This window comes from Pteropus medius, unplaced genomic scaffold (assembly GCF_902729225.1).
Source record: "Pteropus medius unplaced genomic scaffold, Ma_sr-lr_union100, whole genome shotgun sequence".
Taxonomy (NCBI): Eukaryota; Metazoa; Chordata; class Mammalia; order Chiroptera; family Pteropodidae; genus Pteropus; species Pteropus medius.
In genome coordinates, this window is record NW_024349799.1 from 16,451,060 (window position 1) to 16,583,771 (window position 132,712).

General features: G+C 38.1%; 6 protein-coding genes, 1 long non-coding RNA gene, 1 other non-coding gene and 3 pseudogenes across 8 annotated transcripts in view; 7 read left to right on the plus strand and 4 right to left on the minus strand.

The window, feature by feature from the left end:
* Positions 1 to 23,543: 23,543 nt before the first annotated feature.
* LOC120621171 (olfactory receptor 1P1-like) lies at positions 23,544 to 24,494 on the plus strand. The gene has a single exon (XM_039886528.1). The coding sequence runs from the start codon at positions 23,544 to 23,546 to the stop codon at positions 24,492 to 24,494; it is 951 nt and encodes a 316-aa protein (XP_039742462.1).
* Positions 24,495 to 27,318: 2,824 nt separating this feature from the next.
* Positions 27,319 to 28,425, plus strand: LOC120621172 (developmental pluripotency-associated protein 4-like; annotated as a pseudogene).
* Positions 28,426 to 35,600: 7,175 nt separating this feature from the next.
* Positions 35,601 to 35,719, minus strand: LOC120621227 (uncharacterized; annotated as a pseudogene).
* Positions 35,720 to 44,913: 9,194 nt separating this feature from the next.
* Positions 44,914 to 45,032, plus strand: LOC120621269 (uncharacterized; annotated as a pseudogene).
* Positions 45,033 to 47,507: 2,475 nt separating this feature from the next.
* Positions 47,508 to 48,488, plus strand: LOC120621188 (olfactory receptor 1D2). Its single transcript, XM_039886543.1, has one exon. It carries the CDS (start codon positions 47,523 to 47,525, stop codon positions 48,486 to 48,488), a length of 966 nt encoding a protein of 321 aa, XP_039742477.1. The 5' UTR covers positions 47,508 to 47,522.
* Positions 48,489 to 56,809: 8,321 nt separating this feature from the next.
* Positions 56,810 to 57,766, minus strand: LOC120621173 (olfactory receptor 3A2). Its single transcript, XM_039886530.1, has one exon. The coding sequence runs from the start codon at positions 57,755 to 57,757 to the stop codon at positions 56,810 to 56,812; it is 948 nt and encodes a 315-aa protein (XP_039742464.1). The 5' UTR covers positions 57,758 to 57,766.
* Positions 57,767 to 58,236: 470 nt separating this feature from the next.
* LOC120621276 (5S ribosomal RNA) lies at positions 58,237 to 58,355 on the plus strand. The gene has a single exon (XR_005658104.1). It is a non-coding gene; the product is annotated as a 5S ribosomal RNA (ribosomal RNA).
* Positions 58,356 to 67,714: 9,359 nt separating this feature from the next.
* On the minus strand, positions 67,715 to 68,668 carry LOC120621174 (olfactory receptor 3A1). Its single transcript, XM_039886531.1, has one exon. The coding sequence runs from the start codon at positions 68,660 to 68,662 to the stop codon at positions 67,715 to 67,717; it is 948 nt and encodes a 315-aa protein (XP_039742465.1). The 5' UTR covers positions 68,663 to 68,668.
* Positions 68,669 to 78,485: 9,817 nt separating this feature from the next.
* Positions 78,486 to 79,457, minus strand: LOC120621189 (olfactory receptor 3A1-like). The gene has a single exon (XM_039886544.1). The coding sequence runs from the start codon at positions 79,455 to 79,457 to the stop codon at positions 78,486 to 78,488; it is 972 nt and encodes a 323-aa protein (XP_039742478.1).
* Positions 79,458 to 96,218: 16,761 nt separating this feature from the next.
* On the plus strand, positions 96,219 to 97,166 carry LOC120621190 (olfactory receptor 139-like). The gene has a single exon (XM_039886545.1). The coding sequence runs from the start codon at positions 96,219 to 96,221 to the stop codon at positions 97,164 to 97,166; it is 948 nt and encodes a 315-aa protein (XP_039742479.1).
* A 25,586-nt stretch (positions 97,167 to 122,752) lies between these two features.
* The window catches only part of LOC120621175 (uncharacterized), a 21,225-nt gene continuing 11,265 nt past the window's right edge, over positions 122,753 to 132,712 (plus strand). The window contains exons 1-2 of the long non-coding RNA XR_005658093.1: positions 122,753 to 122,895; positions 125,366 to 125,374. This is a non-coding gene — a long non-coding RNA (uncharacterized LOC120621175). The remainder of the gene's footprint in view (positions 122,896 to 125,365; positions 125,375 to 132,712) is intronic.

The window sequence follows — 132,712 nt, forward strand, 5'->3', positions numbered from 1 at the left end:
TCTGTAGGCTTGATCTCTTTTCTTCATATTTCCATGTTCTTCTGCCAACATGTTTGACCAAACTTCATACTCTGAACATCCAACCTAAGTAGATTGCAAACTTTTTTTAACAAGAGCCATATGTTGTTAATTTTTATCTTTTGTAGAAGATTATTATGGAATGGTATGCATTCTATGCACCAATAAGTTTGCAGTCAACAGTTCTTGAATTACATCCAGGTTTATTTTATAGGTTCCTCGACATGTGAGATGCTCACAGGCATACCCAGATTATCCTTCACCTCTACATCTGATCTCGTTGATTCTTCATTTAAAATAATTGACACATAACTTTTCTAACTTTGTTTCAGGGCTTTAGTTTTGACCACCAACATTTTCTACCTGAAATATTATAATGCTTTCTTAACTGTTTGACTACTGGTTACCTCCTCTTTGATCTATCTTGCAATGTACTAATTATGGCAGAGACTATTAACTGCTCACTCAAATCCCAATTGTTCACTTCTTGGGCACTCAGCTGTACTACCTCCCAGCCTCGCATCGAGGTGTTGTCATATGATTGAGTTTTAGCCAATCCTTCTATGTATTCCAGTTCTGGGTTTCTTCCACACTTTCATTCCCCTACTGCCAACTGGATACAAGTAGCCAGGAGGCTAAATGGGATGGTGGAATCTCATGGTGGAATGAGCCTGTTTCCCAAGCTTTCCACATCTAGGAGAGCTATCATGCACCAAGAAGAAACAAACTTTTATTCTTTTTAATCCATTACACATTTTGTGATCTATTTATTACTGTAGTCCAAGATGTACTAAGTAATTCACTAATTTTTTCTAAAAAGACCTCCACTCCAACAGTCCCTAACCTTTTTAGCACCAGAGACCAGTGCTCCCATGATATATGCCTGATGATCTGAGGTGGAGCTGAAGTGGTGATGCTAGTGCTGGGGAGGGGCTGCAAGTACAAATGAGATTTCACTCACTAGCCCGCCGTTCACCTCCTGCTGTGAGGCCCAGTTCCTAACTGGCCACAAACTTGTACTGGTCCATAGCCCGGGGGTTGGGGACCCCTGCTGTACTTAGTAATTGATTGAGCCTGTGATTTGTTCAACTACCAATTCTCAATATCTCCTGTGGTACACATGGGAATTATATACTAGGTATAGGGAATCCAGGTAAAATTATCTTTCCCCTAAAACATCCTTTTTCATTTTGCACCTAAATGAATTTGGTTTTCTGTCTTGAAATGCCTTTCCCTATATTGCCACAGAATTATAATATCTCAAAATTGAGAGTGTTCCATAAAACTGGAGAGCTCAACAACTATGGTTAGTTCATTTGGTAAGGAAGTGTTAAGAGGTAAGCTTTCCACAATATGACCAACTCAGCTGACATTAATAGATCACCTTCTTATTAAAATACCTAGAAAATCTAAATGTTATAAAAGTAAAATAAAAAATACTTGTAGCTAAACACAGAAGAAAGAAATGGGAATACCTAGATATGAGAAATAAAAAGAAAGCTCAAATGAAGAGTTGTAAGCCACAGTTGATAACTATGGGGGACCTTGAGGTCAGAACCAGGAATAAAGTCCTAAGGGCTGGAGTCTGAGATGATAATGTTCCTTTGTTCACAAGACATGGAGACAAGTGCATGAAGTAGGGAGCTTGGTTTGAGGCCTCTGTCTAAAACATGTAAAGTGTTGCTTTATTTGTTAAAAGAACACTAGAAAAAAAATTTGCCATAAATAAGAATTGCATAGAAAGAATGAAATGGATAGAATTCATTTCAAAGAAAATTCAAGGGAACCTCTAAACTAAGAGATTTCAGCAAGTTTGTTGGATAGAAATTAATATTAAAATATCAGTACTGTCTTAAGTACTAATAAATTTGAAATTATAATTTTAAAAAAGAATTCCCATTCTTAATAGCAATAGAAATTTAAAGAAATATAGAAGTAATTCTTTTTTAAAAAGGAGGTTCAGGCTAGTTGCAAAATTATGAAACTATACTGAAAAAAATAAATACCTAAAAAAAATAGGGAGATAAGCAATGTTAATGGAAGTTTCAATATTGTAGAAATGTCACTTCTCCTTTATTTAATCTATAAATTCATTGCAATCGCAATTTGAATACCAAAGTTTTCTTTAAAACATGGCTCTTACTAAACTGATCTAAAAATTCATTTAGAAGAGCCAAGAAGATTTGAAAAATGAATGAGAATAAGGGAGAAGGAATTGACCTGTCAGGTATCAAAATGATTTACTGTGGTAATTCAAACAGTGGAGTGGTACTGGCATAGGGACAAATAGACCTATGTAACAGATTAGAGAGCCTAGAAACAGAAGAAACATTTATTAGAAATTGGTATATGACATGGTTGGTTTACTAATAGGCAGGAAAAAGATGCACTGCATATTTGATAAAGATTGCTGGGGCAATTGGATACCTATCTATGAAAATAATGTTTCTTTTTGTGTTAGCTGGACAGAAATGGCCAGGATGCTGAGTGGGATAGTGACGTCACAGAAATAAGTTATTCTGTTAAAACCATTACACATTTTGTCATGTATTTGTTACTATAGTCCAGGATATCCTAAGTACTTCACTAATTTTCTAAAGAGACCTCTACTCAATAATTAATTTAATCTATAATTAGTTCATTCACCAATTCTCAGTGTATCTTATAGTACACATGGGAATTTATATGCTAGGCATAGGGGATGCAGGTAAAATTGTCATTCTCCCAAATATGATGTACTTTTTCATCTCTGCACCTAAATGAATTTGCTTTTCTCTCTCAAAATGCCTTTCTCAATATTTACATGGAATCATAATATCTCAGAGTTGAGAGCATTCAGTAAAACTGGAGGGCTCAGAAACTGTGGTTAGCTTACATAGTAAGGAAGTTATATTAGAGTTGGGGCTCCTGGCAACATGGCAGATTTAGCTAATGTCCACAGGTCTCATTTTACTTAAAACAAATAGAAATTTTAGATAAATTCTAAAAGTAACAAAAAATACACATAGCTAAACCTAAAAGAAAGAAATGGGAATACATAGGCATGAGAAAGAAAAAGAACGCTCAGAGCAAGAATTGAAAGCCAGAGCTGATACTGCACTAGACCCTTGGGGTTTCAACCAGGTATTTGGTCCAAGTCTGAGGCCTGGGGTGTTAATGACCCTTGTACAAGATGTGACACAGATTCATGTGAAACAGGAAATTTAATTTAAGTCTTCTGCATAAAACACTTGAAGCATCGTCCTATTTATAAAAAGACCACTAGAAAAAATTTTTGCCTTATATGATCTGGAGAGGAAAGAACAAAATGGATAGAGAATTAATTGATAGTATGATAGTCTACAAAGAAAGTTGAAGAGACATTGTAGATGAACTAATAGGTTTCAGCAAATTTGTTTGATATAAATCAGTATTAAAAATCAATACTGTTCTAACGCTTAAGTAAAAATAAATTTAAAAATGTAATTTAGAAAAAGACTCCTTATTCCCAGTACCAATAGAAATTTAGGAATCTAGAAATAATTCTAATAAATGAGGTTAAAGACCGGATTAAAAAATTATAAAACCTTCATTTCACAATATATGTAAGTCATTATGCTGTACACCTTATATGTTTGTAGTGCTGCATGTCGATTATATCTCAATCTGAAAAAATTATAAAACTTTGCTGAATGACTAAAAGAGTAGCTAAAAAATATGGAAATAAGCAATGTTAATGGAGACTCAATGTTATAAAAATGTCAGTTCTCCAATTATTCTGTGAATTCATTGCAGTCCCAAGCAAAACACCATAGATTTCTTTTAATTATGGAACTTAGTGAACTGGTTCAAAAATTCATGGAGGAGAATAGAGCCAAGAAGAGCTAAGACATTTTGAGGAAGAAGGATAAGGAGGAAGGAAAGAATGCCCTATCAAGAATGAAAACGATTAACTCTGGTACTTCTTACGGTGGATTAGTACTTGCAGAAGAATTGACAAACACATCTTTGTAACAGACTAGAAAGCCTAGAAGCAGAAATTTTCTCAGACATTGGTAAGTGACATGGACTAGTTTAGAAATAGGCAGGGAATGGTTACAGTAACTTTTTGGTGAAGAGTGCTAGGACAATTGGATACCCATACATAAAAAATAATATGGAAAAATAATTCCTAATGAATTAATTGTGACAAACAAAACTTTAAAACCTTTAGAAGAAAATATGTTTATGATTATCAGTGTTGGAATTGATTTCTTAAACCAGGCACAAAATTCACAACACCTAAGAGAAAATGTAAAATTTGACTAATTTAAATTGGAAACATATGTATGAAACAGTCACCATAAGGGAAGGAGAAAGGCAAGTTATGGACTGAAAGAAGTATGCACTGTACACATAATCAGTAGTAAAGGTTTAAGATTCAGAATACAGAAAATTCCTACACGCTAATAAGAAAAAGACCAAAAGCCCATAGGAAATAATGGCAACAGGCTTGAATAGGCAAGTCATGGAAGAAACTGGTATGAACAGTAACCCAAAGTAAAGATGTTCAACCAAATTAAAAAAATCCATTTTACCATCCTTCATCTTGGACCAAGTATTGAGTCTGACAGTTTCAGATATTAGAGAAGAAATGGAAAAGCTAGTATGATCATTTGGAGAACAATTATCCTGTATCTAGGAAAACTGAAAATTCTTATACTACTAGCTGGCTCAGCAATTCCACTTCTTGATTGGACCCTAGAGAAACTGACACATGTGTCCAGAAGACATTCAAAGTATGTCTATTGTCATACAGAAAATGTAGAAATAGATAAGTTATTTGTGACATTTTCTTCCTAATGGATTTTGTAAAACAGTTAAAATGAATCTATTCACATAGAATAATTTTGAAAAACCATAATGAGATGAAATAAACAAATTGCCAGATGTATGGGATATCACACAATATATGTAAATTTTAATACATAAAAATACATGCACATATAGTAAAAGTACACATTCTGAATGGAAGTATAATTACCTGTTCTAGAATAACAGTTATTTCAGGGATGAGAAGGATAATATTACCTCAATATTCTCCCCTGCATATCATACCTAATACACCTATTTCCATCCTGTTCTTTTTCCTCAAAGACTCTGAAAATAAGTGTTCACACATCCAATTTGTTTTCATCCTTATTCTTTTCTGTTTTCTCAGCTATATAATTCCACTGTATTTTCTCTCTCCAATATCTACCTCTATACCAGGTCTTTCTCATTAACTGGTAAACATATTATAGTCTCTTACATCATTCAATAAATGTTCCTTAATCTTGTAATCTTGCTAGCTACCACCCCATTCGTATCTACTTTCTTTCTCAGACATTTGCTTACTGGACCAAAAAGTATATTTATAATATAACTGGTTGTGTGTATTCTTTAAAATCACTCATTCTTTAGCCATCACGTAACAGATGAAGTCTAAATTCATCATCATGGAGACAACCTCAAAAACATTTGAGGAATACTTCAGGCAAAAATTAGTTACATATTTTTATTAGAAGCACAGGATAAGAGCAGGAAGAAATCATTTTGGAAAAGAAATTTGGGTTAATATTGTGGAGGATTTTGAACTAACTGAAGAGTTTTTTTCTATATTCATTAGGAACTAAGATTTAGTATGGTGGATGTGGGTCGTACTAACCCTTTCTCATAATAAGATAATAAGAATATAAAATTTTTGTTTAAAGTAAATATAGACATTTGGACATATAAATACAATGACTAATAACTAGGGAAACATTTTGGAATGACAAATTGGTACACAAACAACCACAAGGTGATAAAAGAGTTAAAGAATGTAAGAAAAGTAGCAACTGAAAAGGGACAGAGGTTGGTATAGTCATTGCAGGAACTAAAGACATAGGGAACCAGGGGAGAGAGGTTTCTGAGCACAGAAATTGAGGACAGAAATCCACAGTGGGAGATGTAGGGGATTGTCTTAAGGAGAGATAATTTCTGTAGAAATCCTGGAAAAAGAAGTGAAACAAATACATACTCCAAAGAAGATGAACAGGAGGTGTGAATGCTGGAGGCAAAGTGAGACCCTCAAGTTCAATGGAAAGAAGCCAGGAGTCCCAAGTAATGTTGGCCAATAAAATATTCTTGGGAAGTGTTTGTGCTCTAAGATATCTGTCACCTGAATGTGATGGTGCTCAGGATAGTTTTTCAGAGACAGAAAGGCCAAATGCCTCCTCCTGGCTTCTAGATTAGCAGACAAGACCAAAGAAATGTCCTATAAGTGTTTTGAGACTCTCTGAGAGTTTAGCCCATCAGTGCTTTGACAATGAAATAATAAAAATTTTCTAAAGGGGCTTCCTAGCACACACCATTGAATGTAAAAGTACAAGGTAGATTTGTAGCTTCTTTCTAAGACAACAGGTTAGTTCTAATTCATGTGTGTGCACGTGCGTGTGTGCACACACACACTAAAACTTCAAGAAGTAGAACTCAGACCTGAGAAAACTAAATCAGAACTATGCCTTCCATACCTGGACCACTGATAACCACTGTCAGTAGAAAAGATTCTCTCTCCTCTCTCTCTCCCCCTCACTATCCCTCTCTCTCCTTCTCTCCCTCTCCTTCGCCCCTTCTCCCCACCCACCTCTCTCTCTCCTCACCCCCTACCCTACCCCTTCTCTGCCTTTAGTCCATCGAATCTTGAGAACTTGGGTTCTGGTGTCAGACCAAGGTTTGAGTCCTACTTTTGTTACTCCCTTCCTGCGTGACTTTAAGCAATTCAATTCACCATTTTTTCATCTAATACAAATAAAAAAAAAATTTATTTGCCTCTGGAAAGTTTTGTTAAGTGTCAAAGGAGATAATGCCTGTAGTACAGTTGCTGGATATCTATTCCTTTATGTCACTGTCATAAAAAGTCTCTCTCCAACATCCTTAGCTCCTACCTGGGGAGTCATCTCAGGTGCTGTCAAAAAAAGAGTACTGATCCTGTGGTCTTCACTCCTTTTCCACAAATGGGAATTTACAGCCAGCTGGTCTAGCACCTGCTAGCATTCCTTTCTGGAGTCAGGCATGCTGGAGAGCGGATCCTCTGTTCCTGGGGTGGAGAAGGCAGGACTGGAATATTTTGGAAAGAAGAACCCCAAATTTCCCAGCCGTGGAGCAGAAGGGGTGGAATGAGATATCCTGGATGGAGCCCAAAGATGAGGACTCTTATTTCCTCCTCTAGGAAGTAGGGTGTGTTTTAGCATAGAGAAAATTGTGAATTATTCACCAGGTTATAATGTCCTGATATGTGATTCCCTCAGGTCTTCCTTCAGGTCAAAATCTGAATAATTGTTGAGACCTGTTGACACACTCCTGTAACTGTAGCCTGAGGAGACACAGTGGCTCTCAAGGGTAATCTTTCCCGGAGTTACTTTTTAAATGAAAGGATGGGTGAAAAGTTTTCTGGGTTAGTGTATCTCTAGGGTCCAATTTCTAGGCTGACCTATTCTAGCATCTTTGTTGGAATGTGGACCCCTCTTCTCTGCTGTTCAGTACAAACTGGAGCCCCTTAGGATACAAGCACTGTGGTACAGCTGAGATCCTGGTCATTTCTACAGGCTGCACTGAGGCTTTTCTGGTGTTAAGTGTGCAAAGAAAAATAATTGCATTTCATCCTTCTTCCAGGATTTGACTTGAGGTGGGTTATGGTGGAAGTTATACTTTCCTTATCTAGCATAATGATGGGAGGTCTCTTAATATTTAGTTTCAAACAGGTGGAACAGACCTCGATGTTATCTAGTCCACTTCACGTTGTGTCACCATTATAACAGCCCTGATTAATAGTTATTATCCTATGACTCAGCACTTCCTGTGGCAGAGAGGTCACTACTTTCTGTAGAGGACCATGGTGAAGACTATGAGTACCGCTGGGTTTCAGACTCTGCCACTTACTATCTGTTACAGACCCTAAACAGTTATTTAATGTACTTACTCATCTCTATAATGGGAGAATTAATAGTAGTAGTTGGAGGAGGAGTAATAAATATTCTCATAAAGTTTTTATGAGGATCAAATGAATTAATATCTAAATATCTAAATTAATAAATATCTAAATATCTGAATTAATATCTAAAATGTCTTTAAAGCAGAGCCTAGCTCATACTTAGCCGTTAGTCAATGTCAACTGTTATTGTATTAATTTCTATTCCGCTCATATGTTTGTTGGACAATTCTTCACAATCTTTTATCAGACTATGCACATGGTAGATGTTAAAATGACATTTGTTTAATTCCATTTTCCTCTAGACATGTTTCAAGTCACACCATTCCATTTGCTCTGTCATTCCATTTGCTCTGTTTTTACCTGCCCTGTGTTCAGATCATGCTTCATCATCCAGGACATGGGCCTCCCAGATATAGATAAAATGACATCTCATGATAATATTTCTTCACATTTTCCTCTTCATCTCCTTTTCAGATTCTATTACTACTTCCATATTTTGATTACTGGGTACCTATGAGAGGCAAGGAATTGTGCAATGGTATGTAAGAGAACTGTGAACAAAATGATGTTTGAGCACTAAAACATTTGCAAATTTTATCTGTGGACAGTGACTACAGCTTTCATTAACTTATTGAAAGAATCTCTGACTTCCCCTTTTCCCTCAAAGTGAAAAACTAATGATGGTGAGAGAGGCTAAATTGAATTGTCTGTTGGCTAATTCTAGGCTTGGTTAAATTTCTTGTTATTTAAACTTTTTTAAAGTAATGATCTATGAAATATGTTTGCAGAGTAGGAGAAAGGTAGCAACACATTATGTGGTTGGAAGAAAAGCCTATACTTGCAAACAATTTAAGAAATGGAACAGAATTTTTTTATAAATTATTTTTTCATGTTCTTTAGACATTAAAAAAAGATACAGTATAAATCAGAAACAAATTTAGATGAAAATAAAATTGATTTGGAAACAACATATAGAAATGATTAAGGACAAAAAATTTTAACTGACTTTTTAAAAGACAGAATTGATATAAAAAATTAGTAATGTGGAGGACAAACTTTAGCTGAAGATCGAAAAACAAAGAGTTTAAAATAATAAAGAAGAAATTTTGGGTATTAGAAAGATTGTGCATAATAATAGTTACAGAAAAAAAAAACAACAGACCAAATAGAGCAAAAGCAACAATAAAAGTTACAATAAAACATACAGAATCAAAAACCTGAGGTCACAAAATGAAATCCTCATCATACTCTGGAGAATATTAATGAAAATATTCTTAAATGTATCCTAGTGATTGTTAGGAATAATATTTTTTTAGAATAAAAATTTTAGTGCCAGGGAATAACAAATATCTTTAAAAAAAAGAGAAATACAAACTGGTTTCAGACTTCTCCCTACAAAACTACAATGCCAAAATGCACTGACTTATCAGAGTTTTAAGAGGAATATTTCACAAATCAAAATTCTATACTAGTTAGGTTACTCCTGTTGTAAATATATTTAGAAAATTACATAAAAATATTTTAAAATAGCACTTCATCAACGCAAATTTAAACATTATCAAAACCCTCTCAAAAAGTAAAAGTCCAGGACCAGATGGTCTCAAAAGTGAATTCTACCAAACATTCAAAGATGATTTAATACCTATCCTTCTCCAACTCATCCAAAAAATTGAAGAAGAGGCAATACTTCCTCAAATTTTGCGAGGCCAACATTACCCTGATAACAAAATCTGGTAAGTGTAACACAAAAATAGAAAATTAAAGACCAATATCTCTGATGACTACTGATGCAAAAATCCTAAATAAAATACTAGCAAATTGAATACATCAATACATTAAAAAGATTATATATCATGACCTAGTGAGGTTCATTCCAGGGGTGCAAGGATGGTTCAACATATGCAAATCTGTCAATATGATACACCACATAAACAAAACAAAGGATAAAAATCATATGATCATATTAATAGACACAGAAAAAGCATTTGACAAGATAGAGCATCCATTTATGATTAAAACATATAATAAAATGGGTATAGAATGAAAGTACTTCAACATAATAAAGGCCGTATATGGCAAACCCTCAGCTAATATCATACTTAATGATGAAAAATTGAAACCTTTTCCTATAAGATCAGGAACAAGAGAAGGATGCCCACTCTCACCACTCTTATTCAATATAATATTGGAAGTCCTAGCAAGAGCAATCAGGCAAGAGAAAGAAATGAAAGGCATCCAAATTGGGAATGAAGAAGTCAAATTGTCACTTTTTTCAGATGACATGATACTCTATATAGAAAACCCTAAATACTCCGCCAAAAAAACTATTAGAAACAATAAACAAATACAGTAAAGTTGCAGTATACAAAATCCATTGTGTTCCTATACACTAATAATGAATTTTCAGAAATTTACAGTTGTAACAAAAAGAATAAAATACCTAAGAATTAACAAAGCATGAGAAGGACCTATATACTGAAAACTACAAGGTATTATTAGAAGAAATTAAAGAAGACATAAAGAAATGGAAAGATATTTCGAGTTCATGGCTTGGAATTTGGGCCACATTATCCAAAGCACAATATACAGATTTAATGCAATTCCAATGGCATTTTTAAAGAAATAGAACAAAAAAAATCTTTGAATTTATATGGAATCTCAAAAGACCCCAAATAACCAAAATAATCCTGAGAAAAAGAACTAGGCTGGAAGTATCATACTGCATGACTTCAAATTATACTACAAAGTGACAATAATCAAAATAGCATGGTCTTGGCAGAAAAACAGACACATGGACAAATGGAACAGAATCGAGAGCCCAGAAATAAACCCACATATGTATGGGCAAATAATTTTTGACAAAAGAGCCAAAAGTACACAATGGAGAAAAGAAAGCCTCAATAAATGGTGCTGGGAAAATTGGAAACCCACATGCAAAAGAATGAAACTAGACTGCTATTTGTCACCATACACCGAAATTAACTCAAAATGGATCAAAGACCTGAATATAAGACCTGAAACAATAAATTGCAAAGAAGAAAACAGGTACTAAACTCATGGACCTTGGATTTAGAGAGGATTTTATGAATTTGACTGCAAAGGCAAGGAAAGTAAAAGCCAAAAATCTATAAATGAAACTATATCAAACTAAAAAGCTTCTGCACAGCAAAAGAAACCAACAATAAAACAAAGAGGCAACCAACTGAATGGGAGAAGATATTTGCAAACAATGCCTCCAAAAAGAGGCTAATATCCAAAATGTATAAAAAACTCATACAACTCAACAACGAATAAACAAAGAGTCCCATTAAAAAATGGGCATAGGACCTGAACAGACACTTATCCCAAGAAGATGTTCAAATGACCAACAGACATATGAAAAGATACTCAACTTCACTGGTTATTAGGGAAATGCAAATCAAAACCACAATGAGATACCACCCTACACCTGTTAGAATTGCTATCATCAACAGAATGAGTAATAACAAGTGTTGGAGAGGTTGTAGAGGAAAAGAAACCCTCATACACTGCTGGTGGGAATGTAAATTGGTACACCCACTATGGAAAACAGTATGGAGGTTTCTCAAAAAAATTGAAAATATAATTACCTTATGACCTAGCAATCCCTCTTTTGGGTCTCTATCGCAAACATTTGAAAACATTTATCTGTAAAGATATATGCACCCCACCGTTCATTGCAGCACTATCCACGGTGGCCAAAACATGGAAACAATCAGTGCCCTTTGATGTATGATAGGGTAAAGAAGATGTGGTACTTATGTACAACAGAATATTACTCAGCCATAAGAAAAGATGAAATACTGCCATTTGTGACAACGTGGATGTATCTTGATATATCATGCTAAGCAAAATAAGTCAAGCAGAAATTTGAGAACCATATGATTTTACTCATATGTGGGATATACAACTGAAAGCAACAAATAAGACAAACAAACAAAAATTCATAGACACAGACAACAGTTTAGTGGTTACCAGAGGGAAGGGGGCTGGAGGGGACGTCATATAGGATAAAGAGGGGCAAATGTATGGTGATGGAAGGAAATTTAACTTTGGGTGGTGAACACACAATGCAATATACATATGATGTATTATTGAATTGTACACTTGAAACCTAGATAATTTTATTAACCAGTATCACCCCCAATAAATTTAATAAAAACAAATAAATATTATGAATTATTAGCATTTTAAATCTCTGGATAATTTAGCAAAAACCATGAATTTGAAGACTGGATAGGAATGCAAGTGACAAAACACATTCTAATTTGTGTTACATAAAAGGGGGTCTCAAGTTATTGTTTTGTTCTTGACTTTATAAATAGAGAAATATTTAAGTATGTAATTCTACTGTTTAGCTAGATAGTCACTAGAAAAATTTTAATGAGTAGAAATCACTATATCAAATCAAATCAACTGTAGTCTATTATAGAAAGAGATATAGACCCTCATATTTTTAGTTTAAAAGAAGAAATCTACCAATTAACTTTAAATTGAAAGGGAAAACAGGCAGTACATATAGTTCCAGATATCAGAGGTGCAAATTAAAAACAATTTGGGGATAATTCACTAATTACTGAGGCCATTCATTTAATGTGCACAAAATACTTGTATGAGTTTAAGATTTTATTCTATAGAGTATAAAATTAATCTTTGAAATTGAGTACTTCTTTTCAAAGACATTTTCACATTTAACTAACAACAAAATAAGATGCAGCTGAAAATTTTCACATAAGCCTTTATACTAGAAAAGGATAAGATAGACATTTTCTCATTTTAATATCTTATCACGGCAGATTAAATGAACCACACCTTTAAACTAGATGTATAGCTCAGAATTCTCTCTGCCCTCTGCAGCCACTAAAAGCGACTATCCTTTATTTTATTTCCAGTATTGTTTTTGTTAACAGGGAGGGCCAACACCTTTAATGCTCTACATAGGGATCTACTAGATAGCACTGGGTGGTATGTTAGATGAACAGCTCTCATTTGCTTCTCCAAATTCATTCTCTTTTCTCCACCTTGCTTTGTGCTCTGGGAAGTTGATCAGTATAAACTCAACAATGGTCTGCCTTATCCTGTGGCATCTGGTTTGGTTTAGCCAATGGAGAGTTGCAGCCAAGACTGGAGAGAGAGAAGTGGGTGAGGTTAGAGAATTTATTCCTAAAAATACTAATTTGTGGCTGCCCCATCTTTATGTAAAAGTCACAGCTTCTGCCAGGCAGCTATCTATGCACACTTCTGTCTCTATCTCTCCATGCTTTGATAACTGTTTGCTCCCTTTCCCCCATTCAGACTTGGGGTATAAAGTCCTTCCTGATATTTCAAAACTGATTCTGGGTAAGTGTGCTCATTGCTATGGAGATGTCATTGCTTCTAGGTCTGCTCATTAGAAAAAGCCAAGAAATACATGTATGCATATATACATATACATGTATACACACACCTCTCTATCATCTGTCATCTATATATCATCTATCATCTATCAATATCTACCTATCTATCTAATCTATTATCTATCATTCATCTTTCACCTATCTATAATCTATCACCTATTACCTATCATCTATCTATCATCTATTATCTATCATCTATCTATATCTATCTATCTACATCTATCTATCAATCATCTATCATTTATCTATCACCTATCATCTATCATTTATCTATTATCTATTATCATCATCATCATCATCATCATCACCACCATCATCATCATATATCTAATCTGTCATCTACCTAATCTGTCTGTCTATGTATTTATCATCTTCAAAACCATGAGTTTACATGCATATCTCTAGTCCCAGTCTAACACCGAAGGTTCATTCATTCTAGCCTTTTCCCTTTTCCGTATTGAAAATCCCTTCTGCAACAGTAAGAAACCTGGCTCTGATTATCCATGTTATATTAACTTATTTGCTCAATCATAAGGAACACATAGTTTCAGAATTGCTAACTTATTCTACTGTGAAAAACATCAGTAACAAAAATAAAACATTTTTAACAGTTAAATGTGTCACTAGCCTGAGGGTACATAGTAAAAAATGCTATGTTCAAGAGCTACTTGGATTCATTTTCCTCCTCCCTTTTTATGAGGTTCTATTATTTATATAAAATCCATTTAGATTTATTTGTTTCTGTTTGCACTCCGTTTGGGTTGATTTTCTCCTAATGCCGATTTTATATCTATACCTGTAACTAACTATATATGTGTGTGTGTGTGTGTGTGTGTGTGTGTGTGTGTAATCTGACTATATGGTGTGTTTTATAATCTGGTAAAATTATTTCCACCCTACTCCCATGGTATTTCAAACAAATAACATAACCACACCAAAAGGGGGCAGGAGGAAGTAACCTAATTCTCAAACACAATATTTTGTCTGTATATCTTCATGCTAAGTTCAAAAATGAACTGAAGACACATATTCTCTAGTTAGTTATTTGTTTTTCTCAGTGGTATGGGTTAGCAGTTCTAAGACAACTTTATGTATACTCTAAGACTGAGCTTTTCTTTTCCGGTGTTTTCCTGAGGGAAGAGCAGGGAAAGCATTGACCACAGAGATGCTGGTGGGTGGGGACTAATGCTGGATACCCGCTTGGCCCCAGGAGCCAACTTATTGAGGATCTGCAGTGGAACCGCAAGCATGTTCAAACTGGAGTTTTCTGGCAACCGCTGTCCCCGGTTCCCCGTAGGCCTCAATATCTTCTTCCTGGAAACTCACAAACCATTGTGTCCCAATATTTGTTCCTCTCTCCTCTCTCCACCAAGATTATAGTGAACTCATATAAACTCTGAGAAAAAAATTCACACTGAATGAGAATAACCATGGCTTCTTACATTTTCCATTGTCTCAAGGGGTGATTTCCTCCACACAAGATTTCCTAATTTTAGCAGAGACTTTTTTATGCCTTAATTAAAGAGTGTCATTTTCTATATCAGCAATCAAAAGAGATATTTTTGGATAGATAGGGTGGCTCTCTAGTTCAACCCAAGAGATAGATAGTTAATAACTTTTTGTAAAAGAAATCCCAATATTGCTGGACTACATCCTTCTAGAAACTGCTCCTGAGGGAACGTCAAGGGCATGGGACAATTACTAAGCTTCAAACTCCCACAGGACCTCTGAAAGAACTCACACTGATGCTACCTAGGAAATAAATAAAAAGCACAGGTCCCCTTCTAGCCCAGGGCTGAGACCCAGGGGTTATTCCAGAGGTCCAGATATAATGAATAGAACCCTCTGTCTGCACCCTGCTGCAGCTGGGGTGTAGGAGAGGCTTGCTGCAGCAGAGGCAGGCAACGTGCACACGAGCCTGTTGTTATATTTGCAGCTCTACAGAGAGACAGCTTCTAAGTACTCAAGCAGACTTTTCATGTCCATCTCCAATGACGTGGAGGTTTGAAGAAGAGGCAATAGCTCATTGGTGATGGTGGCAAAGATGGACATGGGCAGGAAGGTAAGCTTCACAGCTGGGGTGGAACAAAAACTCTAACATAGCCTCCATGTGCAATGGCAAAATGGACCAGCATGTTCTAGGTGCAGTGAGGATATGAAGGTCAATACAGCATGCTGTCCCTCTCTGAAGTGTCAGAGTCAAGTAGGAAGAAAAGACCTAAGCATTTGATAATGAAAGTATAACAAAATCTGACACTTGTACTGCTTGGGAGGAAGGATGTCGTAAGTGTAAAGTCTTTTCCACCAGAAGACAAGAAAGTCCCCTGGCAGTTTGTGGGAGCTACCAAATGAGGGACACAGAAAATATGCGATAAGGAGAACAGACAAAGGAGGGTCCCTGTGGCCTGGTGTGTCCAGGAAGGCTTCCCAGATAAGGCGCAGGAGGGATTTAGAACCAGTCCTCCCGGGCAGGGTGGAGGGACTGGTGAAAGAAGTGTTTCCTTTCACACAGAAAACCCCAGGGCGAATCCTTAAGGATGGCTGTGATTTCATGTTCCAGTCACGGTGAGGAGACACAGAAGATTGGATACTCCAAAAAACGGTTTGACTGAGAAATCCCTTCCTATGAGACTGATCCTTGGCATTAGGTGGTCTCAGGTTTGGGTGGTAATGGAAAATGTCTACTGGCCTCTTGCTTTACATCAAGGCAAGACTATAGTTATTATTGCTCCCAGTTGCAGACAGTGCAAGGAACAAGGTAGAAGGTGATGGTGGAGAGAATGTTCCAGGCGGAAGGAAGGACAGTTGAGAATGTCTAGAGATGAGGATTAGGGGGTGGGGTGAGGGGAGACTATGTGTTCAAGAAGCTAATAATATCATATTTGGTATAATAGGGCATGTGCAGTGTCAGATTGATGGTACTGTTGAATGGACAGGTCACAGGGACACAGTCAGAGTCAGGTAGGCACTGATGGAGGGAACAAGGAGACCCAGGATGAGATCTATTGGGCCACCAGTGGGAGAACCTTAATCAGCATGGACAGTCAGTTGTACAGTAGGAAGCTAGTTGCGACTAAATGTCAGCTTTTCCAGGGCTTCCTTTCCTCCGCTCACAGGATACCAGGGCCTGGCATTAGGAGTCACGAGAGTAAAGAGCAGATCCAGATTCTGCTACTTAGTGTGTGACCTTGGGCACTTCACTCAGCCTCTTTGAGCTTCAGTTTCCTCATCAGCAATGACAATAGCAATGTCTGCTTCCAGTGGCTCTGGAGGGGATTTAGGAAGTTCCTGGGTCAAGGTCCCAAGTCGGACTCACTGAATGTTAAGTTCCCTTCCTTCCTTTAACACTGTTGTCCCCCTGTGTCATCCCCCTCCTCAGCTGGGAGGCTGTGGCAGGAACTCGCTCTGCTCACCTTGACTTTACAGGAAATGCTCTTTACTTGGGATAAAAGTCTTGCTCTTGGCCTGTGCTCTCAGGCCTGGCAGAGCCAGGCACACAGCGCAGTGTGCTGCATCCCGCACTGTCCAGCTGAGAGGACCCAGTCCTCAGAGATCACTGCATCCTGGTGTCTGTCCAGGCCTGACATCCAGGCTCTCTTCTCCTTGGCTCCTTACGTGATCCTCCTCCCCTCTCTCTGCTCCTGTCTTTTCCCCCTCGAGGACATGCTGCTGACAGCACTGAGCGCATAGCCCCTTCCATGCAGCACCTCTCTGCCTGCTCCATCTTCACACAGACTGTCCCCTGAGACTCTGAGCATCCTAGGGGTTGTCCCCACTGACAGGAGTCTGTCTCTTCATAACAACTGACCTCCTCAAAGGTCACTCTGATTTATTCTCTCTTCTTTTTTGTTAATGGAAAGAACCTTGGAAGTGCAAGTGCTGTGTAAGCTGTCCCGTTCATCCTGCCTTTCAATTCAGGAATCTTCTCACCAGTGTCCAGAAGATACCATCCTTCCTCAGTGTAGGTACTGATGATCATGGGCCACTCCGCCACAAGAGAGCACCATTCCCCACTTTGGATCAGCTTCCCATTTTACCTCATGGTGTTGCAAGTCTGGGCACCTCTTAACACTGTCCACACGTGTTGTTCAAACACCTTTTAGGTAATATTACGTTGCATGCATTTTCCTGTGTTATTAAATGTTCTTCAAAACACATTTTCATGATGCATGGGTTTCTCCTCCTTTTATCAATGCAGACGTCCCCTTAGCCTCCTCTCTTCTCCCTAGCCTCTCTGAGCCCCTCTCAGTGCCCTGAAGGAACCATGCTTTCTTTTGCCTCAGCTCAGATATCACTTCCTCTAGGAAGTCCTCCCTGACCAACAAAGCTGAATTAAATACCAATGTTCTTTGTCACTCTCAATTACAGCAGATTACAAGCAGGTTGCAAGTATGTATTGAGTTTCTAGTCTGCCTCCATCACTCTTTGAGGCAATGAAGATAAGGTGATGAACAAGCCAGAGAAGGAAGTTACTTTCGTGGAGGAAACAAAAAAAAAGACCACAAACAAGTAAACATATGAAAAAGATAATTTTAGCAAGTAGAGAGTGCCATGAAATTAATAAGCATGACAGCATGATGAAGAGTAACTGGGGTGTGGCTTTTTTAAAATAAAGAAGTCAAGAAAGGACTCTCTGAGGAGAAGAATTTAAGCTGAGACTTCAAAGTTGAGGAAAGGAAGCCCTAGAAAAGCTGACATTTAGTCACAACTAGCTTCCTACTGTACAATTTAATTGGAATCGTGTTATATTTATATTTCGATTTGGGAAGGATTAGAATTTTTATGTTATTGAATTTTTCTGAGCTAAGAATATGGTATATCTTTCTATTTTTTCATATCTGGATTGATTTTCTTCAGTAAAATGTTATAGTTTTCTTCATCTAGGTCTTATGTTTTACTTGTACACGTTGTGGTGCAATCAATTCTAAGACCCACGGAGCCAATTGAGATGAATTGTGAGCCTTTATTAGCCGGCCGGCAACTGACTCTCTACCACACAGGGTCAGAGGAGATTAGCCCCGAGCTTCCAGAGGAGGTAGCTTATAAAGCTTAAGACCATATCCTGGTGGTCTTCTGAACAAGCAAGCAAGCAGATTACAGAAAGCAGATGTTGGCTGTAAACGTCTTACACAAAGACAAATGTTTCCGGAGAACTCTTAGATCAAACAGGGCCTAGCAGGCAGTTTCATTATCTGCATCCTGGTGGCTGTCAGTGCTTACCTGGGGGCTAGTGCCTGAAGATATCACTTCCCTGTGACTGATTTATTGGAAAGTCTTTCACTCCTATATACATATTCCTAAGTATTTCCTAGATTTTGTTGTTGCTGCTGTGAATTCTTTTCTGTTTCTAGTTCCAGCTTGTTTTTGCTCAAATGGAGAAAATTATATTTTCTTCTACTCATCTTTCTTTTAAAAATTAAATTTATTGAAGTAACATTAGTTAATAACTTAACATTTAGGTGTGCAGTTCTATAATACATCATCTGTATATTGCATTGTGTCCTCACCACCCAAAATCTAGTCTCTTTCTGTCACCATATATTTGACCCCTTTTATCTTCTTCATCCTACCCTCACTTCCCTTCCCCTCTGGTAACCACCATACTGTTGTCTGTGTCTATGAGTTTACTTTGTTTGTTTGTTGCTTTCAGTTTTATATCCCACAGATGAGTGAAATCATATGGTTCTAAATTTTTTCTGCCTAACTTATTTTGGTTAGCATGATAATCTCAAGATCTATCCATGTTGTCGCAAATGGCAGTATTTCATCTTTTCTTATGACTAAGTAATATTTCATTGTATATATGCACCACATCTTCTTTATCCAATCATCTATCAAAGGGCATTTTGGTTGTTTGCATGACTTGGCCACTGCGAATAATGCTGCCGTGAACATTGGAATGCATATATCTTTACGGATTAATGTTTTCAAATTTTGGGGGTAGATACCCAGAAGAAGGATTGCTGGGTCATATGGTAATTCTATTTTTAAGTTTTTGAGGAACCTTCATACTGTTTTCCGTAGCGGCTGTACCAACTTACATTCCCACTAGCAGTGTATAAAGGTTCCTTTTCCTCCACAACCTCTCCAGCACTTGTTACTAATTGTCCTGTTGATAACAGCCCTTCTAACAGTTGTGGGAGAAACACATCGTGGTTTTGTTTTGCATTTCCCTAATAGCTGGTGAAGTTGAGCATCTTTTCATATGTCTGTTGACTATTTTTGTCTTCTTGGAAGAAGTGCCTGTTCAGGTCCTCTACCCATTTTTTAATTGGATTTTTTTCTTATTGTTGTTGAGTTGTATGAGTTCTTTATATATTTTGGATATTAGCCTTTTGTTGGAGGCATTGTTTGCAAATATCTTCTCTCATTCAGTTGGTTGCCTCTTTGTTTTGTTGATGGTTTCTTTTGTTGGGCAGAAGCTTTTCAATTTGATATTAGACTGTGTTTTTGTTGTCAGTTATTTTCTACCTTCCCTGAAGGAAGATTAACAATCTCATTGTTTGCCATGTCACTTGCACTGCTTCCCTGTGGGAGGTTATATGTCCCTCTGCTGTTTGATTGGCCATGTTACTTGTTTTACCAGTGAAGTTGAATGGACATGATATGTACCAGTTCTAAGCAAAATCTTTAAGAAGAGTAATAAACTCTACATGTCTTTTCTACTTTTCTTTAAAAATAGCATGTCTCAAATAAGGGCTGCTTTAATCAGAGCTGCATGCAACTTGCAGTTGACAAGTAATATAAATGAGGAAATAAATCTTTGTTTTTATAAGTCACTGAGATTTGAGAGCATTTGAGAGTTTCTACCGCAGTGTTCCCAAGAGAAAACTTTTTTTTCCTTTGTGACGTGTGGTTGCCTTAGACTCTCCATCTCTACTAGGGTTATTTTTGGTACATTATGTTCTCCAAAGATTATTTATTTTAGCTAGTATTGCACATTTATTTCATGGACCGTCTCTGATCATGTGAAATTTTCCATTCTGTTAATACCTTAGTATAACATATACTCTTAGTCTCCACCTTCTTTAGACAATAGCTTTTGATCCTACAAACAGCAATAAAATTGACTTATAATATTTATTGTCCTCTTCCCTCCTCTTTTTTACTATAATACTTTTTTGTCACTAGTACTATCTTTCTTCATTTATCTTTGTCCTCTTAAATAGGCTTAAGCACTTACTATTTGACTTATCTGCTTAATATCATATTTCTTTCTTCTAACTGTTCCTGAGAGCATCAAAAACTTATTGTACTTTTTACTTTCCTCTTCCTTCTTTTATTATTATTATTATTAGTTATTTCCACATTATTAGAGCATGTTAATTTATATACTGCTTTGTCACCTTTAGCCCCACAGTAAATATATATGTAATGTTTTTCACTGGTCTTTTTGCTAAGGTTACTTCAACACTTTCTTGATTATTCGAAGCTTACATTCTAGTAGTTTTCAGAGGAAGGGCTAATGGGAAAATATTACTGGACTTTCTTTATGTTCAAAACTTTTTGCTCACAGCTTTCATACCCAAAGTACAGATTAGCTGGTACAAAATCCTTGACTTACCTTTATATTTTTGAGTTTCTTAAGGTGTTCTTTTTTTATTATATGTCACTGAATGTTGCTGTCAAGACTGATACCAATCAGATTTTTTTACTCCTCGATTTTTCTCTTGGCATTTGGATGGGGGAGGGAGAGTTTGTTGCCTAAAGGATTCTTTACCTATCTTAAAGGTTTAATAATTTTACTAAGAAATGTTTTGTAATTGATTATTTTGTATCAATTTTCCCATGTATTAAGTATGTTTTTTCAATATGTAGAGTAAGGTCTTCTTTTATTTTAGGGAAGTTCATTTAAATTGTAACCTTAAATATCTCTTCTATTCCAATGTTTAGTTTTCTTCTTTAGAGACTTTGCTTATAATACACTGAGTCTCCTTTGTTAGTTTTCTATATCTATCTCTTTCTAACTCTTTTGTCTCATTTTTTATTTTTGTTTCTGTTACATTTCCTATTTCTCTTTTATGTTTTTTATAATAATTTCTGTATTATTCATTCTTCTTTAAAAGCTTCGTAATAGAGTTTTTGTCAAAGAAATAATTTTCTTCAATTTCTTTCTAGAGTTTTCTCATTTCCTATTTCACATTTTCTTACTGTCTGACATTTCTACTGAGTGTCTTTATTTATCCTTTGTAATATTCTTTTATAAATCTTAATTGTTTATTAAATTTTGAAAATTCTTAAAGATATATTGTACCCTAACCCTAACTTTCCTAGTGAGTTCTCTTATGATGAAAAGCTTGAATTTTCAGGGTTTTCTTTCTTATGATATTTCTTTAAATCTTTCTGTATTCAAGACACTGTCTTATAAAGATATATTTTATCTTCTCCACAGTAACTACAATATAGGGGCACAAAAATGTTCAATTCAAGCTGACAGAAAAAGAAATAAAAAATTTTGTAGTCACATATTGTGGAGGTTTGGTGCAGGGACAAACCAGTGAAATTTTATGTAATAGGTAATATTTATGTGGAATATGTGGAATTTTACCAATCAGAGATGAAAAGAAAACTCATCCATATCCAACTGTCTCACTCACTAGGGGCAACATGTACTTCCTACTCTTGATGTTTGTTTCCATATGAAGGCTTCTTCCTATAGGCTAACAGCCATGGCTCTCTGCACTGCTTTGTTCATTCCGACCCAGAGTGACCTAACTGAATCCTGAATTTTGGGCCTCGTCAGATCTGATCACTTTCAGGAAATAGTTGTATATTTTAGCGGGGCAGTTTCTGCTCCTGTGGGAGAGGCCCATGATTGTTCAGCTGAACCCATGAAAGAAAAAAAAAATACATTTAATTTCAGAAATGTATTAAAAAGATCACTTAGTGAACACAGATAAGATACATTTTTTAAACTCATCTTTTCAGTAACAAAGGTGATTTTCTTTTCTCATCTGACCGATGGACTTTGTGACTAACTCTTGTCTGGTTCCACACATGGGAAAGGACCAGGATTTTCATGTATTGGGCCTACTCAAGCACTAACATCACTTCCTGCTCAGGTAGCTTTAATGACTCTTTATAATACACAGAATGAAGTTCCAGACCCTTTACTTTCTATTACAAACTTTTCCAAATTTGACTCCCAGTTCCCTTTCCAGCTTTATCTCAGCCTACATCCCTCCTCCTCCTTGTGCTCAAAGCTCCTGTCCTCCATCTCTGAACCTGCCTAGTGCTTTCTAATGCCTGGTCTTCAAGAGTTTGCCTCACTGTGTTGCCCACATCCATCTGGTAAGATTCTAATATAGCTCAGAAAACCTTCCTTTCCTTTTCTAGCTCAGTCTGCTTTGTGTCAGAAGTGTGTGTGTGTGTGTGTGTGTGTGTGTGTGTGTGTGTGTGTGTGTGTAGATGCAATCAGGTCTTGAGATTTTGAAGACTACAGATTACAATTTCTTCTGTCATTACAGATAACTTTAGTTATCTAACATATCTTTACTAAATAGCTGTTTGGTTATAAAATTGGTTCTTGGCAGAATGGATAATATCAAACTGTTTTCACAATATTGACTTTTAGGCACGATAGATGAGGACAGGTAAAGTCTGGGGTCTGAGAGTGATTCAAAGGCAGCTGAATGGATGGAGAACTCAGAATAAAAATTTTATAGGCTTTTAAGATAGGTAGTTGTGTCTATCCCATTAGATGGAAACTTCTCTGAGGTTAAAGATTATCATTGTCTTACCTACCTAGCACTCTACCAGGTCCAAAGTTGGTACTCAATATCTGTGGAATAAATGAATAAATGAATGAATGAAAGCTTCTTGATTCCCCCGAGACTAAAGCTAAAGAAAAAGAAGCTACAACTAAAGAAATTTGGGACAGAAAGAAGTGTAGATAAATAAACCAAGAAATCTAGTTTAATTCTCTTAAGTTGTATCTTCCATATTTTCTAGTATATTCTATTTAGTAGATTTCAGTAAAAATATACAGTGCACATAATATGTGATCAATACAAATACATTCTTTCCTCTTATTCTCTAGAGTTCAGAGAATGGCACATTCATCAAACATCTAGAGTGATATATGTTTAGAGAATTGTAACAGGTCTCACTTGAGGTCTCTTTCTTTGACTTCTGGGCTCATGGCAAGAGACAACCAAACCGGCATCTTTGAGTTTCTCCTCTGGGGACTCTCAGAGCGGGCAGAGCAGCAGCGCATCCTCTTCCTGCTGTTCCTGTGGATGTATGTGGTCACCGTGGTTGGGAACCTGCTCATTGTCCTGGCCATTGGCACTGACACGCGTCTCCACACGCCCATGTACTTCTTTCTTGCCAGCCTGTCCTGTGCAGACATCCTTTTCACCTCCACCACTGTACCCAAGGCCCTGGTGAACATTCAGACCCAGAGCAATTCCATTTCCTATGCGGGATGCCTGACTCAGCTCTACTTCTTCTTGACCTTTGGAGACATGGACATCTTTCTCCTGGCCACAATGGCCTATGACCGCTATGTGGCCATCTGCCACCCTCTCCACTATACCATGATTATGAGCCGCCAGCGCTGCACCCTCCTAGTTACTGCCTGCTGGACTCTTACGAATCTTGTTGCCATGACCCATACCTTCCTCATATTCCGACTTTCCTTCTGCTCTAAGAAGATCATTCCTGATTTCTTCTGTGATCTAGGACCCCTAATGAAGGTGTCTTGCTCAGACACTCAGGTCAATGAACTTGTGCTCCTCTTCTTGGGGGGAGCAGTCATTTTAATCCCCTTTATGCTCATCCTAGTCTCTTATATCCGCATTGTTTCAGCCATCCTGAAGGTCCCCTCTGCCCAGGGTAGGCTCAAGGCCTTTTCTACCTGTGGGTCCCACCTTGCTGTTGTTGCGCTTTTCTTTGGGACGGTGATCAGGGCTTATCTGTGCCCCTCGTCCTCTTCCTCTAACTCAGTAGAAGAGGACACAGCAGCTGCTGTCATGTACACAGTGGTGACTCCCCTGCTGAACCCCTTTATTTATAGCCTGCGGAACAAGGACATGAAGGGAGCTCTGGGGAGACTTCTTAGGGGCAAAGTCTCCTTCTCGTGGGGCTAGTAATGTCTGCAGAGAAACTGCCAGTGTCTTCTGTGTCTCCTTCCAGTGAGAAACTGCACAGAAATTTCTACCTCAAGCGTCTCATTTCTGAATCCCACATGTGCCTTATCACCACTCCCCTTTCTGATTCCCTACATGAATTTTATGTTATTGAGGAAAATCAAGATTTCACATTGTGCTTTAATTTGTGAAGAGTTGCTTATTTACTCATTTGTTTTACTTGAAAAAAAGCTTCACAGGGGTAAATGTCTTTTGCAATGTTCATAATTCTAAAAGTCCATGCAGCCTTTTGTGCTAGTTCATTAAAATTCAATCAGTGAGGTTATGGAAAGTGAGTTAATTGTCAAAATATTAGCAAGTAAAGTCAATATTGGATGGCAAAGAGTTCATTTAAACAACTTTAAGTGAACAAATATATTCTTTCCTACAAAAATAGGAAATTATACAAACATATCGCCTCAAGGTTATGAGTCAAAAACCTTTGCAACCATTAAAATAAAGCACAGTTACCATTTTCCTCTGTGTGTGTATGGCTTAATGCAGCGTATTATGACCAATACATGCATGTGTATGTATTGTGTGTGTATGGTGAGAACACTTAAGATATACCCTGTTAACAAATCACAAGTATAGTATACAATACAGTATTGTTAACTATAGGCATACTGCTGTACATTCAATCTCTGGAAATAATTCATCTTGCAGAACTGAATTTTGTTCTTGACCAACATCTTCCCTTATCCCCTGCATTGCTAAAAGACTCACAGATGATGCTGATGCTGGTAGTCCGAGGACCAAACTTCAAGTAGCAAGCCCACTTGCTTGGCAAGGTTACATCAGGCAAGCAGAGAAAGCAATAGTAAAATGGAATCATGGTAGAAATATCTCTGTGTGTAGAAGAAATATGGTTAAAGATAAGAGAGGTGGAATGGAAGAACATAAGAGGTAAAGAAAGTTGATAAAAGAATTTATGAATATGAAAATGTCAAAGGAGTTTTAAAGATATTAGAACTAGGTGAGTCTACTAACCTGGAATCTGGTTATCAATACTTCTAGAGACAACCACAGCTAGCAACTCTTGATGGGGATTTTCAAATCCCTAGGCCAGCAGGATGATGGGGAAAACATATTGACTCTGGAGGTCAAGAACTTCTTCACCAATTCTGGACATCCGGTCACTCAGTCTTTTAGAAAAGCAGATTAGAGATGGCGAATTTAAAACCTCTCCAGCAGAGGCACCAATAGTGATTTTTAAATGTGTATGGAAGCTAGCCAATCTCTTGCCATCACATCTGCAAAGCCACATTATATATTCAATCTTACAAATAGAAACAAAAGAAAATATTTTATGAGACCACATCTTTTAAGAGTAAATGCAAAATCATTGTCTAAAATTGAAACCATGGAACAAACTCAGTGAAGAGCCACATGAGGAAAGAGCTCTGGCTTGGTGCCGAGGAGTTCCAGGTCCTAACCTAAGTGCCTCCACTTATTTTGGATAAGTCTAGTCTTCTCTTCTGTGAAAAGAAATTATTGATAACTGAAAATTTTAGGGAGAATTTCTGTGGTTTAGCTATTATAATAGAGACACGCCAGCAAACTGTAGTTTTAAAAGGCTGGACATTTCTCTCTCCTGTACAGGTAAGTAGTCCAGGTCTGATATGTTATACAGTCATCAAGGATCCAGGCTACTTTGTTTTTGATTTTCTGCCAACTTCAGAGAATAGTTCCATATCATGGTCCAAGATGACTGTTAAATTTTTACCAATAAGTCTTTATTTTAACCTTTAAGAAGAGAGAAGAGGTCAACTGGAAGACATAGCTTTTCCCACTGAGGAAAAAAAACTGGGAAAAGTTGCACATGACTATTGCATTTATATCCTGGTAGCCAGAATTTGGTCACTTGGCCTTCACCTAGTTGCAACAGAGCTTGTAAAATGTATTTATTATACTTGGTGCCCATATGCCCAGCTAATATTATTATTAGTATAGAGGAGCAAACACCATGTATTAAGGGAAAACCAGCCATTTTTGCTATAATGAGATTTCATGATGTCAGTTAAAAACCCTGCTAACATGAAGAGGTGATTAAAACAGGTGAGCTGACCAGTTGCTTATAAGTATTCACTCAGTCATGTTCTAAATATTCAAAGCTGTTGGAATAACAGCCAAGGAGATTTCTTCTTCCTAGTGATCATAAAAGGTGCCCGGTGGAGTGGCAACTAATGAGAGTGGCTGATGACAATTGTGTGATGCCCGAGACATTCTTCCCTGGGAATCATTCTGTTCCCCTCTCCTCCTCCAGGTCAGTACCTAGAGGGACAGAAGCTAGGACCTGACCTTTGGCACTTCTGAATACCTATTACCGAACAGAATAGCAATATCCCTGGGAAAATGAGTTTACATGTCAAATTAGCCTGACATTTGAGAGTACACCAAAATAAAAACACATAAACGTATACCACATGAATCTAAATTATTGGGAGTTAGAATTTAAAATAAGCCTGATGAATATACTCAAGGATATTAGGGAAGATGTTAAGAATATGAAGCATAAAAAGAAAAAAGTGGAAATATTAGTTATGAAAACATAACAGTTGAAATAAATAATTTGTTAGCTGATATAAACAGTGGGAGGAATACAGGTAAAGAATGAATTAGTGAGCCAGAATATCATGTAGTGTCACTTAAAGGCAGCAGTGAAGAATAAAAACATGGACTAGCAAGAGAAAAGGTAAGAGAGATAGAGGATATAAATAAAAGTGTCCACATCTAGAAAATAGGAGTCACAGAAAAAGACAGAGAAAGCAGAGGGAAGGAAATATTTTGAGAAGTAATGATGATAGGTTCTCCAGAAACATAGTAATAAACAACTTCAGAATGAAGGAGCCTGTGAAGTTCCAAACAAACAAAAAAGTACTAAGAAAAATGAATCTCTAAACACATTATAGCGGAATTTAAAACACCACAGACACAGAAGTAAGGAGATTTTTTTAAAAATCAACCTCGACTTCTGAGCATGGAGAATGCCAAAGGCATGAAGTGGAACTCCACAAAGAAGTCAGGGAAAAAATAAAAAAAATATGCCTGGCAAATTCTAACCTTTGTTAGTAGAAGCTAAAGAGGAACAGCTGGCTGCTGGTGAACCAAGTACACAAAGAACCTCAGGGAAGGGTACCAAACAAAAAAGATCTGTGAAAGATAACAAAGCTTCTTGTCCACAAAAGATGGTACAAAACAATAAAAGAGAAACATTTCGGAAGAAGATACCTATTCCTCAATTACCCTCTAAATGACCACCTGTCAACCTGCTTCATGGAGACATCATGAGGGCCTGGTGCCAGCAATTAAAACTGGGCAACAAAGGCTTGAAACTGGAAGCATATAAGAGACTCTGTGGATATGCTTACCCTAATTAAAAGGACATTCTTGTCACAGCAGAGGAGGCCAAGATCCTGACAAAATCACAAAGAAAATCAAATATGAAAAAGGGGGAATTGACTCTGGAAAGTTCTGATCCTTCTGAAGTCACTGCTCCCCCTGAGGAGGAGGTGCCCTCTCTTGAAAGGTCTACTGCTCTCCTTGAGAGAATGGACGTTGTTGTCATGACAGCTTCCATGCGGATGCTATGTTTGCTTCCTGGATCAGAACTGCAGCCACAGGGCTGGGAAGATGGAGGCAGTGGAATTACCACAAGGGGCTTCTGGTGTCAGGTAGTGTGTGGTCCGTGGGCAGAGTCTCCCTGCAGACGCAGAGGGTTGGATTCAGCTTCAGTTTTATGCTGGGCAAGCCCAAGTTCCTGAAAAACAAGGGAGAGTGTGTGGCTGTTCTTGCCACCTGCCTGCAACTTTCCACCCCACTCCTGGAGAACAACATATTGTGCCCCAAACATGTTTACAGGCATAAGGTGTTGATGGAAAGCCTCCAATGAGGTTACAATGCTTGGAAAAAGGGTACAGCTATGATTATAATTAATGGCAGAAAAGTGACTACAATCAACTCCATGGGGCCACTGACAGCTGAACTCCAGGCTGCTCCACACTCGCCCCCTCCCCCGTGTTTCTGGTTTACAGAGCTCACAGACTGGTAGGGTACAGCTGTTACCCTCGGACTCCCAATGGTGCGTGCTGCTTTGTTGGTTATGTTTTAAAATGGAAAAGGATTTCACAACATCATTCATTGCAGTTAATAAGATGAAAAAGTTGTTAATACTATCAAATGATTACCCTTCTGAAGTAGGACCCCAGAAGCCTTTTTTAAACTGAGAACCTGAGCTTAGCATTGTGAAGGGGTTGAGTGAAGAAACAAGTATGCTCCCCCACCATGCTGGATTCCCTGCCTGAGAATTCTGACTCCATCAGGAGCTGCTGTCTTCTAAGTTCAGTGACTTCAGACTCCTGATTGTTTTAAGCCAAAGGGAAAGCTATTATTCTCTCCATTCTCCCAAATGCATTCTTTTTCTTTTTTTCTTTTTTCTTTTTTAGTTTTTTTTACCAAAATGCATTCTTAATATACAAAACAACATTTTTCGAAGTTTTCTTAACCTGAGATTTCTATGATATGTCTCTGAGATAAAAACACAGGGCACTTTGTCAGTATTCTTTCCACTTGTAACTGTTTTGTATATTTTTAATGATTAAAAGGTTCAAGGTTACTTCTGAATCATAAATATATAATATGTTTAAAAAGTACATATAAAAGAATTCATCTATTGTATTTAGGAAAGTATTTGTTGTATGCAAATTATTGTTAATATTCTTAACTCAATCGGATTAACCCAAAAACATGATTATTAGTGGTCGGAGTTTTTCAGTGTAATAAATAATGCACACATTTTATTCCTTATTTAAATAAAGGAACACTACAAAGAGAAAATTTTAAGTTTCCAGAAAGAGAATCACATACAAAATAGCAATTATAAGACTGAATTCAGATTTCTAAACAACATACTAGATGTAAGAAGACAATTGAATGATATTTGTAAAGTATTAATAAAATACCTTTAAGTATAAAAATTAATGTCCAGCCAAATGGTTGCTTAAATTTGCAGGCATAATGAAATTATTATCAATTATACAAGGTCTAAAAAGTTCTCCAGACAAAGATTTACCTTGAAAGCACCTTTAAACAAAGTACTCAAATAAGAAGGAAAAGATATCCAGGAAGACGATAAAGGATTTATGGTAAGTAAAGTGGGAAATAAATACAGAAAAAGTCTGAAATAAAATTCTAAAATGCTAGATAGTGTCAATACTACGTAGTGGATGAGAGTGGGGGAATACAAGATATGAGAGCATGATAAAGAACTTGTCTTGCTAGGGGAAATACAGATATATTTAAGAAAACCATGGAATAAATTTAGATGCAAGTGTTATAAGTTAAGGGAAAGCATCCTGGCTTGCAAAATAGAATGTGTATATTTCAAAACATCCTCAAGAAGAAAAACCTATTAAATGGGATCAGTAAATGAGAAAAAAATCAGAAGAAAGTATAGCAAATGGGAATTATTGTTTGACTTTATTATACATATTATATCAGCACCTAACAGGTAATGCCCACACTTCTTAAGCAAAATAAAACATTAGCATGTACTATGCCACAAAGAAAGTCTTAATAAATTTTGAAGAAAAAAATATGTTTTTTTCTCCACTGGCATGTTCTTGGACCATAATGCATAATGCAAATATGTCCTCCAACCGTAATGTACTAAAGTAAGAAATTGATAATAAAGGGATAGTTTTAAAATTTCTAAATATCTTCAAGTTTAAAGGGTATTACTAAATATGAAGTGAAGTATATACTAAATAAACCTCAGGTTCAAAAGGGAATCATGAGCAAAATTATACTTAGAACTAAAAAACAATAAAGAAAAACTACAAATCAAAAGCAGTAATATAAAAGATCTTTTTTAGTTTTAAATAGACTTACCAGGAAAGAATTACAGTTGAAAATAAAGATCTAAGTATCCAAATTATAAATTGGTGACAGAGCAACAGAGTAACTGTAAAGAAACAAGGAAAACGAAAAAGATAATGGCAGAAATCAGTAAAATAAAGAATTGCAAAACAGCCGTCAACAAACTAAGACACTGGTTGCCTGAAAAATAAACAGAAAATAAACAAATCGATAGCATTAACAGATTTCTAGCAGGAATGATCAAGAAAAAGAAAGAGAACAATACTGTACACATATTTCCAACAAGTTAGGTGAAACAAACCAATTCCTTAAAAGAAACAAACTATAAAACTTTACTCAGAAGAAAGACATAACCTGAATAGTCCTATTAAAGAAATTGAATTTGTAGTTAAAACATTCCAATGAGGAAATCCAGGCCTAGATGCTTTAACTGGAGAATTGAACAGAATAAATGAACAGACATTTCACTGAAGAGGATATAGAGATGACAAGCCCTTGAAAAGATGTTTAATATCATAAGCCAGTAGGAAAAGGCTAAATAACCACAATGAGATATCACTACACATTTGTCAGAATAGCTAAAGTAAAAAATAGTAACAACACTAAATGCTGGTGAAGATGTGGAGAAACTAGATCACTCATACAGTGTTGGTGGGAATGTAAAATGTTACAGCCGCTCTTGAAAACAGTTTGGTCATTTCTTATAAAACTACACATGTAGCTACTATATGATTCAGCAATTGCACTCATGGGCATTTATCCCAGAGAATTAAAAACTTACGTTCACTCAAAAAAACCTCTACACAAATGTTCATAGAATATTTATCTTAAAACCAACCAACTATATCTTAAAACCAACAAGAAATTAGTATCTAGAATTTGTCCATATATGTGCGGGTTTACTTCTGGACTCTCAATTCTGTTCCATTGGTCTATGTGTCTGTTTTGCTGCCAATACCATGCCGTTTTGATTATTGTCTCCTTGTAGTATAATTTGAAGTCTGGCAGAGTGATGCCTCTAGCCTTGTTCTTTTTTCTCAGGATTGCTTTTGCTCTTGAGGGTCTTTTGTGCTTCCACACAAATCTGATGATTTTTTGTTCTATTTCTCTAAAAAGTGCCATTGGGATTTTGATGGGAATTGCATTAAATCTGTATAATACTTTAGGCAATAAGGTCATTTAAACTATGTTGATTCTTCCAATCTAAGGACATGGAATATCTTTTCATTTCTTTGCATCTTCTTCAATTTCTTTTAATAATGTCTTACAGATTTTAGTGTATATAAATCTTTCACATGTTTCATTAGGTTTATTCCTAGGTATGTTTTTCTTTTTGTTGCAATTGCAAAAAGAGTTTTTTTTCATTTCTTAATCAATGTCCATCCAATAACTTTTAATTAAAAAAATCTAGAATTTGTAAGAAACTTCTGTCAAAAAAAAATAGGAAGAAAATTTCTCCCACCCCCACTACCCCACCCCCCCGCCAAATGGGTAAAGTATATGAAAAGGGAATTTCATAAAGGGAAACCCAAGTTGTTAACAAGATATGGAGAGATATTAAATCTCATTTATAATCAGAAAAATAATGAGATGATCTTTACACTAATCAGATGATACCGACTGTTGGTGAGGATATGGGAAAATGGAAAAATCATGTACAATGAAGGGAGTGTAAACTAGTACAGGCAATCAGGAGAACAATCTATCAGTATTTAGAAAAATTAAAATTAAATATATTTACATATATACATATATTTGAATATACATATATAATTTTGCTAAGTACTGATAAATTGTTCTCCTGGTTGCCCATATTGGGATATATACACTTACACATATATGTGTATATATCCATTCATCCATCTAGATCCACTTTATCTATCTATCTATCTATCTATATCTATCTATCTATCTATCTATCATCAATCAAATATCTCCTGTTACCTAGACTCCTGGGCATATACCTCCGATAAAATGAATTAAGGTCCATAGACATGCACAGGCTGTTCATCACAGCATTGTTTGTGGTAGTGTGAGGTTAGGTGTTCATCACTTGGAGAAATGGATGAATAAAATCTGGTGAACACATACAGTGGACTATTAGTTAAAAGAAACATCACTCTAGGTGTACATATAGCCACATAGATATTTTCTGTAATTTTTAAACGTGTGAATATTACAAATACAGAGTATAGTATATAGAATAAAAAATAATCACTCATGTAGTAATCTTAAAATGTTGCCATTGTATATGTGTGTATGTATTTAAATAAAACATTAGAGTTACAGCTGAGAGAACTCTTGAACTCCTAATTCCATCCCAGTGTTTCCTTCCCCAGAGGTAATGTCTGTCATCAAATTTGTGTTTGTCATTCTTATGTCTTTTTTTTTATAATTTTACTCAAAAGTTGTGCACCCACGAAAATATTTAACATTGTTTTGCATATTTTAAAATTTTATTTCAATGGCATCATACAGTATGTATTCTGAAACTTGCTTTTTTTACTCAAATCATGTTTTGAGATTTGTCCATGTTGATACACATACTCGAGTTCATTATTTCTGCTGCTATAAGAGGTATATACTATAATTTGTTTATCTCCTCTTGTTGAAAGGCATTTAGGTTATTTCTAGTTTTTCGCTACTATAAAAAGTACCGAAATGAACTTTCTTGTACACTACTATTTGGGCACATGAATCAAGGTTCCCTAGAGTATACTGCTAAGAATGAAGTGCTGGGAAGAAGGCCATGCACACCTTAAATTTTACTAGTGGGTTCTATTGGTACCTTTCACTGGCTGGTTCACTCATCTCCACCCTCTAGCTGCTGTGCATCTTGGCTGCTAATGGCTCATAACTTTTCTTTCTGTGGCCAGAGAAGTTAAGCATCCAGGCTCAACTGACCCAGGAGGAACGGAGGCAATCAGTAGCCAATAACTGATTGACACTGGAAAGACAAGATTGGCTCCTTACCTCCAAATGGGACTGATTGAATGGATGCAATTCATGTTTCAGAGCTCCTCTCCAGACCAGGCTGAGTGAAGGTAATGTACTGATTCCACATCCCTGCTTACCTCCACCTTCTTCTTCTGAGGATACTCCTTCACTAAAACACTTTTGTAATTCCCATGAATCACTCTGCTCCCAGGGAACCTGACTCAGATGACTAAAATTGCCAAATTCTCTCCAGTTTACACAGGTAAGCCAAGGCTTGAAGTCTGAGAAAGAAAAAGCCATTTTAAGAATTGAGGGGAGAGCTTCCAGGCAGGGGAAAAAGACTAGGCAAAGACCCTGAGATGAAAGGGCTTTGTGAATTCAATGAACTGAAAGCAAGCCAAGATGGCTTAAATTTTGGGAACAAAAGAAAGAGAACAATACTTGCTGAGTTTGTTGATATGTAAGGGCAAGACCAGGTATAACCCAGAGGCTGTTTTTCATTTTTTTTCTAATTGTAATAGGAAGTTCTTGAACTGCTTTAAGCAGGAAAGTGATAGGGTTCAATTTAGACTTTCAGAAAATTAATCCGGTTGTGTGTAGAGAATGGGTTGTAAAAAGATAAGCAGGGAGTTAGGTGTCCATATTAAAAGGAGAATGGATCATAAAAATTAGTGTTAATGCAAAAAGTAAGAAACACAATGGGATCCGTAGCACAATACAATTTCTGTTTATATAACACACAGACCTACAAAGACATGGATTCTTCAAGGACACAAGGACACATTCTTCAAGGCTACCTATGTGGAAGGAAATGAAGGGAATGGAGATTGGAGCTAATAAAAGACAATAAAACCAGGAGATAGATGCCTTGCAAGAAATGGTGTTGATAATGTATTATGAACTGAAGCATTTGATTTACTCAACTCTGCACCCAAGAATACAAAAATCAAAACAACAGCAACCACCCACCTCCCCACTCTTCTTGGGGAGATCCTTGTCTGTGATGGAGAACAGATTCTCTCACAGACATTCCAAATAATCTAAACTTCACTCATTAAGTGGGCTTAACTGAGTGGCAGAGACCTTCCCTAGTGATTAATTCAGCATCTGAGTCAAGGAACCTAAAGGCTAGAGGAAGCGGAACCTCCCTGGAGGGTCATTAGTGAGGAAACAGATGGGCGCACACTGAGACGATCTGATGCCTGATCCTGGTGGGATGCCCCTGATGCAATGTCTTAGCTCAACTCCTCATTTCCTGGGGTGAGTGGTGGTTGGCCTCCATGGAGTTGGGTGTTGTCTCTGGGATCTGAGAGAATCGAGGCTGTGATGTTTTGTTGTTTCTCCTTTGCACAAGTTATGTCCTGGTCCCAGGAGACCTAGAAACTGAGCTTCTACCATGTTTGATAGCTCTGTGCCTTGGTGCCCAGGGCAGGTATTGATGTGCATTAGGTATCAACAAAAGTCTATGGATTAAAAGCAAATGCTTGAATCCTTGATTGAAGGCAAGGGCCTTGAGATTCTCCTTGACATTTTCCTTCAAGTGCCTGTAGAAGTACATGCTGTGCTCTGCAAATGTGTTTACCAATTAATATTCCAAGAGTTTGCCAAAGTGACTCCTTTGTTTCTCTCTAGCCTTGAGAGACGTAAGGTCTTGATGGCCAGAAAGCATATTTCAGGAGAACTGTGTGTCAGTTTTGTCTAATGATGTGCTACTCTGAGGGGGCTCCAGGGCCACCTGCTCAGACACTGTTCGAGAAAATCCAAAACCAAAATTTACTTACTAAGGAAGTTCCCTTGGGCAGTAGCAGTTTCTTAGTGGTTGACATCTGAGCCGAGGAGCATGGGGAAAGCAAAACCTGTCTGGAGCCTTAACCAAATAATCTCCCAATAGGCAAACACTAGTCATGTCTTCTGGGCCCCAAGTCCTGGACCGGGCCCTTGGGACATTGAGAAGAGTGAGTGTTACCCAGGAGAAGCCCTAGATATTAGTTCAGTGAGAAATAGATATAAGTAAAAATCACCTCTAATCCCATCATCCAGAGATAATACAATATGTTGGTATATTTACTTCTAATACTTTTCTGTGCATGTGGAAATGGTTTCCTTTTTATTGTCATTATTTCCTAAGAAATGTTCCATGCCCATGAACATGCTGCATAATATTTTACCTGTTTCCAGGTACCATCATATGCTTAAGCATTTCCTTTTTTACATTTCTTTTTTATTTTATTTTATTTTATTTTTATTTTTTAATGCCTAAAGCTCCTTGTCTTCCTAGGTGGTCTCCCATCCAAGTACTAACCAGGCCCGACCCTGCTTAGCTTCCGAGATCAGACGAAATCAGGCGTGTTCAGGGTAGCATGGCCATAGACACTTAAGCATTTCTTAATTGATAGGCATTTAGACTCCTTTTATATTTTAAATTATTTATAAATAATGTTTTGGATATCTTTGTTTATAAAGCTGATTCCATTTTGAATGATTTGTTAGGACATGTATCTCTAGGGATGGAATTATAGAATCAAATTATACGAACAGTAGATTTTTTAATATCTTGATTTTTAAATAATAAAATACCTGATCTTAATGGTTTGTTACATATAGGTTTTTCTGATAATAGACAAAAACACATACATGTATTTTAAAAAATAAGATTACACAAACTTGTATTTTTTATTTAAAACTTCATCACAGAAAAACTTCATATCTGCCTTAAGATAATGTCACTTTTTTACAACTGAATAGTATTTCATTGTATATATGCACAGTAACATAGTGATCGATGTTGGGGGTAATTCCACTTTTTTATGATTACAAAGTTGTCATAAATACTAGTACTTATATCTTTTTATTCTTTTCACTGTTGCTTGAATTCCTATAAAATAAATTCAAAAGATGGAATTGTCTCAAAAAGAATGAATGTTTTAATTTTTTAGATGCTCTAAATTGTTCTCTAATAAGCTCGTCCTAATACAAAATTTCCCTAAAATTTATGAGTGTCCCTTTTTCACATGCTTGCTAGTACTCAATCTTTTTCTATTGCTCAACTGTTTTTTTTTCCTCTCTTTAACTTACCCCACTTTTCAACCCAACTTCCACCCCAACCTATGGATGTTGGTTTCCCCTTAAGAACTGGATCTCTGAAGGCAGGGCGTCTCCTCCCACATCCTTGAGGCGTGCACAGGGGGCCTGGTGCCCCCGGTGCACTCGCACACTGGCACACTCGCACACTCGCACTCTGGGGACCCTGGCGCACCCGGGGTATGGTCCGTGGCTCCACCTGGGTTACGAACCCAGGACCTTCTGCGTGTAAAGCAGATGTGCTAACCACTACACTATGGAGCCACCCCTCTATTGCTCATCTCTAAGTGAAATTATTTCTCCTGAAATTTTAGGAGAAAGATGTGGTTACAAATAGTTTCCTTAACTTCACAGGTTAAGAGCTCCTTACTTTGTTGTTTTGTTGAAGTGTTCAAAATATGGTAACATTTTCTGATATCTCTTGATTCTGTTTCTCTTCCCCAGTTTTCCCTGTACAGTGTCTTGTCTTTGTCTCCTTTTCCCTGTGCTATTCAATTTCGATTCTATTATCAGTAATTTCTCCTCTTCCAAATGTATAACACCATCCAAGACCTCTTATAAATCTAAATACCTTTGTGCCACCTCCCTGCTCACCTCTCAGGAGCTTAAATTCCTCCCCATATTAATCCATTATGCATCTTCCTCGAGTTCTCCAAGTCAGATATGGAGGAGCATCCTTGATTTTACCCTTTCTTGTATCTCTAGGATCCAGTCTAGCACTGAAGCTTTGTGATTTCCTCCAAGTGTAGTTAGATCATTTCTTCTCCGATCTTTCCTGCTCTCATCCTAGTTCAGGCCACCCTCCCCACCTGCTGGGCCACTGCTCTCTCTGATTCTCTTCCTGTCCTCTCTCTAACCTGTTCTCCTCATGGAAAATGATCTGTTCAGCTTAAATGGAACCATCCCATGCCACCTGCTTAAAATACTTTAATGATTTCTTATTATCGTTAGAATAAAAAAAAACCAGAACGACTCACTGACTTAATTCTGCCCCTATGTACCTCCCAGCCTCAACTGGCATCTCTCACCACCTCACTCACAAAACGCCAGCACTGACTTTCTTTCAGTCCTTGAATACACACTTTTGTACCTTTGCAGATGCTGTTCTATCTATTTGGAAAGCTCTTTTTCCAACTTTCTGAGTAGCTGACACCCTCTCAGCTGTCTGGCCTCAGCTTAAATATCTCTCAGAAACACTTTCCGTGACCAAGCAATCTAAGAAGTTGCCTGCTCCTCCCCACCATTACTCTCCATTTTAGACTGCTATTTCCTTGGGGCATTCATCAGTTTGTGATTATTTTTTCCCTTGTCTATTTGCTTTTAGAAGATCTCTCTTATACTGTCTATAAGCTCCATGAGGGGAGGCAATTATGTCCATCTTGTTCATGGTGATATTCTCAGCACCTAGCCCAATGCCTGCCATCAATAAATAATACAAGAATAAAGCAAGAAAAGAAGGAAGGAAGCTAAACCTCTGGGCACAAATAAAACTGAAGTTGTTTTGTTGAGAAGTGTTGGGAGTCTGAGCCACTCCTAGAAGGGGGTTCAGGTTGTAATGACTGAGTGTAACGACTTCTCCAGCAGAAGAGAGGGCAACTATACAAATTCACCTTGTGGGGTGGCTGGGTGGTAGTATTGAGACAACTGTGACCACCTCATAACTTGACCAGTGGAGAGTTTGTCACTGTTAGATTCGAAAAGCAGGAAATTGAGGCCTGGAACAATTCAATGGATTAATCATGGCCATTTGGTAGTGGAACCAAGAGCAACCCTAAACTCATTCATACTCTCCTCCAACAGTGTGTCTGTGGCATAAGTGAGGACGCCAAACTGAGATGTTGTTTTATAACTATCGACTATGAGACTAGAGGCACTTTGCTTGAAATCTGTTTTAAGATAGTGAGGTCCCCATCAAAGAAGAGATATAAAGAGAAGACAAGATGTTTATTTGGACAGGGTTGCTAAAAGTCCAGTTCCTTTATAGAGATTGTATGGAAGAGGTAGATAGGTTTGTTTGATACTAAAATCCTTTCAGCTCTGAGTCATGGTGCTAGGAGCTTGGTCAGAGAGAGGATGGGCTGAATGATCTATGGTGCGGGAGATCCAAGCTCATTTTATCCACCTAAAATAGGGAGAAGGAAGGCTGGAGGAAAATAAAGGGTGACAAAGAGAAGGAAGAGAGTAAAGGAAAATCTATCATTTCCCAAGACCTTTGCTCTTTGGAGTAATTACCCATGTTTGTCTGAAGAAACTGCCTTGGGATTGCTTCCCTGAGGCCTCCCCAAAACTGATAAATACACCCAACAGTCCTGGCTCAGCCACTTCCTCCCTGAACATGAGGCTCAGGCATTAGCTCTCAGGTCCCCCAGCCTTGCTGGGGAACCTACAGCCTTAGGTTCTGTCTCCTTTATTTCAGGGACCAAAAACCCAGGTACCAGTTCCCCTGATTTGCATCCTTACCCTGTTCCAGCACTGAGTCCCACAACCTCACTTAGGGTTGTTTATGTTCTGACTGTGATTTTTCATCGAATACAGGAGAAAAGTGGAGGCAGCAGAACTAGTGAACTCTGAAACCCACACGGAACAGTGAGTAAGTTCTGGACATCTCAGGCTCGTTCTCACTCTCTCTATCATACCTTCTCTTTTCTCCAGTTCCTCTCTCTCACACACATACTCACACACGTAGGAAAGTCTTCATATACTCTAACCCTTTAATATCTAAAGGTAATTAACAATCCCTGCAATCTTTTTAGTGCTCTACAGTTCTCGAAGTGCTGTCACACACCTGCTACGTATAATTCTCAAACTTGCAAGAAAGGGTGAGATGAGGAGGCGCAGAGAAGTTAGCTGTTCCTCTCAAGGCCACGCAGCTAGGGGGCAATACAGGAGGTACAAAAGGCTGGTTTTCCAACACCGGTGTGGAGCCCTTTCTCTCATTGCCCTCACATTCTCTCCCCTCTCTGCCCAGCCACACTGCAGAAAGGCCATGTGACTACACAGATGTTCAGAATCCATGGACTCTTACAGGCTCAGGGCAGTGTTTCTCAGGGTATGGAATCAGAATCACCAAGTGACTACTAAAAAGGACTCGTTTCTCAGAACAGAGCTACTAAATCATCATCTCAATAAAGGGGACCTGAACATCTTTTTTTTAACCCATTTCCCATTTAGAAAAAAGTGCAGCTTGCTGCCAGCATTAATTTAATTTTACATAAACACTGTCTTTCAGGCTGAAACAAATATGACTGGTTTCATGTGAAAATAAAATGTAAAAACTGTTCTTGGAATTATTCTAAACAGAACTTGTCTCTAATCCTAATGTAACAGAAATGTATATGATGATCACTATTTAATAATTTTTTTTGCGTGTGGTAAATTTCAAAGCATGGAACAACACAAAAAGTAATATCATATTCTGCACAAAAGTATTGTGTTTCTCTCTGGATCCTCTTCCCATCCTTGTCGTTGTGTGAACAGCAAACTTTGCAGCAACCAGTTGGATTCTGTTTGCCTGATGTTGGTGGTATGCACTTGGGGAAATGTCTTCCCGACAGGCGAAGAAATGTGACATCCTCAGTACAAATGACCTTGAAGATATTGCTGCCCTGGCTTGTGATTCTTTTCCAGCATTCTTTCAATCAACGTCAGTCTAAAGTTTACATGGCTGATCACATACTCAGAATTGTCCTTCCTGAACAGGATGTAGGAGTTCAGCACTGTAACATTTAGAAGGTGGCAAAAAAAGTTTTTATAACAAAACTTGTGCCTTTTGCGCTCAGTTGGGCAAGAAGTGAGCATCTGGGAGACCGAAAAAATGGCATAGATGATAGAAGCTCTGTTCATCCCTCTGGCGACCAAATCAAAGTTGTGATAGAAACAAGGAGCAGCAGCAAGGAAAAATCACCTGGGATCTAGATGAAGAAGCCATACACATAGGGAGAAATACAAGAATACAAGGTAGGACGGGGCGAGGATGCAGGGTTGCCAGGTCTCAAGTGGCTGAGTGGGATGGAGGCTGTGGCAGCAGCAGCAGCAGCAGCAGAAGCCTCTTAAAGGGGCCATGTTCGCAAGCAGATTTTCACCTGCTCATTCTGAGCACCAGTGCCCATTTGGCTGCACACAGGGGGCACCAGGGACTTACAGGGAGATAGTGTCGGAGTAAGGGCCAAGGTGAGGCTTGCCCTGTACAGAAGTGCAGGCGGTATCCATTGTTCTGTGTTGAGCTCTCCCCCCACCAGTGTGCCAGACACAGCGCCGCTATAGCCATGACATCATCAAACTGGATAACAGAGGTCATTCAGCCCAGAAGATTCCCTGAAAGCCTGCCTCCCTCAACTCATGACCACACCCAAGCCACATCCAAGTATATCCTCAGCGAGTCAGGTGCTCCTTGCTAAGCAGCGCCTAGACTCACACTGGAGGCAGCTGGCTTTGATTTCTAGTGTGGCCTTTTGAGCTGGCCTCGTTTTCTAGTGGATTGCTTGCTGAATCTTAACAGGTGGCCCTGGAGGGGTAGAGGCTTGTCCTAAATTTGGCCTGCAGCTGAACCCCTCTTAGGACTGTGCCACTGGACACCTACTTCACAAATCCACACTAATAAGACTGTGAGACTTAGGAGCTTTGCTTATTACATAGAAACAGACATGGAAAGGCAGTCAAAATGGGAAGACAAAGAATCAGAAACCATATGAGAGAACAGAACAGAGATCCAGATATAATGGAGTCAAGTAGTCTAACAGATGCAGAGTTCAAAACACTGGTTATAAAAATGCTCAATGAACTTACAGGAAGTGCAGATGAATTCAGTGAGAACTTTAACAAAGAGATAAAAAACATAAAAATGGAAATGGAATTATAAAAGGGAACCAGTCTGAAATGAAGAACACATTATCTGAGATGAGAAGCATATTAAATGAAATAAAGGAATAAACAAAATGAATAAAAAAAGGATCAAATGCCCTATCTAGAGGATAAGAAAACCAAGGACACACAATCAGAATGGCAAGAGATAAGATGCCAAGACTATAAAAATAATTTAAGGAGCATATGGGACACTATTAACTGTCCAAATATCTGTCTGATCGACATAACTGAAGAAAATCAAGATGTTGAGCTATTTGAAGAAATAACGATGGAAAAATTCCCTAATCTAGTGAAGGAAATGGACATAAAACCCCAAGGAGCTCAGAGAATTCCAGAAATCAGAGATCCAAAGAGGCCCACACCAAGACACATCATAATTAAAATGCCAAAGGTTAAATGCGAAGAGAGAATCTTAAAAGCAGCAAGAGAAAAACAGATAATCACTTATAAATGAACACCCATAAGACTGGCCGCTGATTTCTCAAAAGAAACTTTGCAAGACAGAAGGGCTTGGCAAAAAATATTTGACAGGATGAAGACCCAAGATCTATAACCAGCAAAGCTATCGTATAGAGTTGAAGGGCAGATAAAGAGCTTCTCAGACAAAAATAAGCTAAAGGAATTTATCACCATTAAGCCACTATTACAGGAAATGTTGGAGGGACTTCTTTAAGAAGAAAAAATACAAAAATCTCACTTCAGATTAAAAGACACACACAGACTAAAAGGAAGGGATGGAAAAAGATATTGCTTTGATGGACCTAGAAGGTATTTAAGTCAGCCAGAGATAAACACTATATGATTTCACTTACAAGCAGAATCTAAGGAATAAAAAGAACAAACTAATCAAAAACAGACTCACAAATATAGTGGGCAATTTGGTGACATACAGGGGGTGGAGTTTGGGGGACTGGAAGAATGGGGCAAAGGGTTAAAGAAGTACAAATTAGTGGCTGATGGATGGTCACGGGGATGGGGAGCATGGCATAGGGAATGCAGTTAGCATTAATACGTTGGCTAGGTGGAGGGTCAGGGGAGGGAGGGAGCAATTGGGGAAATCGTTCTATGAATTATATAGGTGTCTAACCAATGCACTGTATACTTGAAAGTATTAAAATAAATAAATAAATAAATAAATAAATAAATAAATAAATAAGAAGTGAGCATCTGATCAGCTGAGTCCACTCCCATATTTTCACTATAATCCACAATGAAACATGGCTTCTTAGTTTTCTTTCCATTTCTGTTGTCTACTTCAATCACAATATCATTGTGGAATGTTGACATCATTGTCACCTCCTTCTTGTCACACCATTTCAGTGTCATAAGTTCACCACAGAATCTGGCTACCGTCGTCGCCGTTGCAATTCTTTTCTTTTTTTTTCCCCAGATCATTTGGCATCTGTTTTCTGTTCAAATGAGCTGTTCCAATGCATCAGTCCTGTTTTGATGTAATTCTCTGAAAAGCATGGGAGATGTACGACAAACTTTGGGGGTAAATTTAGGACTATAATCCATGAGTTACCTCAGGGTAAACTCTGCAGCCATAAGCACCACTGGTGAGTATTCTCGAGACAAATGGGAAATGGGTTAAATGAGCATTGCAGGTGATTTTGATACACACTACAGTGAGGGGGCATTTGCCCTGAGATGAAGAAAGCTGATGGGCTAATGTCTCTGAGTGTCCTCTGGCTTTTCCCAGCCTTGTTACCTGCCTCTGACCAACCAATGACCAATGGGAGGCATACCAGAAGGCCCTGAACTCCAGGCGCCATGCTGGGTAGGGAGGAAACTCAGCCAGTACTGAGCACTTTACATGTATTTCCTTGTTCCTCCTTACAATCACACCACAGGGCAGGTATCATTAGCGTCAAGTAAGGGTAAACTGCAAGTTTTCAATTTTATTTATTTTTAATTTATGTTTATTTATTTTATTAAATTTATTGGGGTGGCATTGGTTAATAAAATTATATAGGTTTCAAGTGTACAATTCAATAATAGGTCACATTTAGATTGCATTGTGTGTTCACCACCCAAAGTTAAATTTCCTTCCATCATCATATATTTGACCCCCTTTACCCTTGTCTATCTCCCTCCAACCCCTTTCCCTCTGGTAACCACTGAACTGTTGTCTGTGTCCATGAGTCTCTAGTTGTCTTGTTCACTTATTGCTTTCAGTTTTATATCCCATATATGAATGAAATCATATAGTTCTCAACTTTTTCTGTCTGATTTATTTCGCTTAGAATGATAATCTCAAGACCTATCCATGTTGTCATAATGGCAGTATTTCATCTTTTCTTATGGCTGAGTAATATTCCATTGTATATATGTACCACATGTTCTTTCAATTTTATCATGTAAGGGTAAACTGGATTTTTAATTTAACAATTATTATAAACAGCTTTCTATATATAAATGAAAAAATTTTAACATCATCGTTTAACTTCAGAGTGCTCCAGGATTTAATGGATTACCTAACTTTTAAACAGCCTTATTGAGATATAATTCAATACCATGAAATTCCCAATACCATAAAAAACCCATTTAAAGCATACAATTTAATGGTTTTAATGTATTCACAGAATCATGCAACTACACCACAATCTAATCGTAGAACATTTCATCATTTCCAAAAGAACCCCATACCCATTTGCCTTCCATTTCTCCCTCCATACATTTCCTGGCAACATCTAGTCTACTTTCTATCTCTATGAATTTGCCTATTCTGTAATTTTTCAAATAAAATCTCTACTATTGTATGTTTATATTGTTTTTACATTTTGTTATTATTAACAAGGCTCTGATAAACACCTAATATATAATTTTTTTTGCATTTTATCTTATATTCTTAAAATAAATTTCTAGAAATAGGATTTGCTTTAAAGCACGTCCTTTTTGTTTGTTTCCAAAGTCACAAAATGACATTGCTGAATATACATTTTTCTCCTTTTTTGGAAAAAAAACAGTGCGAGAAAAAAAATCAGTACTATGGAGACAATATTTTTAAGAATAACAGTGTGTATGTATGTTGGATTTTATAGCATACTTCTATAATCTTTAAGAAATATAAAATTAAATTTACAAAGAACAAAAAAAACAAAGCCCAAAAGACCAAGTATAAGCAGTCCGATATTTCCTTCAGTGTCCAACACTATTATAATGATTTCTAGCATAAAAGCGAGAGGGTCCTGGATTTCAAGTGTCTTCAGTAACTGTCAGTACTATCTACGACTGTAGTCTTTGCTTCTTTGAGAGGTACTTTTCCCAATATTAGTGATTTAGCTATCAAATGTCAATTTTGCTATTTCCTTGAGGCATTGAGTTATTAAAAAACTTCTTTGTCTTTTCCTTGTTTTACCAGTAATGAAAGCTGTGAAAATTAAAACATCTTTCACAAATCAGATTGGCAGGGCTGAATGAGCCTAACTGTTTCTATTAACTTGGAAGGTACAAGTCGAACTCTGGCAAGTTGTATAAAAATGAAAAGTGCGCATCCCTTTGACTACACCTAGAAATATATCCGAAAATATATGCATAAACATATTCACAGATATATTGTCTGTAATAGGAAAAATCTAAATATCCATTATCAGAATATTGATTAAAAATATACGATACAGTCTAAGGCCATGCTACCCTGAACATGCCCGATCTCGTCTGATCTCGGAAGCTAAGCAGGGTCAAGCCTGGTTAGTACTTGGATGGGAGACTATCTAGGAAGACCCAGTGCTGTAGGTGTAAAAAAAATATATACACACACACACACACACACACACACACACACACACACACACATGTACATATGATACAATCATAAAATGCAATAGACTGTAGCCATTAAAAATTATGAACCTATTGACTTAGATGATGTTCTCCAGCACATTGCTGAGTGAATAAAAATGATTTAATAAAGAAACAAAAATGGAAGAATTTTCACCAAAATGTTAACAGAATCCAGGGTGATTTTTTACTTCTTTACATTTTTTTGGTATTGTTTGAATATTGTATAATGATTTTTTTTTTGTTTATAATCTCTAGATTGCAATATAGTAAAAAACTGTTTTTATTTGCAAAAAATCCGTGGAATATCTTTAAATTTTTATATTTAATGGTATTGAAGAAATTTCAACAAATTCCAAATAATAGAAATTAAAAATAAGTGAATACAAGTTTAACATGGAATTTAAAACAGATGTTGTATAAAAAATGAATAAGATTGGCACATACAAAAAGAAGCTGTGGACCAATATTATTTACAAATATAACTACAAAGTCCTAAATAAAACATTGGCAAGTCAATTTCATTAGCTTATATCAGAACACAAGTATGGTTTAATGTTAGGAAAGCTATTAAAAGTAATATCAGTGAAAAGGCATCTGATCAAAATTACAATGGCCATATCTGATTATTAAAATACTATTGTAAAATACGAATGGAAAGATAGTTGCTAAATATATATCCTCTTTCACATAAAATCCTTTAAAACTTCTTATTGCACCTAAAATAAAGTTTTAAAATCTTAACAAGCATCTGAAAGATCTGGACCCTTCTGGTCTGCATAACCTCCGGTTTCACCACTCTTCTCTTACCTCTAGCCACGCTGGCCCATATTTAGTTCCTCCAATGCAGCAAACTCTTTCCCACCTCAGGGCATTTGCACACACATCTCTGTCTGCAAGTTTCCTTGCTCAGGACTTCATAGGACTGACATTGTTTGTCCTTCGCATCCCAGCCAAAAAAGACATTAAAATGTGGAAAGTGATTATCTATCTCTACATGGTGGAATTAAATCTAGTTTATTTATATTCTCATTTTTTTATTTTTAAAATATTTATTGCACCTGCATTAGATTTTCAAAAGAAAAAAAAAGCATGATAAACCATTTTAATCTTAAATATATTTTAAATGTTTTTGGTAAGATAAGATTTAATGTGCCAGTGCCATTTATTGAATAATACATCCTTTACCTGCCAAAGCGCTACGTAATAATCCACTACATAATCAATTCCATGTGTACTTGTCTGTTTCTAAAGTTCTATCCAGCTCTCTTGATCAGCTGTTCACTCCAGCACCAGTAGCACTGTTCTAGAGTCATTTTTATTTGGCAGAGCAAGTGTCCTCTTCTCACACTCTTTTCAACATTTGCCTGGCTTATTTTTATATTATTTTTCAGTAAAATTTATAATAGTTTTTGTTTCACAAAAATCCTGTTATGATTTTGACTGCAGTTAAATAAGTTTTAGATTAATTCTACAGAACACGTGCCTTTGCAATATTTCATCTTTCTATCTAGCAATTAATTAAGTCTATCAATTTACTATTAAATAGAGAAATGGAGAATTGGAAAGTCCTGCCCACCTCTTGTTAACATTTTAATGCTTTAGATTATTTTCTTCATAATGTGAGGAGATTGTTTCACATCATATTTTCAACTGATGATTGTTTACATATATATATAATGCTTATATATATGTAACAGGGAATATTTACGGAATGCTCACTATATGGTAACTCTTTGTGTTGCGCGGTTAATTACTTAATTTTATCTTTGCCACAACTCATTTTTTCATATGAAGAAAGCGAGTCATAAAGAGCTCAGGTGACTTTCATAGCCTGCAAGTGGCAGAGCTCGGACATGAATTCCGGCTTTCTGACAGCAGTCAATCACTGCGCTATATTACTTACTGGTGCATGATTAGTGTTGGATTCATTCATTATGTGAATGGCTACCTTACTGGTCATTTTTTATTTCTAATGGCATTTCCATTGATTGTCTTAGGTTTCCCATATAGCTCATCCTATCAGCCAATAATGATAATTTTTCCTTTTCCTTTCCAATATTTTTACTTCCTCCTCTTTGTCCAATTGACAGTAGCCATTTCTTATAATGCATACACCTGTTTTTAAATATCATTTATAAATCTACTTAACATCATAATATACTAATCTTTAAGCCTCAAGGGTACTGTAAGATGATAGGATTTTAAATAAGACATAGACATTATTCCTGTTATTGAGTATGCTAGATTAGAAGTTGCTGGAAAGACTAAGTTGCAAAAAGTTTTTCCATGTTACATGTTTGTGCCTGTTTTTACTTTGTTGCTAATTTAAAAATACTATAAAATTTAGTCCAAGATATTTTAATGCTAAGAACATAGTTGATTTTGCTTATATAAATGTCCTTATTCAATTGAGGGCACTTAGCAAACAAATATTTGTTGGTGCTGATGTTGCAGACAGACAGTGGGGAAATGGATGGAGGCAACCAGAGTGGGGTCTCCAAGTTCCTACTCCTAGGGATCTCAGAAAGTCCTGAAGACCAGCGGGTCCTGTTTTGGATGTTCCTGTCCATGTACTTGGTCACAGTGGTGGGAAATGTGCTCATCATCCTGGCCATCGGCTCTGACTCACGCCTGCACACTCCCATGTACTTCTTCCTGGCCAACCTCTCCTTCACTGACCTCATCTTTGTCACCAACACAATCCCTAAAATGCTGGTGAACCTTCAGTCCCAGAACAAAGCCATCTCTTACACAGGATGTCTGACGCAGCTCTATTTTCTGGTCTCCTTGGTGGCCCTGGACAACCTCATCCTGGCCACGATGGCATATGACCGCTATGTGGCCATCTGCCGCCCCCTCCACTACACTACTGCCATGAGTCCTGGGCTCTGCATGTTGCTCCTCATCTTGTGTTGGGTGCTTTCTGTCATTTATGGCCTCATCCACACCATCCTTATGACCAGAGTGACCTTCTGTGGGTCCCGGAAGATCTACTACATCTTCTGCGAGATGTATGTCCTGCTGAGGCTGGCCTGTTCCAACACCCAGATCAATCACATGGTACTGATTATCACAGGCTGCTTTATCTTCTTCACCCCTTTAGGGTTCATGATCATGTCCTATGTCCGGATTGTCAGAGCCATCTTCCGAATACCCTCAGCCAATGGGAAGTACAAAGCCTTTTCCACCTGTGCCTCTCATTTGGCTGTGGTCTCCCTCTTCTATGGGACTCTTGGTATGGTGTACCTGCAGCCCCTCCATACCTACTCCATGAAGGACTCAGTAGCTACAGTGATGTATGCTGTGGTAACCCCCATGATGAACCCTTTCATCTACAGTCTGAGAAACAAGGACATGCATGGGGCTCTGGGAAGACTCCTCCTAGGGAAAGCTTTCCAGAGGTTGATGTAAGGTATTTGGGAATTGAAGTGAACTGGAAGTTTCCTCCACCATGTGAAATGTACTATCCTATGTGGGACAATGAAGTGATAGCATATAGGTCCCACTCAGAATGAGCTCATATATCTGTGATGAAGAAGAGACTCCTATGCATAATCCAATGTCCCCCAGACCTCACCAGCCTTGACAATAAATAAGGTCACACGACCACTAATACTAGGAGTTTGCAGGGTCAAATTCTTCAACTTACTTGACCACAGGTCCATGGTACTACCATCTCAGCCTTTCAAAATATACCTAGTTACAGCCAGGGCATGAGAGGGGAGCAGGTCTCTCATGTTCCGTAACACTCACTCACTCATGTCCTTAGGATCTGGCCCTCTCTAAGGGGCTCACTGCCTGTACACCATTAGGAGAAGACACTTTGCATTACCTCCACTGCAGGTGTCCTGGGTGAGGCCATCCGTTTCCTTATACCCTGCTGAACACAGCTCCAAGTGCTTCAATCTGACCCACAGTCTCTCTGGATACAGCCCCTCCTTTTCCGGCAAAACTTGTAGAAATTTTCTCTTCTTTGCTCTTGGTTGATTTTCATCTCTTGGGCCTTAAAGCAACTTACAGACCGTGCCTTTCTCCTGCTTTCCTTTTCCCTGTGAGAAGGCCTTATCCGTAGGCAGCCCATCCTATCTTTTCTTGCTGTGGATCCTCACTCTGTTGCCCCATCTCTCCTGCTTGCAACCACTCTATCCTTCACTCAAAATAAAACTCTCCCGTGCATCAACACATGCTCCTGAATGGGAGCAGTGGTGGATGCAGTAGAGAGGGAGGAGATAATTGTGAGACCCAATCTAAGGTTTAACCAGCCCTGTAAAATGCAGTAAACAGAAAGAGAAGTAACTGATGAGAAGTCATTGGGAAGTGGCGGTTTGAAAGAGGGAGCAATCTGTTACAGATGAATCAGAGGAGCCAACACTGATTTAGACTTTGACAGAGAGAGCTGAACTGATCTGAAGTTCAAGGCAGTCCATTAATAATGACTGAGTGCCTATTATGGGCCTCGAAGATGAATCAGAAGCTTACAATGGACTGGGAAGAAGACTATTTTAATGCAGTGTCTAAATGCAGTGGTTATGTCCTGGGCAGGAGGGTTGGGGGACACAAAGGAGGAAAGCCCCGCCTGCTTTGTTAGTGATGGAGGATTCAGGGAAGGCTTCCTTAAGGTGGCGACAGCTGAGCTGAGACTTAATGAATGCCAAAGAGTTACCCTGGAAAAGTGGGCAGGGTAAGGTGAGATCACTTCGAGAGGGCGGGAGGCATGGTATAGAGGGGGTATTCACATGGGCAGCAGGCAGTCAACATTCAAATCCCAGCTTTTTCCATCCCTAATGTGTTCCCAGATGTTACCTCACCTTTCTAAGCCTTGTTTCCTCCTCTGTAAAATGAGAATATCATCATCATGTAACTCAGAGGGTGGTTGTGAGAATTAAATGAGATGATATACAAAAGCTCTTAGTAGGGGACCTGGCCCACAGTCAGTGCAGTTGCTCTTAAACAGAAAGAGCTGGACAAAGGCAGTGAAGCAGGAAATGGCCTGAGGTATGCAAGGACCGTCCCTGCTGAGTGTAGCTGGTGAACAAGCAGCAGCAAGCCTGAAGCTCAGGATCAAGTTGGGGAGCTTTCAAAGGGCCACCAATGTCTTGTTGAGGAGCTTGGAATGTATTCTGTAGAAAATGAGATGCCACTGAATGCGTATTAGTTTTAACTTATTGTTTTTATTAAACCGATAATATGGCTTTATTGTAGAGATATTGAAGTAAAAATAAGCCAAAAATAATTACTTGTGTTTCTGCCACCCAAAAGACAGCTACTACTGGCATTTGAAGTAAATTCTAAACTTTGATCTCTGCTAAATATATACAAATATGTATATTTAGAATTAATTCAAATTGTTTTGAAACTTGTTTTCAGTTAATAATATCTATGTTAGTAAATATTCAGCTACTTGATGTCTTAATATTTATACTTAATGTCTAGGCAGTGTTTCAGTGAGCAATTTAATGAATATCTTGGAATTCATTTAACGCACTCCCCATTATTTACAGTTAGTTGCTTACACTTTTTCCTGTTGTTTGCGATGTGGCATTAAATGTCTTGAATTCCTTAGGGGAAACTGGTGAAGTGGAATTCTGGGCCCAAAGTTTTTATTGTTCAGAGACTTTGATACATTTTTCCAAATAGACCTCCAAAAAATCACTCCTATACTTTTACCAAGAGGAGACACAACTCCTGTTTTTGTTTTGTTTGTGTTTATTTGCCTTGTAGATTTAGAAAAGAGAGAGAGCTTCAAGAACTTTTAAGTACAATGGGCAAAAGCAAAAGCAACATTGCGCTTCTTTAGCAACTTTGTGCTAATTAACATTGCACTAAAAAGGGGGTGGTACTAGGTTTCCGGCAAGCCCACCTTTGATCTGTCAACCTCAGGCGAGCTACAGCCTTGAGAACCAAGCCTACATCTCTATCACCAATGAGAGGAGGGCACTGGAAGGTGGGCATTGGCCACAGTGGCTTGCTGCAGTGGGTGTATCCCTGCCAGCTAGGATGGGGTCCCTCGGAAGTCAGGGTCTGGTCCACAATAAGTCACTTCTTCCAAGACCATGCAGAAGTGGGGACATCTAGACCATGTCCACAATTTGGACAAGGAAGTGGAAAAAGAGGGAGTGGCAGCTGGTGCTTTTGCTTTCTTCTTTGTCTTCTTCATCCCAATAAATACATCATTTATTTAAAATCCATAGCGTTAATAGTGCTTAATTTGTTCTTTTGAGCTGTGGCAGACTATGAGAAGCTGTTGCTACTACAAGGCATTTAGGCGTTTTCCCCATAGGCTAGTTAAAAGGTCTGAGATCTAAGTTCTGATTGTATGTCCTGGGGAGAAAAAGGCCAAAAGGACTTGAGCTCAATGAAAAGAAAATGACCAAGTGGACTCGTCAACTCACCTCCCATCCAGACTGCAATGGCAGTGTATAAGACATCATCCTACTCTGAAACTGACAGGAAAAAGGCCGGTAGGGACAAGGAAAGACTTTGGGATTTCCTGTGTTTGACTAGTTTTCTATAACAAGGTATGGAGTCCCACGTTCTCAGTCAGGGGCCTCGCTCTTACTGCTTTAACTAACTGAACCCTATAGCAGCAACCATTTCCCCATGTCTTAACTATACTAGATGTTATCATTTTAATATGTATTTGTTTATCCTGTGGATCCAAGTTGTATCCCATTATTGTTTTAATTTGAGTCACTCTGATGTAGTACGGTTGAACTTTTTCCTAGTATTTGTTAGTAATTTGCATTTCTTTTGTTAATTGTTCTTTTGTGTTTTTTTAATTATTTAGTTTCTAAATTTATACCTGAGTGTTGAGCTTTCTTTGATATATACACATACATATATTTATGCCTTTGGTCCATCATTACTATTATATTTTTATCATTGTCATTTTCATTTTTCTAATTAAAAATATGAAATATTTCACATTCATAAAGACTATATGTCTATATACTTTTTATAAGGTATAAAGAATGATGTAATAAACACACGTATAGGCAGTGTAACATATAGAACATAACCAATGCCATGGACCCTGTCATGTGTTTCTCTTTCGGGAATAACCACAATCCTGAATTTTGTGTTTATCATTTTCTTCATTTCCTTCATAGTTGTATTACATATATGTTGTATTACATATATGTATCCTAAAATATGTGTATTACTTATGTTTGTAAATTTTTGAAATTTAATGTAAATGGTATCATTTTGTACATATTGTGTTTTATCAATTTTATTAAGGTATAATTTACATGCAATGTAATTTACATACACTTTAAAGCATACAATTTGATGAGTTTGAACAAATGTATAGACTAGTTTATCCTCCAAAACAATGAAAATGCAGAATATTTTCGTCACTGCCAAGAGTTTCTCGGTGTCCCTTTGTCATAGACCCCCTCCCTACACCCCTGACCTCGGCAGGGCAGCCACAGATCTGTTTCTTTCACTATTTTGCAGTTTCTAGTATTTCAGACAAATGGAATCATTTGTGCCTGACTTCTTTTAAACAGCACAATACTTAAAAAATGTATCCATGTTGTTGCGAATATCAATAGTTTGATCATTTATTATTGATTGATATTCCATTTGTATCCATTCACCTGATGGGTGTGTGGGTTCTGGGCTTGCCAGCTTCTAAAATGGATCTGAATGATTCCATCTCCTGGTATTTGTGTCCTTGTACAACCCCTTCCATGTGTGTGAGCTCAATTTAGGGACTTGCTTCTAACAAATAGAATATAGTAAAAAAGATGGGACATCACTTCTGAGATTAGGTATTAAAAGTCTACGATCTCTCTCACTTTCTCTGTCTCTCTCTTTTTTTTTTCTTTTTGTCTCTAGAGCATTTTTTATGTATACAATACAGTATTATTAACTACAGTCACAATGTTGTACATGAGGTCTCCAGACCTTATTTATCTTTTAACTTAAAGTTTGTACACTTTGGCCAACATTCCCCCATTTCTCCCACTCCATAGCCCCTGACAACCACCAATCTACTCTCCAATTATATGAGTTAGATTTTTTAAGATCTCATATATAAGTGAGATCACATATACATGCATATGTAATACAAATAACCCTGCACTCTGCAGCTGAAAGGATCTGGAGCCGAGTTACGGGGCCATTTCTGAATCTGCAGTCTGAGGTCAGAGGTTTAGACAGGTATGTCTCCTGCTCCGTCCCTGGGTGGGCAGGACTGATGACTGAGAGGAGCTGGAGCCTGGTCATAGACTGCTTGGATCTACAACCAGGACCAAAGTCAGTGGGCCTGTCACCTGGGGGCACAAATGGATGCAACGCCTGCTAGGTCCCTTGGTAGACAGTGCCGATGGCAGGATCAATACTAAAGAGGACTATAGCCGAGTCCATAGAGGGACGGGGATGTGATGATCCATGAGTCTGCCACCTGGGTGCAGGTCTGCTTTCTTGAAACAGCGCTTCTTGGTCTTGGGCTCCGCCAGTGTTCCAGTCTCCTACCTGGAACCCAAAGCTCCATGAAGGTACTTTTGTCTGTGTATGGCTGCCAAATATTGTTGAGGGAGACCTCCTATTTTGCCATCTTTGTCTATATTTCTTGCTTTTCTTTTGATCTGAGGAAAGAATCATCATGTTTTAAGAGGCCTTGGTGTCAAGGAATTAAAGGAAGCCTCCAGCTAATAGCCAGGGAGGTCCTGAGCCCTCTTAACCCGATAACCTGCAAGGAGCTGAATCCTACCAAGAACCATGTGAATGAGCATGAAAGCTTCTCCTTCCCAGAGCATGAAGTCTAAACCACCAGCAGCAGTGCTAGGTGGAACAGGCAACATGTCCAATGCACTGGAGTTGAGGAGCACTTTTACACATTATGTTTTGTGGAGGAAAAATGTGAGTTGTTTTGAAAGAATTTACACTGGCTACAGATAAGGGGCGGGCAGGATAAGGTGAAGCGAGGGCAGTTCTATAATAGGAGCATGGTCTGTGAGGAAGAAGTGTTTGCTTTTTTGGATAGCTTGTGGGCAACAGTCCAGAAAGTTCATGTGTAAGTAAGAAACGGAGGCTCCTGGGGTTTAGTGGCGCCTGGATGTTCTCTTGTAGATAATCACAGAAATAAATTGGAAGTTAATTCAAAGTTCCAACATATACTCAGGAATGCAAGCAGTCTTTTGTCAGCTGGCTCCCAACTAATGACCTGGCTAACTGCTCTGTCTCCTCTCACTCTCTGCCCACTGTAATTTAATTTAGAACAGCTCAGAATTGTTCTTCTTGTCACTAGTATAAAGAATCTTATTAAACTAAGGTCACATGCCCACATAGGACCATCACTGTGGCCAAGCCAGTTAGATGTGCTGGTGCCTCCACACTCTGGGTAACCACACTCCCTGGAACCACCCAGATGCCAAGTGGAAATCGGCAGATGTTAGAAAAGGGGAAATAGAAATCAGAAAAACCATAAAAGTTCACCACAGGCAATTATCAAATAAAATAAAATGTAGACTTCCGGTTTCCATTTCGACATATAAAGAGCTTGGAAGTCATTATTCTCGTTCTTACAATAAGAAAAAAAGATGAACAATCTAAAAAACAATGACTTCTTACATCCATCAGATAATTGAAGTCACTTGAATGTGAAATTAACCATGGTTGTTGAAAACCACTGAGATTTTAGGGGCTGTTTCTTAGCACAATATAACCTAGCCTAGCTTGCCTGATACAGATGGAAAAAAATCTTTTCCACTCAAAGGGAAACACAAAATCAAAAAGCATTCTAAGAAAAGACAAAAACATTTGACCACATAAAAACAGAACACATCTATTTGGCAAAACATATCAAATTGAAAGACAAATGGCAAGATAGAGAAAATATTTGCAACCTAGGAGCCGAAAAGCTGATATCCATAACAATTAAGATTTCCTAACAAACAATCTAATAGAAAAGAGGGCAAAAACTCTCAAAATGCAATTTCGAAAGGAGAAAAACAATTGGCTCATAACTATGTGAAAAGAGATCCAACTGCAGTTTTAACTAGAATTAAAAGTTTAGATAAAAATACTGTCATTTCTTAACCTTCACATTGTAAAAATTAAAGATATTTATTTATAATAACCCTTTATGACAAGGATGTAGGTACATAGGCACTATAATAACCTAGTGCATGTTCAAATTGGTGCAAAAGTTTTGGAAAGAGGACAATATATATGTTTGTACATGTATCTCAAGATTTATATTTGCATTTTTTTAATTTGATAAAGTTATTCATAGGAATTAATCCTAGGTAAATAATTACAGAAAATCAGAAATACATTTCTGTAAAGCTATTTGTTACAGCACTCTTTGCTATTGGAAAACAATTGGAAACAACCCAAATTATATCAATAGAGATTTGATTAAATGAATTATGGCTTATGTGTACTAGTCAACCATTAAAATACAGAAAGTATGATTTTAGTCATCGTCATGTAAAAGGTTATGTTGCATAAAGTGTAGGAAAAATAAAAAGCAGGTCACAGAATGTGAATTGTTCTCGGGATGTGAAATATGTATGTCATATATGTGTAAAATCTCTGGAGGAATAAACAGTTTTAGGAATGATACAGCAGAGAAACAGTAGAATTACCAGGACAGGTTAAGTAGCTTTCCAAGGAAGGGTGGAGAAAAGATATAAATCAGGAATGGGTGAACTGAAGTCTAGATAAACATGAAGATGAAGAATTTCTCAGGGTTGGAGCAATAATGATGTACTAATAAAGTCAGAAAGAAGCCTTATTTCCAGGGACTACATTTATGGATATTTTCTGAGCTAGGTCATTTTGGACATTCTACATTAAAAATTCTAAGGACCTAGTTGAAGTAAAAATGCTTATTTTTTATATTATTTTATAATATATGTGAAGAAAATGATTTATCCAATAAGAGAGAAAAACATGGCAGAAGATGGAGACAGAATTCTCCTTTTTGATCTAAAGATATATCATATCTACATTAATGCGGTTTTTATTTCGTGGGCCATTTCCCTCTCTAGACCTTGCCTGTGCCTTAAATGTCCTATGGAATTTCTGTGTGGCAATGAAGAGAAGGAACTGATTTTCTTGGTGGTAAAAGGTTAACAGTAGAATAAAATAATCCTCGGCACTGGGCCTATGGATTAAAACAACTTTCTGCTCTTTGATCCAGAGAGAATCTCAGTCTCCATCAGATGAAAACTTCACAGTGACAGTCTTGGTTACCTATGCTGTGATTAAGCAAATAGCCCTTCCTTGTTGGACATTGCTGCCCAGAACTACTGGGCTTCCAAAGCTTCAACTCGACCTGGAAAGTGAGCACAGCCAAAAACAAGCTGGCAACTTTCCCAGGGGACTTGTTCTGCAGAGCCTAACTTCATATCCCCCTATCCTATTTATTTTACTATAGAGCACTTATCATGTATTATATCGTATATGATGCTTATTTCTTTCATGTATTTTGTCTCCCTTCATTACAATGTGAGTTGCATGAGTGCAGCAACTTTTGTCCATTTTGTCCACCAGTGCCCTAGAAAATTGTCTAAACCGTGGAAGCAATTCAATAAATATTTGTTGTAAAATAAATGAATGAATTATGTAGGATTTCTTTGCAGCACAAACACATCGGACAAATCTTCTGGCATCAGGAGACAGGAAAATTGGTTATGGACCATGTTCCCATGTTATTGTTTTCATGTGAAATTTTCCTTAACACAGAAAAGGCAGGAAGAAAGGGACCCTATCACCTCTCAGGTCAGTGACCGCCTCCCCACAAGCACCCGCCAGAGGGCACCTTGAACATCGGGGTTTCTAAGGCTGTAGATAAGTGGATTCAGCATGGGGTTGATAACTGTGTTGAAGACCCCAACCCCTTTATCCTTGTCTGAAGCCTCCTCTGAACCCAGACGCATGTAGTTGAAGATACCAGTTCCATAGAAGAGGCAAACCACAGTGAGGTGGGAACCGCATGTGGAGAAGGCCTTCTTCCTCCCCTCTACCGAACGCATTTGTAGAACTGCAGCAGCTACATGGATGTAGGAGGCGATAATGAGGGCCACAGGTGCACCTGCCATTATGAAACCTACAGCAAAGAGCAGCAGCTCATTGAGTTGGGTGCTGGAGCAAGAGAGCTGGAAGAGCTGTGGGAGGTCACAATAGAAGTGATTAACCTCATTGGGACCACAGAAATTGAGAGTAGTTAGGGCAATAGTGTGGGTCAGTGCATTGGTGAGGGCACAGGCCCAGGACACAGCCACCAATATCCTCTGAACTGTTTGGCTCATGCGGATGCTATAGGTGAGGGGCCTGCAGATGGCCAGGAATCGGTCGTAAGCCATGGCTGTCAACAGGAAGCAGTCCATCCCAGCCAGAAGGTGGAAAAAGAAGAGTTGGGAGAGGCAGGCTTCATAGGAAATAGTATGCGTGTGGGACAAGAGACGACCCAGCATTGCAGGAACAGTGACAGTGATACATCCAATATCCAGAGCTGATAGGTTCCCCAGGAAGAAGTACATGGGGGTGTGGAGTTTGGGCTCCACCAAGATGGCTGCCAAGATGCTTAGGTTGCCCCCAACTGTGACCAGGTAAGCAAAGAGGAAGAGTACAAAGACCACACACTGCAGCTTTTCTGTTTCCACTAAGCCCAATAGAATGAACTCAGTAACAGCTGTCCTATTGGTCCCAGCTTTTGGATCCATGAGTTCCTATAAGGAAGAGTCCCAGGAGCGAAAGCATCAGTCTACTCAATGTATTTATTCAATGTAAATGTTTTAAATCACTAAAGACCCCTGGTAAGTTCTTGGCTTTCCAGGTGATGATTTTCCTGCTCCTCAGACCACACCTCACTTACTGACCTCCCCCATCACCTCAGTGTCTTTACCCTACTCTCAGCTTCGATACCCAAAACCACTGTTACCTTGTCCTAGCTGAAAAAGTCAGAAAATTTAGAAAAATAAATCAAGATAAAAGCAGACTTATTAGAAAAATAAGTCTAAATAAAATAAGTCTAAATAAAAAAAATAAGTCTAAATAAAATTTATTAGAAAAATAAATCAAGATAAAAGCAGACTTCTTTTTTGAATGTAGTGAGGTTAAGATAGAACTTCTCCATTTTACACAGAAGGATCAGCCCAAACCAATAAGCAGATTTCAAAATAAAAAATTAATGACATTCCTCATCTATGGCCATGCTACCCGGAACACACCCGATCCCGTCTGATCTCGGAAGCTAAGCAGGGTCAAGCCTGGTTAGTACTTGGATGGGAGACCACCCAGGAAGACCAGGTGCTGTAGGTGTAAAAAATAAAAATAAGGGGTTTTAAATTGACAAGGTCCTTGCAATCTGTGAGGTCAACCAAGGGTTGCCTTGCCTAAAAAAAAAAAAAAAAAAAAAATTAATGACATTTCTAGAAAAGCTAGAAAGCATTTGAAAAGAACCTATTTCAAGGCTTCTAAAAATATTAATCGAGAATCAGTGAGAAGACACCCATGATTGTAGCTATCAGATAGTCCAGCCAAATATATTTCTCCAAGGCAAGAGAAATATTCTGAAGTATAAATTCAAAATCTTCTGGTCAATAAATTGCTAGTGTTTGGTTTGTTAATTAAGCCCTTACACTAGACTTTGAATAACAGCTTAATTTAAAATTATTTGTTCTTTTTTGTAGCATCCGCGACTTACCTCTGATATATCACTGTTTACCTTTTAGCTTCTAGTCACTTCTTAAAGAGCATATCTCCTCTACTTCTCTGTAAGAGACTTGGGGACAGACTATATGTTTGATTCAGTTTTCTAATAGCAATACTTACCACAACACTTCACACATAGTAAGTATTCGATATTTCTTAAATAAATAAATAGAAAGAAAGAAAGAAAGAAAGAAAGAAAGAAAGAAAGAAAGAAAGAAAGAAAGAAAGAAAGAAAGAAAAAGATTCAAGTGTCCATAGGATTTCAGAGAGATGTTACGAGCTGAATTTGTCACGGAAAACTCTCTGGACATATTGGAATTTGGGCTAAACTTATGGATTAGTACGATTTGGGGGAGCTGTAGGGGCAAGTGCACGGTACAAGGGTGCTGCGGGGACTACTGCTTTCCTTGGTTTTGATGGAACAAGCAGATAATATAGCAGTCTACACCCTGATATGTTTATTTTCATTTAAACCACCCAAAAGAATAAGGCCCTTAGGAGGGATATAGCTTCCAGACAAGTGAGTTATCGCTGGGGATAGAAGAGCAATAAAACAGCTGTTGCCAACCTTCAGATGGGCGGAGATGCAGCTTGCTTGAAATTGTGGGGTTCTGCAATGACTTCTGATCATCTAGAGACATCCAGAGTGTCTGACAGAGTCAGGAGGAACCCTTGCATGTCACCACTCTCAGTCCTTGTAATGACCCGATTCTCCTCACTGAGCTATGACCGCTCCCTGCTCTGGAACTCCACGCTATCCCGCCCTGCTCCCAGGGACGAAAAGGCTCACCCTTCACTGACTGGAGTGAAGGTTCCAGGCTGGCTGATAAAGTGGCTCTTGGGCAGTGAACCAGACTCGGTGAATCCCTTCACGCTCTCTCCTAAGAGTAACAGAGAGCAGGCCTCATCCAGGAAAGAAGGGTATGGGCAAAGGGTCCAGGAGAGGAACCAAGATCTTTGAGTTATCATCCCAGATCTTTCCCTAAAAGTCTTCCCTTTTCAGGGGCATCGGTTGCACCATATGTAAAGTTGGATGTGAGCTGATGGCAACAGAAGAGCAAAGGAAGGACCTCTGAGCATACTCACCAGGCATGGGCAGAGCAGCCAGTGAGTTTTCTTCAGGAAAGAAGATGAAGAGCTATGTAGACTCAGTTATCTACCCAGAATGCAAGTAGGGGCTTAGATATAAGAAAATGAGGAAAAACAAGATGATACCTTCTCTGTCATAGGACTTTCTTCACAATGATGTTATCCCCTGGGGTCGGGGGGTAGGGGGATGAGGTGTCTCAAAAATTAGCCCTCTGGGAAAAGGAGACAGATGAAGAAAGAGACAAGTTGTTTTGGAAACAACTCAGGCCCTTCATAAATATATCAACAATGTCTTACATATTCTGGTATTTAGACTTGTTTTTAAAAGGTCTCATCTCTAGCCCTGGCTTTATGGTAGGTAGTTAGGGCAAGTGATATAAATTCCACTTAACTTGTCTATATCCTCAGAGTTACCCAGGAAGCTAAAGGTATAATTGAGACTAGATACAGGTCTCCTAAGGGATACATTTTCTTTCCCAGATGTCAGCCCCAAGCAGGGCCTTTAAGCAGAGACAAGCTAATTCCCAGACTTGCCTTGTACCTAAGGATGAGGATGAGGCCACAGAAGAGAGGCAAGAGAGAGAAGCTTTCTTCCAACCCAGTTTCTTAATGAGTTTTCAGGAATGTGGTACTTTCTCCCTCATAGCCTTGTTAGTGGGGAGGGGTCTACTGGGACTACGTTTTGGGATTACTATAATGATTCTGGAAGTGGCGGTAAAAAAAAAAAAGCTATATTGAACTTGAAGGACCCCTAGGAAGCTGCCTATCAATATGATTAGGCCAGGTCCTTAGAAATGGAAAGCCCTAGTGAAGGTCACAGATTAATAAACAGAAGATGTGGGAAGGTTGAGAAATGTGCTCTTCTGACTCCTATACCTACCAATAATTACTCACCCAACACCCTCTCCCCCAAGAGAGAGTGCTCTTCTCCCACCAGAGAAGTCTGGTGCAGTAGGAAAAGCACCGTAGACAGACCTGCTTGTCTGGTTATTATTAGTGGTTTGACTTTGGACAAACTGCTGTACCCTTTGGGCCTCAGTTTCCTCATCTGTGAAATGAGTATATCTTTTCCCACAGAACATTGCTGTGAAGATTATTTATGAAGATTCATTAAGCTGCTAATAGAGTTTTGACAATATATCAACATGCCAAGTTTTTATCAGTGCTTGTTAACAGATATGATAATGTGCTAAGAACTTTATAAGCTAGAGTCCTATCTGTCCTTGCAACAATTCTATGAAGTAGATTGTAGCAGACATAGCAGATGTTCTGACACACATCTTGCTCAGCCTTTCTCTGATTTCAGTTGTGGCTGGGTTGGAGAGTTCTCTGCAGGCTTCTGGTCATTGAGAGGTGCCTGTGTGTAGCCACTTCCTTGGGATCCTCTGATGCTGTGAACAATGGGAGGCTCACTGGGTCTGAGCACATGTGAGGCCCAGAGTGCAAAAGGCAACTTGACATAGGAGACAGGAGCCAATGGATAAATGCCCCACTGCTTCTTCTTTAGACAATTCTGGGAGGCATTCTCTATGCTCTTGCGCAATCCAGTCTCTGCTGTCCACAGCGGGGACTTTGGTAATGACTCCTCAGTCAAGGATACTTCTTTCTTCTTTGTCTCATCTCTTCTTAACCTCAGTCTTGTTCCCTGGGACCACCTCCCAAATAAGTAAACTTATTCTTGCTCCCTGAGATGACTTCCAATTTAAACTACATATGCATTATATCTCAGTCTCTGCTTTGGTGGGAACCAATTCTGACAGTTGGTACTGGGATAGCCCTAGGAGGCATATACTCCAGATGAAATTCTGGAACTGGAACATTCATCACTGCTTGGGGTAAGTAAGGTCAGTGATAACCCCTAGCATAATTACTAAGACTCGCTTGTGGTAGATTGGGATGAGGTATAGGTGGAGAGTAAATCACTGGGTTATGTGTTAGCCCTAGCACACTAATATTATGAGAACCATGGTGATTTTAAGAACTGTGGAGTTTTAAGAATAAAGGATAGCTTTTGTTAACTTTCTTAGAAGTCTTGAAGAAACAGAATGACAGGCCCAGGTCAGCCAATTATCAATTCAGGGTATGTTGTGAAAGCCAGAACACTTCCATGGTGACATTTAATGAGACATTAATCTCCTGAAGCCACAAGGCAAACAGTGGTGAAAACCACACCTAGGCCCTAATTGTAAGGGTGGCAGAGCTACAAGGGAGGCTGATTATGTAGCTTAGGTGATTCTCCTGTCCTAAATCCAGGGCCCTGATAGAGAAAGAATAAGAACTTAAATTCTAGAATGGGGATGTTTGAGAGGCTGAGCATGAGAATTTTGAACTCCCAGTCTCCCCTGAACCCACTTGGCTGGCAAAAGCATCCCTTCCCCCTTGCTAGAGGAGATCAATCTCCTTTTGCCTGAAGATCATGCAAATGCCTCATAAGAATCAAATGCCTTACAAGGTCTTCCTCAAGACCTTTCTCCCACTTCTTCTCAGTGCCTCCTGAATAATTAGGTTAGTCTTGGTATATTCCGAGAAAAGAAATCCCATCTATGCCCCAAGAGGTAATAATTTACTTACCGAAAAGAATTCCCATACTTGCATGTGGCAAGCTGAATAATAGCCCCCAAAGTTATCCAGGTCCTAATCCCCAAAATCAACTTTGTATGGTGAAAAGAACTTTGTAGATGTGATTGTTAGGGGTCTTCAGCTGGGGAGATGATCCTGGATTATCCAGGTGAGCCCTAAATGTAATCACAAGAGCCCTTATAAGAGAGAGGTAGAGAGATACTTGATTATAAAAGAGAAAAAGGCAATATGATGATGGAAGCAGAGATTGGAGGTATGTGGCCACAAGCAAAGGAATTCTAGAAGCCACTGGAAGCTGGAAGAGGTCAGGAATGGATTCTCCCATGGAGCCTCCAGAAAAACTTTCCCTGCTGGCATCTTGAAGTTAGCCCTGTAAGACTCATTTTGAACTTTTGGACTTCAGAACCAGGAGAGAATATATTTCTGTTGTTTTAAGTCACTAAGTTTGTGGTAATTTGTTATAACAGCAATAAAAAAACTAAAAAATATATCCTGGCAGAAACTGGAGTTCCCCCAGTTTATAGAGAAGCAATGTGGGAGTGAATCATGAGGACTGAAAGAGTGGGATAGAATGAAAGGTTGAATAGGGAAAGTTAATTGACATGGGAGAATTTTTTATGGTTCATGATGTAACATCCTGGCAAGGATGCCTGGAACTGTTCTTAAACTGTTCAGATGTCCTTTTGAAGCTGGATATTGGTTATAGGGCCTTTTCTTTTCTTTTTTTTTAAATTAAGTTTATCGGGGTAACATTGATTAATACAATTATACAATTTTCAGGTGTACATTATAATTTGACATCTATATATTCTATTGTGTGATTACCCCCCAAAAGTCCAGTTTCCTTCAGCTACCACATATTTGATCCCCTTTACCCACTTCACTGTCCCCCAGCCCCCTATATTTGACTCCCTTTACCCTGTCTACATCTTCTCTCCTCTCCCACCCCCTACCCTCTGGTAACCACTAGTCCATTGTCCATGTCCCCGAGTCTGTTTGTGTTATAGGGCCTTTTCGAGACCCACAGTCAGACCAAGTTTGGCAGTGTTGTGTCTTCCTTCAGGTCCCTGGGTAGGCAGAAGTGTTCCCAGCCCATGTCTTCAAGGGGTAGGAGCTGGATTATTGTGGGAGCTGGAGTCACTTCAAGATCTGCAGTTGAACTCAGTTGAATTGAGGTCAGTGGCCCTACCTCTGAGAGCATGGAAGAAGAATGTGTCTTCTGGTGGGTCTCTGGACAAGCAAGATTTTCCTAGCCCATGACTGCAAGGTGCTAAAGCCAAGTTACAGGGCCATCTCAGTGTCTGCAGCTGGACCAAGGTCAGAGGGCCTGTCTCAGGGAACATGGATGGTTGTATCTCCTACCTTGTCCTTGGGCAGGCAGGACTAACTGCTAAGAGAAGCTGGAGGTGAATCATGGGCCACTTCAGCATTCACAGCCAGGACCGAGGTTGATGGGCCTGTCAACCAGGGCACAGGTGGGCATGACTACTGCCAGGTCCCTTGGCAGATATTGCTGGTGACAAAACCAAGGCCAAATGGGACTGTAGTTGAGTCCACAGGGAGACAGGTCTGTTACCAGGTCAGTGGCCAGGACTACTATCAGCAAATCTGCCATCTGGGCACAGACCTGCCTTCTCAAATCATCCCCCCTCAATCTTGGGCTCCAGCAGGTTCTCATAATCTCCTACCTAAATCCAAAAGCTCCCACAAAAGCACTTTTGTCCAAGTATGGCTGCCAAACATTATTGCTGAGGGGGAAGTATGAGTGGGGACCTCCTTTTCGGCCATCTTGATGATTATTATAATATTACGTATCATAATTATCATACTATATGTATCATTAAGCTTACATTTTATGCAGTTGGGCAATTTCTCCACTGGGGAAAAAAGTTAGAACATACACAAAAATAAATTCTTTATGTATTAAATATTTGACATAAAAGTAGTAGAAAAACATCACTTACAAATATTTATACAGCATTTAGATGGAAAAGTAAGTTTTTTCTAAGCATGACATAAATCAAAATAAATTTCATAGAAATGTTAAATTTAATTTGGGCAAGAGACACCCTAAACAAAGTTAAAGACAAATAGGAAACTGAAGATTATATCAGCAACATATATGGCAAAGAAATACCATTCTAAAACATAAAGTGTTTCCACAAATCATTAAGATAAAGATAAATTACCCCTAAAGGAGCAAAAACATGAACAGGCAATTTTCAAAGAATAAATACAAATAACGAATAAATATATAAACATCTATTCAACCAAAATAAACAAAGAAATTCAAATTTAAAAATAATGCAATATTTAATCTAATTATCAAAGTTTTATTTATAACATCCAATGAAGTCAACAAGTAAGGTAACAAGCATTCTCACTCTGCCCTTGCAAATTGCTCTGGCAATTCTCAAGCTGCCAATCAAGATGTAAAATGGTACACATTTTTTTGGCAAATAGAAGAGCAAAATATTTACCAATTTTTAACTTTACATTTCTTTAGTGTTTGTACCCACACATGCACACACATAAATTACTTTTATGAATTTAACTAGTGAAAATAATTTCAGATGTATGGAAAGACATATAAATAAGAATACTATCCTAGTATTATTAGCAAGTATAAAAAAGGAAAAAGAAAAAAGAAATAATTTGAATTATATCAGAGGTTTGCATAAATAGGTTATAGTTTATACATAAAATAAAATATTTTGTGGCCTTTAAAATGGATGATAGATTTCTTGGTTGACATGTAAAGAATTATACTATGTAATGTGGACAGGGGAAAAACAGATTACAAAATAGTATGATGTTTTGAATGTGTGTGTTTGTGTGTCCATTTGTCTGATAAGTTAAACACCAACTATTATCAATGGTTACATTTAAAGAGTGAGATTATTGTAAGAATGGTATAGAAGGTTGATGATGATGTTCTATATTGTTTAAACTTTTACAACATTTTACATTACATGCATGATAAAATATTTATGTAGCAAGAAATTTCCAGTTTGGAAATTTAAAAAGAGATAAATTCCAAAGGAAAGTGAACAATCTCTAAACTGTTTAAGAAACTATGATCCTAGAAGGTGGACAAAGTGCTGGAAATCAGTGTCCTTGGTCATTCTTTATGATGCTGAACCCATTGATCTATTTCACCCCAGTGATGATGCCACACAAAATCCTCCCTTGTGGTTTTAGATGAGTGTTCATATGGCAAAAAGGCCAGGGATTTTTAAAAAGTAAACAAAAAGCTCTGTTTTGTTACAGGGTTAAATGCTGGTGGGTAGAAGAAGTAAAGGCAGGAGATGTGGTAACTCTTCAGGGTCAAAAGAGTGAGACAGTCTTTCTGTTCATTCAGACTAGTAGACTAGAGAACATTAGAGGTGGAAGAATCATGTTGATAACCTTGTGCCTCTATCAAATATAGGCCCAGAAAAGGTATAGAATTTTCTCGAGGTCAGGAACATTGTGGATTGAGTGGAAGTGATGAAGCGAGAACCATGTTGCAGGTTTTCCTTGACAGTTTCCTTGGAGGAAACTCACTCTTTGCATCTTTGAAGTTTGGTGACTAAAAAAGGATCGGAAAAGAGCTATCTTTTCCCCAAGTCTTTGACAGTATTGGCAGGCAAGGCCCAAAAGGCAGGGAGTAAACTATTAAGTTGGAGAGTTAGTCATAAACTCTGACGACATTTTAAAGATATAGGTGGATAAAATACCAGCACTCTTTTTCTTCTCTTTTCTCGTCTGATAAACCTCCCTGACATTCTAGGAGGACCTTCCATTTAGAGAAGCAGAAAATGAGTCCCCTGTGCGCTTTTTAGCACTTTTGTTAAAACTTAAAAGTTATTTTATTCTTGGTAGAGAGAATGAACTACATTGATGGCATTAGGCCTGCCAGAACTGGTTATTGATGGACAGTACAAAATAAGAAATTCACACCTCCAATCCCTAACCTACTAATTATGTTACCCCAACTTCCTTCCTCTGATCTTTTACAAGTTTTAAGGCATTTTATCCAATCTCTCCATTCAATCTCTACCCTATTTGGTCTTCTCCAATACCTTTATCTTTTCTACTCAACTCCTTTTGCTTGCAATCTATTTGCCCCTATTCCTCATCTTTTATTTTCATTTTTCCCCACAAACTCCCCACCTCCAATCTTGTTTTGCTTCTATCATGTTCTTTCTCTTCACCTCCATCCTATCCCACCTTTTCAATCCCTTCATTCCCATAAAATACCATGGAGAAGTCAAGCCATAGGAAGTTTTAGGGAAATTAATTGGGAAACCTCTGTGGCACAGTAGAGATGCCAGGAATGGGTGATTAGTCGTAAAAGTGAGATCAGAAGGAAAATTCAGCTAAATGATTACTGAACTAAAGGCTGATAAGCAGAAAACAAGATGAGATATTGTTCTAGGTTAGAGACATGTTTTCCTACTGATAAGAGAACTTTAGGGTAAGGCATCACCGAATACAACAGACTTGTATTTACAGATATGGATTGTCATAGCTAGTTGATTTGGGGACTGAGTGAGAATTTAGAAAGGAATTTCATATTGAGTATTCTGATTTTTTTTAAATGTTGAAATAACATTTAAATTATAAATGCTTATCTTTTCAAAAGATTTGAGGAGAGATAGATGAGGAGAATTGAATTTTATATTATAAAATTTATCATATGTGTTAATGGAGTTTTAAATTTTTGCACACAGGGATCATGTTCTCCTGAGTTACTAGAGAATACAGGACCATACAGCTCTCTATCTGTCTCCTCTATATCCCATAGCATCTTTGTGTGATAGGAAGAGATGAGCTGCTTTTTTAGGCTTATAGTAACCTGATAGGAGAAATAAAATAATCCTGATCTCTAGGCCTATGTTTTATAAACAGACCAACCATACTCGAACTTGAGGGACTCAGATGACCCCCTGCAGCAGGGTTAGGGAAGAGGGGGTGGGACCTAAGCTATAACCAACTGCAGCTGCTACAGGTTCACGTGGGACATGAACCTGTAAGCATGCAGGGCTTCCTAGGTTTCACTTCTACCGAGAAAGGGGAGCCCATGATGACTGAGGCTGTAATTTGCCAAGGGGACTGACCTAGCATTAATTTACATGCCCTTTGACTATCATTGAGCAGAGCTTCTTTGGGAAACAATAACTGTTATCCCTTACAAAAAATCCTCATGCTCAGGGAGATACAAGCAGTTCTGGATGTTTGTCCTAGTTATTGGCTCCAGAGGATTTCTCCTTTAGTCCAAAAAAAGAAAAGGAGAAAGTGACGCTCCAACCTTATCAAGTCAGTGACCGCCTCCCTGTGAGCATCCGCCAGAGGGCGCCCTGCACATCAGGGTTCCGGAGGCTATAGATGATTGGATTCAGCATGGGGTTAACGACAGTGTTAAAAATTCCAACAGCTTTATCCTTATCTGAAAGCTGGGCTGAACCTAGTCGCATGTAGTTAAAGATACCTGAACCATAGAATATGACAACCACAGTGAGATGGGAGCCACATGTGGAGAAGGCTTTCTTCCTGCCTGCCGCTGAGTGGATTCCTAGAACTGCAGCTGCTACATGGGCATAGGACGTGATAATGAGAGTCACAGGGGTACCTGCCATTATGAAACCTACAGCAAAGAGCAGCAGCTCATTGAGTTGGATGCTGGAGCAGGAGAGCTGAAAGAGCTGTGGGAGGTCACAGTAGAAGTGATTGATCACATTGGGACCACAGAAGTTGAGCGTGGATATGGCTACAGTGTGGGTCAGTGCATTGGTGAAGGCACAAGCCCAGGATACAGCCACCAATATTCTCTGGACCATCTGGCTCATGCGGGTGCTATACGTGAGGGGCCGGCAGATGGCCAGGAATCGGTCATAGGCCATGGCTGTCAACAGAAAGCAGTCCACCCCAACCAAGAGATGGAAGAAGAAAAGCTGTGTGAGGCAGGCTCCATAGGGAACTGTATGCTTTTGGGACAAGAGACGACTCAACATTGAGGGAATAGTGACAGTGATGCACCCAACGTCGAGCACTGATAGGTTCCCAAGGAAGAAGTACATGGGGGTGTGGAGTTTGGGCTCCACCAAGATGGCGGCCAGGATGCTGAGGTTGCCCCCAACTGTGACCAGGTAAGCAAAAAGGAAGAGTATAAAGGCAACTGGTCGCAGCCCTGGTGTCTCTACCAAACCCAGCAGGATGAACTCAGTAACTGCTGTTCCATTGGCCCCAGATTTTTGCGACATTAGTTCCTGCAAAAAAAAAAAAAAAGAAAGAAAAAGAAACATTCCTCTCAATATATTTATTAAAAAAGAAGAAATAGACTTTTTTCTACGTGCTGAGCTTTTTGCTAAGATCCCCCTCTCCAAGTAAGGACTTTCCCACTCCCCAGGACACACCACACTTATTAACTCTCCCAGTACATTTACCTCAATAGCTTTACTTCATTCTCAGGTGCATGGACAAGTGACACTGCCACTCTGGACCTCCCTCCCTGTCTTAGCTGAAAGAATCTATTTGTAGAGATTATGAAGGACAAAACTCTTCAGAAAACAAATAAGTTGAACATGTATTCCTGGTTTGAATATGGCAGAGTAAATCTGGAATTTTCTCTTCTCAAAACTCATTCTTTCCCAAGACAAGCAAAACAGGAATAAAAATACAAATTCTATCTTCAAAGAAACTAGTAAACATCCAAAACACTAATCTACAAACTAAGCGAGAAGGCTTCAAGAATAGTGGAGATCAAATAGGAGAGTGGCAGAGAGAGAAAATCTATGGCCATAAAAAAAGCTAGACAAGTATAATTCTCCATAGGAAAAGGGCACTCGCTAAGGAACAAAATCAAAAGCTCTTCTTTGCAATAATGGAAGTAGGGTGCATAGTATGGCACTGTTACCTTCTGTGATCCACTGGCAACCAACTTTGGAGAAATCCACTGGCAACCAATTGGAGAATTCGAATAGTGTGAGGACGGCTTTAAAATATAGAAAAACTTTAACCAAAATTGATTAATCTATTAAAATTCAAAAATTCCAACAAAGGTGGATAAAGGTGTGGTACATATATACAATGGAGTATTACTCAGCCATAAGAAAAGATGAAATACTGCCATTTATGACAACATGAATGGATTCTGAGATTATCATGCAACGTGAAATAAGTCAAACAGAAAAAGTTGAGAACCATATGATTATACTTATACGTGGGATATAAAACTGAAAGCAACAAATGAACAAGACTAAGAAACAGAGACTCATGGACACAGATAGCAGTTTAGTGGTTACCAGAGGGAAAGAGGGAGTAGATAAGGGAAAAGGGGGTCAAATATATGGTGACAGAAGGAAATTTAACTTTGGGTTCTGAGCACACAATGCAATATACATATGATGTATTATTGAATTGCACACTTGAAACCTATATAATTTGATTAACCAATGTCACCCTGATAAATTTAATACAAAATTTCATTCATTTTTGAAGAATGTTTTTGTTGTATATAATCTATATTAATTCAACAATTAACAGATGCAGAGAACAAACTGTTGGTTGCCAGAGGGGCGGGGGTTGAGGGATGAGTGAAAATGGTGAAAGGGAATAAGAGGTAAAACTGATATGAAAACTTGTACCCAGGAAACATTTACCCTCTAAAAAGAGCATATATCAACCAGAAATTCAGCAAATCTTGAAAGAATAAATAACACAAACAATAATATTTAATCACAATCCAATTTAAAGAAAAATTGTTAAAATACTATTAATAGAGGCAATAACATAGCTATCTGGGAAAAACATAAGTTATATACATACCTCACATTATTTTGAAAAAATAATTTCTAAATGGGTCAAATATTTAAATATAAAAATTAAACCATAAAATTTGGGGGAAAAATTGGAGAATTCAAATAGTGTGAGGACGGCTTTAAAATATAGAAAAACTTTAACCAAAATTGATTAATCTATTAAAATTCAAAAATTCCAACAAATTAGCTAAGCTGGGACTACATTTTCCAAATTTCATCCTCTGTATGGTTCCAGGTTAGGGTTGACCATAAGGGGCATTCGAAGGACAGTTGTAAGGTAGAAGTGAAAAGGAAAAAGGGCAATTTGGCAATATTTTTCAAAATTACAAATACATTTTTTACACCCTGGGAACTTATCTAACAGACATATGGTCACATGTAAAAAGTGACATGTGTGATGTTATTTATTGCAGCATTATTTGTAATAGCAAATAATTAAAAATAACCTGTTTATTATTAGAGGGCTGACTAAATTCATTATAGTATATCCTTACAAAGGAATACTATGCAGCTTAGGAAACAGCTCTATCCGTGCTGATTTGAAAAATATCAAAGCTATATTATTAAATGTAAAATACAACTTGTAGGATGAATATAGTATGCTTCGTTTGCATTAAAAATGAGGGAAAGTATACACACACATACACGCACATGCACACATATATAACATAGTATAGTATAATATAACATTATAATATAACATAACATAACATAACATAACATAACATAACATAACATAACATAACATAACATAACATAACATATATATTTTTTGCTTGTAAAAAGATATCCAGAAGGTTACTCAAGAATCTGGAATATTTGTCTTCTCTGGGGAAGAGGATTGCAAGGGTGGAAGACAGAGTAACAGAATGAATGAATGAATGATAAATTAGAAAGACAAAAGAAAAATAAATCCATTTACATAATCAAATAGACCGACATCTGAGACAGTATAAACAAGAAAAAAAATGAGTAAATACAAACAATTACAAGTTAGAAAGGTTATGGCCAGAGATACACAGGAAAAAATTTTTAAGAGAAAATTCCCTGTAACTATATATTAATTAAATAGAAAAATTCAATAAAATATGCACAATTAAAGGAAAATATAAATAAAAAATATTTAAGAACAATCTAAAAATCTCAATAAAACAGAAACAGGGGAAAAAGTAAAACAAAAATATTGTCAAAGAAATAATTACTCTAGTAGCAATCTCTAGACTCATAAAGCTGTTGAAATTTTGTTTAAACTTTAATAAACCAAGTATACATAAACTTTCCTGCAACGGAGAAAAAAATTTAAGCACCCCAATAATTTTTATGATGTTAGCATACATTTGACGCTAAACCCAAGGCATCTCAAGGACCCTATAATTCTCCTGTAATTCTCTCTCAAATTATTCTGACTATTCTTAGGACTCAAAGACCCACTCCCACACTTGCTATTGTTGTGCCTTCGTAGATCCCAAAGTTTTGCCTTGCAGACTGCCGTAGCTGAAGTTCAAATGAGTCCCTTGGGTGGACCATGGTCACAGTCAGCAGCTGCCCCTCTGGTTTCCCTTTTTATTTTAAACCATGTCATCAGATTGCAAACACTGTGACTTCCTATATTCCCACCTTTGCTTATGTTATTTCCTCTATATAGACTATCCTTCTTCCAACATCATATAGTCAAAGTCTTGAAGACTCTGCTCAAAAGCTACTTCTTCCAGAAATACCTCCCTGATCTGTGCCTGTTTAAAAGTGATATTTGCATCTTCAACATTCTCACTGCCCTTTTTACATGCCACTTACTATTGCACCTTCTGGCATAATCATTTAGTAATTTAGTGTAGTTCCTCCAGTCCTATTTAAAGATAAGATTCATGTCTGATTCAACTTTAGGAACTATATGCATAAACTCATTTTAGTTATATGTATTTTCATAAATAAATGAATAAATGCATTGGTTGACAACCAGGTTTTCTGACAAAGAGGACTTTGTTGTGGACTACAGTAGTGAGGAAAGGGTTTCTGGACAAAGGGAGTTTGTGCTAGACTTGGAAGAATTAATGTGATTTGGAGGAGGTAAAGAGTCACATGAAAGGCACAAGATTACTGCTGTAGAGATGACTTCTCCATTTGTCTAGATAAGACAAGCAGTTGTAGCAATCCACACATTGACACACAGCTTTTTATATAAACTTCCACATATTCTATAATCAGAAGAAATAATCCTAAATAAACAAGTCATGAGCCAGAATAATATGCTCCCATAATATCTGCTATCTAGTCTTCAGTCAACAAAGGACGAAGCTTATATAAGAACTCCTAATTCTGGATTGTCCACTGGACTATCCATCCAGGACTTCAGTGTTCATGATACCCTAGGAGTGATCATTGATGAGGAGGCCCTTCTAGAGCCCCACTCTTGGGGGCCATATGAGGCTTCTCTCATATGCTGTTACTGCTCCCTGATCTGATGTTCCAAAAGGTTTGGTCTTAGGGATCTGGACAGGGCTGCCCAATAAGGACTGGGTTCTGAGCATGGTAAGTTGAACACTGAATCTCATCCCACTCACCCCTAAGAGAATAGAAAAGCGAACTTTCATGTACAAAGAGGGAATTGGTAGATGCCTGGAGGAGGAACCCCAATCTCTGGGTTATAGACCCCAGCTCTTCCACTTTTCTGATATGTCCTCCTGAGCAAGTCTCTTACTTTTGCTTTTGAGACCTTGGTTGTTGCATCTGTAAAACCAAGAGTTTTTACTTACTCAGTAAGAACTAAAGTCCCTTCCTCATCACATGGGAGCAGAGGGAGGACCATGAAAAAAGAACTCACCTGTGTTGACACAGAAACCAGTGAGATTTCATGGAAAAGGATGGAAAGTAGGTGAGAATCTATACAGCTCATTCAGCTACTCCAGGGACAAGTAAGGGACTATATATATGAGATCGAGAGAGGCCAAGACCATCTCTGACAGGGAACTTCTCTGACATAGTGTTATCCCTCATGAGACCTCAAAATTAGACCAAGAAGGGGGAGGAGGATGTGGGGAGAGCTAAGGACAAGTAGATAATACAAGCACTAATAAATACCGCAGTGTTAAAGCAGTGGTGCCTCGTACTTCTGTGATGATTTAGAATTTTTCTAAATATTATCTCTATCCCCCATATTAATCTGTGGGGACAGGGCAGTTACCATAATAACTCCATTTAACACATGGGATATAGAAGAGCTGTTTGTTTTCCCAAAGTCACCCAGGGGACTAGAGGTGGAGCCAGGATGAAATCTGGTCCCTAGACTGAGGGTTTTGTTCTCCCAGATGTCAGGTCCAAGTGGGACCTGGGGGCAGAGACAAGATAACTCCTAAACCTGGGAATGAGGAAGCGACACAAGAAAGGAGGCAAAAGCTGGAGAAGCCCTTTCCAACTTGAAATTCTTAATGGATCTTCAGGAACCAAGTCCATACTCACATTGGGCCTTGTTAGTGATGGCCATAGAGACTGTGTCTTGGGAGTCCCATAATGATTCTAAGAGATGGCAGAGGCACTGTGCTGTGCCAGGAGGGAACAGGGGATGCCCCCTCAGGGGTTGCCCCCTACCATAAGTTTCTGGTCCATACCTTTAGAAGATGACAGTACAATGACAGAGATAGAGAGAAAGAAGAAATTGGAGAGGCTGTATGGTGCTGCCCTTAAGCTCTTGTGTCCTCCTCAATTAATTATTCTCCAGACCCATGTGATAGACTACTCTCTTTGGGAAACCTGATGGACTTTGTAGATAAATAATTGACCTGCTCTTCCAGTTATCAGCAACTACTGAACCCCTTTGGACTCCGACTTTGTTATTTGTAGAATGACAGTAATATCCCCTCTCAGGTTGCTGGGGGAATTAATGAAGTAATACACAAAGTTCCTAGTAGGAGATCACCAATATTGTCATTAACATAATAATAGTCGATAACATTTATCATGTGCTTGTTATACATGTGACACCATATCATGAGCTTTATACACACTAAATCCCAATCAAGCCTTGCAATAATTCCATGAGGTAGATACCTTTTTTATACCTATTGTTCAGATAAATAAAATGAGGTTCAGAGTGATTCAGTAATTTGTCTAAGTCCACATAGTTAGAACCTTGAGGAGTTGGAATTCAAACTTGCATTCATCTGATTCCAAAGTACATGATCTCAACGATTACACTATATGACTTACTTTCCCACTCCCTTCCAATTAACCCTTCTCCCCCAAACAATATACTTTTAGCTTCTGTTGTTTGTGACAAATATTGTTTCAAATATACCATGGACTATGCTCTAGGAATGAATCTAAGGCATTCAACTCTTGGTAATAATGGCCTCTGCTCTACCGTAATAGCACAGTCCATAGCACTGAGATCAACTTCCAGCTGCTAGCTCCAGTGTAAATCTTTTGTTCTCCTATTATATCTGCTACTTACTCTCACTGCAAAGAATTATGACCTTGACTTGGTGGTCATATGGAGAGCTGACCCTCCAGTGTTAGGCTTGCATCATTGGCTTAAGGATATAATATATAAATGTTAAGGCGTTTCATCATTCAGTAACATTTTTCTAAATCTAAAACTATAAAAGTATTATACATAAAAATTATAAATGATAGCAGAAGCTTAAACATCAATAACATCATAAGGAAATTAAATACACTTTTTAAAATAATTCTTAGGTAAAAGAGCAAAACAACTACTCCAGTATTGTATTAATGCAAGAATAGAAAGATCAATGCAAACCAGCCTTCATATGGATTTTCAACCTAGGTACACATCATCTTGGTAGTCAAAGATCTTTAATCCTTGAACCCAGTTTAAAGTTGTATTGAACATGTAGTGACACTACTATGGACTGAATGTTTGTGTCCCCTCCATCCTGGGCAAATTCAAATGTTGAAATCCTAATCTCCAATGTGATGGTATTAAGAGGTTGGGCCTTTGGTAGGTGATTAGACATAAGGGTGGAAACCTCATGAATGGTATTAGTGCCCTTATAAAAGTGACCCCAGTACTATCACCACCACGAGTGCACTGTGCCCCAGAACCCAGGCACTGTGGTAGTTCCATGTGGACCTGGCCCCAGGATTCTGACTCTGCTGCCATTCTGAGTGTCAGCACACCAGACCTGGTAAAAGAGGTATCCTTTTGGCTGGAACTTCCCCCATGGGCAAATTAGAAAAACAAGAGGACACCAGCAACCTTTGCCACTAAGGAACCCAATAACTCTAGCCACCACTGCTACCTGCAGGGCTTCCACAGATTGGGCCACCAAAGACCCCCTGTAGTCTTTGCCACTATTGACTTTAGCCACATCAGACTAAAAAACTTCTGTACAGCAAAAGAAGCAATCAATAAATCAAATAGGCAACCTACTGAATGTGAGAAAATATTTGCAAATTATATATCTGATAAGGAGTTAAGACCTAAAAAATATAAAGAACTCACACAACATCATACAAAAGAAAAAATAAGTAAATAATCCAATTTTTAAAAAGAGCAAAAGACCCCAAATAGACATTTTTCCAAAGAAGACATGCAAATTGCCAATAGGTTTATGAAAAGGTGCTCAACATCACTAATTATCAGAGAAATGCAAATCAAAACCACAGTGAGACATTACCTCACTGGTGTTAACATGGCTATTATCAAAAAAGATAAAAGATAGCAGGTTGGTGAGGATGTGGAGAAAAGGGAACTCTCTTGCACTATTGGTGGGAATGTAAATTGGTAGGGACACTATGGAGAACAGTATGGAGGTTACTCGGAAAATTACAAGTAGAACTACCATATGATTCAATAATCTGGCTTCTGGTTATATATCTGAAGAAAATGAAATCACTATCTCAAGGGGATATTTGCAATCCTATGTTCACTGCAGCATTATTCACAATAGGCAAGATATGGAAATAACCTAAATGTTCTCTGACAGATGTGGTAGGTATATATAAACAAAATGCTCTTCACGCAATTCTTTTATATATATATATATATGTATATATATATATACATATATATATATATATAAAAGAATATTATTCAGCCATAAAAAAGAAGGAATTCCTGCCACTATGACAACATGGGTGAAATTTGATGGCATTATGTTGAATGAAATAAGCGAGACAGAAAGACATACTCTGTGTGGTATCTTTTGTGTGTGGAATCTTTTTTAAAAAAAAAAAAAAACCAATGTCATAGAAATCGTAGAATGATGGTTGCCAGGGACTGGGGAAAAAGGGAAAATGGAAAAATGTAGGTCAAAGAGTACAAACTTTCAGTTATAAGATGAATAAGTTCTGAGAGTCTAATGCATAGCATAATGACTATAGTTAATAATATGGTATTGTATACTTAAAATTTGCTGAGAGTAAATCTTAAGTGTTTTCATCACAAATGAAAAAGAGTTGACTATGTAAAGTAATGAATGTGTTAATTATCTTGATCTTAGTAATCATTCCACAATGTATATCAAATAATCACATTGTACACTTTAAATATATACAATTATCTTTGTCAATTATTCCTCAATAAACTTGGGAAAAAATAATTCCTAATGAGAAAATATTAATGGATTATATTAGTCAGCTCAGGCCTTTATAACAAAATACCATAGACTGAGGGTTTATACAACAGAAATTTATTTTTTTACAATTTTGAAAACTAGATCAGGGTACTAGTATGGTGAGGTTCTGGCAAGAGCTATTTTCCTTGCTTGTAGATGGCCACTTTCCCACTGTGTCCTCACATGGGTGGAAGAGAGGAAGAGTTCTCTCTCAGTCTCTTCCTCTCTTATAATGCCACTGTCCTATCAGATCCGGGTCCTAATTTAACTTTAATTACTTCCCAAAATACCCCATTATTATTTCCTAATTAATATTATTTAACCTTAATTATTTCCTAAAAATCCTATCTCCACATACAGTCATATTAGGGATTAAGGGTTCAACATATGAATTTGGGTGGGACACAATTCAGTCCACTTCATGGATAATAAACATTTGAAAATATATTCAACCTCATGTGAACATCAAAGAAATGCATATTAAAATAATAACTGGTACTTTTCAATCATTATATTGTCAAAATTAGAAGAATTTATTTATAATAGCCACTTTTAACAAGATGTGGGGACAAACAGTTTTATTCACCTTTGGAATAATAAATTTTTTTGTAGACTAAGAGGGAAATATATATATCAAAAATCCATATTTTTATTTTATTCAACTCCGGAACCTTACTAATTAAAACTTATCTTATGGAAATGCTTTCAAGATAATAGAAACACATCTCTAATGAATATTGTTTACATTAATCATAATTGCAGTAAATCTAGAAACAATCTAAACTGCATCAAAAGGAATATGGTTAATTAAATTATAATTAATGCATAAATTAACACTAGGTGTCATTAAAATGGATAAGGTAAGTTTTTGGGTATTTGACAGGTTAAAAAAATCTGTGTAAACCAAACATATGTCATAACATGCCCCTTGTTGATGTGAAATATACATAAGCATGTTAATATTGATATGAAAATTTATAAACATGTTTATATACATACAAAAAACTAGAAGGGTAAGCACTAAATTCTTAACAGTGTTTTTTTTTTCTAGAAAATTAATTATTAAGAATGGGAACAGAGAGGGTGAAGGTTTTGACTTTAATTTTCCACTGGTAAAATTTTGTTTTATTTTCATTTTTATAAACATAATTTCTAATGAAAATTTAAAAATCAATGGATATTTAGGAAAAAAATAAGAGATTCCAAAGGCAATATAAACTCTCCATTATTAAATACTCTAGAATCTTCCGATGTAGACAAGGTACTGGAAATCAGTGTATCAAATTATACTGTACTAGATCGGTATCCTTGTGTGCGATCCATGTTAAAGCAGGTTGGAGGAGCTGTTTCAGAGGAAGCCTGGCAGGAGGATGTGCTAATACTTGGCACCAGGCTGTGACTTTCCATATTTCAGTTTGAGAGAATTTTTGCTGGTATATTTTTGAGAATTCACGCAAAAAATAAACATGCCGGTAGGACCAAGATACAGAGCTTCCCAGGTTCTACCTTTATATGGAGTGAAAAGGGTAGCTAAGACAAAGTGGCGACCAGCCAAGGGTTCAGGTCTACAGAGCTTGCACACCTAATAATAGGGAAAGCCTCCTTGGGGAATAAGAAGTCTCATTTCCTAAAAAAAAAAAAAAAAAGCCATTTTGCTCACTTGCTGTGGTTCTACCTTCCACAGACGCTCTTCATGCAAGGGCTCGCTTCCCTGTGAGCACCCGTTGCAAGGCGCCCTGCACATCAGGGTTCCGGAGGCTGTAGATGAGTGGGTTCAGCATGGGGCTGATCACAGTATTAAGAGTGCCAATCCCCTTATCCTTGTCCGAAGCCTCCACTGAGCCCAGACGCATGTAACTGAAGACACCAGTCCCATAGAAGATGCCCACCACTGTGAGGTGGGAGCTACATGTGGAGAAGGCTTTCTTCCTGCCCTCTGCAGAGCGTATTCTCAAGACAGCAGCTGCCACATGTATGTAGGAGGTAACAATAAGAATCACAGGTACACCTGCCATGAGGATACTCAGACAAAAGAGGAGCAGTTCATTGAGTTGGGTGCTGGAGCAGGAGAGCTGAAAGAGCTGTGGGAGGTCACAGTAGAAGTGATTGATCACATTGGGACCACAGAAGTTGAGCGTAGATATGGCTACAGTGTGGGTCAGTGCATTGGTGAAGGCACAAGCCCAGGATACAGCCACCAATATTCTCTGGACCATCTGGCTCATGCGGGTGCTATACGTGAGGGGCCGGCAGATGGCCAGGAATCGGTCATAGGCCATGGCTGTCAACAGGAAGCAGTCCACACCAGCCAACTGATGGAAGAAGAAAAGCTGTGTGAGGCAGGCTCCATAGGGAACTGTACGCTTTTGAGACAAGAGACGACTCAACATTGAGGGAATAGTGACAGTGATGCACCCAACGTCGAGCACTGATAGGTTCCCCAGGAAGAAGTACATGGGCGTGTGGAGTTTGGGCTCCACCAAGATGGCGGCCAGGATGCTGAGGTTGCCCCCAACTGTGACCAGGTAGGCAAAAAGAAAGAGTACAAAGACAACTGGTCGCAGCCCTGGTGTCTCTACCAAGCCCAGCAGGATGAACTCAGTAACGGCTGTTCCATTGGTCCCAAATTCTGGCTCCGCAGGTCCCTGTAAGTAGATACCCATAGTGGAAGGGACCAGTCTTCCCCATTTAGTTAGTCCATAAAGATATATTGACTCATTTTCATATGCCAAGCCCCAGGGTAAATTCCCAAGTGTCCTAGTGGTTATTTTCCCACCCCTCAGGCCACGCCTCACTCATTAATTTTGTCTTCACCTCAGTCCTTACCCAGCTACTAGGTGAGTTGCTTGATGACACAACTACATTGGACTTCCCCCACCTCCTTGTGAGAAGTATATAAATTCTTTCTTCTTTTGTTCCCTAGAATCAATATTATTATTTTATTAGTTTCAAGTATACAGTACATTGGTTTGACATTTATATAGTTCATAAAGCGATCCCCCTAATTGCTCTTTCTCTCCTCTGTCTCTCTACCTAGCCAGTATATTAATGCTAACTGCATTCCCTATTCCATGCTCCCCATCCCCATTTAGTTATTCCATAAAGATATATTGACTCATTTTACATATATTCCCAATATAGACTATCGATCAACTACTAATTTGTACTGCTGTAACCCCTCACCCCATTCTCCCAGTCCCCCAAACTCCCTCTCCTCTGTCACCAGATTGTCCACTATATTTATGAGTCTGTTTTTGATTAATTTGTTCTTTTTTTCTTAGATTCTGCATATAAGTGAAATCATATGGTATTTATCTTTCTCTGACTTATTTCACTCAACATGATAACCTTTAGGTCTATCCATGTCATTGCAAATGGTAAGATTTCATATACTTATACAAATTATTTTAAACTATCAATGTAAATATAATTATTATGTAACATAAATTTCCTTAGCTTAGAAAAAATGAAAGCCTTCCAATTTATTTTTTCAAGTTTGCAAATCTTAATATTAAAATGTAACAACAACAAAAAAGGAATTATTTTATACTACCCTCATTGGTAATGTGTATGCAAAAATCTTAAGTACAATAAATGAAATCCATCATTATATAATAGATTTTGTAAGAAGGAGAGGACGATTTAATATTAGTTAAACTACTTTTTTTTTTTTTAAAGAAAGCTGTGGTACTTATATACAATGGAATATTACTCAGCCATAATAAGAGATGAAATACTGCCATTTGCGACACATGAATAGACCTCAAGATAATCATGCTAAGCGAAATAAGCCAGACAGAAAAAGTCAAAAACCACATGATATCACTTATATGTGGGATATAAACCTAAAAGCAACAAATGAACAGGACAAACAAACAGAGCCTCATGAGCATTGACTATACACTAGTGGTTACCATAGGGTGAGGGGGAGGTTGGAGGAGGGAAGTAGACTGGGTAAAAGGGGTCAATATGTGGTGACAGAAAGAAATCTAATTATAGGAAGTGAACACACAATGTAAATATATATATGCCTTACTGTTAAAATGTACAGCTGAAACTTACTGGATTTCATTAACCAATGTCACCATAAAAAATTAAATAAATAAATAAATAAATAAGCAAATAAATAAACAAATATAAAAACAAAGTAAATCTACTTTTATATTATAGCATATTAATTGGCTTTAAAAGAGGAAAATTTTCTAAAAAACAATTCCTAAATGTTTACATATATTCCCAATATAGAGAGAGAAAAAAAGAAAAACTTCTTGTTTCTTGAAATGGAAGTACACCACTTGAGGTGACAGGGCTATCCACTGCAAATCTCTATTATTCATAATGGTGAAGTTAGTAATGATATTTCTATTAAAATCAGAAATACTTGTTACTTCAAGTATTTCTCATTATTCTAAAAATTTTAGACAGAGAAATAAAATACTTAAATAATAGAAATGAGAAGGAAAAGAGTAATTTGGAAACAATAACTGTCTAAATAGACAACCCAAGTGAGGAAAAATAAAAACTGGACGACTCTTCAAATTATTAAAATATTAACAAGTTAGATTAAAAAATTAATTATAAATAAGCCAATAGATTCCTTACATGCCAACAATAATCAGCTATAAAACCTAAAAATTCCAATCGTAAGGTGAAATTTTATACTATAATATTAAAAGTAAAGCAGGAAGTAAATTAAACCTAAATTATAAATGCAGATTCCTGGAAAAATGACCCAAAATAAACATTACTAAGTTTCACCGACTGATAGAAACATGGGAGATTTTTCATTCTTTTTTTCCCCCACTTTTCTTTTCCTTTTAAATGATACAATGAATCAGATTAACTTTATAATAATAAATATATTTTTCAATGTTCTGTTTTTTCCCGATTACAGAGGACTTTAAAGGCCAGCAATAGTAGCCCAATGGCTCCTCCTCTCTGTCATGTTTCCATCAAGTTCAAGGTGCTTCTACTCAGCAGATTAAATAAAGGTTTAGAGTGCTACGTGGATCCTAATTTGCCTCACTGCTCTATGAAGAAATAGTATTTGTTCCATTGTACTTTCTTAAATTTACTTATAACAAAAGAGCCAACTTGCTTACCAGTTTTTGCCCAAATTAATTTATGTGGTATCCACCCGTTGAAGCTTTTAGTCTGTTTTATTCTTTGTATGCATGTTTTAGCAGAACGTGGATGTTTTAAGATTACATTTATCTTCTACTTAGTAAACCAATTTTTTTGACTTTTTTTCTGTCTTTTTGATTTTTTTTTTTAAATATAGTAGCTTGGTTACATTATTGGTGCATGGAAATATTTAGTGTTTTTTTAAAGTATAATTAAAAACATCATAGATGATAATAATTAAAAGCTATGATTTCTGCAACTGTATTTATGTATATGAATAATGAAGATAAATTTCTAAGTATTGAGAAATAGTTTAAATCCAAGACACAATGTCAGTTTCCCATCAATAACATAAACCCTGAGTCACGGTGGGAGGCCTACATTCCCCGTGGGTAATATTCAGCCATTATCCATTGGTACAGAGAACCAGTCTGGTGCTTGTTAAATATTTTGACTATAACTCCTACCCACATCGTGGCCTTATCAGTGCATATAGCAGTATATTCAGTATACTCTCTTTCGTCATTGAGTCAAAGAAGGACCCAAGATGGTTGACATCTTGGAGAGTATCTACTCTCTCATTTTACTGATGAGGAAACTATGGTGCAGCATTTTGGGGTTGAAATTGATGGATTAGACTGAATACTAAATATATACAAAAAGTTTGGTTTTTAAATTTTTTTAAAGTACCTGTTGGTGGGTCATCCCTTTGTATGCTTGCTAACCCCCAAAGAACTATGAGGCCATCAGAGAACTATGAGGCCATCGGAGAAAGGATTTGTATAGGGATATCTGAAATGTGTTCACTGTCCTGACCAGTCCAAGATGTCTTCTTCCAACCAAGTCCCCAAGGGGTGCTTCCTGATACCCACCAGGGGATGAAAATATCCATGTCCTTCTGCAGTTCTCTCTGGAGCCACTCTGGACGACTCTTCTGACCGAAAACCTATTCCCTATCCTTTGTATCTGTGCCTTGCAAACCTCACAGTCTCTTGCTTACGGACCTGTCATAAGTAGCTTGTGAACAAGCAGGCTCTTTGGATAAGTAGGTCATGGTTACAAATAGCACCTGCCTCACTTCATCTGCTTCTCCATTCACTGTGTGGCTCTCCTCCCTGACCTATCCTGTGACAGCCTTTCCTCTGATAGAACTGCCTTATTCAGTTTTTCCAAATCTGTCATCAAATATCACAGAACCACAGGTCTTTCATGAGTGCAGTTTCTAAAGGTGCTTCTCAGGCACCAATAGTTTGTCTCCCAGCCCTCTGCTTTCCATTTTTCGTAAAGAGTTCCCATTTTGCCCAAAGGAAACCAGCCTGCTTTCCATGCCTCTTCAATGCTGTATCTCATGGTCTTCAACTAGTTGATGGCAGGCTACAGCTTCCCCCTCCCCCCAGCCTCTTTCTGCAACTTCCCCTCCACCATTATAATCATCACTCTTTCTTGTTATTCTCTCAAAATAAGAACCTGGGTCCTTCTCGTGTTAAGAGTTTTTCTGATAATTATAGATAGTGCATAAAAATAATGACAAATATAGAAAAATTATACAAGTTTAGGATATCTTGCAAAGTTCTTGTCATGAATGTCATCTTGTCCTGTCTGGACAGTCCCTTGAAACCACCCCAATGGCCACTGACTTTCTTCTTCCATTCCCTGTTCCCTTGGCCAGCAACTGACTCTCTAGACCCTGCTGACATCCTCTTTACTATAAAGCTGATTTTATATTTGCACGTAAGACAGCAGCTTCAGACACGCAGGCATAGTTGATGGAAGCGTCAATACCGGAATCCAAATTAGATTCCCATGTTATCTGAGTGTCAATTTTAGGGGATGATGCATAGAAGATTCTATGTGAGAAATTTAATGCTGTGCCTCCTGATGTCCCTAAAAACTCTGAAATTCATGATTCCTGTTGTGTCACCACCCTCTGGGACTAATTATAGACTTAGACTCATTCAATAATTAATATGTGAATTGAGATATCAATGGGAGCAAAACAACTCCCCACATATATTAAATAATTAAAGAATAATTTAAACTACCTTCCAATTACCCTCTCAAGTCCACTTTAACTTGAGTTATAAGTTTTCACATTCTTTGATTTCTTACTTCCCTATCTTTATTCAAACTGTTTATCTGTAATGTCCTCTCACTAATTCCAGATGCCCAAATTCTTTACAACAGGGGTCTCCAGCCCTTGGGACACAGACTGGTAGCAGTCTGTAGCCTGTTAGTAACTGGGCCCCACAGCAGGAGGCGAGCAATGGGTGAGGGAATGAAGCTTCATCTGTATTTGCAGCCACTTCCCAGTGCTAGCATCACCACCTCAGTTCCACCTGAGATCACCAGGCATTCTCATAGGAGCGGTCCCTGGTGCCAAAAAGATTGGGGACCCCTGCTTTATGCCTCAACTAAAATATATGGTGACAAGAGTGGTCCCTGGTGCCAAAAAGATTGGGGACCCCTGCTTTACGACTCAACTAAAATATATGGTGACAAGAGATTTGACTTTGGATGGTGAACACACAATGCAATATACAGATGATATATTATTGAATTGTACACTTGAAACCTATATAATTTTATTAAGCAATGTCACCCCAATAAATTTAACAAAAATAAAATAAAAATAAAATGTTTCTATTCTGTAAAAGTTTTCCTGATGCTTCTCCATCACAGACTCCACTAATTCCTGCAGCACTTAAATTTTAGATTTCATAGTACTTATCCCTGCTAACCTCTTGCATGGTCATTTCTCAATGGAGTACCCCACTACTCCTCTAACCACTCTAAGTGGCTTCAAGACAGATTTATACCTGACTCACTCTTGGTGATTCTCAATACCAATATCATACTGTACAGTAGGCGCTTAATATTTTTAGAACAAGTGAATGAACTTAGCCAACAAAGACCATAAATCAATAAGTTTTCAGTGAAAGGAGGTATCAGATTAGGCTACAGGAGTTGTGAAACATTTTCTGGGTGAGTTAGAATTTATGCAAGACAATGAAAGAGTGATATGATTTGAGGGAGGTGTAAGTTTGAGTAAAAGGCCTAGAAGTTCTGCTGGAATCTGTAGGAATCTCTACTCCCTTCGTCCAGATAGGTTACTGGGGACAGTTAAGACAGTAGTTAAAACAATTCATCCGCTGACACATGTCTTTTCTTGAAAATAGTTCAAAGGAATTTGGTGACTAGGAAGGGCAGCCCCTATGAATAAATAAGTCTAGGCAAGAAAAGTACACCCCTCAGAGATGCCAGAAGTGAAGCTTACTTATCACTACCAAGAATCTAGGATGACCACCAATCTATCATCATCTAAGAAGTCCACCTTAAACAAGATCACTATGGTGACCTTAACTGAGGAGGTTCTTCTAGATTATCAGTCAGGTGTCAGAATGAGCCCCAGGCTTCCTTTGCTGAGTGTTCATGGCTCTATGCTCTGACATTCCAACTAAACCTTTCGTGCATCTGATAGTGAAAACTCAATAAGGCCCTCTGATGTCGGGGTCTAGCCCAAGGTTGCTACTTGAGGAATGGGTCCAATAGAAAGGTTGAATTTTTTTTCTTTAAAAAAAATTTTATTGCTTAGAATAGTTTTACATTTACAGAATAATTGCAAAGATGGTACAGAGAATACTCATATACCTCATATCTATTTTCTTCTATTATTAACATCTTTCATTAATATAGTAAATTTTTTACCATTAATGAACCAATACTGATCTATTATATATTATATCATTACCAATATATTGTTATATTAATATATTATTAATAATATATAATTACCAATATTATACATAATATATAATTATATAATTAATATATAAGAATGGCAACAATATATTAACAATATATCAATATATTCATATATTATTATTAAAGAAAGTCCATACTTTATGCAACTTTTCTTAGATTTTTTTGTTTTTAACACATGCAAATTATTGTATAATACATTATAATATAAAGAAAATAAAGGTCATCAGAAATCCCATTGTCTTGAAATAGCTACCATTAGCATTTTGTTGATCATCCCTTTATGTATATATGTGTTATTTTATAAAAATTGCATCATAACATGCTTAGTTTTTTTTTCCTATTGTGGATACTTTCTATCCCTTCCTCCACATTATCTCTTCTCTCCATACCTGCCTCCAGGTAAAGGAAGGTTAGATACTCAACTCTGATAAAAACAGAAAGCAGTCTTCATCCAAGAATGTGAAGCATTGGTAAAGTGGCCTGGCATGGGAGAGTCCCAGCTCTTTCTTTGATTTGATGCATTACCCTGAGCAAGACTCTCTTTCTACTGAGCCCTGTGTGAAATAGAAGGTTTCACTCACTTGGTAACAATCAAGTTCCTTCTTTATTACTAAGAAGCAGCAGAGAGATCCTGGAGGTTACTCACCATGTTACAGGTACAAAAGCCAGAGAAGTTTTGGGTGAAGGGAAGGAAAGAGGTTGCAGCGCTGTGCAGGCCCTAGTCCAAGAAAGCAAGGGAGGGCCATATATAAGAAAATGAGTTTAAGAGAGATGAGATCATCTCTGTTGTGAGGTGCTATCCACTGCAGTGCCATCACCTAGAGACCTCAAAAATTAAACCTCCCAGGAAGCGTTGGGGGTTTGGGGAACCACAGACCGATAAACAACCCAAGCCTTTTATGAACCCAATAATGATGCTTCACAACTTTATGATGCTTTTGATTTTCTCAAAAAGGCCTCACATCCAACTCCTTCCTCTACCTCTCGTATTAGTTCCATGAGGGTTACTAGGGGGTGTTATTAATCCCATTTATCTCACCAGGACAGTGCAGTCCAGAGAGTTTATTCATCTTCCCAAAGTCACCTATGGAGCTAAGGTGGAGCTGGGACTTGATCAGAGTATAGACTGAGTGTGTTGCTTCCCCAGATTCCTGGCCCAAAGAAGGGCTTTGAGCAGAGAGTGGCTGACCCCTAGGCTCGTCTTGACCTGGGGATGAGAGGATGCAAGAAAGGAGGCAAAGGAAAGAAGACTTCTCCAAACTCAGTTTCCTAATGAGTCCTCAGGAATGCAATGCTTTTTCCTTAGGAATTTGTTAGTGAGGGCCACTGAGATTGCATCTTAGGGGTCCCATAATGATTCTGGAAGTGGCAATAGAAGAACTGGGTTGTGTTAGGAGAGACCACAAAGTCCCCAAAGATGTCATCCCCTACTCTGAATTTTTAGGCCAGGGACTTAGAATTTGAGGGTCTTAGTGATGAGATTAATGAACAGAGAATGTGAACAAGTTGTCTAGCTCTCCCTCAGTGTCCTACTTCCTGTTCAAACAGTGAGTGTGCACCATAATAGAGACCTTGCATTTCTTTAGCAGTAGGACCTCTAATTCCTTGTACTTTGCCAGGGAAGCCTCGTGCAATATGAAAAGCGTGACATGGTATATAGTCAGACTCACTTTTCCAATTATTAATGTGTGACTTAGGACGAGATGCTGAACTCCTCTGGGCTTCAGTTTCCTCATCTGTGAAATAAAAACAATATCTCTGACCACATAGGGTTGGTCTGATATTTAAATAAAATAGCATGCTTACAGTACTTGTTAGGGGATCAACTACTACTACTACTACTACTATTACTACTACTACTACTACTAATAATAATAATAAAATAGTCATCACTTATATTGACAGTGTTTTGGTACATCATCTTACTTAATCCTTTCAGTAACTCTATGCCATAGTTTGCCCCACTTTGCAGAGGAAGAAAGTATGTCTCAGAGAGATTTAGTAACTTGACTGATATTTTACCTCTAAAATATAGAAGAGCTGGAATTCAAACCTCATCATGTGGTTTTAGCAATTTTCCATAAAATATTTCATCCGCTTTTCTTCCAAATGCTTTGAAAAGCAACTGCTGCCACATCATACATCCCTGTGACTGTCTCTGCCATCAAGACATACTCTGATGTTGGTGCCAGGCTTTTTCAGCTCTTTTTCATGGTCAATCATAGATACCTCCACCTATAAGATACTAGTCAATTGGAAAAGAGTTAGTGGGCATATTTTCACCTTCAGATGCTTACCATCCATCTTACAATGTGCCTCATATCTCTCATGCAGTGGATGAGTCTGAGGTTCCATGTCCAAGTCACACTCATTCTTGTAAATCCAGTCCTCAGCTCTAGACTCTAATTTTAGCTAAAATCTGCTACCATCTACTATATGACTCTCTTATTGTCTCACTAAGCTGCTCCTGCCTACCCTATATGGTGTCATAACATATTTTAAAGTAATTAAGTTATTAAGACTATGTCATATTTGAGCAAAATTAGAGAATGAACCAATTCTTTTATTAGGGAAATAACATGAGGAAATTTGATATATGACATGAGTAGCTAACAAAGCAGTAGGAAAAGGACAAGCCTTTTAATAAACAATGCTGGGGCAATCGGGTGTCCACAGAGAAAAAAATGACACAAAATATCTTTCTCACTCCATGCATTAAAATTAATTTCAGGTGGATGAGATACTTATATTGAAGAGTAAAAACATAAAACCTTAAGAATAGTCAATGGAATATCTTTATGATCTTCTAGGAGCTCAACCATTCTTTAAAAAGCACCCCAAAGCATTAACCATTTAAAAAAAAAGACTGAGAAATTTGCCTACATTAAAATTTGAAACCTCCACTCATCATAGGACAACAATTTTTAAGTGAAAACAGCTATAAATTAGACGAGATTTGCAGCACATATAGCTATTCTGGAGTATCCAGAATATGTCAAAAACTTCTGCAACTAATAAGAAAAATACAAGGGAGCCAATAGAAAGTAGGCAAAACACGTGAACAGGGATTTCACAGAAGAGGAAACACAAATGGCCAGTGAATCCAGGAAAAAGAACTCAGCCTTGATTATAACCTAGTAAATGCAAACTAAGATCACACTGAAGATATCATTTCATACTCACTATATTGGTCTAAATGAAGAAATGAGATAATAGCAAGTTTTAATGAGAATATAGAGCAACAAAAATTCTTATACACTGATGGTAAGACCATACAGGCACTTTAGAAAACAATTTTGTTTTATCCTTTACATCTGAAGACACACAAATTCCATTCCTAATTAGAGACCAGAGAGAAATTCTGTGCACCAGGATATGTGTACAAGAGCGATCACAGAAGCAAAATACCTTCAAACAGAAAATAAATGATAAATTGTGGTATTTTCGTACCATGTAATGCTATACAGACATAAAAAATAGATAAATAGTTGTAAGCGCTAATATAGGAGAATCACACAAACATAATGTTGGGTGAAATTAACAAGTCAAAGAAGAATAATTATTGCATGATCTCATTTATATAAAGACCAAATATATACAAAACATATCATTTAGAAAATCACATAGCTGGAATAAAAGGTTTTTAAAATGATTTTCTTTTTCAGAACAGTATTATATGAGTGAGGAGATAGAGAAATAGGATTAAGGAGGGACACACAAGGTTTTCAAAGGCAATGGAATGTTTTATTTCATAAACTGTGTAGTAGGTAGAATATTTGCTTTATTGATTTATTATTTTTTTAAGTCAGGTTTTTTACAAACTGTAAAATTCACCTTTTGTAGGTGTATAGTTCTATGAGATTTGACCAATGTATACAGTTGTATACACCACCACCATCAAGATATAGAATATTTCTATCATTCCAAAAAGTTCCCTCATGTCCCTTTGTAATAAATCCTATTCATTCACCCCAACCCTCTAGAAACTACTGATGTGTTCTCTATCATTGTAGTTTTGCCATTTTGAGAATGTTATATAGAGGTAATCATATAGCCTTTGTGTCTTTTTTTGCATAAAAAAAGAGTTATAAACAAATACTAAACTCATGTAACTGATAGGCTTATTGAAGTATTTAGGGGGAGGTGTACTGATGTCTACAATTTTATTTGAAATGCATCAAAGAGTAAGATGAAATGATAGATGGATAGAGAGATGGATAAATGAATAAATATGTGATAAAACTAGTACAGTAAATTATAATGATAAAATCTAGACGATGGGCACATGGGTGTTCATGGTATAACTATTTGAACTTTGCTGAATGTTTGAAAACATTTACAATAAAATATCAAGGGAAAACAGTCAGTCTATCATTAGATAGAAGACTTGGCCAAATACCTTGCTGTCGCATATACTTGTCTTCATAACCTTTGAAACCAATTCTAGGAGTCTGTTCTAAACAAACAAGAGTTGTATGCATAACGGAAAATTTTAAGTAACTTACCAATAAGGGAATAATCAAGAAAAGTTTATATTCTTTATTAAAATTCTCTCTTTCTGTAGAGCCTGGAGATGGGACTAAGGGGGAATGGCGCCAGAACATGAGCTTCCCTCTGATAGTCTACCCATTGTCCTTGGACTTGGGCATATCACCTCTCTCCACCCTCTCCCAGGAGATTCTACCATCCCTTGTACAAATTGACCTTAGCAGGACTCTCCCATCACTGTCATTTGTTGACTCAATTCTAAGGTGAAATAACTTATTCTCAAGCTGAAAACACCACCGCATATGAATATTAGTGTTTTATGTATTAAATGCATTAAAAATAAAATAGGCAAAGTATTCTTAATCAAATGAAAAACAATTAAAAAGAGACACTGTAGGTTTTTTTTCAGCTTTGTTGGGAGCGGAAGTCTGAGCATTGTAGCAAAATCATCTAGTTGAGTAAAATTTGTATCACTATCGTCTGTAAGTAAATATGATGTAACCATCATCATCATCAACAACATCATATCTCTCATAAGTCCCAATATAAGTTATTTATTTTATTTTATTTTTTAGAAAAAGTAAGATTAATCGAAAGTACATTTTAGAAGGAGATGCTAAGGAAGGCTGCAGCCCTGTGGAATTTGGGAAGTGAAAAGATAAAAGAAATAAAAGACAGAGTACTCTTCAAGAGAGGAGCGGGTTTTTAGCAAAGAGAGCTATAACCTCAATATAAATTAAATGGTCTAAAAACTCAAGCAAATTTGCTTTCTTTCCACGAGTTGATCTTTGTTACATGAGAGCTTTGAATTGTCACATGTTTATATAATAAATCTGTTTTCTTTTTCCTTATAGTTAACCGAGTTAAAATACTTCTGTTAAGAAACAAGTCACCAGGCTTTGAAGCCAGTTAAAATTACCCTCAAAATAAGGATATAGGCAAAAGATATGGAGAACGTAGGTGAGGGATATAAAGAATACATGTTTCCCCTGTCTCTTCCAACATAAGTAATTAAGTTATTTGTACTTTTGTCATGATATAATAGGAATCTAGTCTTGAGGATGTAGGATATCAATGGGTGAGACAAGATCTGTGCACAAATTCGGGGTAGACTACTCAGGGCATAGGTCAAAAATCTGAGATGCAGAGTCTTGGATGCCTAGACCTTGAGAATATCATGCTAAGCTAAATGAGTCAGACAGAAAAAGCTGAGAATCATATGATTTCACTTATATGTGGGATATAAAACTGAAAACAACAAATGAACAAGACGAACAAACAGACTCATTAACACGGACAACAGTTTAGTGGTTACCAGAGGGAAATGGGGGAGAGGGGAGGTAGATAAGAGTAACGAGGGTCAAATGCGTGGTGACAGAAGGAAATTTAACTTTGGTGAACACACAATACAATATACATATGAAATATTATTGAACTATATACTTAAAACCTAATTGTTACATAATGTCACCCCAATAAGTTTAATAAAATAAAATAAATAATCGAAATAAATAAATAAATAGATAGATAAATAAATAAATAAATAATAAAATAGTGAAAATTGGAAACTAAATACCCAATGGTTAAGTAAATTTGGATACATGCAAATGATAAAATATTAGAAAGTCATAAAAATTTAAAAAATAATATACTACATGAAGCTCAGAATATAAAGATAGTTTTCAAAAGCTGAAAATAAAATTTTATTCAATATCATGACTTTTTATAAACAAAAAGTGATTAAATGTGTGTGCACATGCATTCATATGCATAGTGATTACATAATAGCTATTTGTTCAGGCCTGTCTTCTTCATGGGGTGGTAAGCTCCATGTGAGCAGGGACCATGTCTGTCTTGGTCACCTCTTGACTAGCACATTTCTGGCAAGTAGTAATTTGCTTAACGAATAGTTGCTAAATAAATGAATGGCATACATAGTCTCATCTCCTTTAAGCATGGTGAAAAGGGGCATCTGGTTTGGAGGATGAGAAGTTCTGGGTACCCATTTCTTCCCCGCTTTCAGTAGCTTAGCAAGAATTTGGCTCAGCATCTTAGTGGAGTAAAGGGCTGATAACCAAGGCTGAGCTCCACTGGAGACTCCCCTGTTTAACAAACTTACTTCTTCATCTAGCAGGCACTGGCTCTTAGGCCATTCTACGCACACTTCCAATTCCTACAGTGTTTGTGGGTGATGGAGTCCCTCTCTATTGAAAAGCTTGCCATAGTGTTTCTAGTCTAGTCATACTCACGCTTAGACTCCCTCCATGTGGGAAAGGGAGAGTTCAGAGGATTGTTATGCTCTGCTATTTATCTGCTTGTGAGCTTTTCCACAATAAGCCTTGTGGGTCTACGTGTGTGTATGTGCATGTGTAACTTTTGTACGATAGGTGGAAACATGATGCATTTAGTTTTGTACGTGATGACCTTGAGGTTCCCGTGGGATGTTCATGTAGAAATATCTAATACAGAGTTAGGTTTTATGATCAAAAACTTAGCATCTGGGTTGGAAATAAAAATTGAGGATTGTCAATATGCATTGCCTTTTGACTGTTATGGGAGTGTAGGGGAAGGGCACCCAGCCCCAAGAGCCCATGGGCAATCTCCTAGAAGAGAGAAGATCTGAGATGGGTCTTTGAGGATGGAATATCCTGGGTTAACAGGGTATGAGAAAAGAAGATGATTTTTTAGGGAGAGAACACAGCCCTTGTCATGGTAGGGGTAATGGGTCCCATTCAGCATCTATAACTTTCCCTGGACAGCTATCAACAGAGATCCCAACTCATCCTTATTTCCTGACAACTTCTTTTTGGCCTGTGACAGCCTTGAGCCACTATGAACCTCCTCAATTGATTCTGCAAGGAACTTTTCCCAAACTTGCTAATGAGAGCCTTTCTTAATTAACGAAGAATGTTAAGATTGTATTTGATGCCCAAAGCTACTTTCAGGAGTTAGAAAAACTAGAGTAGTCCTGGTCTAGAAGATATTCCAAATTTTTATCTTCCTTTATGGTGTTTGGAGCATGAGGCTGGAAAACATTTAGGATCAGAATACTAAAGGATCTGGATTATGCTGTGGGAACAGAGATAAGGCAAGGCATTTGTTTGGGACTAGAAGAGAAGCCAGATTTGACAGTGGTTTGAGTTGTGATGGGAGATGTGAGGTGACCTTGTGAGATGATGGAGGGGACGCTGCTCCAGGGATGAAATAGGAGCAATTCCTGCCCCAGGCTCCACCCTCCTCTCAGCCCTATGCTGCAGGCAAGGCTAGGGAGTTACAAGTCACTACTCCTCCCTTCTGAGATGATGGACTGGACTAAATTAGAAACCCCACATCTCAGCTCCATCCTTAGCACTGTGTGACATTTACTGCACTTGGAGACTTTCTGAGATTTATTTTAACTCTGTAAAATTCTGATAAGAGTGCAAGGCTCGAAAAATATTTTTGTTAAATGAATGGATTTTGCCATATTCATGAAGGCCATACTTGGATTCATTTAGAGGAAGTCAAAAACATTTTAAATATACAAGAGATAATTATGTCTGTGGAAAAGGCAGGTGTTTATCTGACTCTGGTTCCCCTTGGAAGGTGCTAATTTCTGAGGACTCCAGGGAAAATCCCAATGTAAAAATGATGTCAATTGAGTTGTTTGTCTTTTTGTCTCTCTGTTTTTATAAGCTATCCCCTCTGTGGCGGCCTCTGGGCTGGCATAACTATCCTTCCTCTTTGCCCAAGAAATGTCTGTCTCCTTGGCTGGGTGAGTGCCACCTCAGGACCCCTCACTTCACACTCTCAGCTTGATTTCCTTATAAGTGCAGTTCATCCCTTGAACTTTGAAATGGCTTCTCCCTTTCCCTGAAAAGATCTGGTGAGATTTGGGGGCTTGAATGTGAGGGTTAGAGGGAGGGAGGAGTCAGTGATAAGTAAAGTTTCAAGCCTTGTTAACTGGGAGAATGGCATGGCTGTTACCCAAATAATTAAGAGTAGATTGAGCATGAATTTCTTATCAGGATAGACTGAGTGTGAGGTGATCCTCAAACATGTCCCTGTAAAACAGGCCAGACCATTAGATGGTGGTTGACTCATTGTGGACTTGAGAACATTATTCTCAACATTAGTCATCAAGAAATGTGTTCCTCTGCTCATGCCTCTTTGTCCCTTAGAGAGCTCTAACTTCAGCCTTTTCCTGTTCAGGGTAGACTCCATGTGAGTGACTTAAATATCCTTTCCTTAGCCAGAGGTTGAGGCAGAGCACTATGTATTTTATTAGTGTGACCACCTCGGGGTTGGGGAAAGGAAAGCATTGTCTAAGTGATCGTGCGTGTGGGCAGCACAGCATTGTAACAGACTTTGGCCTTATCTGGTCATCAGGTCCATGATGGTATGTATGTTGGATGATGTGCATTTAGAACCAGGAGACAGATGAGCAAGAAGGTAAGTGATATTGGAATTAGAGGCATAGGGAAATTCAGAGTCTAAGTTTCTGCTTATCTAGCTGTGTGAGAGCTCAACTGGGTATCCACTGAACACATCTGGGAGCTTACACCCGGAAGCTTTCACCCTATTCACAAGCTCTTTTTACTTTTTTCTTATTCAGTAAAAGGTCAATATTTTGAAGCTCAAATTTCTTAGACTCTATATAGAAAAATGCAACATAATCTTACTATTTAGAAAACCTAAAAAGCTACTAGTCACCAGCTATGGAGATGTCCCAGCGATATCTCATTAATTTCACTGTTTTCATTTCATTGCATTTTACTTTTTTTCTGAAAAGTCCAGACTAAGTTTCATGGTTTCACAAATTAATCTCTTAATAGGCTGAGCAATGGCACTTGTCACTACTGTCATCACATTTGATGACATATGTATGTGGAGATTTCAGGAACACTGGTTGGGGGGGACATGCCTTCCTGTTCCTTTCCTCTGCAGCTTCCATTTCACCCTCTGAATATTGTGCACCCAAATTATGGCCATGCCACCATATGCAGGCTTGGAGTTTTCTTCTTGGAACTCTGGTCTCAGGAAAATAATCTCCCCCTTTAAATTTCAAGTATTATATTTGTTCTCCTTTTTATGTCAATTAATCTATGCTTGTTTGAGTCTGTCCAGTACCATTGTTCTTACCGATACATATTTCTTTACCACTCAAAGTTAAATTTCCTTTCGTCACCATATGTTTGACCCCTTTTACCCTCCTCTACCTCCCCTCCTCACTTCCCTCTGGTAACCACTAAACTGTTGTCCATGTCCATGAGTTTCTGCTTCTCTTGTTTGTTGTTGTTTTCAGTTTTATATCTTCTGTATGAGTGAAATTATATGGTTCTCAAATTTTCTGCCTGGCTTATTTCACTTAGCATGCTATATCAAGATCCATCCATACTGTCACAAATGGCAGCATTTTATCTTTTCTGATGGCTGAGTAATATTTCATTGTACATATGTATCACATCTTCTTTATCCAGTCACCTATCAAAGGACACTTCAATTGTTTCTATGCCTTGGCCACTGTGAATAATGCTGCTATGACCATCGGGGTGCATATATCTTTATGGATGAATGTTTTCAATTTTTTTAGGTAGATATCCAGAAGAGGGATTGCTGGGTCATATGATAATTCTATTTTTCATATTTTGAGGAACTTTCATACTGTTTTTCATAGTGTTTTTACCAATTTACATTCCCTCCAGCAGTGTATCAGGGTCCCTTTACCCCCACAATCTCTCCAATACTTGCTATTACTTGTCTTGTTGATGATAGCCACACACAATGCAATATACATATGATGTATTATGGAATTGTACACTTGAAACCTACATAATTTTATTAACCAAAATCACCCCAATAAATTTAATAATAAAAAGGTTGTATTTATTAAGTCTTTTCTTATTATGTCTCAGTCTTTAACTTTCTTCCCATTGAATTTTGTGTCCCTACATCTTGATGCTCTCCTGGACATGGCTACATTTGGTGGTTGCTATCAAGATCTCATTCTCCTTTTACCACCACTGGCACCTTCTAGCTTTGCTCAGCTCTACTGCTGGTGGAAGACAGCCATGGATCTGGGAGCCTCAGGAAATAACTCAGTTGTCACTGAGTTTGTCCTGTTGGGCCTAACAGAGAGTCCAGCTCTACAGCCCATCTTCTTTGTCATATTCCTTCTTGCTTATGTAGCTACTGTAGGTGGCAATTTCAGCATTCTGGCTGCCATCCTCGTTGAGCCCAAACTCCACACTCCCATGTACTTCTTCCTGGGGAACTTGTCCCTGCTGGATGTTGGGTGCATCAGTGTCACTGTCCCTGCCATGCTGCGTCAATTCCTGTCCAATAAGAAAAGCATTCTCTATAGGGCTTGCATCTCACAGCTCTTTTTCTTCCACTTCCTGGCTGGGGTAGACTGCTTCCTGCTGACCGTCATGGCCTATGACCGCTACCTGGCCATTTGCCAGCCCCTCACCTACAGCACCCGCATGAGCCGGGGCATCCAGCAAGCCCTGGCGGGCATGTCATGTGGCCTTTCCTTTGCCAACGCACTGACCCAAACTGTTGCCTTATCTACTCTTAAATTCTGTGGTCCCAATGTGATCAATCATTTTTACTGCGACCTCCCACAACTCTTCCAGCTCTCCTGCTCCAGTATCCAATTCAATGAGCAGTTGCTCTTTATAGCAGCAGCCTTCATGGCCGTCACCCCCTTGGTCCTCATCATTGTGTCCTATGCACATGTTGTAGCTGCAGTTCTGCGAATCCGCTCTGCCGAAGGCAGGAAAAAAGCCTTCTCCACATGTGGCTCCCATCTCACTGTGGTTGTCATATTCTATGGTTCAGGTATCTTTAACTACATGCGACTAGGCTCAGCCAAGCTTTCAGATAAAGATAAAGCTGTTGGAATTTTTAACACTATTGTTAACCCCATGCTGAATCCAATCATCTACAGCCTCCGGAACCCTGATGTGCAGGGCGCCCTGAGGCGGGTGCTCATGAGAAGACCACTTCCCAAGTGACATCTCTTCCTCTGACCTTAGAGAATGTCATGGCTCCACTTACTGCTTCCGTGAGGTATTGTGATTAGTGCAAGTGGAATGTGGATATGAGGAAACTGAGTCAGAGACTGGTTTAGGAAGGAGAGTACAATAAAAATTATAATAGCTGTCTCTTATATCGTGATTACTACAGGCATTGTTCTAAATGACTAATATCTATTAATTTATATAATCCTTATAGCAACCCTATGAGGTACATATGGATTCACAAATTACAAATTAGGAAATGGAATCTCAGAGAGGCTAAGTAACTTGCCCAAAGTCACATAGTTAGTGAATATCAGAGCTGCGATTTGAATCTAGGCAGGCTACTTCTTTAACTACTGCCTATCAAAAGTTAAACCATTTCAAGGAGGAAGGGTATGTGTAAGGTGGAGTGGGGAAAATGGATGGGCACTGTAGAGAAAAAAAGAAAAAAATCAGTGTGATAAGAAAAAAACTATTTAAATAAAATGAAAACGTGAATTATAAAGTTTTTGTTCCTTTAACAGATTTACAGTTCGTTCCAGGGCAGCTGATATAGGTTGAGGGAATTGTTGGATGCCAATTTCAACAAGTAAACCAACAGAAAGAAGAAATTTTAAAACCAAGTCTGAGGGAGTAGGCCCTGTTTAGAAAAATCATAGAGATGAGATAGAGCATTATCATATTGGGCCAATGATAACAAAAAATACATACAATAAAGTTAATTAGAGAAAGAGATTCAGCTCATTTGGAAGTTTTTCTGATCAAATGACAATCTTTGCCGTCTCTGACATATACCTGAAACCAGCCCTCTCTGTCTGCATTGTGGTAAGGAGGTAGGGCTTTCATTTATAGCTTTAAACAATTCTCTCTATAATGCAATAAAGTGCATGCATATTAAAAAATTAGAAAGTACAAAAACGAAATTAAAATTACCCATACCTTCATTCAGAGATGATCATCATGGACATTAAGCATATAATTGTTTAAAAAAATTGCACACCTAATACATATTTGCAAAAATAGAATTATTTTATACCTAAAGCTGTAAGCTTCTCTTTTCACTGAATAATGTAGGTGGATATCTTTCCATGAAACTAAATATAAATTTCCCTCATCTTTTTCCTTTGACTGCATAGTAATCCTTTGAATGGATGGAACAAAATGGATTCAACGGCCTTGTATTAGTGATTGCGTGCTGGTTCAGATAATCTTGTATGGAGTGCCACAATGAACATTCTTATACATTCATCTGTGCACACTCTTGTAATTATTTGCTGATGATAAAGTCCAATGAATAGAATTCCTGGGTCAAAGGACATGAACTTTTTCAAGGTATTTGAAAACATATTGCCAAATTGATATTCAAAAAAGGTTGAACAAATTGACACCTCTATAATCACTTCTATCTTTGCCAATATGATAGGCCAAACGTTATAACTCAGTGCTCCTTTAATTCTAAATTAGTTAATCACTAGTAAAGTATGTATATATACATATGTGTACATATATACACACAAAGACAAACATCTTAGAAATATATATTTCTAAATATATATATTTAGACATAGATAAAATACATAAAATATACATTATAAATATATGTTGACACAGATATATCTTTTTTTTACAAATTGGAAAGTGCTCTTATTAATGATATTTATTCTTTGTCTCATGAATATTGTAAATGTGATGGTCTCTTTTGCCATAAAGTTTTAAATTTATATGTAGTTGAATTACATGATCTTTTTTTCTATAAGGTTTTGATATCTGCTTTTGGTATCATGCCTAGAAAAAAGGTTTTTCATTTTTGAATGAATAAATTCATTGATTTTTTTTCCCCCCACTGATATGAAATGACGTCTTTGTTATCTGGTAAATACTCCTATAGTTTTGGGTCTGTTAAACTCTCTTTTCTGGCACTACACTTTTTAATCACTATGGTATTAGAATACAAATTAACACGTAGTTGTTGAGGTCTTTCTTGCTATTCTTTTTTCCTTTACATTGGCATGTCTTAACCTTACTCATTCCTACAACTACAATAATTCTTCTAGATTAATTTTTTAAATCCATTTGTAAAATTCAACTAATATAGTATCAATGTATAGATTTAGGAAGAATTGACGTCTTTGAATCATTGATTTTCCCTTTCTAGAACAAGGTATATCTCTGCATTTACTTGTCTTATTTTTAAAATAAGAAATTAAAAAAAAAACCCCAAGACATTAGATCAAGTGAAACAAAAAGTAGAATTTCCCTTGCCAAGAGGTAGATAGGAGTTTACAGAGTAATTCAGGAGCAAATTTGGATTAAGTTTTGCTCATTCTATGGTGGCTGGCTCTAGAGCATCTCTGAAATTCCCACACACCACTAGGAACCCTGGAGAAAGATTCTGTGTACATTTACTATTCTGATAATTAGAAACATTTACACATAGAAAAGGAATGGAAAAAAATCTTTTTCTCTTTGTTTTACAGAATTCACCAGCTAATAGACCCCTTACCTGTATCCAAAGCATAGAAATGTAGTTTATAGTACTTAAAAATAAAAACCAACAGATTTCCCATGTTTTCCACCACTCATTGTAAAATGAAATCTTTCAATAGTGGGTCCACATCCTCATTTGTCAGCAACCACATAGGGCTGTTTCTATGGCCCTCTTTGGAGAGGGCCAGTACTCTCCAGTTTGTCCAAGTCTTCCTCCTGACCACATCATCTGCCTGGCCCCTGTAGGCATCTGAGTTTGTCATTCCCAATCTAGACTTTTGAGGTTCTAGTTTTGGAGACATTTGACATCATTGAAAAAGGTTCTATATTTAATGTATGTGCCTTTCCTAGAATTTTCTAGTTCTATCAGAACTCTAAATTTATAATAAAAGAAATTACTACCAACACAGAAAAGGTACCCAAGTAATACTACTAATGGGATGAATCTCTGTCTTGTTTTAAGGAAGATGGTCTTACTAACTAGGCATTATCTAGGGAGAGAAAAGAGGTTCAGACTTGTCACTAAATTGGATCTGATAGTAAACTGGACCTGACATATTTCCATAAAAACATAACTCTATTATTAATTTATTATTAATGGATTCAAAAGCATTCATTGAGCAGCTAAAATGTAACAGGAATAACACTAAGTTTTGAGATAAGAGTAGAGCACAAGCTCTAGACTTGATATTGGAGGGAGCCAAACAGGCCAAGTTATAGAAATGCATATAGGTGCTATATTTTAGATGGCTTACATGCTCAGTGAGGATAACGAGTCTTTTGTGGCAGGGAAATGAAGGTGTTGAGAAAAGGCGTCCTGGAAGAGATGGAGATTTAGTCATGTGTTAAAAGGTGAGTGGGCATTGGCCAAGTCGACTAGGGAAAAGGCCATTCCAAGCAGAGTGTGACCTCTTCCAGGGCCCTTTAAGAAGAGTGGTGGGAGCAGGAGATCATCACAATAAGATTATAGAGTGAACGAGAAGTCAGGAAATGAAGATCACAGATGAAGACAACCCTTTGGAGAAGTTAGCTGTGTTTGAAAGAAGGGAAGTTCCAAGGTGAGCCAATGAAGAAACAAGATTAAGAGACATTTGGATTTTATTCAAAGATAAAAAGAGCTGCATGTTGATATGTTAGTATGCAAACACCACCACCAACAAAACAAGAGGTTTAGGAAGTCTAAGAGAATGGAGATACAAAGGAATGTGAGGAAATGAAATAGTTATAACAAAAATGATTGATTTTCTATATGTTTACATATTTATTAAGAGAAAGTACTCATTGAAGTATTTATTGAAGGAAATATAGTAAAATATAATAATTAAGTACTGAGTTCTAGGTAATTTTAACTTCCCAGTCACTTCTTTTGTTAACAAATTATCTTGTAAATAATTGATGTGTTCAATTGTTAACAATGTCTGTTTGCTGTACTGATTTAACACCTGTCCTCAGGTACTTATAATACACAGAAAATTATAATAAAACATGTTAATTACAATTATAGAGTTATTTACAGCTTATTATAAAGCACAGAAATTTAACAATCACTTACCTACAGACCCTTTGAGCATTGAAAACCATGCCTGATTATCTTACAATAATCATATAAGGTTTAAATTAATAAATGTATATCAAAATTTTTTTCATGTATTTGCTCGCCCAACAAATGTTTATTCGAGTCCTAACGACCAGCACTATGCTGGACAATGGACTACAGAGAGAAAAACTCAGTTTCTACCCTCAAAGAATCCAGTCTGTTGTGGCAAAGTGTTATAACAATGTTAGTTATTAATATATAGTCATTATTTTTATTTGAGGTTTCTCTTAGCATTGTCAGAAGTATAAATTTCTCTCTTAAAGGACAGCATGAAAATTGAAAATACTGTGGGTTTAAGGATATACAAATACCACTAAATATAGTAATAATAATTCTTTATATGCAAGTAGTGCTTCTAAATTCACAAAAATACTTTCATGCCTGTGTCTCATTTAATTTTCAAGATATCCTTGTCTGGCTTACAGTGTAGCATCATTATTACTTTTAACTTTACAGATGAAAAAGCTGAAGGGCAATAGGACACAGTTGCTTGTTCAAGAACAAATACTAGAACTTAATACACTTGAAATCTAAAAGATGTTTCCAAGGATGAATAGAATATTTTAAGTAATTTCAAATTAAGTTGCATAGAGGCATTGCAACTGTTTGCAATAAATTTTACAAGAAAAAATAGTATCATTTTTTAAAATAAAATAGGAGGCATCTATTTCTCACTGAGTCAAACAATATACTTAATGGTAAACTCTAGAAGTGTCTTCTCTATACTCAAGGCCAAAACATGTGTGCATTACAGTTATAACCATTTATGTAACTAAACTGTGATTTGAATAGTTTGAGAAATTATGCTAATTTAATAGGACATCCTGAATTACCCCATTCATTTGAGTGATTTTATCTGCCCCAATGACTTCTCATTTCCAAACTTCAGATTCACCAGTCTAATGAACATTTCTACATACATTAAAAACCAAGCAAATTCTAATTAAACTCATCTTCTTGCTAGCCTTGCTCTTCTGATATCTGTTCATTTGTATACCATCATTTGGTCAGATAATGATTAAAAATAGAGGTCATCAATTTGTTTACTTGACCCTCTTAGAATTCTTGACTGTCCCATGAAGCACAAATCTGTGAGCCAATAAAAATGAGCTGGAAAGAATTCACAAATAATTGGAGTTCTCTTTATTATTCCCTCTCTGTTACATTTCCACATAGCTCTAAACTTTCTTACTCTGAAATTGGCTTCTGTCCTGCCTCTGGTCCCTGAAATTGGTGCTCAGTCTTGGTCTCTAAGGTTAGAACCTCAGTTTTCCCCTGTGTTTTTCCACATCCCAAACTCTCCCTGTCCTGGGTCAGGCCTTGAGATACCAACCTTGTCCTCTTGTCTAACACTGCTATCTAGGTCTTTTTCTCAAGAGGACCACACAGAATTTTTGGTTGTTCCATTAGGGTATGTTCTACAGTCCTTATACTAGGATGTGAGAACTACAGGAAACACTGATTCTGTATGGGTCAAAAAAATTTTATACACATTTATTAATTTAAACTTCATATGAGTAAAATAATCAGGCCTGGTTTTCAGTGCTCGAAGGGTCTGTAGGTAAGTGATTGTTAAATTTCTGTGCTTTATAATAAGCTGTAAATAACTCTATCGTTGTAATGGGATCTCAAGTCACTGACCACAAACTGGAATATCCCAATACTTTGGAACCAGTACAGAAATGACCTCAGATAAGAAGAAGATGTGGAACAGGCCTAGGTTTTGCATACTCTGCTATGAATCTGGAACAAGGCAGCCCCATATGGGTAAGAAATATATCTGGCCTCCATCTTCTGCCTGGTCAGTACATAGGAAACTTCATTAGATGTCCAGTGTAGTACTCAGTGATCCTTGACATCCTCTAACTGAAAACTTATTAGCATATCATCTCTTAGCTCAGCCAAATTCTATATCTCATTTATTGGTACAGCCATAATTTCTATTAATAACTTTTTAAAGCTTTCCATTTTACCTGCCTCCTTTGCATATGTTCATCCTGCTTAAAAATTATGACCAGGTAAATTACCTACAGGAAATGTCCAAATAGGAGGCAGAAGGGTTTCTTACACTGTAAGAGCACCACTTAGGGCCTGTGACCTGATATGATAACTTTAATTATCATTCAAATAGAATTAGTTTAAAGGAAAACACACCTAGACACACCGTAATCAAACTGCTGAATACTAAACATAAAGTCTTGAAGTCAGTCAGAGAAAAAAACTTTACATATAGAAGAATAAGAATGACAGTATACTTCTTATTAGAGAATATGTAAGCCAGAAGAAATTAGAGCAATAACTTTTAAATGATGAAAATAAAAAGCTGTCAACACAGAGTACTATGTCCAACCAAAATGTCTTTCAAAACAGAAAGTGAAATAAGGATTTTCTCAAAGGAAAAAAAAATGAAGAGAACTTATCACTAGCATATTTACAGTATAATAAATGTTAAGTGACATTCTAAGAAGTATAATAATAAATAATGGACACAAATAGGTCTATTATTTAAAAATCAACCAACTTAATTCACCATGTCAGCTGACTAAACATGAAAAAACATATGATTGCCTCAATAGATTCAGAAAAAACATGTGACAAAATTCAACATTCATTTGTGGTGAAAACTCACATGAAACTAGGAAGAGAAAGTAACTTTATCAGCTTGATAAAGGATGCCTACAAAGAACTTAAAGGTAACAATATCGTTAATGGAGAAAGACTGAATGTATTCCCCCAAGATCAGGAGCAAGGCAAGGTTGTTGGCATTCACAACTTCTTTTTAACATTGTGTTGGAGGTTCTAACCAGTACAATCTGACAAGAAAAATAAAAGTCATACAGATTACAAAATGGAGGAAGTAAAACTGTTTTATTCATCATAACATAATGTCCTTTGTTGAAAATCTCAAACAATCTACAAAAAGGTACTAGAACTAATAAGTGAAGTTAATAAAATCAGAGCATACAAGGTCAAAGTATACAAAGAGTACAAACTATATGATACATAGTATAGAAAAATTAATTGTATTTCAATATAATAACAAAAAATTGAAATTTGATATTAAAAATAACATTTAAAATACATTAAAAACATGAAATAAAGATAAATTTAAAAATATGTGTAAGACAGATATACTGAAAACTATGACATGACTGAGAGAAATATAGAAAGCCCTAAATGAATGAAGAGCTATGTCTGTTCATGAATCAGAAGACTCAATATTGTTAATACGTCAATTCCTCCAAATTGATCTGTAGATCTTGGCATATGTTTTATAGAAATTGGCAAGCTGATTCTAAATTTTACATGAGAAAACAAAGTATCTGGAGTCCAAAATAATTTTGAAAAATAATAACAAATTTAGGAGACTTAAGCTACTTGATTTCAGAACATACTGTTAAGCTACAGTAACCAAGGACAGTGCAATAAATATATAGATCAATGGAATAGAGTAGAGTTTAGAAGCAGACCACACATATATGGTCAGTTGACTTTTGTCAAAGCTTCCACGTTAATTCAACAGAAAAAGGACAGTCTTTCCAAAACATGGTGCTGAAACAAACATATCTCTATATGGGAAAAAAAAAATCCTCAACTCTTACCTTGTACCAATAAAAAACAACTAAAAATGGATCATAGATCTAAGTAAAAGAGTTAAAACTATAAAACTTTTAAAAATAGGAGAAACATCTTTGTAACTTTGAATTAGACTAAGTGTTGGAGGAGGTAATCAAGAAGACATGACAATTAAAATTATACCTTAGTAACTTAATTTTTAAAAAATATACCTTAAAAAAACCAATGTGAAACGTTAATGAGAAAAAGTACCAGAATCAGCTTATCTGAGGCCCAACCTGACCTTCACCATAGACATACTCTCTGGCCTTGGCAAGTTATCTAAGCCTCCTGGATCTTATTTTTCCCATCTACGATATAGTGACTATAGCTTTGCTCCTTTCTCAGAGATACTATGAGCCTGGAGAGATGTCATGAATCGAATGTTTCTTTAATAGAGACCAAAATACTAGGCAGATGAGAAAAACCCTTAAGGAGTGGGATTGTTTGTCTGCCTTAGGCCTCTTGTACAATCCCAGGTGGGGGCAGGGGAGGGGAATAATTTTTAGGGCCTCTAGGTGCTTGTTAGTTCCCAAATGGAGAGAACACCAAGATAGACTCTCTTGACCCTGGCCTCACTCTCTTTATAAGCCTTTGGAGACAGGCAACCTTGGGTCAGCATAATACTCACTTCCCTCTATACAAGAAATCCCATCCAAGAGCTCTACCCAGAGCATTCACAGAAGGGTAAGTTCACACCATGAGACTTCCCACTGCTCCAGGAAGATCTCTCATGATCTTCATGTGGCTTTTTCCTTGTTGATAGGAAAATAAAGGATTGAGTGATACTTGGATTCAGGGAGTGGTAATGAAATATAATGGTAAAGTTTTCCACTCTAAGTGACCAGAAGAATGAGGACAGAGCTGGCAAGTAGAGGGAAGTCAGAAGGGAACTTATTGGGGTAAAAAGGGAAGGAAGTAAAGAGAGTCTGGAGAAAGCCATGGAGGCTATTTAAATTGATCCAGGCAGAGGAATCAATATTTATAGAATCTTATACCTCTAAGTAAATCCAGAGATAATGCAGTACAGCCTTTCACATCACAGAAGGGAAAATTGATAGATAATAGATAGGTGGATAAATAGATGATAGATAGATAGATAGATAGATAGATAGATAGATAGATAGATAGATAGATAGTTAGACAGACAGACAGACAGACAGACAGACAGATAGGATAATGGCAAAGGCCTTGGGAAACAGCAAGGGTTGGCAGAAAAAGAATAAGTTCTCCATTCAGAACAAACTCTGAAATATGTGAACTTAAAAAAGTTAAATTTTCTGAACTTCAGTTTTCTTATGTGTAACATGATTACCTATCTTCAAGAATTTTTGTAAAATTTAAATAGAGTAATATATAATGGAGTTAAATTTTTAAATACCTGACAAAAAGTTTATATTCAACTAAACATTAGCTTTTTTTAGCCTTTCTTCCTTTTTTCCTTCCTCTCTCCCTCCCTTCCTTTCATCTTTTTTCCTTTTTTTCCCTTTATGGTCCCAATGCTCATTAGTAGTAAAAACCTGTTTATAACACAAACATCTGGACTCCAACTTCACAGCTTTTTCCACTGTGCTGAATTGTCCATTTATACCAGGAAAATGAGAAAATGGATAGAGAGAGAGAGAGAGAGAGAGCGAGAGAGAGAGAGAGAGATTGAGTTAACCTGAGGTTAACTGAAGTTTGTACGGACATGCAGGGTGGAAGATGGGAGTGGGAAGATTGGAGAAGTAGGGAGTGGACAATTGCATCCAGGATGGAGAGATGTAGCTTGGGGCAAGGCTGAACTCTTGTAACTGTGCTATGTGTCACAGCTATGTGACACTACTGTGTCACTGCTATGATTTTAAACCCTGAGTGGGCTTGCCTTAATGTTAACTAGGAAAATTCATCTGTGAGGACATTTTTTAAGGTAACAAGGGCTTCTTAGAAATACCCTCTGCCTTCTTAGCAGAGCGAATAACCTGTATCAACAAACCGCCTGTCCCAGAGGTGGCAGGTGTTGGGATATTCCTGATGAGTCCCTCTGCCACCTTTGAACAGACTCTCTGGCTTAAATCCTAGTTCCACCACTTAATAGCTGTGCAAATCATTTATTCACTCTTTCAGAGGATTAGAGTGAGGCGTTTAAGAGCATTGAATTTGACAGCAGACTGCCTGGTTTGAACTCAGCTCTTCATAACCTTGGACCAGTTACCTTACCTCTTTGATTAGATCTTGACACACGAGATGTAATTAAGTCTCAGTTATTATTATTAATACCTACCTTATAGGATTTTTGTATGGATTGAAGGCAGTAAAACATAAAAGTAATTTGGCTAGAAAGTGCTTGATAAATGTTACCTGTCACTATCTCCAGGGAACATTCTCTTATTACTCCTATACTAACTTCAAATGCTACATTTTTCTGGGCCTGCACAGCACTTAGGGAGAGATCGTATGCATGGGACAAATTCATAAGAGGAGAAATTTATCTCCTCCAACTATAGGACAGGAAGAGATTAGCTATGAGGAAGGAATTATTGTGTTAAGCTGTGAGTAGGGAGAGTTGGACAGTCCTGGGTTTAAGTTCTGTTAAGAGCTTTATAATCTTGGGCTACTTGTTACTCTTTACAACTTCTGTGTCTTGATTACAAAGACATGACAGTAGTTACCAGACAGAGTTCTGTGAGAATTAAATGAGAAAATAAATATGGAGTGCTTAGCACCATACTCATAGTTTACACTTTAAAAATGGTGCTAGTCCTTTGTTAAACTGACTTTATGTCATCCATTGCTAGCCTCTGCATACCTCTGTACTTTGATCTGCTCCTTGCTCTTCTCTTGGCACTCTCTTTTGTATCTCTTTGTGATTTCCTGAGGTCTTGTCCTCCTAACCATTTTTATGTTGCTACTCTCCTGTATTGTGCTTTCTAGAACCTCATACGTCATTTATTCGTTGAGCTCGTCAGAGCTGCTATTCAGTCACTATACATAGAAACATGCAACTTAAATGACAGAAACTTCAGGATGGTACTTCTGAAAAAACTCAGTGAAATCCAAAACGAGTCGTATCAACAATTTCAGGAATTAAAAAAAAACAGCTAGACGAGCACAGCAAGGAGATCGAAACCCTCAAAAAGAACAGAATAGATCTTCTGGAGATAAAAAAACACACTGCAAGAGTTGAAAAGTGAAATAGCAAGCTTGGGAAATAGAGTCAACCAAATGGAAGAAATGATCAGTGATATCAAAGACAGAAATCTAGAAATAAATCAGAAGGAAGAAGACAGAAATCAAAGAATGAAAAATAATGAAAGAGAAATACAAGAACTAGCTATATCATCAGGAGAGGAAACATAAGAATAATGGGCATTGTCGAAGGCGAGGAAAAGGAGCAGGGACTAGAAAGCATTTTCAGACTAATAGTGGATGAGAATTTCCCAAATCTAAGGAATGAGCTGGAGCTTGTAATTCAAGAAGTCAACAGAACACTGAATTATCTCAACCCGAAAAGGCCTTCACCAAGACACATCGTATTAAAGTTATAAAAAATCAACGACAAAGAGAATTCTCAAGGCAGCCAGGGAGAAGAAAACGGTAACTTATAAAGGAAAACCATTAGATTATCATCAGCCTTCTCAGCAGAAACCTTACAAGCCAGAAAGGAATGGAATCAAATATTTAAACTATTAAGTGAAAGGAACTACCAGCCTAGAATAATAACAATGTATCCAGTTTAGCTCTCCTTTAGATATGAAAGAGAAATAAAGACCTTTCCAGACATACAAAAATTGAGGACATTCTCCACTACAAGGCCTGCCCTACAGGAAATGCTGAGTGGGGTCAGCTTACCTAAAGCAAAATAACAACGAAAAAATACATAATTAGAAGTAAAGTGACTATCACGCAAATAGAAGCAGAGGAATGCAAACCTTACTAAGAACAGGGCATTATAAGCTTAAATAATAAGAAGAAAATTGTTATAACAACATAGTAATGAATGTTCAGCATACATGGGGACAAACTGAGATAACAATGACTGAAAAGTGGAGAATTCAAAGATCGAAATTTGCAAAGGAGAATGGAGATAAGGCACACGCAGAAGAAAACGGACGACTGAATATATATAACTATCCTTTACATATTCATAATGGTAACCACAAAAGATTCAGAACTGAAGTATATAACACGAAACAAGAAGAACCAGATGGAAAACCCTCAAAAGCCAACCAAAATAAAGACAACAGAAACACAGAACAAGGAAGCGATGGAAACACCAAGCTAACAGAAAGCAAAAGATAAAATGGCTATAAGATGATCTCATATTTTAATAATTGCCCTAAATGTAAATGGACTGAACTCACAATAAAAAGGCATAGAGTTGCAGAATGGATCAAAAAACAACTCCCAACCATAGCTACCTGCAGGAGACACATCTCAGCTCCAAAGACAAATATAGACTTAAAGTGAAAGAGTGGAAAATAATATTTCAAGCAAATGGCAGAGATCAACTGCAGAAAGAAATCAGGAAGAACCACAAATACATGGAGATTAAACAACATGCTACTGAAGAATAACTGAGTCAGAGAAGAAATAAAAAGAGAGATCAAGAGATACATAGAAATGAATGATAACGATAGTAAAACATATCAAAACTTTTGGGACATGGCAAAAGAGGTCATAAGAGGAAAGTTCATATCATTACAGGCCTACCTCCAAAAACAAGAACGAACCCAAATAAACAACCTAACACTTTATCTTAAAAAACTAAAAAAGGAAGAACAAATAAAGCCTTAAGTCAGCAGAAGGAAAGAAATAATCAAAATTAGAGCAGAAATAAATGAAATTGAAAACAAACAAAGAAAAAAATAGAAAAAATAAATGCAACAAAGAGCTGGTTCTTTGCAAAAGTTAATAAAATTGACAAGCCCCTGTCTAGACTCACTAAAGAAAAAAGAGAAAGAACATAAATAAACAAAATCAGGGATGAAAGAGGGGAAATTATGACAGACACTGCAGAAATACAAAGGTTCATACAAGAATACTATGAAAAACTATATAACACCAAATTTAATAACTTAGAAGAAATGAACTAGTATTTAGAAAAATACAATCTTCCTAGACTGAATCAAGAAGAACTGGAAAATCTAAATAGACTGATCAGCAGTCTGAAAATGGAAACAATCATCAAAAACCTACCAAAAAGTAAAAGTCCAGGATTAGATGGCTTCACCAGCAAATTCTACCAAACATTCAAAGAAGATTTAATACCTATTCTCCTCAAACTCTTCCAAAAAATAGAAGAGCAAGCACTACTTCCCAATTCATTTTATCAGGCTAATATTACCCTGATACCAAAACCTGGTAAAGATAACACAAAAAAAGAAAACTACAGACGAATATCTCTCATGAACACAGATGCAAAAATCCTAAATAAGATAGTAGCGAACCAAATATAGAAACATATTAAAAAGATTATACACCACGATCAAGTGGTCTTCCCAGAGGCACAGGTATGGTTCGACATATGCTAATCAATTAATGTGATTCACCACATAAACAAATTAAAAAATAAGGATCATATGATTATATCAATAGATGCAGAAAAAGCCTTCGACAAGATACAGCATCCATTTATGATCAAAACACTTAACAAATTCAGCATAGAAGGAAAGTACCTTAACATAATAAAGGCTATCTATAACAAACACTCAGCCAACATTATACTTAATGGTGAAAAACTAAAAACCTTCCCTCTAAGATCAGGAACAAGGCAAGGCTGTCCACTATTGCCACTGTTATTCAATATAACATTGGAGATCCTAGCAAGTGCAGTCGGGCAAGAGAAAGATATAAAAGGCATCCAAATAGGAAACGAAGAAGTCAAACTGTCACTATTTGCAAATGACATGATTCTTTATACAGAAAACCCTAAAGACTCCACAAGAACACTACTAGAAACGATAAGCAAATACAGTAAAGTTTCTGAATACAAAATCAACATTCCAAAATCCAGAGTGCTCCTATACTCTAATAATGAAGTGTCAGAAAAAGAAGTGGAAAAATGATTCCTTTTGCAATTGCAACAAAAAGAATAAAATGCCTTGGAATAAATTTAACGAAACATGTGAAGGACCTATATAATGAAAACTACAAGACCCCATTAAAAGAAATCGAAGAAGATACAAAGAAATAGTAAGATATTCCACGGTTTTGGATTGGAAGAATCAACATAGTTAAAATGACCTTATTATCTAAAGCATTATATAGATTTCATGCAATCCCCATCAAAATTCCATCGGCATTTTTTAAAGAAATAGAACAAAAAAGCATCAGATTTGTATGGAAGCACAAAAGACCCCAAATTGCCAAAACCATCCTGAGAAAAAAGAACGAGGCTTGAGGCATCACTCTGCCCGACGTCAAATTATACTACAAAGCGACAGTAATCAAAATGGCATGGTATTGGCAGAAAAACAGACACACGGACCAGTGGAACAGAATCGAGAGTCCAGAAGTAAATCCATATTTTTATGGGCAAATAATTTTTGACAAAAAAGCCAAAAACATACAGTGGAGAAAGGAAAACCTCTTCAGTAAATGGTGGTGGGAAAACTGGAAAGCCACCTGCAAAACAATGAAACTAGACTGTTTTCTATCACCACACACCAAAATTCACTCAAAATGGATTAAGGACCTGAATATAAGACCTGAGACAATAAAATACATAGAAGAAAACACAAGAACTAAACTCAAGGACCTTGGACTTAAAGAGGATTTTATGAATTTGACCTCAAAAGCAAGGGAAGTAAAAGCTAAAATAAATGAATGGGACTACATCAAACTAAAAAGCTTCTGCTCAGCAAAAGAAATCGTCAACAAGATAAAGAGACAACCTTCTGAATGGGAAAATACATTTGCAAGCAACGCCTCCGATAAGGGCCTAATATCCTAAATATACAAAGAACTCATATGACTCAATAACAACAAAGAAACAAATGATCCAATCAAAAAATGGGCAGAGGACCTGAACAGACATTTCTCCCTAGAGTACATGGCCAACAAATATATGAAAAGATGTTCTACACAGCTAGCTATTAGGGAAATGCAAATCAAAACCACAATGAGATTCCATCTTACACCTGTTAGAATAGCTATAATTAACAGGACAAGTAATAACAAATGTTAGAGAGGATGTGGAGAAATAGGAACTCTCATACACTGCTGGTGGGACTGCAAATTGGTACAGCCACTATGGAAAACAGTATGGAGCGTCCTCAAAAAACTCAGAATTGATCTACCACATGATCCAGCAATCCCTCTACTGGGTATTTACCCCAAAGACTTGAAAACCCATATCCAAAAAGATATTTGCACACCGATGTTCATATCAGCATTATTCACAGTGGCCAGGACATGGAAGCAACCAAAATGTCCTACAATAGATGATTGGCTAAAGAAGCTGTGGTACATATATACTATGGAATATTACTCAGCCATAAGAAGAGATGAAATACTGCCATTTGCAACAACATGGATGGACTTTGAAATAATCATGCTAAGCGAAATAAGCCAGACAGAAAAGGTTGAAAATCACATGATATCACTTATATGTGGGATATAAACCTAAAAGCAACAAATGAACAGGACAAACAAACAGAGACTCATGGACATGAGCAATGGACTAGTGGTTGCTAGAGGGTAGAGGGGCAGGTGGTTAGGTAGACGGGGAAAAAAAATTTAATCTTTTTTTCAATTAAAAAATAAATTAATTAATCAATTAATTTAGAAAAAGAAATAACCACTCCCAACTGTCTTATGCTGAAGGCCCGGATGTTGGCTGGGGAAACTTTGGGGATGCATTGAGGGTGAGAAAGGAGATAATATGGGCCAGGGTAGAATGTGGTTTGCCTTGGATTGAGGAAAAAGGCTAAAGCTTAGGTAAAAGAGTATCCAAGTTGCTGATGGAAAGTGGATTAATGACAGATGAGAAAAAATTATAATGTGGGTCAGGAAATGGGACACAAATCAACCATTTTGTATTTTTTAAATATAATGACTGTTCAATTGAAATATATTTAAAATCTTAATAAAAACAAAATGTTTGCCCCCCCTCCCCCTTTAAGATAAAATATATTTGTACCAGATTATGGGTCTTGTTTTTTTAAGATTTTTCTTCGGGAAATTAACGTGGGGATATAAAATTAAATTGGAGTTTAACATATGCTAGAAGCAGGGTATTAGGACCTGTCAACATCTTCTGCAGAGCAATGTCATCAAATACCTGTTCCTGAAACCAGTGTCCCCATCGTTACTAATCATCAGTGGGACCAACACATTTTCATTTCACTTTATGAGCTGACTGTCATAACCCCTCCACCAAAAACATGAGAATGTATCATCTTACGTTTCTTGAAAAGAAGCATTCAGAATAGTAAGTTTTACTTTTATTTTTAGTGACCAAATACGCTGGTTTATACTGGCCATTCTGTTTAATATGTATGTACAGGTAATTAGTAAAGGCAGGGAAACTGTTAAAAAAGGGAAAATAGAGGGAGATATTACTTGCAATTTATCAATGAAGGAGTACTGGAAACCAAGATTTTAGCAAGAGTGAAACTAAGGTAATCCAGAGATTTCATGTGCTATTGTGTCCACCTCTAGAATGTTTTCTGTGAACCATTTCAGGCACTTCCTGGCCAAGAAGTCGGAAGTCTGAGAAGAGTGATCTTACCTGACATGCTTATTAATTGCTTGAGGAGGTCAGCATGGAACCCTTAAGGCATCTGAGAATATTCTCAGCCAAACAGAGGTACTCACAGTTATTTTCCAAATGCAGCCACCCACCCAGTCCACTGAGCATTCTCTGACTCTCTCACACCCACAGTCTAGTCTTCTAGCAGACAAGCTGCCTTTCCCTTAGGGCCCATCAGGGGTTCTGCAACAGCCGCTGAGCCCTGTGCCCCTCCTCCACTCGGTGCTACCCTTACTGCCAGATTCCTGGAGCAATGTCTGTCTCATATCATTTAATTCTCCAAAGGCTACTGATTTCTTTCTGATCACCACCACATCATATCTAGACCATTGGGTGTGCACTGCCCTCCTTCATTTCTTCCTGGCCTCTCCACACAATCTTTCTCTCTGAGCCACATCTCACTCAGGGAGGACTTTTCCTTGTCAAGTGACTCTTGCATCTCTTCATTTTTATTCACGATTCTTAATCTCCTCTAAGTGTCGCCTGCCCAATGAGACATCATCACAATCTTTTCTGTATTTCTTGCAGCTTCTTCTGCTCTCCCCAACCAGATTATAAACTCTTAAAAGACAGGAATCATGTTTTCTATTATGCTGTGCCCTCCAACACCCAGCGTAGTGCGAGTACATAAAGAAATTTTGTGGGTTGATGAACTGATAGAAGAAAGAAATTTGTCTTCTGCGTGGTCAGTGAAACTGCTAGACGTTTTCAAAGTACTCTAAAGTGCTTCATATTAGGAAAATATAAAGATATCTAGGGAAAGAACAAAAAGAGAAACTTCCTTCTGATGAAATAAAGACAATCGCTAAGTTTGACATACAGAGAGAAGATTTCCTGACTTTATGCGTGAAGTGTGATATCATTTATCCTCAAAAATAAGAGAAACTGCCTGAAGCTAAAACCGAAGTGTTTCTCCTTCTTACACAAAATTAGAAAGAGAGCATAGAATTAGTCAGCAAAAGCTGAGCACAGAGCACCAGGGTGTGTAATCCTGTAACACCCAAAGATGGATCCGTTCACCTTGGATTGGAGCACATTACAGAGGTGGGGTATTAATAATAAATGAGTGGTCCTAAATTATGACAAAGTGTCTTTCTTTAGTTCATGTTCTGAAGTGAATAGTTTTTAACTCTGCTATGTGGATATGAGTAATTCATGATTCATGTAAATAATTTAATAAAAGGTATATTTTTATTTAAAAAGGAGAATGAAAGTATCGACATTAAAAGAGGCATAGCACATATTGCTAAACTTAGAAAGAGATGATAAAGTGACATGTATATGAGTGTAGAGTGAAGAAGTCCTGGATTGCAAACCCCAAACTGTGGATGGGGATTATCACTGTGTAGAAAATAAGACAGGGGAGAGTGGTGGGAAATGGAGAAGAAATTTTGGTTTCTACTCCATTTACTCTTTTTTTTTTAATTTTATTTTATTAGGTTCAAGTATACAGTAAGTACATTGGTTAGACTTTTATGTAGTTTATAAATCTATCTTCCTAATAGCTCGTTCTCTCCTCTAGTGCTCCACCTAACCAATACATTAATGCTAACTGCATTCTTCTGCCCTGCTCCCCATCCCTGTGACCATCTGTCAACTACTAATTTGTGTTTCTTTAACCCTTCACCCCATTCTCCCAGCTCCCCAAATTCCCTCCCCTCTGGCTATTACCAGATTGTCCTCTATATTTGTGAGTCTGTTTTCGATTAGTTTGTTCTTTCTGTTCCTTAGATTCTTCCTATAAATGAAATCATATGGTATTTATCTTTCTCTGTCTGACTTATTTCACTCAGCATAATAACCTCTAGGTCCATCTATGTCATTGCAAATGACATTTTTTTAATGGCTGATTTTATTATTATTTTTTTAATGGCTGAGTAATATTCCATTGTATATATGAACCATAACTTCTTTATCCAATCGTCTGTTGATGGGCATTTAAGTTGCATCCATATCTTGGCTATTGTAAATCGTGCTGCCATGAATATAGGGGTGTATAAATCTTTACAAATTATTGTTTTGGTTATCTTTGGTTAAATACCCAGAAGCACGACTGCTCTTATTTGAAGTTTTTCACTGAATTCTATAATTTGAAAAACATCAAAAAAAATTTTTTTTAAGTGCAAATGGTGAAAACGTGGTGAGGGTAGGGCGAATTGACTATAGTGTTTTCTCTCCAGTCTTCAAAGTGTCCTCTGTCATCTTCATCTCTGAGAAAATTAGTAAGTTGTCCTGTCCATCCAACATAAGGCCACTGGGTTCACTTGATCATGAGTCAGAGGCTTGGGAGAAATATGAAGCTTTCAACAGTCATCTTGTCCATCACTTCTCTTCTGAGTTAAGACCCAAACCAAACCATCCAAGAAAATACTCCCAGTGGACCCTTTCTCTCTCCTCCCATCTCTTGGCCCTGAAAAATCAAATTTCACCCTCCATTCCACACCAACCCTTATCCTGCACCACCACAAACACCCCCTCCCTCCAACATCTTTTGCACTGCTGCTTAATTTTGAATTTTTTTAGGTAATTCCAGTTAAAGGTAGTGGCTAATCTAGTGGGGACTGATGCAGGCTTTTCACAATTCCTTGCGCCACAGACATAGATTTGTGGCCTCCAGGCACTAAAAGAAACTTCTAGCAATATTTTGGGCCAGTCGCTCTGATTTTAGATAACTCATACTCAAAGAAATATGTTTCCAATATTATTAGTCCTAAACACACTTGTGAACTTTTAAGAACATCCAGGATCCATCCGTTGAGCTCAGCGGATGTTACTTTATTCACCATAGGCATCTACATATATTGACTTGGAGATGTTCTCATACACATCTCAACAATGCCTGCTATCCCTACATCCATTCTATCATCTAGAGCAGAGGTCCCCAACCCGTGGGCTGTTGACCAGTACCAGTCTGTGACCTGTTAGAAACCGGGCCACACAGAAGGAGATGAGTAGTGGGCGAGCAAGCAAAGCTTCTTCTATATTTGCAGCCGCTCCCCAGCATTATCATCACTGCCTCAGCTCCACCTCAGATGATCTGGCATTAGATTCACACAGGAGCAGCTGGTGCCAAAAAGGATGGGGACCACTGATCTAGAGGCTTACCACGTGTCCAGTGCAGAGAAAGGCACTCTTAGGACTCAAGAGAATTATAACAGAAATACAGTTTTTCTTATTATCCTATTAGCACATAATAGTATTTACAAAGCACTTTGAAATCTATGTTCTTATTGGACGTTGCAACTGCACGATTGAGTGTCACTCACAACCAGGACCAGGATTCCAGAGTAAGAAGTCCAGCTTTTATTATTCTCACTTTGCAGTTAACGAAAGGAGAAGTACAGACAGGCTAAGTGATTCTCCAAAGTTAGTAGTGTGCTAGCTAATTACTGCTTGGCTATCGCCCCTGGGAACATAGGTCATCACCCATGGGAACATAACATTCTAACAATAAGCTTTCTGCTTCTGTACCCCCGCTTGCACGACCGACCTGTGGGTTGACAGTTATTAAATAGAAGAAAAATAGACTTTTGTGTTAAGACAGAATGAAGAATGGGGTTTAGGGATTAAAAACCCTGTACCTCTACATTTCGGGGCTGCTTAATTTGGGGTCTGCATACCCCTAGCAGACTCAGCTGGCTGAATAAAGAGTGTGCTTCCTATAACTCACTGGTTTCTGGTGGTCCGTGTGTCTATCGGGGGCTGGCGGCCACAACAGTAGGTAGGGCAGCCTCCAAGTGCAGAGTCCTAGCCCAATATCTTGGCCTCCCCGCCTGCCCGCCTCTAATGCGTCACCAAAGAATTTGAAACTAACCAAGTAATACTGACTCTAGGTGCAATGAGTCTCAGAAATGACCTTCTGAAAGTAGAAATGTAGTACAGTTGAGTGAAGAGCTCCTTAGACAGGATGTCTGGAGACTTAGATTCTAATCTAGTCTCTTCTACTGAAGCTACATGAACTTTCTAAGTGTTGATTCCTTTATCTGTAAGATTAGTCCCTTCCATGTATCTCGGGTTTTTTTCATTCGCTGACTACATGATAAATACTAGACCCGCACAGGATGCCAAAGGCTGGAGGGAAATAAGAGACTATGGGCAATTAAATGGACAGGCAATAAGATTGAGAACAGGTTTTAAACCCAGGAACAATTCATGCATAGTGGATCTCTGATTGGTAAAAGTTGGTTCTTGGAAAGATTCCCAGATCAGAAGTGATGACAGTGAGCCAAGCAGAGATGTGAAGGCCTGCAAGGCAGTAGTAATTGAAACTGAAAGAGGTGAGCTTGGGAAGGACTCTTGGAATGTCAGCCAGAAAATATCTAACCTTGTTTTCAGAGTTTATGCTTGTAGGATCTGAGAAGATAATGATATCAGGGCCTTAAAAGACTTTAAACATTTATTTGATATTTATAGGTAGTTGTCCAGGCCAGGATATAAAGAAAAGCAAATATGAATCAAGTATCTTCTCTGTGCCAGGCAGCAAGCTGAGAAGCCCATGCATTAAATCAACTGTGGTCAAGTGAACGTAGCATTGAACTGAGAAGCTGGTAGACCTGGTTTCTGGGCTAACGCTGCTACTAGCTACTTTGTGACATTGAGCAGTTTCTCTCTGTGGGCCCTAGTTTTCTCACCTATGATATGTACTCCAAATGATTGCTCTGAGGATTAAATGTGTTGAAATACAGAATTACTGAGTTAACAAGTATAATATAGAAGATGTTAAAGTTCTGTTGAGTTTTGAGTAGGAGTTGCCATATTCTAGAGTTTGTGCCCTCACTCTAATAAGAACCAGAACAGGAATTCCCCCACTCCCAAAACTCCAACCTTCCCAGCCAGTGCTAGGCCCTTTGTGCCACACTGGCTCTCACTTCCCTTGAATGAGTTAGTAAAGGATTCAGATCTTTAGAAGCTGTTTCCTCACCCCCACCCCCACTCGCATGGACACTGGGAGGGAGTATGATTAATCTCTTGGGATCCCAAACACCTCCATATCTCTTGGTCTGTTGACTAGAGACTACTAAATGATAAACTTTGCTAACTTCCCCAACTCCGAAGGGCCTCAGGAGGCACACCCAACAAGAAACTCTTCTAACAAAGGTTCCCACAGAGACAACCAGGACCGGGATTGGGGAACAAAGTCTTTGCAAGTTCCACAAACAGAATCCTCTAATTAGCTCCCAAATGAGAGTTCACGGTAATTTGGTCTAGTGGAAGTTGAAGGGAGACTGGGGATTTGCTGATTGCCTTCTGCATCTCTGCTAACAAGGCCGCAGGGAAGAGACACCCAGAAAAGACTTGCTATCTTTTTGGTCCTTCAGTCAGAAAGAAACTAGACCTTAGAGAAGAGACTGGAGGAGGCCAATTAGTGATGGGTGGTTTCAATAGTGGCCTTAGCAAGACTCATTAGCAAACTCGTGAGCAGAAGGAAGATGTGTTCAAAATGAGAATGCCTGGGCATGAATCTCAGCCCCTCTGCAAATACTGGCCTCCCATTTCTTCACTTTTTGTCTGATTGCGTTTTTCTACCCTTCTTCACACCCCAGAAGTCTCCCCTCCTCCCACTCTTCCTCTCATCAAGATCTGCTTTTTTTTTTCCAATTCCATATTAAATAAATGCATCTGCTCCATAGTTTGTGATGGGCATATCATTTTATAACTGCATCAGGATTTTCTTAATCAACCCCCTCCCATCTTGACCCTTTAGGTCATTTCCATTTTTTCACTATTAAAAGCAAAGTTTGATATGTCTTTGCATAGCTATTTCCTTGAATGGACCATATATATGTATATATTTTTAATACTTTTATGAATATTGATAAATGATCAGCTAGACAGATTGAACCATTTGACTTATCTACCAATTCAAGTGAGAGGGCCACTTTCCAATCCCTAACTAACCTTAGATATTGTTTTTTAAAATCTTTACAATGTGATAAGTGAATCACTATTTCCATACTGTTTTAGTTTGCATTTCTTTGATTGTGAGGAAGACCAAGCTTTTCTTCTTATAGTAATGCAAGTATTACCTCTTTTCCATATATACTGTAAATATTTTCTATATTTATAGTTGTTTCTCATTAATACTAATGCTGTTTTTGACATACAGACTTTTATGTAGTCAAGTACATAAATATTTTACTTTATATCTGTCTTTGTTGTCATATTCAAAGTGACTTTTCCCCATATCAAGTATATAAATAATCTATGTTTTCTACTACTTAATTTATGATTTCATTTTTTACATTTTTTTACATTTTATGTTTTATCTTTTTTTACATCCAAGATTCATGATATGACATTGGGATACGACTTTATTTTTATAACTCTATAGTTCGTGTCCCAAGACCATTCCCAGTAATTCGAAGTACCTCCCTTCCTTACTGGTGCAGGGGTCCTTGCCCCTCTCAGGTTAGAAATCAAGAGAGTGAGCAAAACAGTTTTGCAGAGAGATTTATTAAAGCGGAAGCTTGATGCATCAAGGGAGTGTACTCCAAAAAAGAATGGCTATGGCTCCCAGGGTTTACAGATACAGCATATTTAAGGACACTCTGAGAGTAGGGGCAATCCCTCATCTACCTCCAGTCCCTCCCCAACACATGTAGAGATGGTTTCTTTTTAGCGCATGTGCAATGTGACTGCATACTTCATGCATTGTATGTTTTATTAACATCTTAAAAATCTCCACTGCTGGGTGTGATTTAAATGAGGGAAAGGTCACGTGAGGGACACTCTTGGGCCTTACTGCACATGTGTAGTGATAGGGAAAGTCCCTTGTTGCTGGGTACTTCCCAAGACTTCTTGATGCCCATCGGCAGTAGCCTAGGGCAGATACTCTTGTAAAATTCATCAGGCTCCAGCAGTTGAGCTTCCTGACTAACTCAACAGCAGGAAGTTGCCCTCCTGTCTCACTTTTATTAAATATGAAATGTTTTTATATCCTTGTTTCTGAACTTTATATTGTGTTGCGCCATTCTATGTTAGTACTACAGTGTTTCAACCATTGTAGTTTTAGAATACATATTCGCATCTCATTCTGGAAATCTCATATTAACAGTATGTTCTCGCATTCTCATTACTCTCTTTTCTCCCAAATATACTCGATCAGTCTCACATCTTCTCTTCCATTTTAACTATAGAATATTTTTTCTGACTGAAATCTTCTACCTTTGGGATCTTAATGAGAGAGAATGTGTTAAATTTATAGAAAATTTGGAGATAATTGACGGCTTTATAATATTGGATCTTTCCAGATAGGCATATGGGATACAAGACAGGGCAAATTTCCCCAAGTTAGGGGAGACCAAGCCCTGTACTGAGAGAAGAGGGTCCTTTGGTGGAGAGTGTAGAAAGAATTCAACACATACCAAAGTCAAAAGGAAAGTTTATTAGTAAAAGGAATAACACTCTACAGACAGAGTGTGGTCTCATCTCAGAAGCAGAAAGTTAGAGGGACAGTGAGAGAGACAGTAAAGGCACTGAGAGGGTCCGATAGACAGACTGAGAGGGATCCTGAGTGTTCAGGGAATTCAGTTCATTATATCATTCTTTAGTTCCAGTGACTTATAGCTTAAAAGACTTGTTAACCCATTTGCTTTGGTATGGACATACAGTGAGGAAGGAGAAGAGTATGTAGCATGAAAATCTAAGAATATGTAGAGTAAAAGACCTGCTGGCAGTTCCCAGACTTTAATCCTTAGATTCTCCATGGTTTTAGCCATAGGGAATAACTGTTGGTGCCTGTTTCCCCTTCACAGGTGTAAGGAATGAGCTGTTAGCAATCCTAGTAGAAATCTTCATTCTGAAGGTACCCTCCTGGCCTGGCTGCAGGGCTGATGAGAATATTGCAATCTCTGATTGTGGCTTAACATTTTAATTCTCTTGCCTACTCCCTACATTAATGGTATGGTCTGCCCATTTATTCAAGTGTTATTTCTAGAGAAGAGTTTGAAAGCTTTTAAAATTGAGTTTCCACCATTTTATTAAGTTTATTTCTAAATATGTAATCGTATTTTTAATATTACAAAGTAGATACTGTTTAAAAAAACAACACCTCAACGTGGAGTCATTTGCCCCCAAGACAGCAAACTAAGACTTAATCGCAGTTTCAGCCCCTCCCAGGAATGTGACCTTACACCAGTCAGTCTGGAACTTCCATCAACACTAGTAAGGTAATCTGCATGATCGCCTCGCCCACCCCAAAGGTTACCTTGCCTGAAACAGTCCTTTCTTTTCTTTTGCTAATAACTTTCTTGTCCCACCCAGTTACATCCTACAACCTCCCATTTTGTATGACTTCTTGGAGCACCCTTCTATTTACTAGGTGGACTGCTTGCCCGATCATGAATCATGCAATAAAGCCAATTAGATCTTAAAATTTCCTGGGTTGGTTCAATCTTTATTCATTTACAATACATATTGCTAAACTATTTACTGTTAACACATTTCCAGAAGAAATTAAGAGAGAGTTGTATTCATATATGATTTGCAAACCAGGGATATAGCCCTCCATTTGAACCAAAGACACATTGCAAAGTCAGGCAAGGTTTTTAAAGGTAAAATTTGCAAGAAGCTGATGACCAAAGAGATGGGCTGCTAAGAGAAACAAGACCATGAATTTTCATCATTTTTTTTACGATTGATGGGGGCAACTGTACTTTCAATGTCGGCTGACTCAGTGGTCAATCAAGTGGGATTTTGTGATGAGAACAATAGGAAATACATGATTAAGCATTTATCAACATCCTAGTTTCAGCCCAGGCCTGTAGAACGAAGGGACTTTTTTTTTTTATCTCAATTACAGTACAGAGAGGGTTATTTACTGAGGATGCAAGAAGTACAATTTATCAAACAGTACAATTAGCACGGAAAGGCTGCTTGTTCTGTTAAGGGTGGAAAATTTTCAAGTGAGCAAACTAGCTAAGTCAGCTACAGGGAAGAAATATCTTTAGATATCAGGAGTTGTCCTACTTGCTTGTGTGTGGTTTAGGAAGTGTATTGTATAAAATATGTAGATGGCCAATGTCTGCTTCTGTAATCAATTTACTTGTTAATTAAGGGTGTTGTTCCGGGCAAAGATATGCTAACAGCCAACTTCCACTTCTGTAATCTGCTGGCTTGTTCAGGAGACCACCAGGATATGGTCTTAAGCTTTATCAGCTGCCTCCTCTGAAAGCTCGGGGCTGATCTCCTCTAGCCCTGCGTGGTAGAGAGTCAGTTGCCGGCCGGCTAATAAAGGCTCATAATTAATCTCAATTGGCTCTGTGGGTCTCAGAATTGTTCGCGCCATAACAGTTCTGCAGGTAGTTTTTGAACCCAAAAGGGCAATATCATACCTTTTAAGCAGCTTCAGAACTCAAGCTGCAAAAATTTAAATGTTGGGCCACGATTTGTGATACTGATGTTCTTATAAAACTAATGTAGGCAGGAGGCAAGAGAATTAAAATGTTAATCAAGCCACAGTCAGAGACTGCAATATGCTCATCAGCCCTGCAGCCAGGCCAGGAGGACACCTTCAGAACAAAAGAAGATTTCTACTGGAATTGCTAACAGCTCATTCCTTACACCCGTGAAGGGGAAACAGGCACTAAGAGTCATTCCCTCTGGATTAATCTATGGATTAAAGGCTGGAAACTGCCAGCAAGACTCTCACTCATTCTTACCTTTCTTACATATTCTTACCTTTTCTTGCTACATACCCTTCCCCTTCCTTACTGTATGTCCACATCAAAAGAGTTAAGTTTAACAAGTCTTTTAAGCTATAACTTACTAGAATGGCATAATGAACTGGATTCCCTGAACACTCAGGGTCCCTCTCAGTCTGTCTATCAGACCCTCTCAGAGCCTTTTCTTGGTCTTTCTCATTGTCCCTCTCACTCTCTGCTTCTGAGATGAGACCACACTGTCTGTGGAGTGTTACCCCTTTTTAAATAACCTTTTCTTTTCACTCTAACTTTGGCTTGTGTGTTAAATTCTTTCTACACTCTCCACCAAAAGACCCTCTTCTTCTTTTGGCTCGGTTTCCCCCATCACTCGGGGAAATTTGCCCTGTCCTACGTCACTACCAACAAGAAAGTGATAGCTTAGTCTCTAGAACTGATCCACATCCATTTCACCATTTCATCACAAATATTATTTTTAATCATTTCTAATTTGAGAGGCAAACATAAATAACAATTTTATTTTGCTTTTTCTACTTGCTAGTGAAGCTGGGTATTTTCTCCTGTTAACTTTGCATTTTTCTCTTTTGTAAATTGCCTTTGATGTTGTTGGCCTATTTATCCAACAAGATCTCAGTGTTTTCCTTTCATTTTTTTTCCAGTTTTTGTGTATATTTCTAATAGATAATAGATACAGGGTAAATATATTAACCTTTTCATGTTTTCTGCAAAATTTTCTCCAAGTTTGTCATTTGCTTTTTACATAAGTTTTTAAAAATGTTCATGTAATCAAATCTTTTGATCTTTTCCTTTGTGCCTTTTTCCGTTGTTTGTGTTCCTAGAACTCCTGCCAGCATTAGCAGTTATAATAAATATTCATTTATATGTTCCCTTGGTCTTTTTCAATTTTAGGTTTTGTATTTAACTCTTCAATTTATCCTGCATTTGTTTTGGCACATCATGTAATAGATACATCCAAGAGGTCTTTATTTTTCTAATGAACAATCAATTGCCTCAACATTATTCATTGAATATTCTATTCCCCGCCCCACTAGTCATGATGCTTAATTTATGCACACATTAAATTATTTTAAATCCAAAAATGTGTTTATGGTCTGTGTCCACTATTCTATCAATTGTCTATTTCTAAATAAATACTAGTATGTCTTTATTATTGTTAATAATAACCACACCTTTTTATTTTTATTTATTTAGCAACCAACTGGAGACTAGGCTTTACATAATTTCATTATATCCTTATAATAAAAGTCCCATTGATGCAGGACAAAGCAAATTTCTCTGAGTGACGGAAGGACCAAGCCCTGTACCAAGAGAAGAGGGTCCTTTGGCGGAGAGTGTAGAAAGAATTCAACACACACACTAAAGTTAGAGTCAAAAGGAAAACTTATTAGAAAAGGGATAACACTCCACAAACAGTGTAGTCTCCTCAGAGGCAGAGAATGAGAGGGACAGAGTAAAGGCACTGAGAGGAACTCTGAGTGTTCAGGGAATTCAGTTTATATGTCTTTCTTCAGTTCCCATTTCCTTTGATATGGACGAGAAACAAGAAGAGTATGTAGCATGAAAAGATAAGAATATGTAGACTGAAAGGCCTGCTGGCAGTTCCCAGCCTTTAATCCATAGGTTCCCCATGTTTTTAGCCATGGGGTATGACTCTTGGTTCTTGTTTCCCCTTCACAGGTGTAAGGAATGGGTTGTTAGCAATCCCAGTAGAAATCTTCTTTTGTTCTGAAGGTGTCCTCCTGGCCTGGCTGCAGGGCTGATGAGCATATTGCAGTCTCTGATTGTGGCTTGATTAACATTTTAATTTTCTTGCCTCCTCCCTACATTATCATGAGGCAAATGGTAGAAGTATCATTTTACACAAGAAGAAAGCCCCAGGGGGAAAAATTCTGACAGAGAATAGTTTGCAATGTTGTCCTCATTTTTTTCTTTCTTTCTTTTTTTTTTTTTTAGTTTGCTTAAGGGTACTCCCTGGCTTCTCGAAATCTCAATTTATCTTACTGAGTGCCCTCAAGACAAAGCATATTGCCTTTCCTGCCATACCTCCTAAATTGGATCAGAGTCCAGGTCAGCCAAAGAGCTGCTGGAGGTGCCAATGAATAACAAATGCTAAACCCACTGCAACATTTCCACTCAGATTTCCTCATGCAACTCCTTTCACAAGTGGCAAAATGCAAAGTCACTGCCCATCGTTGCTGAAATATCCAGAGCCCTCCAGTGTATTTCCAGTGGAAACTTTTAAATCTCTGCTTGCCAATGCTGACCTATCTTTGATTAATAGATTTGCAAAGTCAAATCTTCACATAAGAATTTGACTTATTGACCAAAATAGACTCAATATACACAACCCAATCATTCACTTTGGAGAATCTAAGCTTTTAATGTGCTTCTTGCTTTCATTTACTGTCATGCATTATAGATAAATAGAAATAGAAACCATGGCTTCTCTCTGCCTTGCAATTGTATGTCATGAGGAAAACTGAGACATAAACTCAATAATTCAACTTCTAGGTGAGGGAAATGGAATAAAGAGTTTGGAGAGAATATTCCAGAAGTTGTCTGAACGCTATTGGACACTATAGCGTTCATTTGGTCAAAACTTGCTCAATGTCCATATTGCCCATCTCTCTTTCTTAACGGTAGTCTAATTTTCATTGTGCTTCATCCACCCCGATGCAGCCCATATGTTGTAACAGAAGATGAGTCCTTCCCTACTCAGCCCCCTTGCTTCATGATTGGTTCAGGTAACTAGTCAGCACTTGAAATTCTCCCATCACCATTGGAAACCTACATAATCAAAGGAGCAGGATACGTTTGTGATCCTACTTTGTCCTGGGACTTTTTCTTATCCTAATCCATGATTTAAAATACATCTCAGTGTTCTTATTCTTGTATTTTTCATTCCTACTCAACAATATATAGGAAAAGTGCCAAATTAGTACATACGCAGCTTGATTTGGAGCTGCTTGTGTTGTGGCCACCAGCCAGCCATAGACACACGGACCACCAGAAACCAGTGAGTTATAGGAAGCACTCTTTATTCAGCCAGCTGGATCTGACAGGGGTACGCAGACTCCAAATTAAGCAGCCCCAAAATGTAGAGGTACAGAGTTTTTAAGCCCTAAACCCCATTCTTCATTCTGTCTTCACACAAAAGTCTATTTTTCTTCTATTTACTAACTGTCAACCCACAGGTCGGTCGTGCAAGCGGGGGTACAGAAGCAGAAAGCTTATTGTTAGAATGTTATGTTCCCATGGGCGATAGCCTATGTTCCCATGGGTGATAGCCAAGCACTAATTTTTCAGCCAGCACATTCCCGACCTGCAGGACCTAGTTATTGCGTAGAACCCGAGGAGGACCGTACCTTGAAGAAAACATGGGCGGGAGAAAAGAATGGAGGCAAGACAGTGTTCTGATCAAGCCTCAAAATTTTATTTTCGAGCGGTTATATTTATACACTCAAGTGGAGAGGGCAGGGGCGGGACTGATCAGGGAAGAGAGTATTCGTTACAAGCTCATTGGCGTCCACCAGATGAGGTGACTTCTACTTGGCTAGTCAGAAACAGATGGGCTGTGCCAGCAGTTGCAGGCTCCCGCTCTGCAGGTGGCGGAATGGGGAACAAGGACACGGGAAATGACGGGGCTTCACAGTGCCGTGGCTATCCAAAGGTTACAGCTAGCAGAGTTTGTTCTTGATAACAGGATGTGGTTATTATCTTCGGGTGCAGGCTTAAGGCTCCCGACACCTTAGCAGAAAATCAAATCCTTAATTCTTCATGTGGAATTTGCTCATAGCCTCTATTTTGTAATACTAAAAGTTTAATAGAATTAATTCTCTTCCTTATATATGCAAACAAGAAATCGAGGAAACATGGGCCAAAAGTTAACGAGAGGAGGAGGAGGATTAAAGATCCAGCTACAGCAGATAGAAGGGTTGTTAGCCATGGTGACCAACTGAACATCCTATGAAACCACTTATCTGATTCTAGTCTTTGTTTTTCCCTGGCATCTAAATTTCTCTGTACTGGTAGTAAGTTTTCTCTAATTATTCCAGAGTTTTTGGCATAGAAGCAACAGGTTTCGCCTAGAGCCATACGTAATCCATCTTGTTCTAAGAATAATAAATCTAAACCTCTTCTATTTTGGAGGACTACTTCTGCTAGTGAATCGACTTGAAGTTCTAGCCTGCCGAGGTCAGTTAAGTTTAGGGGAGTTCCTACCCCGACATAGTAAGGGGGTTTTGGGTTTAGGTACAACCAGCAATCTTGTCCTATGTCTGGGGTGGTCTTATTTGAGACCTTGTGTATTGTCGTTAGCAAAGTTATTAATGCTCCTTCTGGTTTTGGCTGTGGCTGGTCGAATGCCTGGGCTAAAGAGGAAAAAAAGGAAGAAACTGAGGGTTAGACTTATGTATGCTTGAGTCTTAGTCTTAAGGACCCATCTTCCTGAGCTGTCCACTCTCGTGCTGCCTTCACGTGGGAATGATGAATCCATGATGGGATGCTGTGTACTTTAACTGCAGTGGGCGTCATCAGGCAGACAGCGAAGGGTCCTTTCCATTTGGGTTCTAGTCCCTTGGAAATGAACTTCCGGATCCACACAGAGTCCCCAGGCTGAAACTGATGGGGAAGTCCGTCCCCCGGGGCTGAGTGGGCAGCACGAACCCGGGACTAAATCTCCTTCTGTACACTTTGAAGGGCCTGTAAAGACTTAAGTAAGACAAGGTTACGTAGTTCTGCCTTTTTCTCATCTTCTATTCTAGGTACTAAAAGTGGGGGTTTTCCAAAGAAAATTTCGAATGGGGTGAATCCATTAATATATGGAGTACACCTGGCTCAGAAAAGAGCGAAGGGGAGAAGTTCTACCCAGGTCCCACCAGTTTCTAATCCTAACTTGACTAATGTCTCTTTTAGGGTTCGATTCATTTGCTCCACTTGGCCCAAACTTTGGGGCCGGTAGGCGCAGTGGAGTTTCCATCGCAAATTTAGGTAGCTAGCCAATTGTTATGATACCTTTGCTACGAAGGCTGGCCCATCATCCGACCCTAAAGTTCTGGGGAGACCAAATCGAGGGAGAATTTCTTCTAGTAGTTTCTTAGTAACTACTAAGGCAGTCTCTTTCCTGGTAGGGAAGGCCTCTACCCATCCTGAAAAAGTGTCTATAAAAACAAGTAAATATTTGTAGCCCCCCACAGTCAGGGTAACCTCAGTGAAATCTACTTCCCAGTGATCCCCCAGATAAGTTTCTCTTTCCCTATGCCTAGGTTCTTCTATTGTCCCCTTCTTTGGATTAACTTGGGCACAAGCCGGGCATCGTGAGCAATCTCCTCTGCAGTTCTTCTCTCTTCTAACAAGTGAAAGTAGGGGTCTAAAGCTTGGAGCATCTTAGTTCACCCTAGGTGTGTGGTCTGGTGTAGTTGGTGGAAGAGAGTCCTTCCAAGGGCCGTGAGAGCCCAATTTTTCCATCTGGGGTCATCCACCACCCCTGTTGGTTCCTAGTGGCTCCCTTATCTTGAAACTAGATGTTCTCTTCCGCCATATAGGTCGGAGATGGAGGCAGTTCTGGGTAAGGGACAATAGTCAGTAGATGTGGTAGGGGCCCCACCGGCCCTGTGGCCGCTGTTCTTGTCTCTGCATTGGCTCGTCGGTTTCCCTCAGCCTCGGGACTATTCCCTTTTTGATGCCCTTTACAAAGAACAATAGCAAGAGCCTTAGGCATCTATATGGCTTCAAGTAAGGCTAAGATCTCCCCCTTGTTCTTGATGTCCTTCCCAGCTGAAGTCAGAAGCCCTCTTTCCTTGTAGATGGCTCCGTGTACATGTGCAGTGGCAAAGGCGTTATCGGCTGTCAGTGTATATTGTGACTGCCTTATCCTTTCCTTATCTTAGTGCCTCAGTGAGGGCGATGAGTTCGGTCTTTTGAGCAGAAGCCCTATGGGGAAGAGCTTGTGACCAGATGGTGCCAGTTAGAGTTATGACCACTGCCCCAGCATACCTCCTTCCTTCCTGCATGAAGCTGTTCCCGTCCGTGAACAGAACTTCATCGGCCTCAGACAGAGGGGAGTCTTTGAGGTCTGGGCATGAGGAAGACACAGCATTAGTGAAATCTATGCAGTCATGAATGGGGTCTCGGGGTCTGGGTCTGGCAACAGATTGGCTGGGTCGATGACAGTAGCTTTGGATTTTAGCTATATGTTTGGGGTTATCCCGTGCCTCCCTGTTGTTTAACATCTTCTGGGCTATCTCAACAAGCTGAGACAGGTTCATCCCTGCAAAACCTTCTAATTTTTTGTAATTTACTCCAGATATCAGGGGCTGCCTGAGTAGCAAAGGCTATATTAATTGCCCGCTGGTTCTCAGGGGCCTCAGGATCAACGGGGGTGTATACCCGGTATGCCTCATTCAAGAAACGCACCAGGGGATTCTTGAGGTCCCTCCCTGTATAACTTCAGTTACCTTAGAAAGGTTAGTTGGCTGACGAGCAACCATCCTAATTCCCCCAATAAGAATCTGGTGGTACCGATCTAATGCCATTCTCCCTGCCTGAGAATTGTGTCCCCAGTCTGGGCGGGTGGAGGGAAATTCCTCCTCAGTCTGTTCCCGCACTTCCTCAACTCTCCTCCCCGCCCCTCCCGCAGCTATCTTTTGTGTTTCAGTCCGAATGCATCTGAGTTCTTCCTCTGTGAAGGGGGTAATTAAAAGCTGTTGGCAATCATCCCAGGTGAGGCAGTGAGTCTGAAAGACACTTTTCTAAGAGTACTATTAATGCCTGGGGTTTCTCAGAGAAAGGCAGATTCTGTGCCTTCCAGTTGTACAGGTCCTTAGTTGAGAAAGGCACATGAACTATAAAGGGCCTGTCTGTGTGATGCTCCTGGAGTGGTGCTTCTTGCAAGGGGAGGATGGCTGGGGTAGTGGTATTTGCTGGTGCCCCGCCCAGAGCGGGAGCAGGAGGCCCATAGGGGTTACCTGCCCGTGTCTGAGGAGGTGAGGCGATGCTATTTGGAATTGTGTTGTCCTGGATTATAGGGTGGGGGAAGGTCACTGTCCTCTGGTGGAGATTGGAGGACTGAGGGACTGGGCTGTCTTGGAGATTCAATTGCTGCATGTTTCGAGGGTGCCCACAACTAAGTCTCACGCCCCTAGAGAAAGGGCACACCGGCGGAGCCAAGGAGGGAGCTTCTGAACAAGGTTTAACCATTCATCAATGTAGGGAAACTGATCGGGACAATCTTCCAAACATTCCTCACTAAACCCTGTCAAAAGAACCCTCCAGAGACCAGTTTACATCAAAAGACAGCCACTCAACTTCACGCAATGTCCTTAATCTTCCTGGAGAAAACTTTATGCCATAGTCAGTTCCCTCTACAAACCCTTGTTTGAAATGTCGCAGGAGACACCCCAAGGGTGTCTTCCGTGAACTCGCTTCTCCCCCCATCGCTTGCGCAGAAAACACAAAACAGACACTCAGACAAGAACAATTAATTACTGGGGTGTAGGTGGACCCAGAGAAGTCTGCCGCCTACAACCTAGACAAGACCAAAGACAATAGACAGAACCTGATAACAGGGCACAGGAGGTGGCGTCCCGCGGTCTGGCTACCATCTGGGAGATATGACTGCGTCCAGTCTCTCCACCTACCCCCAATGACCAGTCAACAGAAACAGAAAGGTACCTTTTATGCAGACGTTGAGGTCTCGGAGATTCCCTTCGGGACCAGGAACAAAGAATGTGTCCTAAAGGTTGCATCCTTGATGATTTTATTGAACCCGTCACGGCATTCAAGGGCCCAGAAAGGTCTCAGGTTGGCCACCCCTTTGAATCCGTGACAGGGACAGCAATCACTTCGGAGGCCGGTCCGGTCTTAGATCTCAGGGCCACTCCCCGAGATCTCGCTGGGGCCTCCAAATGTTGTGGCCGCCAGCCCCCGATAGACACACAGACCACCAGAAATCAGTGATTTATAGGAAACACACTCTTTATTCAGCCAGCTGGGTCTGCCAGGGGTACGCAGACCCCAAATTAAGCAGCCCCGAAATGCAGAGGTACAGGGTTTTTAAGCCCTAAACCCCATTCTTCATTCTGTCTGAACACACAAGTCTATTTTTCTTCTTTTTACTAACTGTCAACCCACAGGTAGGTCATGCAAGTGGAGGTTCAGAAGGAGAAAGCTTATTGTTAGAATGTTATGTTCCTATGGGTGATAACCTATGTTCCCATTGGCGATAGCCAAGCAGTAATTTTTCAGCCAGCACACTTGACATTGGTTCTTCTTTTGTAACGTGTTATACAAATGAGACAAACATGATTTCTCTGTATTGTCCCATGGGTTGTTTGTTTCTTCACTGCAGGCCAAGATCTGTTAACTCAAAAGCCCACTGAAAAAAAATCTCAAATTTTTACATATCCAAATATTTTTAAAATAAAGATTACTCTCTCTTTTGAGAGTTCCCTTGCCCTCTTACCCTTCTGAGCAGCAACTTGGGTGCTGGTGCTGTTTGTATGTGGTACTTACTGTGCTGGCTGGAAAACTACTGCTTGGCTATCGCCCTTGGGAACATAGGCTATGACCAGTGGGAACATAGGTTATCACCCATGGGAACATAACATTCTAACAATAAGCTTTCTGCTTCTGTACCCCCGCTTGCACGACCGACCTGTGGGTTGACAGTTAGTAAATAGAAGAAAAATAGACTTTTGTGTGAAGACAGAATGAAGAATGGGGTTTAGGGCTTAAAAACTCTGTACCTCTACATTTCGGAGCTGCTTAATTTGGGGTCTGCATACCCCTGGCAGACCCAGCTGGCTGAATAAAGAGTGTGCTTCTTATAACTCACTGGTTTCTGGTGGTCCGTGTGTCTATTGGGGGCTGGCGGCTACAACATTACCTCGTGGTTGTATCTTTTTTTGATCAGTCCCCAAATATCTCATATCTTCCACATAACCACACTTTGATTTCCCTTGGGTTTCCCATGGATTTCTGATCCATGAATCTTGGATGGGACTGCGTCCCAGCTCCAGACATGGCCAAGTAGTATCCTTGTCCTTCAAGGTTATACATTTAAGAGAAAGCATGTGACCCAGAAACCAGTGCGAATCTTCAACTTCACACTGAGCCATATAGAGGGAAAGGTCCTTGTCTCCAAAGAGACTATATAGAAAGAATTGCTGCAGTAGCCATATTGCCATGTGAGGAGAAGGCCTCTCGGAGGTCAAAGGGATCAAAGTCTAGAACTCAGTTTCTCTCTGTCTCTTAAAACTGTCTTTCTCTGCTTTGGCCTCATCTTCACATTGACTGAAGAAAAAGGGTTTCTCCATTCTTTACAAAAGAGTAAAATGCCCTTAAAAGGCAGGCAAAGGAAGATGGAATCCAGAAGACAGGTGGAGAGGGGGATCTTAAGAAGGAAGGAAGGAAGGAAGGAAGGAAGGGA

Excerpts from the sequence above, each read along its gene's own strand:
- LOC120621171 (XM_039886528.1), top strand. The coding sequence starts at position 23,544 with ATGGCAAGAGACAACCAAACCGGCATCTTTGAGTTTCTCCTCTGGGGA.
- LOC120621188 (XM_039886543.1), top strand. The coding sequence starts at position 47,523 with ATGTTGCAGACAGACAGTGGGGAAATGGATGGAGGCAACCAGAGTGGG.
- LOC120621173 (XM_039886530.1), bottom strand. The coding sequence starts at position 57,757 with ATGGATCCAAAAGCTGGGACCAATAGGACAGCTGTTACTGAGTTCATT.
- LOC120621174 (XM_039886531.1), bottom strand. The coding sequence starts at position 68,662 with ATGTCGCAAAAATCTGGGGCCAATGGAACAGCAGTTACTGAGTTCATC.
- LOC120621189 (XM_039886544.1), bottom strand. The coding sequence starts at position 79,457 with ATGGGTATCTACTTACAGGGACCTGCGGAGCCAGAATTTGGGACCAAT.
- LOC120621190 (XM_039886545.1), top strand. The coding sequence starts at position 96,219 with ATGGATCTGGGAGCCTCAGGAAATAACTCAGTTGTCACTGAGTTTGTC.